General features: G+C 38.0%; 1 protein-coding gene across 1 annotated transcript; it reads left to right on the top strand.

Moving 5' to 3' along the window:
• The first annotated feature begins 76,831 nt into the window (after positions 1–76,831).
• On the top strand, positions 76,832–115,785 carry PGR (progesterone receptor). The gene is made up of 8 exons (XM_084491500.1): positions 76,832–78,198; positions 79,424–79,575; positions 93,752–93,868; positions 102,603–102,905; positions 104,092–104,236; positions 107,238–107,368; positions 112,312–112,469; positions 114,598–115,785. The coding sequence occupies exons 1-8, from the start codon at positions 76,958–76,960 to the stop codon at positions 114,751–114,753; spliced, it is 2,403 nt and encodes an 800-aa protein (XP_084347626.1). The 5' UTR covers positions 76,832–76,957; the 3' UTR covers positions 114,754–115,785.
• Positions 115,786–119,681: the final 3,896 nt, after the last annotated feature.

Here is a 119,681-nt window from a genome sequence, read left to right as displayed (position 1 = left end):
CTCAGGCATGTGGAGACTGATGGATCAATATCAGAAGCACAGACTTTGCTTCCAACAATCATTCTATAAAGTCCACACTGAACTGTTTATATATATTTGCAGCTGCAATGGGTGACTTAAAAAGCAAAGCACGAAACTGCTGAAGCTACTTCCTAGTGCTTATTTAAAAAGCAACCCCATTATCTAAGGTTCACGCCAACCTCCAGCACAAAGTGAGGCAAAACTCTGTGAATCTTTATCAATCGCAAAAGCTTCGAGGACAAAAAGAGGAGACGCAATCTGAAGGGAGCATGCAAGGAGAAAAACTACCACGTTGGGGCAGTACGTCCCCGTTGATGCTCTACAAGGAGCGTGCATGACCCTACCCAACGCCTGCAGCCTGGGTGCTGAGAAGGGCGTGGGAACACCCCATCTTTGGCACTCACACACGCACACAAGCACACATGCATAGGCGTTTATGCGTATATAAAGATACACACGTCACGTACATACTCATATATACATATCTATATATTTTATATATGTATATATTCTACATATGAACACACCAAACTTCCTTATTTGTTTTTTATGGTACCTTGAGCATTCATATAAAATTTTTCATATAAAACCAGATGACAAAACAAGGCTCTGACTTCAGTGAAACCACCTCCAGCAAATGCTTAAGGAAAAAGTTTCTTACTTGGAAAGTCTGCAGTTACACATCTCAATTGCATGAGAAGAATAAGGGGCAGGGTACACAAGCTGAGAGAAGTAAAGTTCAGGTTAGGTATTAAGAAATACATTTTCCCAGTGAGCATTCTCAAACACTGGTACAGGTGCCTCACAGATGTATTTAATGCTTAATTTTTGGAGATTTTCACAAATCTGAACAAAACTTAGAGCCACCTTCTCAGGATTGGATCTACTTTGACCAGGAGGATTATCTTGAGCTTCCTTCAAAACTGAACTATTCTATAATTCTCTGATTATAGTATGGATGCCTTTATACATATTTACAAAACTCAGTGATCGGAAGTATTATGTGTATTTATCCAAAAGAACTATTTGTGATCCTGGACCAGCTGTATCTGCAAATTTGAACTAATTCATAACTTAGCCTTTGGTTTGTATACCTTTGGTTGGATGGATGCAAGAAATCTGAGATTTCAACATTGCACTTTTTCCTTGGTGAGTTTGGGAAGTGTATTAATTATTATGCACTTGACTTCTAGACCTATGATTAATCACTTCCTTCTCATCTAAGCACAGCAATTTTTTCAGTATTTAGTTTATTTTCTCAGCCCAGGAAAATAAACAAGGAACAAACAGCCTAGAAAAGCCCAAGGCAGAAAAACCCAATACAGACAAACAAATATGGGTGCATCTGTACTTGGGAAAGCTGGAGAATGCAGAATGCATTTTTTTTTTTTTATCTAGCAGAAAAAAAAATATTATTCTAACCTGATACAACAGAGTTAAAAGTTGCTTAGAAAATTGTCTAACAAGTCTTTAGAAAGATATTGTATCGATTCTTTATAGTATCATCAAAATGAAGCTCTATAAAGGAAGTCATGCCTCAAATATCATTCAATATAAATGTTTTAAATCCCTGAACATGGAAACTTTAAAGCCATAAAATATACCTGCTGCCACTCATCAGGCTAACACTCCAAGCAAGAAATGGGTAGCGTTCAACCTACCTCAGCTATTTTCATCTTATCCTGCTTCTTTTCCAAAACCTTTTTCTTGTTCCCTACCTTGCACCATTTTAACTTAATTTATTACTTTTTAACCTATAAATACATGTTCATCAGTGCTTGATGTGGATTTTGGAGTAGCCGGGTGGAGGTGGGAGCCTGATGGAATTCACTTGGGTTGGCAAGAACCATGAGGTGGGGAATTAGAGAATCTGCTCTGGTTTTACAGCAGAAGGTCAAATGAATTGGACTTTTTATATTTTAATTGCCATGAACCAGCTTTAATGGGTTATAGGTAAATATAAAATACATCATGATTCCTCTCTTCTTTTGTTCTAGAAGCTTTACTCAATTTATTCAGATTCTGTAGAAGGAAGAGAGGCCTTTTTGTTCTCAATTTTCATTCAGTGTTTCTTCATCAATGCAAACATTCCTTAATTCAAACAGCTAACCAGTATTGTAGTTCTGCACAGGTCTTCTGCTCTATTTTTATCACACGCAAAGGATGGAACCAGATTTCTTATGAATGCCCCTGTGTAGAAGCCCTCTTTAGGAATGCATCAGAATATTGAAGAATATTGAATATGAGTGGGGAACTAGACGCAGCAGCCCTGGAGCCCATGGCCAGCCCAGGGACAGGACTCATTTCCTAGCTCTGTATCTGTCCATTGACTCTTCCTTGCCTCATTTATAAACACGAAATCTCATTTTAATGTTCATTGTCCTTGTGACTTATATTTATTGCTCTCCTGTCTAGTTTCTTCTTTTGGGGCTGGTATGACTGCTATCCTGGCAAGGTCACGAGGGCTGAATGACTTCAGTTACCAAGCTTTATTCTGCAGAGAAGTGATTAGGTTACACAGCCTTGTGCCTATTCATTTCCTTCCCTTGATCTTGAGCCTTGAGAGCCTGAGGAGTGATGCAAGTAAATTGACCACGAGTTTCCTATGCCTCCTAGAAGCTAAGTTGAAAATGCTGGTTACTTGGAAAAAACATAGTGATTTATTGCTGTATGGAGGTGATCGTCCCCCTGTACTCAGCTCTGGTGAGGCCGCACCTCGAGTACTGTGTTCAGTTTTGGGCCCCTCGCTACAAGAAGGACATCGAGGTGCTTGAGCGGGTGCAGAGAAGGGCGACAAAGCTGGTGAGGGGCCTGGAGAACAAGTCCTACGAGGAGCGGCTGAGGGAGCTGGGCTTGTTCAGCCTGGAGAAGAGGAGGCTCAGGGGCGACCTTATCGCTCTTTATAGGTACCTCAAGGGAGGCTGTAGCGAGGTGGGGGTTGGCCTGTTCTCCCACGTGCCTGGTGACAGGACGAGGGGGAATGGGCTTAAGTTGAGCCAGGGGAGTTTTAGGTTAGATGTTAGGAAGAACTTCTTCACTGAAAGGGTTGTGAGGCACTGGAACAGGCTGCCCAGGGAAGTGGTGGAGTCACCATCCCTGGAGGTCTTTAAAAGACGTTTAGATGTAGAGCTTAGGGAAATGGTTTAGTGGGGACTGTTAGCGTTAGGTCAGAGGTTGGACTCGATGACCTTGAGGTCTCTTCCAACCTAGAAAATTCTGTGATTCTGTGATTCTGTGATTCTGTGATCTTACTGTAACCCCCTTTTTCATAAATCATTTTCATCAAAGTCATTGCTGCAATCTCTGCACATTGCAGCTCAGAAAGAAACAGGGGCTTTTTGTGGTTTTATTGATAATTCTTCAGCCAAGCAGGTGGCCTTTGGCAAACAGTAGGTTTTCCATAATAGGTCATATTATCATGCCCCACAATGTTTGTATCTAGCTGCAGACAAGAAGGTCTGTGGAATTATATGAGATCTAAGAACTCAGAAGTAAATACATTCTCACTCTGTGGTTGGGAAAAGCTCTTGTTTCTACTGCTTTTTTTTTTTTTTTTTTTTTTTTAAGTGTGCGTATAGGGCAGGTAGGCAGTAATGAAAGCTGTACAGAAAGGTCTGTACAGCTATTTTCCAAGTCCTAAGGAAAGTGGGTTGTGGAGAACAGACACATGATGAAGGATGTGTGCTCCCATCCAAAAAAAAAAAAAGACCAAACCGACCTAGTCAGATTGAGTTATGGAAAAAAAACAAAAAAACAAAAAAACAAAAAAAAAAAAAACAAAAAAAAACAAAAAAAAAAAAAAAAACAAAGAAAAAAAACCACCTTTAATCTACATCAGATGGAACAAGGCATGAAGATCTCATTGCTGTATGCAGCACAAAACCAATGCGTGGAAACAGCAAATCCACACCCTCATCTATAAATAACAAGGCTATAGAGTCACCTCTAACCCTGAGATAGGGCTGTTTTGTGGGTATTTGGTGCTAGTACTTTGTGATAAGCAAAATAAGGGGCACTGGAAGTCTTTCATTGTGGGAGCAGAGAAGATATCTTTCTACTTAAAAAAATAATAATGACAATAAAAATGCTCTGCTTACTTGGAGGTTAGCCCAAGGTATAACATGGCCACCAACCTCTGCTGTTATTGTTGCTTGTATTGCTGCCTGATTTCTAGCATCAAAAAATGCATTTTTTGTATTAGCAATGCACTGGGGATGGATCTGTGTGCCCCCACCTCCAAGCAGGATCCCCGGTGGAGGGGTCTATGCCTGTGGGATGCTCCCCAGCACTCCTTGCTCCTGGACTCCAATGTCTCTCTTATGGACAGCCCCCAAACTCTGCCCTCAAGCACTTCCCAGACTAGGGACCCTATATATCATGCCCTGTGTGCAACCCCCTCCTTGTCCTTTGCACCATCCAGGCTGGAATGTCAAGCTGGTTTCACATCCCCTCCCTCAAGAATCCCCATCATATCCAGTGATCATTCCCATCACCACCATATTTAAAGCTCCAGGCGCTGCTCCCAGTTCCCCCACCCAAGCCCTCACTGTCAACAGGAGCCACTGAGCTCCGGCATCCCCACAACTCAGCTGATGCACCCCCTCCCTGCTTTACACCTTCAGCTCCCAGGTGAGCTATGAGCTGGCCCTCCTCTCCTGGCTGACCACTGCTGCCCTCTCAAACACCAGGAGCCAACAGGGACAAGCAGGTTACAGTGCCCTGTCCCCCCTTTCTCCCTGCACATCTGGATCCTAAATGCTGTGCTAGCTCTGGATTTCCAGAGTCTGAACAGACCAGACTTTCTTGTTTCGGGCAGCTTACAAGGACATAAAAATAGCATGATTTTAGGAAAAAAAAATACTACTTTTATTCACTTATTATTACTTGCTGCATGGTGATTTACTGCACTTTTACACAACCTTCCTGGAGTCTGACCTCAGAAAGCATCCAAATGACAAGGGAGGGGTTGGAATGACAGCCTGCCAGTGCTCCAGAAACATTCAGTGTGCTTTTACCATGAAAAGGGATAAAGTAGACTGAAACAGGATCCTGAAGGTTTCCTATTTCTTTTTTTCATTAGTAGAAAATGATTCATTTTTTTCCTCCTGACCAGCACCACCTCCTATTGCTTCTGTACAGGAAAGGACAGAAGCTTTACTTTCTTACAAGAGAGTTTATAATTGGATCAAATTCTGTATTGTGAAAAATCCACTTTTTTCCAAACCTCTTGTCTTACTCCTCATATCCTCGTATCCTCATATCATTTATATATTTAGAAACATGCATATGCAATAAATATGTGTATGAATATACATACCCTATGTATATTCTCTGTACATACGTGAATATAAAATGTATGTTTTTTTAATATATATATCCATCTGTATCCATATTAAAGCATTATATAAAATACATTAAAATTCATATAAATATACATCCACACATGCACATATAAACACCCACTTTTAATTCAATTGAATGCCAATAGCACATACAATATTAGGGCATAAAATTCTGATAAAAAGTCACTGGGCTTGCCTCAGTGCTTGTCAATGCCAAACCAGCAGAATTTTCACTTTGCGGTAAATCCAGACCAAGAAAATTCATTTTCCATTTTTAGTATGAACTAAAGCTCAGTCTCCTGTGAGTAAAGGGTTTGACAAAATGAATCTATCTTTTAGACCCAAAATGTCACCAACACATTTAGCTCACAGGATTCTGGCACTCCTAGGCCTGAGCTGCCATTGCTTCACCATTCACAGTCATGCACTGTTAATATAGATTAAAACTCAAAAACCTGAATTCCAACTTTTTTTTTTTTTATTATTATTTTATTTTATTTTTTTAAATCCATCACTATAAGTCACTAATCCAGGGCAAAACTGCAAGATACCACTTCAGTCAAAAGGAATCATATCTATTTGTTTGTTTGTTTGTTTACTTTTCTTGACATAGATGTTGTTAAAACAGACTGAGACCCACAGGATATAAAATGGTAGAAGTTGTCAGAAAAAAAAAAAAAAAAAAAAAAAAAAGCCATTAGTTTTCTAAACACAGTTACAGCTTCTACATTTTGGGCACTAAATAGATTACACTTTGATCTCACTCTAAAATAACTGTTAGATATATTAAAAAAAAAAAAAAAATCAAGCAGGAATGGGTTTCTTCTGATCTGAAGCTCAAACCCTGTCATTTCTTGAAATGTCTTAGCTTTCCCTACTCAGCTCCCAGTGAAATCAATGGCATCACTTTGCCATGCCTGAAGAAATTCTGTAATTGATGACCAAAGTTATAACTGCTAAGGGAAAAAACTAGCACACTTCCTAGTACAGGGCAAAAATGTATTTATTGATTAAACTGCCTATGGTGTGTTTTATGGAAATGGTTTCAAAACTTTGTTTTCAAAAGAATAAAAAAAAAAAAAAAAAAAAGAGAGAGAGATGGCTGATCAGCTAATGTTTTCAATGGAAGTAGTTTGAGCAGGAAAGGTAATTTTGATTCTTAAGCTGTTTGAGGGTCTTTCAAGTTGCCTGGCAAACAAATTTTACATTCATCGTGCTTTTCAAGTACACATAATTTAATAGGACAGCAAAGACAAAAGTAAAAAAGGCAGAGATGCTCCTGCAGTTACACAGCAAGACATGGAGGGGAGAAAGCTGAGTTTGTTTGTTTCCCGCTCTGGCACTGACTTCCCATCTCAATGCAAACTGTGCCTGCACTGCAAACTTGTTGGTGCAGTTCAGGTTCAGTGCTTAGCACTAACCCAGCGAACACAAACATACATTTCAAGGCCGATGATTTGCCACAGACACCTAATTAGATAGTTTAAAACTAAACTTTGTGCGCCTGCATGTGTATGAGCTGATGCCCCTCATGCCAGCTGCAGTGACCAGGTATTGTATCCAGCCCAAAGTGAAGCTGCTGCTGTGGCCCCCCTTCCTGCTGCAGGAGTTTGTCAGCTCGCTGGAAAGCATAGCAGGGCTTCACATGGAAAGCTGCAGATTTAATGTTTCTGTGACTGTTTCTTGTCGGTATGAAAGAAACAATAGCAGTTTATTTCTCACTCCCGTCTTGTCTTTTTAGCTTATAAATTCTTGAGTGAAGGTTTTATTTTGTGTTTTCCTATGTCCAGCACAAATGGAAATCTACAGGGCTGCACTAACAAAAGCAACAGCCACAAAAATAGGAATAACAATAAAGTGCAACACTGTTAAAAGTCAACAATCCAGCCAAAAAGCCTTCAACATTTTTATTTATTTATTTATTCCATTCTTGTCATTTTGATCCTCCAAGCTGTTTGCTAGGACTAGGATGAGGGAATCGCTGGCAGCTGCAGCAGCAGTTCCTGTCAAGACATGGTCAAAGAAGTCATAAGCCAGAAAGAGGGAGGTTTGTTTTTCTGTCTGTAATTTGTTTTCTGATCATATATTTCCTTTGAACTTTACAGGAGGAGATATGTGTTTGAAGTGAAATGTTTTTTCTAGTACTCCAAACCTCCACTAGGATCTTCATCAGATCTTCCTTCTCTCTTGATGAATTTTATTTTATTTTATTTTATTTTTGTAAAATCTATAAGGTCACCCACAAGTTCCTGCAGAGCTCAGTGGGAATATGCCTGATAAAAATCTCTGAAATCTACTCAAAAACTGCCTCCATGGGGTCAGGCTCTCACCCATTTGTTATGTGCTATGGTCAGTTTTGCCTTAAAATAGTGCTTTCTGACAGGAAAAGACTCACAACTATTTTAAAATGCTATCTCTGTTGACAGTCAACAAAACTAGCCAGGAGTCAGCCTGTTCTTTAACAAACCCATAGATAAAAAGGCCTAAAATGAAATATCAGAAGACCACTTGTCAACCTGAGATGGGTTGATCTTTATAGATGTCTGGTTTTTAATACTGAGGTGCTCGTGGTTCCACAGCAGCCTCAACCTATACTGACGCTTTACAGTCACTGAAGGTAGATTTTTCTTTCTCCTTCTTTTGTGATCTGAACTTTTCTTGCTACTTTTTAAGGCCTTACCATCCCAGTCCTGAGAGCTAGAGCAGATAGTTCTCTTCTGTTTGCTGCAGCCACCCTATGCATTTGAGGACTACTGTCATTTCAGACATTTTCTTCAGAACTAAACACCAATCACTTGAGTTGTTTTCCTTAAAAATCACATTTTCTAGTTTTTCCTCATTATTGTTCCCTTTTCAATTTATTTATTTATTTATTTTCAATGTCCTGTACTAAATGTGGCTCTCCAGCTGAGACCCTGCCAACATAAAACAGAGCTGCAGTGTCTTTCTCTTACAAGCTGACCTTCAGCTTGCACTGGTCTTTTTCTTGAGAGCATGTCACAGCCGACTTTCATTTAATTCCTGATCTAACATAACCCCTGGATCCATATTTATTTATTTATTTCTCATATTTCCTACTTAGTGTGTTACTTATCAGCACGAATCCAGAGCTAAATGCAGATTTCTCCTCATGCTTTCATTGAGGTATATTCTACCGGGGGTATTTCCTAGATCATTTCTCTAACTTTGCCTATGAATTTGCCTTATTCTGCCTCCCAAGATACTTGCAGTCCTTGCCAACCCTAAGAATGGTCAGCCTTAGCTGAACATTCTTCTTCTTGCAGTTTATGTCTTAGGACCTTCCCGGGTCTAGGAAAAGCTCTTCCTTGCTGTGACACTGTTGACTTCAGCTGAGGCCTGCTGTTTCTCATGTCGTTGGGCTCAGAGCTTGCTGTGTATAAATCAGGTTTTGTGACAGCTCTTATGGCGTAGCCCTCCAGACTGCCCAAGGAGCTCCTCTCTTCCCTTACAAGGCTGGAGAAAATTCAGCCAGCAGGTCAGCCAACTCCTACTCCAGTATGTGAGGTGGGCAAAGTATTTGGTGTGAAGTTAAAGGCACAGCATTAGTTCACATGCATGTATGTGATGATTTTGCGTGGCTTTGAATGCTGATGCAGCTGGTTGAGGTTTTCACAACTTCCTGGTTTTATTGAGGACTTTTCCCTGCCTTTTTTTTTTTTTTTTGCTGTGTTGGAGATGCACGCTGGTTCCTAGGGGTGCTGACAGAAGCCCCAGGCTGGTCTATGAACCCCTGATCTCATTGACATGTATTTATTTGCATGTGGAGCAGCTCCAGTAAAATTTAAGGGATTTTTGCTTGGCTAATGCCACTTTGGAACAAGAAGGTCTGACTTGTGCTGAATATCTAAATAAACAAAAATGAAATAGATTTGTCCATCCTCTCTATATGTTAATTCAAGTTACTTTAGAGATCACTTGTAATAACAACAAACAAAAACAAAACAAACAAAAAAATCCCAGATTTTATGTTTTATTTTCTCCAGGTTCTGTTGTAGCAGACATCACCTCTCATGCTGTCTGCTTTTGAGGAACTACTAAATTCAGAGTGTGTCACACGACAAGCCTCTTGTTCAATGCCTTGCTGCAGGAATGCATCACAGATTTTGAATTCTTTTAAGGCTGCTCTTTACAAAGCAGTCTGAATACACATTTCCAGCAACACAAATGGAGTGGCAAATTTATAACTTCTATCATCACTCACCAACTGAGCCTTTCTTATTTGTCAGGTTGATCTGGCTCCGTCCAACTTCCTGAAATAATTGGCTCATTCACAGCTCTCTTTCTGAACCTTCCAGGAAAACCCCAAGTGAATGAGACACCAAAGCAGGATGAAGATAAAATAGTAATGGCTAAATCCCAAACAGTCATCAGAAGTCCTTTCTTTGCTGTTGCCTGAACCCACCTCACTATGCCCTTTGTTTTCCTTTCAGCAGCCTGAGGAGTCCAGAGAAGGTCACCTGTGAAATTCATACTTGATAGTCGCAGCGTTGCAGCCCTTTAATTAAGTTTCTAGTGAAGTCTCCTGTCTTCATTGAAGTATTTGGTGCCTAAGCGTAGAAAGGAAAGGTTGTCTCCACTCTACTGCTTTACTCTTGAAGAAAACCTTCTGGTTTTGCCTTTTACTTTCGGTGATGAGGAAGACGGGGATGCTGCTCCTTCAGGCAGTATGGGTGAGAAGAATGACTGATGGAGAATTTTCCTAGTACTGATGTTGCAAATTAACATCATACATTGTTTCTGCTGCCTTCCTGCAGTTTCTGGGACAGATGATTTTCTTGTACAGCAAGCACATAAAAGAATCTGATACCATCTCTCTTCCACCATCAGGGGAGAGTGGAATACAAGACAGCTTGCTGTTTAAATGGCCTTAAAAATGAAAGAGTGGTCTCCATGTCAGTCTAACTATAGCATCCACAACAGACATTATGGACAATCAGACATTCAGTACCCTGGGCTGGTGGAAGGGGATAGGGAGCAGGATGTGGCCCTCACTATCCACGAAGAACTGGTTGGTGACCTGTTACAGCACTTGGATGTGCACAAGTCGATGGGGCCAGATGGGATCCACCCAAGGGTACTGAGAGAACTGGCAGAGGAGCTGGCCAAGCCGCTTACCATCATTTATCAGCAGTCCTGGCTATCGGGGGAGGTCCCAGTTGACTGGCGGCTAGCAAACGTGACGCCCATCTACAAGAAGAGCCGGAGGGCAGACCCGGGAAACTACAGGCCTGTCAGTCTGACCTCAGTACCAGGGAAGCTCATGGAGCAGATCCTCTTGAGAGTCATCACGCAGCACTTGCAGGGCAAGCAGGCAATCAGGCCCAGTCAGCATGGGTTTATGAAAGGCAGATCCTGCTTGACGAACCTGATCTCCTTCTATGACAAAGTGACGCGCTGGGTGGACGAGGGAAAGGCTGTGGATGTGGTCTACCTTGACTTCAGCAAGGCTTTTGACACCGTCTCACACAGCATTCTCCTCAAGAAACTGGCTGCTCTTGACTTGGACTGGTGCACACTTCGTTGGGTTAGAAACTGGCTGGATAGCCAGGCCCAAAGAGTCATGGTGAATGGAGCCAAGTCCAGTTGGAGGCCAGTCACTAGTGGCGTCCCCCAGGGCTCGGTGCTGGGGCCGGTCCTCTTTAATATCTTCATCAACGATCTGGACGAGGGCATCGAGTGCACCCTCGGTAAGTTTGCAGATGACACCAAGTTAGGTGCGTGTGTCGATCTGCTTGAGGGTAGGAAAGCTCTGCAGGAGGATCTGGATAGGCTGCACCGATGGGCTGAGGTCAACTGCATGAAGTTCAACAAGGCCAAGTGCTGGGTCCTGCACCTGGGATGCAATAACCCCAAGCAGAGCTACAGGCTGGGAGAGGAATGGTTGGAGAGCTGCCAGGCAGAGAAGGACCTGGGAGTGATGGTGGATAGTCAGCTGAATATGAGCCAGCAGTGTGCTCAGGTGGCCAAGAAGGCCAAAGGCATCCTGGCTTGTATCAGAAACAGTGTGATCAGCAGGGCTAGGGAGATGATCGTCCCCCTGTAGTCGGCTCTGGTGAGGCCGCACCTCGAGTACTGTGTTCAGTTTTGGGCCCCTCACTACAAGAAGGACATGGAGGTGCTTGAGCGGGTGCAGAGAAGGGCGACGAAGCTGGTGAGGGGCCTGGAGAACAAGTCCTACGAGGAGCGGCTGAGGGAGCTGGGCTTGTTCAGCCTGGAGAAGAGGAGGCTCAGGGGCGACCTTATTGCTCTTTACAGATACCTTAAAGGAGGCTGTAGCGAGGTGGGGGTTGGCCTGTTCTCCCACATGCCTGGTGACAGGACGAGGGGGAATGGGCTAAAGTTGCGCCAGGGGAGTTTTAGGTTAGATGTTAGGAAGAACTTCTTTACCGAAAGGGTTGTTAGACATTGGAACAGGCTGCCCAGGGAAGTGGTGGAGTCACCATCCCTGGAAGTCTTTAAAAGACGTTTAGATGTAGAGCTTAGGGATATGGTTTAGTGGGGACTGTTAGTGTTAGGTCAGAGGTTGGACTCGATGATCTTGAGGTCTCTTCCAACCTAGAAATTCTGTGATTCTGTGATTCTGTGAGACTGTTCACGAATTTGTCTTGTTGTGTGTAGTATTGCCCCATCTCATCTTCTGTGGTCTTTACTGCTCTTCTGCAGGGCAGTAGCTGTGTTTTTTAGGGTGCACATCACTAACTGATGCCTTCCTAGTGTAACTCCTTGCAGGGGTCTGCCAAGCCTGTTGTGCGCATTGCTCCATCTCTGTGGAGTTCTCTCTGAGACACTCTCCTTCACACACATTTTGCAATCTTCTTCAGATGTCTCATATCCCCTAAAGCCATATTTAGGACCATTAGTCCATCATGTTCTATACTGTTTCTCTGTGCCTTCCATTCAACGTGACTTGGAAGGAACCAGCACAAGATATTTGTGTCTCTCACACCAATACTTCCCAATTGTTTGCCCTTCTGTGCACCCTGAATTTAGGCCAAAAGCCCAATTAAGTTATTACAGCTCTAGTCTGGTTACCTCTTTCCAAATCCAGGTTATTTACTGACAGAATGGACTATGCACGTATTGCTACAGAAAATGAAAAGCTAATTTAAACCATTAGATCACTCAAGAAGAGTTAAATATAACATGATATTTTTGCTGAGGAAAAATCTTTGCAGCAAGTCTGGTGTTTATTCACCTGTGACCTATCCCTGAGGATTCCCAATTTGGCAGCAGAGAGTGATCTGTGTAAGAATCATCTTGTCTTTCTCTGGATGTCATGCATTGATTTTCTTCACTCTTCTGAATGAAATGTTTGTTATCATTCTGATAATGTGAGCAACTGTTTTCCTCACAAACCCTCATGTGTTGGGGAAAAAATAATTTTCTTAGATGGTTAACCCCTTCTGTAACCTAGCTTCACAGGTATTCTGTAATACATTTATGTCAATTGAACTTTTTTTTTTTTCTGGTTGTAATGTACAATAGTCTCTCAACATTCGAAATCTTTTAGGATTTTCCTCTCTTTGTACTAGTTATAACCAGTTATATTAACAGTGTGGAGGCCTGATCCTGGCTTCTAAGACCCTTTCCCTTGGTTGGTTGGTTTGGCAGGTTCGCTCCCAAGACTGTATGTCAATTCTGGTGTGGGCTTTGTGTGGTGATGTCTGTTAGCTAGATGTTAGCACTGTGTGTACTTGTCACCTTTTCTCCACTTATTGTAATGGATTATAAGCAATTCAGCTTCAGGTGAAGAGAGAAGTAGAGGGAGAAGCATGATACCTGGGGCTGTCTGGGAACTGTGAGTACTTGCAACATTGCCATATTTTGCTACTCAGAAATGCACCTGAGAACTGTCAGAGTGAAACATCATGAATACAGCTGTAAGTGTCTGTTCTCGAGTAAAGGTTTTATAACACCTGGAGTGCTGCATTCAGCTCTGGGGTCCCCAGCAGAAGAAGGATGTGGGGCCAGAGGAGGGCCGTGAAGATTATCAAAGGGCTGGAGCACCTCTCCTGTGAAGACAGGCTGAGGGAGTTGGGGTTGTTCAGCCTGGAGAACAGAAGGCTCCAGGGAGACCTTACAGCGGCCTGCCAATACCTAAAGGGGGCTACAGGAAAGTTGGGGAAGGACTTTTTGTCAGGGGGTGTGGTGATAGGACAAGGGGAAATGACTTTAAATTTAAAAAGGGTAGATTTAGATTAGACAGAAGTAGGAAATTATTTACTGTGAGGGTGTTGAGGCCTTGGCACAGATTGCCCAGAGAAGCTGTGGATGCCCCATCCCTGGAGGTGTTCAAGGCCAGGCTGGATGGGGCTTTGGGCAACCTGGTCTGGTGGGAGGTGTCCCTGCCCATGGCAGAGTTTGGAATTAGATGGTCTTTGAAGTCCCTTCCAAATTAAACAATTAAATATTTCTATGAATATTTACAGCAGAGGAAAACTGATGCAACTGTATTTCTATGCTCAATCACACCTTGGCAGAGTTCTTTTCTAAGAAAACAGAAAAATAGTTAAGAACAGCTCTACCTTTGCAAAGCAATTGTTTTTGTTTCTATTTCTTTCAGGGCACCTTGTGCTTTTGAGCTAGTACATCTTGCAAAATGGATGGAGGGGTTTCCCAGGTTCTGACCCAGTGTCATATGGAGATCAGGATCCTTCATTCTTAATTGTCCTATTTAGTCACTAAAATTGCTGTTCAAGGAAGATTCAAACTGTAGGATGAAGTATGCAGAAGATCATTGAAAGAACTGAAGTTTCTTGTACAACTTTGCATTTCTTGAGTTAAAAATAAAAAACAGGTTATATAATCTTAATGTTGGTACCACGTCAGTGTTTAACACTACTTATGACGTATGCACATAGCTGTGTACCATGGGAACTAATGAAGTCATGGACAGAAAATAACAAATTAGCTGAGCTGAAGAAGAAAGCAAACCACCCAGGGGTTTCTGCCAGGATATATCACAGTTACTGCTGACAGTGGTAAGACTTCAAACTCCTGTTTTTAATTATATATTCTAAATACTGTATTCTTTAGTGATGGCCATTCTTTTGATTTTCAGATGCTCTGCTCCATGAACTTTTTGCCTCTGTTGCTGGGGCTATGTTGCTTGTAGGAAACACTTTCTCCCCACCATGTTATGGTTCACCTCGGAAAATTCCAAGAGATCTCTTGAGAACTCTCAGGACTTGACTTCCTCATGACATGGAGTGAATCCTTTTTACTCCTGTGGGGTTAGAAATAATGTGTATGCTGTTAGATATGCTACTATTAATGTAAAAACACATCCTACTGAGGATGTGAGCACCCTATCACTGAAGGAGGACAATTTCCCATAGGCCCAATGTGGCCTTGCTATGCTTGCCACATGTTGGATATTTCTGATGTTGATCCTCGTTGAGATACCAACTTATTGGTCCTGTCTGTCTTCCTGGCAGTCACAATATTTAATTTATAGTCTTTGGAAGCAAAGGTAGCTTTTCCAAGACAAAGTCTTTCTCCTAGGATATATTTCATGTTAGAGAATATTTCAGTGCAGGACAACCATAAATAACTTCTATGGCTAAACTAGACTTGTTTTATTTTTATGGGAAATAAGGTGAAGGATTTGTACGTATTACTTTGTGTCAGGTTGATTATGTCATTTCTCATAAATGTAAGCATAAGAAGGATTAAACGCTCTCTTTTATTCAGGAATAACATCTCATCACTTCTCATTGCCCTTTACCATGTGCATGCATAGCCATGGCAAGAAAGTGAAGGAGAGAGTTGCTGAGATTTGCTCTTGACATGCTAATTTGTGATATCATGTACCTTCTAGACCTGAACAGCAGAAGTGCCTTTTCAGAAGATGCATGGAATGAAAATACAGTGTTTATTTCAGTTGCTGCTTCTGACCGATTTAAAAGGTCATTGCCACATAACAGAGACAACCCAGACATAATTCTGTGGTCTCTTTTTGAATAGCTTTTTCCTGGAGAAATTATGTGTATCAAATTCAGCTTCAAGGTGGAGTCTTTTAAGTAGGCAAATTTAAATAGCTGCCTGATTAATTAAAATTTCATACATTATTAAGTTTTAAATTTAATGTATTAAACATACGACCTGTGCCCTTTTCTGGATTAAAGGAAAAAAAGACAGCAACTTTAGAAGATATTTCTCTAGATCTTGCAAATATTTTAAAAACTCTTTCATAAAGAACTTGTTCTTACTCCATGTTTGTTTCCCAAATGAATTTTCATGCCTTTGTCATCAATAATGCAAAAGGACTGATGTAAAGCATGCAGTATTGTAAAGAGAACATTCCTTTCAGTAGGCATACTAATAGCCTGTGTGCTGTGAAACATTAGAAGAGACTGAACATCCAGCTGTTTTTTCCATACGCCTATTTTATAATTTTCTGTTTGCTGTTCTTCTTCATTCTTTGGACACTATTCCAGAATTAAACAGCCTTTTCTATGGTTGTTCTCCTAAGTATAAGTTCAAACATGCGGTGCAATTACTTCTTTTAGATTTGAGATTGTTTCCCCTATACATTCTTGGCATCAGCAAAAACTATTTGGCTGTCTAGAAAAAAGTTCATTAGCTGCCTCATTAGCTTATGCTCTGTTATGCAGTGATCAATAAAAATTGTTTTTTAAAGTTAATTTTTAGTCCCTAATACTATCTTTGATATCATCCTTTTTAATGATAAGAGAAGCTATTATTGGCTGAAGGCTGTGGAGCACCTTGAAATAGGTGACTCTTGCACAAACTCCAGTAGTAGCTTATTCTTTGATTTGTACCCTCAGTTTTGATGAAGAATCACCCAACTGGCAATTGTGCCTGCATTAGTTCACACCAATTAAGATTGGAAAAGACTACCAGAAGCTCAAAGAAACTGGATTCTCCCATGGTCTTTGATGACAGGTGATTAGGTAGATGTGATCAGAGGTAAGGCAGGGCACCTTACAAAGACTCTGTTCAGTTCCTGTAAACAAGGGGGAATCTGATACCTCTTTTTTTTTTTTTTTTTTTTTTTGACAATAAATGTTATATGCCATAATCCAGGTATTTTGTATAGCTACAGAGGTTTCTCAGGATCAGTTCTACAAGCATCTAATTCTTCCCAGGACTGACTGACCTGGAGATGGAAATACCCTGGGTTCAGTGCCCCTTGATGTTGTTCATCTCAGTATGGCAAACCTTAAGGACATTCATGATTTAGCCCTTAGTCCATCTTGTCCATTCATTCCTCACTGAAATAATGAAGCAACTACTTCAAAGCCACATGGTGTTCTGAGGAAAATGAATTCTTCAATGTTCGTGAAGAACTGAGTTACTCTAATAAAGGAGATAAAAGTGGACAAGCAGGTAGATATTGTAGTATAGCCTTCTACCCCAATAGCACAGGGGACTGAATATATGTTAAAAAGCACTTTAATTTATCTGAGGGCAAAAAGAGGTTGAAATCATACCTATTGAAAATTCTACCACACCTTTTTAACAGAGAGAGCTATTGCAAAGAATCCAGTTCCATATTTGATCAGGTCAGCTTGACATGGTTTCTGGAAGTCAGAGAAAAATATATACAGATCAGCTACAATAAAAGATACTTAGGAAGCTCTTAGAAGAAAGTTAGACTGACAAAAACAGCAGCAGAGCACTTGAAATGTCAGAAGTGGACTGTAAGACATCACATTTGTCATGACTCCAAGCTTCAGTTAGGAATTTGAAAAGCTTAAAAATAATGCTAAGATGTTCCCTTTTCCATTTTCTTCTTCTTCTTTTTTTCCCTTCCTTTTTTTCCTTCTTCTTCCTTCTTCTTCACTATTTCTAATGAATGAATAAAGTGTCAAATGTAGGTTTGTGCATTTACTAGGCTCAGAAACAATATAATTGCTCCTTATACAATGCTACTGAGTCAATTCCCTTTCCTTTGAGTACTAATATAGGACTCATAAAATAAAGCTGAAGGCTAAAAATACCTCTAGATAATGATAAAGGTAACATAACCTCATGTGCCTCACAGAGCTGCATCTAAAAGTTAAGATCCAACAGAGTGACTTGATTGTTGACATCAAAACAACAGGCAGCTAAGCAAGTATAATTAAATTTATATTACTTGTTATATGATATCAGATGTTCAATGTGAAGAAATGCCAGAAATATCTCTGGAAATTGGTATGGTGTTGATTTTATTCCTTGTGTCTTGCAGGACACCTTATGAGACATTGATGAAGGACAGACAAGTGATCTGACCTGCAGACTGACTGATTTGGGCCCAGGCATGGCACTACAATTCTGCCCACTTCAAATATTTAATCAGAGGCAGGTATGATGAGCCGAATTCTCTACTGGAAAAGATGTCTCCCATTTGTATATCTCCATGTCAGTGACACAGGTCTGATGGTCCACATTTGGAGTCTGAAATCTACAGTGGGAGCAAAACTCCATGGAGTGGACTCAGCCCTTCTTCCACCTGGCACTTGATGAGTTACTCCAGGCCATTGAGGAAGACCGGACAAAGTAGCAACAGGGTCTTATGAACCTCACACAATGTTTTGATCACTGAACCATATTTAAAAGCAAAACAAAACAAACAAACAAACAACAACAAAAAAACACATACTATACGTACCATATGGCTGATATGGCTGATGAGGTACACCAACCAGACAAAGCAAATCAAAAGCAAAAGGATAAGACATACATTTAGTTATCTAAGCTAGAAATACATCTTAACTTCAGATTTTATCAATTTGTTGAAGGACTTAAGCATTCTGAAGTCTTGTGAAACAATCAAATATAAGGAAGTAAAAGAAGAAAAAGTAGTTTTAGATTTTCCATGATGAAAAAAAATCAAGAAAAGACAAAACATATCACAACTGAATGTCACCCATATCTCAGTGACCATGACTTGGTAAATTTTATTGAACAAAGCCTGCCTCCTTAAAATGACTGCAAGAAGGATAAGGGTGAGTGCAAATAAGGATAACTAAGGCACAGCTTTCAGTGCAGCATTTTTAGGAGTCAACAACCCTCTTCATATGGTCCTGAAGTGGATGGAGGAGACAAACACTGTTAAGGTTAAATGTTTGCTTGCTAAATGCACAGCAGGCCACAGACATGCAAAGTAACAATGAAAAATTAGCTTGTACAACTATCATTCATTGCTCCAGGGCTTATTGTATTTGATAACTACAAATGATTGCTGTGCAATAATCTCTGAAAATATTGCCAAGTGAACAAACTGGGTGCTCTACTGGTGCTTCAGAAATCTCATCCTCTAGCTGACAGGATGATGCACAGAAGCTCAGTTAGGCAGCAAAGCCAGAGTGACAAGAGCATGTGTGTTTTAAGGTCAGTGGCATTTAATGAGCCACAAATCTAGTTTGTTTTCCACATTTTCCTTCTTATGTCTCATGTCATATAATGTGATGATTTCAAGCATTTATCTCAGCCTTCAAATAATCCATGTAGCTTGCAGCAAACAGTAACATTCCTATGGAGGGAAAAAAAAGGAGGACACCTCTGACAAACTGAAATTCACGAGAAATTTCATTAACAGAACACCCCAGCTTTGTATGTGTGTTAAGTTGGCCAGTTCCTTATCTGCCGGAATTACAAGAGCCTCACTTGTGTACACAGCTGTGAATGTGCATGGGCCAGTATTGGTTTAAGCAACACTTGATGGAGCATAGTCCACTGCCCTCAAGAAGCTGGTATAATTGCTTTGATAATATCTGTATTACACGAGATGTCTTCTGGGAATGCTACCTTGGTAGCATAATCTTTTCCTTATGGCAAGTTACTTGAATGTACAGCTTTACACTTCATACAGACCACTGACTATAAGTTATGGCTAACAGTGTGTGCCAGGGATGCAGATGAACAAATGGAAAATTGCACGGCTTATTCAATCAGGGGCTATATTTTTGTAGGGTCCCTCATATTTGACTTGCCACATCAACGTCACACAGCTCACCAGGCAGAGACAATGATGTGGTTTTGCTGGCAAGGCAGTCACGTAAACAGCAGGATGCTTGCTTCAGCGAGAGCAAGTCAGTTTACAGCACCTGGGCAAAGCATCTTGCTATATTTGATTTCTTGCACAGAAGTTCTTGAGGGCTTTTCTATGTCTTGTTCAGCATGAGGATAGCTGGGTTTTGGAGAAAAATTTTGCAGGATGACTCCAAACTTGTTGAAGGTCTAGGGCTGAGCCACTTTTGCATTTTTAAAGAGACAACCCCAGGAGATGCTGAAACTGGCAGAACATTTAAGCGCTTTATGGGGAGACTGAGCAAATTTGTTTCACAAAGACTCCTATGGGTATGAAGCATGGCAAACATGAGTGAGAAAAAGGCACAGCTGAATTAAATCCTAGGGACAATTTGCACTAAACAAGTAAGGGCAGTGCAATCCTTCTTGTTCTTCATAACAGGCATTTTTCAGAGCCCAGCATGAGGATGTGGAGGCTCAGTCTGTATGTCTGGGCATGGGGCAGTGCTCATGGGGCTATGGATGTGGTTCCTGTCAGAGCCTTATCCTCTTATTCATGATGGTGGTCTGTGGACATTTGTGCTAGCAGTAGCCCTGACTCAGCAGCATTTCCCTTCCCTGTGTCTCTCCCTCTCGTGTGTGACAACAGCTGTCCTGGGTGCTGTATGGTGGAAAGGGTCAGAGCACAGAGCTAAATAAAAACTACCTTGCCAAGTGTGGAAAAGAGAGGAGTGTTATTTGAGCCCGTACTGGTGCCAGTTCATGGCACAAACTGCCACACTGATGGAGCACTGCTGAATCTGAAGGACCAGGTGGGGATGAGGACAGAGATGCTGCTGAAATGTCCTTTAGCCACATTTCTGTGTGAAGCAGGCATATTGGGTTCAAAATTATCTTTGCTGCTTGGGTTGTTTGCATTCAAAGGCAAGGAGGCAGGCAGATGACTGTAAATGGCAAGCAAGTTCAGCAGGAACCTGCCAGAGAGCATCAGAGCACTGCCAGCTGTGATCTGGGGCAGAAGGCAAGGGGGATAACGTGCAAATTATTTTGGGGAACACTTACTCTGATGTGAGATGAATTACATTAGTTTTCTGTCATTATGACTGACAGGTGAAAGTGAGACTGTTTTGTTTATTCATTGTCTTTGCACAGAAGCAAAATACATGACACCTGCAATGTGATGATAGCCAAAGAAACTCCAGTCTCTGGATGCTTATTCCTCCTGCTGCCCCCTGGCTTGCTCCACTTTTATGGCTTCGTCAGTCTATTTTTGGAAGTAACCTGGATCAGGAAAACAGGTTTGGGGATTTTTTTCTCAGACAAAGAAAAAGTTAAGAGAGAACCAAGTCCATCATATATAATAACAGTAAATGTTATAAGATTGTTCTAAATTAGAAATTATGAAGGATAATAAGGTATCAGGTAGGAAAATGTATTAGCAGAGCTAAGTATAACATAAGCTTATTTTTAAACGTGCAAGAGATAGAAGAAATCTTAATGCTAATGTTTGTAAGGAAAAATACAGTAATGGATGACACCAAAAACAAAGTGAAAACAATAATTGATCTTCCTGTATGCCTGATTAAAAACAACAATAACAACAAAAACAAACACACAAAAAAAAAAACCAACAACAACAACAAAACAACAACTGAGTTTTATACCATTCTAGGTGATAAGGTACTTCATTTACTGATTGTGATAGTGGACAATATCTGTTAAATTAGCATTAAAGTGGTTAGGTGTTTATATTCTTTTGCCTCCATAACTCCCCATGGTAGGTTATGCCAGCTCCCCACTCATCATATAATCAGAGACATTCTTTGAATTTGAGGACTATAACTATTTTCAGTGAATTTATACCTATGTGGTCTTGTACCTATACTGCCTTTTAGCTTAGTTTTTCCTCAAACTACATTTATAAAAACAATGACTTATTCCCTCAGCTGTTGTTCAACTATGTTGAAGAAATTAATCCCTTCTAGTTCTGTCCTGCGAAAGGCTCTCCATTCCCTACATCAGCCTCACAATGCTTTTAATTCTTGTTGAAAATTCGGTTTCCATCACAGATAGCAGCAGTGTATCATACACCATCACATGCATTTTAACTGATATTGAAAACTTCTACACAATATGCTTCAGAATCCCATTTTCTTTCTATCCCATTATAACACACTAACGAATTAGGTAAAATGTGACCATGTAATATTCTGAAGTCTTTTCTCTTCCAGTCAATGTATTCCTAGTTTCCAGATTTTTTTTTTTTGTGTGTGTGCTTGAGCCTTTCATGACTGTATTTTTTCTGCCAGTACATTCCCTTTCTTTCCTCAGGATATATCATGTATGCATATCATGTATGCATCCTCCTGTATTTTGGCAAATCTTTCAGGAGTTCAAGAAAAATATACTCTAAAACAGCTCCTTAAAGAATTTCACCTTTAATCCTCCTTAATCTTACATTTTTTGTTTGATGCCCAATCCACAGGGTCTCAACTTCAGTTTATTCCTGACAATTTTATAGTCCATGATCTAAGCTCCACCTTCTCCATATTAAAAGCTGTCTTTTTTGCAGCGTGTCATCTTGTCTAGGTAACACTACCAGACTGGTGCATTTTGATGCGAAGGGGATTACAACATTCTTCCACTTCAAATATTTCCTGTTGACTGGGGTAATAAAAAAGTCAAAGTGAAATCTAGCTGAAATTTTCCTATTTCAAGAAATGTGATTTAAGTCATTGTGAAACTGCAACTTTTTGTGTTTATCCATGAGTGTATCAGTCAAAATTCCACCAGAATGGGACTGGATCAGGAAATTCTGGAAAGATACAGAGAAACTAAATGTTATTTGATAAGAAATTTGCTGTTTATGTATGATCTAGGGCATAAATCTATACCCTTCCCAAATAAAATGTATCTATATATTTTAATCAAATACAAAGTGGTACAGTGGTATAGCAGGAAAAAAAAAAAAAAAAAAAAAAAAAAAAAAAAGGAAAAAAGAAAGAAAAAAGAAAGACAAGAAAAACATTTTCTGAAAAGGAAGCAAAACAAACTCTCCTCAGTCCTGTAATCACAAACCTGTGTAGTACACTTTAATTTACAAAATTAAATATTCCAGACCAGATGATTATTTATGGAGGAATGCTTCATCAATCAATCAGATCCTTTGACACAGTCAGACTGAACTGGATTGCAGGACCTTTAAAACACCTACTTGGAAGCTAATAAGCTAAGCAAAAAAGCATGGGCTGGCTTTGATGCATTTTTTTTTTTTTTTAATGTTACATTACACAAGCTCCACAGTACACACACTTCCTGACTGTGATCCCCTCGTACACCCTTGCCCTGGGCAGCCTAAGGCCTAAATAAAACTGATGCCTGGGCAGGGAAGTGGCTGTGCTGCTCATGGGTGCCAAGTACAGGGCAGCAAGCCCCCAGCCTGGGAGAACTGGTGCTGCAGGAGATGGGTGGGCAAGCCAGGATGACCCCTGTGCTCAGGGGCTAGGGGGAAGCTAGCCCTGCACATGGAAAAACTTGGGAAAGGCTCCCTGTCCATGTTGGTTTTTTTTGTGTGATTCCTTTATCACTGATCCAGGGCTGGCTGGTGTCTGTCTGCAAAAAAATTCTCAGCAGCTTTGCTTCACATCTGCTGTGCAAAAATTATGATGTGGGTAGGCTCCATTCTCATAACAAATACTGTGTCCCTTGTGCTGCTATAAAATTGTTCTCTCTTTAAGCATAGAATCTTCAATTACAGATCCACATGGTCTTTGAATTCCCTTTTATTAGGCAATAAAATAAAAAATTTATTAGGAAACTGCATACACAGATATATTCAAGTGACCAAAGTGCACAGTACATTTCACAAGGAAAATATGGAACACAGTGACCTGGAAAGCTTTGTGTTTGTAGCCAGTAGATCCTCATGGCAAAACATCAGTCAGAGTGGGTGTTTTTTCTTTCTTTTTTTTTTTTTTTTCTCTCTTCTGTATTGTTAATAGTTTATTACATATTGCAGTCCTTTTTCCAAGCAATATCAGAAAGACAAAATGAAGAGTATTACTAGGGTCTCATCAGTTTTAAAGTGGTATCCAATTGTTATTTCTGTTAGAATGGTTTCTATTAGGCCTCTACTGTCATATTTTTTTTTTTCTCCTTACTTTTAAGGTGTATTCAAGTCATGCTCAAGTGCGCAATGTTTGTTTGGAGGTTAGGGAAAGCTCTGAGCAATGATCTGTGCAGTCCTTCAAAGGCACTGTCCCCCTTTCCACCCCATCCCCACCCCAAAACAAGCCACAGAGAGAGAAGTAGCAATTTTCTATTGAAGATGTAATGCTTCAAGGAAAGAACTGAAATCAGCTGTTATCTCCTTCCCCATCTGCTGCAGGCTGGCAGCAAGAGGGTTTGCTAGGTCTTGCTACTGATATTTTGGTGGTTGGTGGAGCATGTGGTAAGAGAGTTTCTTATCCTCTCAGTCTCTTGTACAGCTGTGTTGTCTACATCACACTTTAACCCTGAAGAATTAATCTACTGCTTTGTAGAGGATGTTCAGGAAGTGAAACTGGCAAAGAGTAAATGTCAAATGAATTTATCCTATCTACTTACTGAAACAAGGTCAGAGGAAGATGAGAAAGTGATTAATTTATATAGTCTGGGAAAACTGAGGTGCCATTATAATTCATTGTTCTAATGTGTTATTTTTAATTATATGCCTATAAACACCTATGCTATGAAATTAAAGAGGGTTGTAAATGCAAAGTCAAGACATCCAAGGAACTGAGTACCTTGATGTACTACACACAGAGTGCAATGCCTGCATTTTGACAGAAGCCCATCTGTGTGCACAGGGAGATAAGACCCATTCCTGGTCTCTTTTCCCATTGCCTTTCCTACATTATCTATAAAAAGCACATACTTCTGAAAAACTATCTTTGAATTTGAGCCCTGATATCTTTTGAATGTGCATTACTTACTGCTATTATGTTTGAATTATGTCTGGGTAAAGCTCATCTACACCTCCTTGTAAATTCCCTGCCAAGGGCTGAGTGATAGCACTCCAGGGTTTTGTTTCTGTCCATACACAAGGCATGGCACTGGCACATAGACCTTCTGCAAGACCTTTCAAGCTGTACTTCCTGCTCCTCACTTACCAGTTTGTTGCCATAATGCCAATAGCACCACAGCATTTTAAGCCTGCACCTATCTCACCATGGCTGTGCCTAGGAAAGCGCTGACTTTCAAGATGACATTACACAAGCTGTGTCCAGAGTGGTCCTGCTATGTGAGAAGTGGCACACAGCTTCCAGCCTCGTGCTTCCTCTTCTTCCAGCAAAACAGGGGTTCCAGAGGTGCATGCAGCACCCTGACCTCTCTCACAAGATATGACTAGAGAGTTCACTGTGTATCTGGTTTTCACCTCAAAAGTGGATGAACAGGTGACATCTGCCTTCAGCTGTGCTAAGGAAAGTCCTGAAAGAGTCGTCCACAAAGCTCCAGCTGAGCCAGAACCAGCAAGTAGCAGTGAACATGGAACAAATAGCTGCTTTTGCTTTTTAGTAAAACCTTAGTGTCTGTCTCGACCCATCATCTCCTGGCTATTGACATGTACTTTTGTCTTTTTCCTCCTTTTTTTTTTTTTCATGTCACTACTAAGATTTGCCAGACATTTTTGGGACCTAAATACAATTGCTGAATGGCTGCTCATTGCATGCCAGTGCAGAAGTAGTTATCTGTCTCTATAAAACACGGTCAGTAGATAATTCAGTTCTGGGAGGCCTACATAACATCTGGATTTTATGTTTGGTTTTGAAAGTGTTTGGATGTTTTAGAAGATTTTTAAAATTTGAAATAAAGTCATAAAGATTTGGAAGGAGAAACTTAGTGTTTTTTTTCTCTTTTTAGATCAGCTTTAGTTAGAGCAGACAAGTACTATAATTCTGTTTTCATAACAGAAAAGAAAAAGCAAGGGAGAAAATATAGCTATATTTTTCAGCATCTCTTAAAGATGCTTGTAAATTATTTGAGTTTATCAGCTAACACTGAGTTAAAACACAGTCATCCTGTTTCTGTTCACTCTGCACAGAAAAGCTCTTTGAAATCACTTTGTCCTTAGCTGATGCATGCATTCATTTTGATGTCTCATAAATTTGCAAAACAGTGAGTCACTTCCCAGATAAAAAATACTTCAGATATTGCCATGATAATCTGAGATAACGCAGGTCTATCACCTCTGACTGGGGAAACAGGAAAGCAAAGGAGTGATATAACAGCTACACAAAATTTAAGATTCTAGTGCTCTAATATAAATTGGATATTTAAACTGATTTAAACTGCTGGATCTAGAAATTTAATAAGTTCTTTCTCTCTCTCTCTCTCTCTTTTTTTTTTTTTTTTTTTTTTTTTTTGTCTGGCTCCCATCACTGCTAGTGTCCAGGCCTTTTCATAAAGGCTTGAAGCTACTCTTTCTTCTTGACATCTGCTGGCTTCTGCACTCAGTGACATCCAGGAATTCTGGTACACTTCAGGAGAGATCAGCTTTCTATATGCAAGAGGATAAAATTGACACAAAGGAGCAGTCAGTCAAGATATTTACCAAACCATGCAAATAGGAAAACAGCAATGGCACACACTGATATAATCAAATGATGAAGGCAGAAACCACAGTGGAAATAAATCACCATCTTAGAAATATCTGCTTGGCAGCCACCAAAAACATGATAGACTGTGAGGGGTTAGCTGGAAATAACTAGACTACAGAGCCAAAAACACTGTTATGCCACCATCTAAATAGTGACAATTCAAAAAAGTGTATTTCAGTGCACAGTATCCAACGAGATGTCTGAAGACTAAGTACACTGGTTATACTTCCGAATTTTAAAAGGCTTGATTTTGAAAAGCAGAAATTGGGGAAAGGTTGCATGTAGTGTTAGTGAAACTGTCACTAGATGAGAATACAATCAGAATGAAAGGTCACACAACTGTTTTTAAGTCTGACTCATCTCAAAACACACTTTTGATATTTGCTATGCATTAGATAAATTTATGTACGTTATGTATTGCTGTTATAATTTTCAGATTTACTCAGGAGTCTTTTCAAGAGCCAAAGGGGGGGAGCTTTTTTAAATACACTTTTCAGATTTTAAACTTGCTAAACAAACAAGAGAAATTAGATACATGTCCTTATTCTAATCTCAATAATCAATCCAATATATTCACATTGGAAAACATACAAAAACCGAGCAAACAAAAAACCTTCTAATTATCACAGAAGAAGCTCAGAGAACAAAGCGAATTAAAATTGTAAGCATATTTCCCAGTATTTGTTTAATTTAGAAGGTGAGTAATAAGTAACACAAGCAATAACAAACATGTATGTTTGGAAATGTTCCTTAAAATGTCAGAAAGAAAAAAAAAGAAAAAAAAAAAAAAAAGATAAGTAGAAATTCCAGGAATACTTCCATTGTCTTGGGGAATGGCTTGTGCTGCTGCACAGATAAGCTCTATATCTTATCTATAAGATGACTTGTTTTCAGTAAATTAGGTTTGGAAAATAAATTTGAAATTTACTACTTCTTCTCCTCTCCTCTCCTCTCCTCTCCTCTCCTCTCCTCTCCTCTCCTCTCCTCTCCTCTCCTCTCCTCTCCTCTCCTCTCCTCTCCTCTCCTCTCCTCTCCTCTCCTCTCCTCTCCTCTCCTCTCCTGGTATAAAACAGCTATTCAAACTGAAGATCATATAGACAATGTTAGAATGGATTCAAAGGATGACCGTGACCTGATGCAATATTAAGGCATATAATACTGTTTGACTCTTGAAAAGAAGGTTGAGAAATGCCTTGAATCCTACTCCATAAGTATTTTCCATTTTCCCAAGGATCATGTAGAATTTTTCAACATCATTAATAGATACATGACAAAATACTGTCTCTGGATGTCAAAGGTAAGAAATTTAGACTAGAAACACAGAGGAAGAACAAGATGGTGAATTTGTCACCACTGAGCCATTAAAGTAAGGTCAATTTTTTCTATCAGATCTTTTTTTTCTGAAAGAAGTTCTGTATCCAATGTGCATCCATGCAAATCCATGTGCAGTTACCTGAAGTTAAATAATGTTTGTTAAACTCTGTGTACTTACTTTTAACTCTGTTAAAACCTCATTTCTAATATTTGGTCAGCGATATGTATTATACCATCTGTTAGGTTCAGTGGTTGGGAAAATCTCTTCCTCAGATCTGAGATCTTGAGGTAATTTCGTTTTCCTCTGTGCTTAATCTGTTATCACAAGGCACACTTTATCAGTTATTTAAGTGCCCCAGATTAGCAGCATCTTTCTGTCAGCCAGTAGCACAATTCTGCATCCTAATGGCTGCATTTTTTTCTCTAAGTCTTTACAAAAGAATATTTGTACAAAACATATTGATTTACAATGACATAGATCAGAATAGAAGATGAAGTACTGCCTTATGGATGTAAATGATGTGTAGTGAAACATTGCTATGTAATGGGATGTACTGAAAAAGTATCAAGTGGGTTTGTGTAAGAAGGTTAAGAAATGTCTTATGTCATATCTTTAAGGGGCAGCATGACTCTTGTGGTTAATGGAAGCCAGAGCATATATTTTAAAATTGAATGTATATTAAGAGAAAATATAAAAATAAAAGAGGATGTACTGATCTCACCATGAGTTGCTATTTTCATTGAACATATTACTTTGAAAACAGAATGGGAAGACTCTGGAAACCAGCACTACTCATGCTATCTTAAAATAAGTAGATATAGCTAATTGATAACCACTACTCAATCTTAAAGTACAGAGTTGGTCACTGTGCCCTTGTTCCAGCAAACCAAGCTTAGGCATCACCTGCTCCAGACATATTATTACTCCCTCGAATGCTTTTGCTGGCCTGTACAATCATTAGCCAAGAGTAATTGCTTTCCAATTAAACATTTCATATATTAGAATAGAATGAGATAGAAATAATACGGTAGCTAAGAAAATTTTAAAAATATTTAATTGCTAAGAAGCATGTTATTCATTTAAAACACATAAAATAAGTAAAGCATTTATGCATGGCCAGACAAAATGTTGCACTTGTAAAGATCTGTATCAACATAGAAACACAAAACAGAACAAAACAAAACAAAACAAAACAGAACAAAAAAAAAAAAAAAAAAAAAAAAAAAAAAAAAAAAACTTTCTCTAGAGTTGTCTAAACATTGAATCAGCTGAGTCCTCCTGACAGGAATAGCCATTAGAGAATTATATTATGCAGCAAATGCTGATGGCAAGGTTTTGGTAGCAGGAGGCTGCAGGGGTGGCCTCTGTGGGCAAAACCCAGCAGCTGCCCCATGTCAGATCAGAGGCAGCTCTAACCTGCTTCAAAAGGAATCTGCTGCTGGCCAGAGCCGAGTCATGAGCGATGCTGTTTGGGCCTCTGAGAGAGCAGATTGAAGGAAGGGGAAATCTGCTGTGCTACAACAGCTGGGAGAGAGGGGTGAGAGCTGAGAGAGAAGCAGCCCTGCAGCCCCCAAGGAGAGTGCAGCAGGAGGGCAGGAGGTGCTCCAGGCACGCAGCACAAGTTCCCCTGCGGCCCCTGGAGAGGCCCCTGGTGGAGCAGGCTGTCCCCCTGCAGCCCATGGGTTCCACATGGAACAGATCTCCATGCTGCAGCCCCCCCATGGGTGGAGGAGCCCCCGGTGGAGCAGGTGGATGTGGCATGGAGGAGGCTGCGGCCCATGGAGAGGCCCTGCAGGAGCAGGCCCCGGGACGGAGCTGCAGCCCGTGGAGAGGAGCCCACGCAGGAGCAGGGGGTCTGGGGGGAGCTACCACCCGTGGAGGACCTGTGCTGGAGCAGTTTGCTCCTGGGGGATGGACCCCGTGGTACGGAGCCATGTGGGAGCAGTTCCTGAAGAGCTGCAGCCTGTGGGCAGCACCCACAGGCTCAGTTTGGGAAGGACGGCATCCTGTGGGAGGGACCCCACAGGGAGCAGGGGCAGAGAGAGACTGTGAGGGAGCAGCGGAGATGAAGCATCAGGGACTGACCATAGCCCCCGTTTCCCGTTCCCCTGTGCTGCTCATGGGGGACAATACAGAAGAGTGTGGATGTGGACAAGATGTGTTTAATTTGCTTTTAGTTCTCACTGCTCTAGTCTGGTAGCAGTTGGCAATAAATTACAGTAATGTTCTTATGCTGAGTCTGTTTTACCCATTATGATCAGTGTTGAGTGACCTCCCTGTCCATATCTCCGTCTGTGAGAGCTTTTTCATCATATTTTCTCCACCTGTTCATTTGAGGAGGGAGAATGAGAAAATGCTATGATGGAGCTTAGCTAGCCATCAGGGTGAAGCCATCACAACAGCATAGCATTGGCATGAACAGGGAATGGTGTTGTGACTGAATCCACCATTAGCACTGAAGTTGAAAAAAAACTCCTGCGGATCAGTCTGTGTTTGACACAATCCTTATTCAAAAACAAACAAACAAACAAAAACCACAACACCCATGTTTGTAACAGGAAAATTTACACCTCTGCCATGATCGTATTCAGAGACAGCAAAACCTTTGTCTAGTGGAAGGCACTAGACAAATGGATTAAATATCTATTAATTCTTTTCTATTGATTGAACAATTCATCTGATGAGCCATAACGAGCATCTAGTGGGCAAAATTTCGGGGTGGATTGAATCACCTCTGAGTTACACAGACTGTTTGGCTCGATCTGCATCACCTGTTGTGGGAGTGTAACTGCTTAATTTCTATGTAGTTATCTACCTGCATACACCCACATATGATATTTTAAAATATCAAACTGAACCCAACCCAAGCAGTTCAGTTACAGCAGAACCAGATTCATTTTATAGAATTATAAAACAGTTTGGGTTGGAAGAGATCTTACATATCATATTGTTCCAAGCTCCCTGCCATGGGCTGGGACACCTCCCACTAGACCAGGTTGCTCAAAGTTCCATCCAGCCTGGCCTTAAACACCTCCAAAGATGGAGCATCCACAGCTTCTCTGGGCAACTTGTTCCAGGGCCGCACCACCCTTATCATAAAAAAGTTTCTTCACTATATCCAATCTAAATTTACTTTCTTCCACTGTAAAACTGTTGTCTCTTGTCTTGTCACTACAGGCCCCAGTAAAAAGTCTTTCTCCAGCTTTCTTTTTAGCTCCCTTTTATATATTGGAAAGCTACAGTATGGTTTCTCTGGAGCCTTCTCTTCTTCAGGCTGAACAACCCCAACCCTCTCTGCCTGTCTTCATAGTAGTGGTTCTCAAGATCTTTCTTTGTGGCCCTCCACAGGTCCCATTCTAACAGGTCCATGTCTTTCGTGTACTGTGGATCCTCAGAGCTGAATGCAATGAGATATTATAGTCTCTGAAAGGCACCAAAGGAAGTTTGAATTAAATGGGTGGTACAGAATATTGGCAAAGTTTTCCTCAGCTGTTTGATTTCCCAAGAGGAGAAGAGACTTCACAAGATGTGGGTCAGGCAGGACAGGGAAGAATTAGAAGCTGATACACATATTAAGCTGGCAGCTTCCTCAAACTCAAAGTAAAAAAGCAGTTACAAGTATCCAGCATCTGTTTGGTATGGAGCCAACCTGGAATATGACTAGTCATCGTGAGGAAGAGAACCTGTACTCTATTGTAAAACAGATGTTTGGTCTGGGCTGTGTGTAGAGCTGATAGTATCAGACTGTTTGTGAGCTGCTCAGCTCTAAGAGTCATATAAATAGCCTCTTGCCTATTCCAATATTGTATCAACAATAGCATAGGGACATTTGAATTAATGAACCACTTGGCCTTCCACAGTCTTGGTGTTTGACAAGTCCCTAATTTTTATTTCTTTCTGTACTTTCTGACTTTCACCACCTTGACTCCAGAGCGAACATTACACCACCATGTATGTTATCCTGATTAAGGTAATTTATAAGTTATCTCAGTAGCACAGGGACAACAGCTGCTCCCTTTAATTTTTCTCCCTGTGCTATGCTAGCCTGGATTCTCAGGTACATCCAGCCAGATGTAGACCTACATTTAAAGGAATTCACCCACTGATGATTGATCCCACCCTGTGTTAGATTCCTGATATAAAATAATAAATTATCAGCTCTACATAGATATGTGGTGGCTTGCCAATCTCCACCTCTGTCATTTAGCTCCCATGCTGAGAAAAGCTGTTGGTGATAATTCATGGTATGTTTTCCTGGTGATTGTTCAGCATTCACTACAAACACTTGGCCCTCTGTGAAGCATTTAAAATATTTTGCCTCTGAGCTATGGTCCATCATGGGTTCTTTGCCCTGCTTTGTAGGCATATCAGATAGAAGGATGGGTAACTTGGACCAGCAAGACAACTTCTTTGGCTTGTGAGTAGCAGAAAGGCAGAACACAGTGGGATGGCCCTGCACACCAGGCAGTCATCTCACCTGTCACCGAGGTGACCCTCACTGCCAGAGGTTCTGCACTGGCTGCCTACCTCCATTAATTTCACACCCCTGGGGCAAGCTGATCTCCATCCTACCTACACCAGTTTCGCAGCTCAGGGTCCAGCTGATCTCTCCATACTGTTGCTTGCCAGGCCACAGCTTAGTCCCTGACGGTAGGTTGCTTCTTGCTTGTCCTGCATGAGGAGCACAGTGCTCTGAGCCAAGAGCAGTCTAGTCCTCTCTTACATAAATGATGTGATTAATAAGTTTAGTTTTATCAAGTTTATAATCATCCATACAAACATATATTTCTCATTCAAATGAGGGGGTTACTTTGCTGTGGCCATACTTATAACTCACTTATTTCCTGCATTTGGAATGCTATATAGCTATATTATGCTATACATTTTTTCCTCACCTTACTTAGTGTCTAAGTTAATGGATTTTAAAACCACTTATATATCTTATTCTGAACACATGCTACCATTTACTCATAACTACTCTTTTGGTAATACAACTGTGTTTAGTCATTGGCATTGAACTTATGAAAAAGTATGTGCTCAGGTGTTTCTGTTGCTCAAGTACCCTTTTAAGTTACAGTTTAGCAAGACAACTTATAACTATTATTAAAAGAAAGGCCTTCAAGCTAAACCAGCATAATGTTACATAAAGTATTTTTTGTGATTTAAAAGAAAAAGTTAACAAAAGATGCTGAAGGTCTTCCAATTCTGTGATTATGAAGTAGGTTGCTGTAGAGATATATTACTTATGATGGAGGTATACAAGTCTCTTTCAAGAGCAAAGATTGTCTCATATTTTTCAGACTGGTGAGAAAAAACTATTCAGCAAAGGCTCAGCCCACCTTTATATGTCAATTAATGTCAATGGATGTCCTCTCTAAAAATTCTGAAAGTAGAATATGACTTCCTGATAACATCTCTTGTTCAGCAACGCTCTTAGACACACTTGTTTCTCATGTAAGTCAACAGGACTTAAGTTTACGCCTAAAAGGTTGGCTGAGTGGGAACTTACACCACTGATTCTACAATTCTCACTCTTGCAGAGTAATACTCAGAGGGTCAGCCCAACTGAAGTTATGTCAGCTCACCCTTAGCTGAGTATTCAAGTACGGATGGATGGGCCTGGTGAGAACTGCATTGTTGCTTGTCACCTGTACAGCTCCTGGGAAACTCGCCAACGGGAAGTCTTCAGCTTCTCAGAGCACTCACAGAATTTCACAACGGCTGCAGCCTCACAGGTTTTTCCCAGGTGGTCATTTACACAGCCTGAGGGTCACAAGTAAGTTCAGCCCTATGCATCTCCTCCACCGGTGAGGAAAGGCAGTTAGTATAAAAACTTTCATTTTGCTTTTCACTGGAACCTAACACGCTTTTTCCCCACAAAAGCTACTTAAAGAGTTGGAGCAATGTAGATGGTAGACTGTACTGAAAGTAAACATTCAAGCCGTCAAGCCAAATTGCTGCTGCAGGCACTGCCAAAACCTAGGTTACTGAGAAAGGCTCTTTCCCTGGAACTGCTCTTGCTGCTTTTCTTCTGAGATAGTGTTGGCCACTGTCAGAGACAGGATACAGGACTGGGTGTATCTTTGACCCAGTACAATTGTTCTTGTGTCCTCGTGACATCCTTCCACTGCAGACAGAAACAGGCAGGTACATAAGAAATCTCTGAATAAATGAAAAGCCTGAGACCATCTGTTGCTGGAACTGTTTCTGCTGTTTCTACAGGACTGAAGCCAAGCTTTGCAGCTGCTTTATAACTTTCAATAAACTTGATTGTGCTCTTCCATCGCCCATGTCAGGTTCTCTTCAGTTTCACATCTTAAAATCTGAGTTTGGCAAAGTCCAGAAGCAATAATCCAAGTGCTTCTCCCAACCCATCAGCACAGACCACACGCTAAGTTAAAATTCAACTCATTCACTTACTGACATTTGTTTTTTTAACTTTTATTGATAGTTAATAAAACATAACAGAGATTAATTTGAACCTTCTCTGTGCTACAACTGTTCCCAGGCTTTCACTGCCCACAGTATCACGTTCCCAGGAAGTCACACATATTCCCTCTTTCCTGTCCTTTTTTCTCTATGGTGTGAAGTTATGCATGTGCTAATCCTGCAAGCTGCATGGTAGAGCAAAGATGTGTGAGACAGCTTCAGACAAACTCATACACAGGGAATATACTTGCAATGGCAGCACTGCGCTGCACATGGTTTAACTTTCAAGGTTTCAGTGCAAAACGTGCCAGAATAGCCCTCATCAACCAATATAAAACACTTAACTACTTCCTCAAACCACACACAAGTATTTTAGTCAAACCTTACACATAGTTTTATAGATTGGGTTGGGTTGGAAGGGACCTTAAAGCCCACCCAGTTGCAACCCTCTGCCATGGGCAGGGACACCCCCCACCAGACCAGGCTGCTCAAAGCCCCATCCAGCCTGGCCTCGAACACTTCCAGTGATGGGACACCCACAGCTTCTCTGGACAATCTGTTCCACGGCCTCACCACCCTCACAGTAAAGAATTTCTTCCTTATGTCTAATCTATATCTTCCCTCTTTTAGTTTAAACCCGTTCCTCTTGTTCTATCACTATTTGCCCATGTAAAAAGTTGTTCTCCAGTTTGTATGATATGGTTTGCAGACTTTGATCATCAGAGTGAGAGCTGTGGGTACGTCTCATCATAATTTTCAAGAGATAAATCATAGCTTCATCCTGGAGGTAATATTGGGCATTAAAATCCCTTACACAGCAAGCACAAACAATAGATGGTTGAAACATTAGTTCTGAAGAACTGCAAGGCAGGATATCTCTTATAACACTGCTACAGATATAACAAATCTAAGACAAGAGCTTCCAGATAAGAACTGTATTTTTGTGATATGCATAAAAGTAAAACTAAGGCCAGCTCTTAAGCAAATACATCAAAATACAGTGATGCTGATGTCCAGGTGAAGGGAAGGTTGTGTTTGACAGTATAATGATCAATTTATCTTTTTTCTGTGATTGCATTTTCTTACTTAAATAATGTTCTCCTGGCAATGTCTTCACCATTCCTATGGCTGTCTCTCTTACTTTTAAATCTTGACTTGGTCTTCTGTAGTTAGATTGTTCTGCCAACTTCCTACTTCCTTCACTTCCTACTCCTACCTGGTTACTGTCCATTTTATTCCACTTCTTTGTATTCTCACACTGTTCCTTTCTGCTGTTCATTCTCACTCTCTCTCTCTCTCTTTTTTTTTTTTCTTTTCCACAGAATGAACTCTTTTTTTTTTTTTTTTCTAAATAATTTAAACTCAGCACATTTACACATTGGCTGCGATTCTTCAAGATATTTCACTGGCACTTTTACAGAAATATATTGTGGAATCACGGCATTTCCCCCTGAAGTGTAAGTAGAAGCACACTGCTTCACTAACCAACCACCGGTCTTCAGGGCAAACCAAATGACTGAACCATGCAAGCATGCAGAAATATTTCATTGTACATTTGAAGCAATCACAAAACAAGCAAGCAAACAAACAAACAAAAACAATAACAACAATATAACTGAATGATTCAGAAATGCTCTCTCTTAATTAATTAAGAAGAAATTTAGATGAGAAGCAACTATATTTGTACTCAGTACTTTCCTGTTAAAGGAAACAAGAGGATACTATAATTGCCCGGGACTTCAGTGACGTAGTTTAGAGTCCATGACACTCACAGATCCTCTCTCCCCCGCAAACTCTCAAGCTCCTTTCATCCAGGAATTCTTCTCCTTTCCTTTCCAGTTGCTTCCTATCTTCCTGGACTTGGTCCAACTGCTGCAACCACTGTTTGCTTGATCTGCCACCACAAACCTATGGCCCCTTTGCGGACTTAACATTTAGAGCAGCAGCAGTAACTTGAAGAGACATATTGGCAAACAAGAGCCCCTGCTGGAGGGGTGTCTGTGTTACTCTCACATTCTGATCTAGTTCAGGCTCTGGCTATGTTCATTGTCTTCAAAGTGAGTGTACAAATTACAAAAGTGCTTGTCAGATTAATCATTAAAACATAGCTCACTACAGGAAAATTTATACAATATACATAAGTTGATTTATCTTTATGAAGCTCTCTGAAGTTGCCAACTGCAATAGAAATGCTCTGTATTTTATTATTTTTGCACTAGGCAAAAATTCAACAAAGTTGCATCCTAACACCACTGGAATGCAGAGGTCATAGACATGTTCAGAGATAATTCATCATTTATGATCATCAAAATAAATTAGTATGGTGAAATAGACACCGTTAGAAATACCATGAATACCCTGAATACAATCATCAGAAAACAGAAATAGTGCTGCATAGCATTGCAGAACAAGTCCTGGAGAACAAGTCCTACGAGGAGCGGCTGAGGGAGCTGGGCTTGTTCAGCCTGGAGAAGAGGAGGCTCAGGGGCGACCTTATTGCTACAGGTACCTTAAAGGAGGCTGTAACGAGGTGGAGGTTGGTCTATTCTCCCACGTGCCTGGTGACAGGACGAGGGGGAATGGGCTAAAGTTGCGCGAGGGGAGTTTTAAGTTGGATGTTAGGAAGAACTTCTTTACCGAAAGGGTTGTTAGACATTGGAATGGGCTGCCCAGGGAAGTGGTGGAGTCACCATCCCTGGAGGTCTTTAAAAGATGTTTAGATGATGAACTTAGGGATATGGTTTAGTGGAGAACTGTGAGTGTTAGGTCAGAGGTTGGACTTGATGATCTTGAGGTCTCTTCCAACCTAGAAATTCTGTGATTCTGTGATTCTGTGATTCTGCGATTCTGCAGCAGTCCTCTGAAACTTTGTTAAACAGCTTCACGGCCAGGCAAATTCTGCTAAGGCTTACCCAAGGAGAAGACCGATAGTAAAGGTTACGGTTAGGTGAGAAACAAAGCTTAAGGTTCCAGTGAGGGAGAAGCTACCAAAGGGAGGAAAGGGCTCCAAAAATATATAATTTCTAAGAACTTCTTAAGAGTGATACAGTGTGGTAAGGCACAGATAAAACCAAAGGCCTCTTGGTGTCAGCTGCACCTTTAGCACAAGACCCCCCAACACTGTACTGTTGAACAAAGTGTCAGTGGTGAGTTCTGTCTTTAGCCAATCCCTTTTGCAGGCAGCTCCACACCCACTGGAGCTCTGAGCTTTGCCTCTGTGCTAACCATAACCCTATGATACATCACTGACTAAGCATTATCCTAAGATCCTTGGTCATGGTCCTCCAGAACAAGTCCCTAAGAATTACTTTTTTCTGTAGCCTGCCCCCAATTTTGGCAGCCCCTTTGCAGCACCTCTCCATCTAGATGATGTCTAGCTAGCCCTAGACACCTCCCACACTGGAGCTCTGGGCTTTGGCTTTCTCCTAACTCCAACCCTGAAGGTAACCCTAAGTCTCTTCAAGGGGATTGAGTTCCAGACCCACTTGCATTAACAAAATTCCAAGAGGACCCTTTTTCTTTTCACCACCCACCTCTTTCCTGAGCAGATCCTTTGCAGCTTCAGTCCATCTGGAGACCCAGGCTTTGTCTCTCTCCTAACCCTAGCCCTTATCCCAACAGTAGCTCTTGGCCTGGCCTGAACCCTGCCCCAGCACCACAAACTACTGCCCTATTGTACAGGTTCACTGTATTTCAGGAGCTTGTTTTTGAAGCCTACTCCTTTCTTCAGCATCCCCTTTGCACTGACACTCCAACTGGAGCCCTAGCCCTTGGCCAAGCCTTACCTATGTCCCTTTTGACCAAGGTATCAGAAGACATTTCTCCTGAGACTTTGGTGTAGATCACTCCTTCCTTTTCAGCCCCATTTGCTGCTTCTACCTGTCACAGTAACCTCATATGTATAACATAACTTGACAAAACCTGAGTGTTAGCACCAGTCCTTCAGCCACAGCTCTTATAAACAAGTACTCAAGTGAGAATACTTTTGCATTCCACCCTTTTCTTGGGCAACATCTGTGCATTTATGTCAGGGTTAGAAGTGAATATGGGCCAGTGTTAAGGTTAGAATCAGGAAAAAAGACAAACCCTAGGGCTCCAGCTGGAGTTGATCTGCAGCCAGGAAGGGCTGGAGGCACACATCTGAGGACACTCCAAGCTGAGGGGAGATGGAGGACCCCTGAGGGACTGGGGCCCTTCACTTCCCTTGGCAGAGCAGTGATCCCCCTGAACCTGAATTTATTTTAAAATGTACAGCTGGCTAATGAGAAAATTCAGTCAGCAGTTCCTTGATGACAAAAACAAAATTACCCCGTCCTTGTTGTTGGCATCACCAGATCTTCATTTCTGGAGCAAAAATTGTTTCAGATCCCCTTCCTGGTGACACTTGCACTGGGGTTGTCACCATGGCAACCCAAAAAGCTCAGCTGGGCACTGCTGAGCTGGGGTGCTGCTTCCAGGCTTTGGCCAGGCTGCCTAGCCTCCAGGAAGTTCACCTGGGGCTCTCCTTGGGAGGCCAAGCCGCAGCTGCCATGACAGTGCCCCTTGGCAGAGATGTCAGGAACCAGAAACTCCGAATGTGGCTTTTGAACATAATTACAGCACACCTCCTGTGCGAGCACTGAAGCTGGTGTGATGTCAACAATTTTTAGCCTTCTAAATAAGTGCTAATATGAAACATTTCTGTTCTAAAATTTAATTTTTCCATTTGTATTTACAGACCGTTATTTATATAGGCATAAATGAAATTGACTGTATTAATATCCTTCAGAAAGTGGTGCAAGTGGATGGGAAATGAACAAATATTTGCATGTAATTACAGCTTGGGATGTATATAATATAAGCAGCTGCCTATAAAAGCAGGCAGCTGGAGGGCAGCAGAACCAGGCATTGCAATCCACTTTTTCCCCCTATGAAAGCTCCACAACATCATTAAGTTTCCTCCAAGCCTCCACAGCACTTTATAGGTTACACCTGTAGTAGCAGGACAGTGCCAGAGTCTTCCACCCAGGCAATTCTTCTTTTTCCCACCACCTGAGAGGCAAAGCACGACTCCTGCAGTTACTGCCTTGAGGGCGTCATACATTTTTTGACAGTCCAGGACAAAACCTGTCTAACCCCACAGCAAGGGACTTGCTGCATGGTTTTCTCCTAAATCCAGAACACTGCATCATACCAGCTGCTATGAAGAAAATTAACTCTATTAACTCTATCTCAGCCAAAGCCAGGACACCCCTAACTGAAGAAATATCTAAAAGAAGGGGAAAACCTTTCTTTCCTGCACAGACCCACTCCTGACCTACCAATGAGCTCATGTTTTTTGCACAGTGTCTTTAGAGATCACTCCCCAGTGTTCTTTCAGCTGGGGCAAACACAGAAAGCAGTGCAAAAAGAGAAGATAGCTTTCTATTTTCTTGTCTTCAATGATGAATGATCTTTCTGTCCCAGCTGAAGAGATGTATGCACAGGAAGCTGTACTGTATAGCATTGGAGAACCTTAAGGGAATCCGTCCCCTACCTTTCTTCTCTTTTCTCCATACCATTCTTCCAAACCTTGCCTCTTATTCTCCCTCTCCCAAAGAATTGAGGATGACTGTAAGGCTTAAAGCATTAAGTTACCTTTGGATACTGACGAAAAGCAACAGCAAAAAGCAGAATACAGTTTTTAGCAATTCCTTGTTAAGGCTGAAGATCAAAAACAACATAGCCATCAGTACTGTTAAAACCATTACTGGTTTTCTAAGCAAACCAACATAGCAGTTTTAAGACAGGTAATTTAAGGTACAAAGTGTTTTTCAAAACAATTCATTATTTTAAACAAAATAAATTACAGTAAATAAATTTCAACATAAACTATACCACCGACCTAATTCAGATCTCATTGGGGCTTAAACTGCAAAGTAATAAATTATAGAGCACATGTTTTCTGGTTTTTCCTTCTGCCCAACTGTACATTTTCAGCATTCCACTCAAAGACAAATATCTTAGTTTTCTTTAGTTTGTGGAATTAGGAGATGGCTACAGATCAAACTAGGATTTTTATTTTTTTATTTTTTTGGAAGAATATCAAGGTTACAAGTATGTAATGGAAACCAAGCTCAAAAGTTAATTCAATTAAATAAAATGTTCAGGTACAAGAAATTAAATATAGCCAATTACAACTAGATATAATCATTATTTCAAACACTAAACCTTCAGGTATAGTCACTTAATTTCATATCTAAAGGCAAGCAATTTAAAATAAAGTATCAAATTACCTGAAGAGAAAGTATGTAAAGGTTCATCTCAAAGACAATATTAAGATTTACATTATCTTCACCAGGTGGCAATTCAAGCCATAAAGGGGAGGCTTTTAATGGTGGAAGTGTACTGGACAGTAGCATATCCTGAAGCAAGAATGGGAGATTAACTAAAGCAAAACAAACAAACAAACAAAAACACCAAATGGAACAGTATAGAAAATGATAACCAAATGCAATTGATATAAGTTTCTACCTTGTACAGAGCTTTTTAAAATCTCTTCTCGAATCCAATGCAAAAATGAAAAATAATGGGAAGAATATATCTTCAGATCTACAGGTCAAGACTTTTGCAACATAGAGAATAAGGAATGAACTTTGATCACATTCTGGTTTGATGGTTTTAGTCATTATCTATCACCAGGCTCCTCTCAAAACGTGATGTCACATTGTTTTCAACAAAGGAGAAACAAACAACTTGTGTGAAGTCTAGTGGGTGGGCTAGTTAATGGTTAAGCAGAGGGTTGGCAAAGCTTGGTTTTCTTTCAGGCTTTCACTCTGATGTCCAATATAATTTGGGCAAATAACCTCACCGCTTTGTGACTTTATGTCCCTTCCCATTGTTTTTCTGCAAGGACCAGCTCTCAGTTTGGTTTGGGATTCATCTCATTTAGCTTCAAGTGTCTGCAGTGGAAAAGCTGACACTTGAGCAGTTGCTCAAGGCTCTCTTCATAATCGATACAGAAATGCTGGCACCTGGAGCAGGTGATTCAGTCATCCTGTTTCAGATGTCTGCAATAGGAATTATGCCCTAAAAGTGCTTATTACTCTCCTTTAACCATAGCAAGATCATAGTGCTAGTAGCTCAGATATAGCTGCCTGTGATTCACATTTAAAGAGGTCAATTTTTTCTTTACATACATTTGCAGCAAAAATCCAGTCTCACCTCAGGTTTCTAAGGCATCACAGTTGTACAGTCAATATATAAATTTAAAATGAGGACGTTTCCAGGATTTTCTGAGATTCTTCATTCTGACTTGTAAACTGAGCTCTTTCACGCAGCATCTGTCTTTATTCTTTGCCTTTACAGCCTTTAACAATGCTAGTGACGTCTATGAAATTCTCTCCCAGATGCGTTTTAAAGTTCTGATGAATCGTTGTAACCCTGTATTTTCTGAACTTGGAAAATGCCACAAAGGAAAGGAGAGACTGTAGGTTTAAAATAAATATTTCAAAACATTTGGTGCAGCAGCAATCATACTGAGTGAATCTTAGAGGAGGGTGTTCTAATGGATGGGAGAGTAAGAAAAAATTAATGAGCTTCTGAGATGTTTAACTTTTTGCACTCGGATGCTAGTTGCAGGTAACAAAACAGAAGTGAAGATACTTTAAAGATTTAAAGCTCATAAAGGATGAAATTTTGTTAAAAGAAAATAACCTTGGTAATACTCAGGTATGAACGAGGGCCTATGGTGGGGAAGGAGGAAAATGAAGAGGGGACCTGTGCTTGCCATATAACTCCAGAATGTGTGTAATTAAATGAATTAAATATCTGAGAAATAGCTAAGGATAGAGATTGTCAGACTGATTGCTCTTTCAGCCACAAAATCTGCAATTCTACATGGAAACAGACAGGAAACATAAATTTATCTTACCTTTGGCCTATGGCTTTCTCTGCAGATTAGATTATTTTCTTTCAGTAACTGTGAACAAAAAATGGCCTGTCTGGTATTATAGCTGAACATTGTAAGATTACTGGTGATGATATTCAGCTAAAGATGTAGTTAAAATATGCCTCAAGAAAGAGAGAGTATCTCATATAAATATATATATATTTAAATGTCATCATCTGAGTATTCTTATTTTGTAATATTATCTGGGAATTCAGAATGTATTTCATATAGAAAATGTGCACAATCAGTTTGTTTTCAATTTCCTCTTGACTAATTAGAAGCAAAACACCAATAAGACCTTATTTTTGGTTTTCAATCATGACTCAAATTTGGCTGATAGCCTTAGAATCTTGGTAATTGGAATATGCAGTGGGAATGCCTTTGAAAAATTAGACAATAAACTTTAATCTTGTGTAGACTGATAGAAAATAATCAAGCAGCAGATTTTCATGGTCCTTTTATCTTGATTCATTCCAGGAAAGAAAAGCTAACTATTTTGTTATTAGGGCTTTTGTTTGTTTGTTTGTTTGTTTTAATTCTAGATGCTCTTGTAAAATATTTGAAATCCAACCTTCTGTGTTGTTCTAGTGCTGGCAAAAAGCAGGCAGCAGAGCATGGAGAGAAGTCTCAGGCTGCAGTGAAGAAGGCATCTCTGGAAAGGCCATGCCTTCAGAAGCACTGATTCCTCTCTCTTCTACCAAGCATAAGCACTGCAGTCTATGTCCATACCTGTCAAACATCTCCTATAACCCTGAAGCAGAAGGTATGCATTATTTAAACTTTCAGTGAAAAAGAAAATATTTTTTTCAGAAGTTTCTAGCTTTCTTATATATACACTCTGTATATATCCTTATTCTTTTACCAGAAATATGAATGTCTTTATATTTGCACCACTTCTCCATTCTCCATTTTTAGCTAGGAATCACCTGAAGCAAAAAGCCATATCCCAATCCTTGAATCTGCATTATGAAATCACAGGAGAATTCTAGATTCAATTTTTATGCAAAAATAATCTGCAGTTAAAGTCATAGGAAAAATTAAGTTCTACTGACTTGTTAAGAAAACAGCAACCATCATACATCTCAGTGTTTTTACTACAGGCTGTCATACAAAACAAAAATAATAGTGTATATTAGTTTCATATCTATAAGATCAGTTGCATTGTTAACCTAAGTTTTTGAAGACTGTTCAGATTTTGTAGAATTATACTTCAACGGATGATGTACTACTAAATGCTGCCATTTCAGACTTCTGGAGCATCAGTGATTTTTTATTTTATTCTGTTAAATGATTCAAAACAGTATCATATCTACTTCATAGTTTTTTGTCACAGAGTGAGAATTGTAAAAACCCATATTTCTGACCAGGATAAGGACAGCTGGGCAGTAAGTAATTTAGTTTGGCTAAGACCTCAGCATCCTGCAGTACACACATAAAATGTTGGAAGTCATATAAGCCGCAATCAATACTTTATATAGCTGGCCTGCCCAATTAAGAATTCAGTGAAGGATCACTATCATCCATCCAACTGCATAAAGCTGTAACTATACTGCAGTCCTGATAAAAAGTCTTACTAGACTGGCATTGACTGGTAAAAGCAAAGCAAGATGGTAAAATTTGTATTATTGGAATTTAGTACTTGTTCTAATTGAACTATTAAAAAACTGGCTGATGTTTAGAATGGTGACCCAAAGTCCACAGCCTCTAAGTATGAAAGAACGTATGGGTTTCACTTTTCTACTAATGACCAGTTGATGGGGTATTACAATGAAAAAAATGGTATAGAGAATAAGCTTTCCTGTAATATTTTTAGTATAACCTGCTTTACAAATATATGCTTATATTGCAACAAAAGAAAAACTGAATTATGTCATTGATTCTGACTACTACCAAGCTAGGGAGTATACATTTAAAATTATGCAGCATGCCCCAAAACAAATAATGTGGGTGCATGCTACCTTTATACTTTCCCACTCCCATGTGACTATGTTAAAATAATGCAGCATTGACTTAGTTTCATCATTTTATTACAGTAAGGCCTAGGCATCTCAGATAGAATAAGATTTTCCTTGTTGGACACCTTACAAACTCAGAAGAAACTGCCCAAAGAACTATTGATTGTTCAGATATTATTACAATTATTTAACATACTGCATGTAGTCAGTTTTTACAGGAGCTGCCAGTTGCTCTTTCAAGTGTTAATCCTTGTAAGTTTTAAAAGCAAAGCCATTCTAGAAAGGAATTGATGATTTGATCAACTGTAAATGCATTTAATGTCTAATTTAGAGGAAAGTAGTCATATAATAATTCTTTCTGGGACATCATTATTATTTTGAGTAGGTGCTCTTTTGGGCAAAATGGTTCTTTCAAAACTACCATGGTGAGAGGATGAAATTAGCAGAGCACAATTTAATTGTGACCAAAAAAAATATATAATAATTTTTAGAAAAAAACATACTGATAGGAAAAATAATGAACAAATTGAAAACAGTCATAAGGAAATTGCAATGTCATTCTATTATTACAGTTATTTATTTAATCTCATATATTCTGACCCAAGTGCCACTCTGTCCCAAGTGCATTCAAATGCCTACTTTTTTGGTTTATTCTAATTTTAAGAAGTAGCCATTTTTTTCCTCCATATTTATGTAATTTGTATCAGATAGACTTACACCCAGGAGAGTTGACTGTAGAGGACAGTTCAGTATGTGAGTTTTTTGGATAGCTTTCTGAGGCACCCTTCCCTTCTCCAAACCCTGTATACATTTGGTTGTCCCTTGGAGATAGGATTCTTCTACAGAGACAGTTACTAACTAGTTTGGTGTTCAGAAACTCCTCTGGATACAAGCATTAGTAATAAAATCCATCCTGTTCTGGACCATTTAATGGTTTCAGAAGGGAAAATCTGTTCACAATTACCAGTAATATTATTATTACTGCTAACCATGACCTATTAGCAATAATAATATTACAGGCCCATAACATTTTTGTTACTGAAATTTATAGTGGTTCATCAGTGAGACATGCACCGTTTCCTTAAATTTATGGGAGTAAGCTGTGCATGACAGGACTAAAGAAATTTTTGGAAAGAGTACAAGTAAAAACCAAAATTTCATAATAATTTTGTGTTACTGTTTTTCTTTGCCACACCATTTCGTCTCTCATTTTCTATCATTGCCTCTGACGATGCAACTTGCTTCAGGATATGCTACTTTTTCCTGTAACACATAGTTCACAGATGAAGTACTTAAATTCTCCTTTCTTCGAAAGGAGAGGGAACAGAATCATTATCTAAAAGGACTGATCGACTGAGATTAAAAAGCACACTTCAGTGTGCAGTAAATCGCAGAGGTCAGGAACGTTTTCAGGGATACAGTGCTGTAACAGTCTTGTGGCAGTACAGATGTCAAAGGAAAGCTCTGGGCCCATATGTGACTTTTGCAACCATGTATTAAACCTGCTCTTCAGACAGTGCATCTGAACTATGAATGAGCTTGTAGAAATTGATGTTGAATCAGCTAATATTATAACTTGCAAAGAACTTGTTCGAGTTCTTTATTGAGCCTCCACGGAGTAGGCTAAAGTTCAAGCGATGCAATGTTGCACATCTAATGCAGAACCAGAACACAGCATCTGCTAAAACTATAGGAAATGATCCCAGAATATGGGGCTTGCAACTAAGCTCCAGGCACATAAATTTCTCTGTGTTTCAAGCGTGTCATTTGCCCAGGATTTTAGATTCACTTCTGTAAAAACAAACAAACAAACATACACACACAAAAAAAGTGCAAATAAGAAATGGGTCTTTCCCTCATATACACTAATGTTTTAAACACTCTGTAATGATTCTTAATGCTTATTTCTGTTTCACAAAGGAAGCACCTACACACTGAAATTGAAATCATTCTGGATTCACACCCCTCAAAATGGATTTTTTCTTTATAATTGTTTAGCTAAACAGCAGTTTTGGAAATGCAGGAAGTCAAGGCAATAGCCATGGAGTTGGTTTTCTCTTGAGTTTGAAACTTATGAAATTGTTGGTCTTAGTAGCTGTTATTCCTTGTATTTGCTGATGCTCATAGGGAAAATAGAAATGAATGGACTGATATTATGAAGTGGAGGTGGACATATGAGGATGTTTACTTGGATTATGAGTTGTATAGTTTGATTTCATTTTGATTTATTGTTTATTCCATATTTAATTAGTAGTTAAAAATAACCACAAGAAGTAGAAAACAAAAAACAAGCAAATATATCAAAGTGCATAAAGAAAAATACTTAAATATTCAGGTGGTAAGAAACACAAAGAAACTTGGAGTGCAGGAATTCAGCATTGAGAGTGGTTTTTTTTGTTTATTTGTTTGTTTTCCAAGACTAATGACAGAAAAAAATGAGCATATAGGATATAAGACTGGATAACCATTAACACAGCTGTTTTTGTGATGATATCTACAGTTTCATCAAAGGAATTACTATGACTGAGAAAAATATGACCTGCGAAAAGAGGTGTATGATAGATGTCTATTAAAGTGTGATGGAGAGGGGGCAGAGATGCACTCGTCATTTTCTTGTAGTACAAGAGTAAGGGGGGGCATCAAACAAAGCTAGAAACATCTCCATTCAAAATGATCAGTGGTTCTTCACAGAAGAGTAATAGGTCTGTAGAACTTATGTTGGAGGAGACAGCAGCTCATTAAAGTTAATATAGGTTCAAGTGGTCATTACATAAGTTCCTGAAAGAGAAATAGACACTACAGACTTATGCCTCTATGTAGAGTTGATATAGGTAGTATATAAACAATAAAATTATAATTGGATTGATGTATATCTGATGTCATTGCTGGATATTGCTAGGTAAACATGGAGAAGTTCTAAGTGGGATGCTAGAACACTTTTTAATACAATTTTAACTAATGCAAGGAAGTAATTAGATATATGTATCAGTAACACTAAGTTGAATGACATATTAGCTTGTGACCATTAGCTGGTGAACAATGGATGACCTGAAAAAGTCCTCTGCTCTGTACTCTTCTGGTCCTAGTGAAATAAAGTCCAGAAACTGTAGCTTATGCATTGTTGCTCAACTCTGTTCAGTCCTGAATCTTTAACATTTTACTTATCTGGCACAGCAGGTTAATTAGCAGATTTTCTTATGTAAAAAAGGGAGGTTGAAGGTGAAAGAAAATGACTTGGTGCTTTTGTAGAAAGTAATGTGAGGGTTCCAGACTGTCCATAAATTTATAATGATGCTTTTAGCAATTTCTGAAGTTTCATATATGAGCTCATCTCAAAAAGAAACAGTTTCCTATGAATTCAATGTTCCATGTACAGGCACAATTGTCCAATTACTAGGTACAACTCAATGTAAAAATGCCATTATGAATCACTTCTGTTTTAGTGATACAGGTAGTCAGTGATGATTACTATGAACCTAAAAGAACTTCACAACAAAATTACAGTAAAGACAGTTACATTTACAGAGGTGGAGCTGAGTAACAATAAACTTCTTTTAAATGACATTTCAGATGAAAACAGTGGAGAATTCCAGTGGCTTATTTGGGGGACATACCATAAGAATACAAATTTGTGCTCATGATTTTATTTCTTGAGCACTGATGTCTGCCTGTTTTTAGTTTAAAGAATTATAGTCCCTAACAGAAAAAAAACATAATGAAAAAAATTTGGAGAAGTCTGAAGTAGCTCTTAAAAATGCCAGCATGACCTCTACAACGCAATAAAATCCTCAAAATAGAACAGTTCTCCATCACTGCTGGAGAAAAATTCTACTCATTTCCACTCCTCTAAAGTGATAAGATGGAATAGAGAGGGGCTTGGGGTATTACACTTACAAAGAACTCTTTGTAACAGCTAATATTCTGTAATAATAGGGGGGAAGAAAAGCTTTCTTGTTTCTTGCCTCTTAGCTGTACATTTTCAGTTCAGTGGGTTTTAATTTGGTCAGAACTATGCATTCTCGTGGTGTGGCACAAAAATGTTATTCTGAGACAGCACCTTCTCTCAGATGGGCTGTTCACCACAGAGTGTATCCATGGTCTGCAAGGGTTCAAAAATAAAAATACATGACATCTCACTCTGACCAAAAATCCAGCAAAAATAATCAGAGAGCTATTTTATTACCATTTTTGGTTCAAATATTTTAGCATAGCTACTTCAGCAGATAAAATCAGGCAGGACATAAGGGTTCTGAAAAGAATCACATGACAAGGAAGAAAAGATTTGAAGTTGCTACAGCATGTCTTGGGAGAATAACACTGTACTATCACTGTTCGCAATGTGACACTCGGGAAGCCATGGGTTTCTCAAAGCTGAGTCCTTTGCTTAGGATATTGGGTGTAAGACTGTGCTAATAGATATGTTCTTGCAAGAGGAAAGAAAAATCTTCACTTACTGGCTCAAAGGCTCTAAATCTACTTCCCTCCCCATGATGTCAGCCTGAAAGTTCTCTTAGCTTCCACTGGGTTGCCCAAATACAAACAGTAAACAGAATTTGAAGTGATCAGATACTGTTGAATCAACAGGAACACACTCTATTTTGTGTTCAGCCTTGCATTTGACTCTAGTAAATGAAGCAAAATGCTCCCCAGCATAATGCAGGGTGCAGATACGGTATCCATATATCCATGTCTTTGGGTGCAGATACAGTATAAGTAGTTAACGTAACATATTGAGTGTAACATAAGTTAACTACTGAGCTGGTTTCTGAGGCAGGATCTCTTGACTGTACACAGTAGGATCCCTTTTAGGGTGAACCCCAAACTGCCTATAGTGCAAAATCCAAGTGTGGTTTTAGGGGCACTTCACCCCAACATCTATTTCCTATTAATAGCATAGACCAGGCTATTCCAGATTTGGCACTGTCTGCCCCTACACAGTCTTCCAACCTTATCCAAACACTTCATACACCTCAGTGTGCTCTCATGCTACACACCAAAGAACGTGCATGCTCTTAGAGTCGGATAATACAAATCAACCTCTCTCACATTAAGTATTTTGAGCTGTAAAAAAAAAGCAAGCAAACAAAAGTTACACCTCAGAGCCCCATGGGAAAGCAAGTGATGAAGGTCAAGTGGCATGCAGTGTAGACACTGCTACATTGCTCCAGTATGGCTATCCCCAAATGATGTGGACAGGCACCACTTCCAAATCTTGGCCAGAGGCCAAATCTCCACCTGGAGTGGATGCTTTCACAGTTGTGTGTAGAGCCTACAATGCCTGGCCTAGCACCATGCAGTTATTTATATTTACACTAGCATATAGCCACAAATGGTTCGTAAATAGGATATCAGACTTGTGGTCCTTTAGACCATCTTTGACATGCAGTAGGTCTTTTCTAACCTATCAGACCCATAAGATCCTACTTTAGCAGCAGTAAGATCTAGGACTTGCTCATTGATGTTTTCCTCCTAACTCGCCCACCAAATGTCATCACGTTCCCTTCCACAGCAAGGCTTCTGATTCCCATCATATTAGAGAAACCTGGGGAAACATTCATATATATTCTAAACTTCAGTAAACCTCCTAGTATAAACCTCCTAGTATGGAAAACTATTATTTTCACTTGGGAATTTTCAGCATAACTGTTTGTTGTGTTATATTGTGTTTTCCTGATTTTGAGAAATTTAAATTTTCTGATAATTTTTTTCACTTGATTTTAGGTATATAGTTACTGCTAGAATTCCTCATATTACTATACCATCTGAGTTAGGAATGATTGATGCTCCAGAATACTATTATTATCCAACAAATTCTGGAAGAGAAAGAAACATCAGAGCACACTCTATTCCCTTTCTACTACCCCTGGATTTGGGATTAACAATTTGAATAAAAGCCACCAAAATTAGATGAAAGTGTTTGTATTTTTTCTGAATGAATGAAATATCTTTAATCTTATCTGTATTTCTCAAACCCATTGCATTTATCCATGCATTTTCAGATCAGGTTTCCCAAATCTGAAAGACAGGAAGAAATGTTCTGATTTGACAACTAATTTTAGATTTTTTCTAAGTAGTGAAATAACAGTTGAAGTTTCAGGACCCTCTGAATCAGATCGAGCTTAAAGTTGATAGGAGAAATTGCAATGGAAAAGCATTCCTTTAGAAAGTTTAGTTCCATTCAATTGTGCTAATTATTCATTTATAGTATTATATTTTTAATTTATATTAAAAGTTTGGCTGAAATAAAAAACAACATTTTTGAAAAAGAAAGATGTTGTTCAGGTTTAAAATTATTTTAAAATATTTTAAATTTTACTTTAACAAGTTTAATATTTAAAATTTTATTTAAAAGTTTTATTTTAGTTATAATGTAATTCCAAAGAAATATGATACAATTTCATTTTTTTGTCAAATTTCTCCTTTTTCATGAAGCTAAAATTATTACCTAGTTTTTCTTCGACATTTCAGTTATTTCATTTATTTGCACTTTATATATTCAATAGTTTTTGCTCCAGACTAGAATTAAGTTAATTTAAAAAATCCATGAATTCCCCAACAAAAATAATTTATTTCCACTACATAAAACTCTATTAGCAGTTAAATACTGCATCATCCTTTAAAACTCTCATATTTTAGAATTCTTAAGTAGATAAATATACTGTCTTCTTTCAATTACTATTTAGTACTTTTATTCAAATTTTCAGTTCAGTTCCAGCTTCTTTGTCTTTGTTATAATGTAAGCCTGGCAGTGTTCAATATCTAAAATTTAAGATTATCAATATATCATCATCAATTGATATCATATAAGGTATTAATCATCATCACTTATCAATAATGAACAAATGAAAGGTAAGAGAGAGAATTTTTACCTGAATGTGTTTATTAAGAAACTATTAATGTGTAAGTTAGGTATGTTATATGTTACAGTATAGCTGTATTTCTGAAGAGACAAACAGAAGCAGCAGACAAACAGAAGTAGCAGTATTCCCAGCTGTGTCTTTGTCAGCTGCCTGGGTTTTATAGTCCCATTAAATATTTATATAATCCTTCTCCAGTAAAACTGCTGAACAGACTGAAAATTATAACTACAATTTTAAATATGCTATATGACTGTTATCTTCTGGTTTTAATACAACCCTCACCAAATAAAGTTTTGTAACCCAAACTGTAAAACTCCAAGAAAAATTGCTAAAATTATAAATCATAACTTTTAATTTATGAAATCAATATATTTATTTTTTTTTAACTGCCTGTCAGTTGAAGGAAAGGGAGAGAGAAGAAACTAGAATGTCACTTGTATATATATTTTTATTTTCCACAGATGAAAACCACCTCTCAGAAAAATACACATATTAAATAAAGGAACATAACACAGCACTCTTTAAGGCTTTGCCATTAATGGCAAGGTCAGACATGGTACTTTTTGCTCCATTGATTCAGCGATTCATGACCCAAGTGAGGTCATTGCTTATGCACAGAGCACAATTAAATCAAGGTTAGACAAGCCAGATTCTTTGGTACAAGATAGTGTGCCAGCAGATTACATAGTATGAGGAAATTTGCATTTGAATCATGCTTGATGAAGATAATTTACTCATCTTTATGACTGAAAAAAAAAAATAATAAAAACAACAACTAATTTTGTCACTAACAGTAATTCTGTTTATAGAAAACATGTTAAAAACAAAAAGATTTGCCTGAGATCTAAGGCTTGCTTGACATCAGCTCCTTTAACACTATAAATGAGAAAGCAAACAGAAATTACTTTGTTCAGTGTTTTATGTTTTGTTTACACTCTTTCAAGATAGTTTTTATGTAACAAGTGAGTTGGAGTAACTTCACAAGTAATGTAAATATTCATTCTAATCTGAATTCAGCATAAAATTTAAAGGTGCCTACACACTGAAGAGTTCCTATCTTAATCATTCAGTAAGCACATAATGTGCAGTCCTTCACATATATGCTTAAATAAACACAAGGCCATAGCTGAAGTATGACATTTAAAGACTGCAGTAAAATAATATCATCTGATGTCAGAAAATTACTAATCTGTGGTGTATTTTTTCTTAACAAATACCAAATTGATTGCAATGTAAGGTTGATATTTCATTGAGTAAAATAATTAATAAGGAGCTTTCCACCTGAATTATTTACTAAATACTGCAGATGTGTTAGTGGGTTTAAGTTCCCAGAAGACTACTAATGCACAAGGTCTACAGATCAAAGGCACAATATTCAAACAATGAATGTAGTTTCTTCCAAATATATTACTGTTTCATGGTTTGTGTAAAGGTAAAGGTATCATGGAAAAAGCCTGTATTTTATTTATTTATTTATTTTTCATTGAGAAGTGACCTGGAAAAAAAAGGAACATTCACCAAGTACACAGGTGAGAGAGCTCATATGGAGGATGCAAGGAAGTTAGAAGTGTGGCCAGATTTAGAGAGAGTTGGACAAGGCACAGGACCTGTTATTGGAAACCCAAGGCTTAGTCATCAATGCAAACTTTCCTCACTTCAAGAAGCCAGTAGATTATACTAGCTCACACTGAAAGCAAATCCAGCTAGCACAGTTTATGTGATCATGAAGCACGTTCATACATTTTAACGACATTCTTTGTTGTTTACTATTCACTACAGTTGTAGTCATTGATCTAAGTATGCTGAGATGATAAGAGGATGGCACAATCTAGCAACATCACTTATATTTACTCAAGCATATTGCACTGGGTCCCTGAGACCTTGCCCAGTGTCTCAAGAACATAGTAATGGCTTCAGATCAGATTACTTGCTCATCTAGTCCAGAATCCTGTGTGCAACAATAGCTCCAGATGTTTGAGAAGAAAATAGAAATTCTTTCCAAACTATTCAGGGTTGTGTTTGCAATGTTTGCAAACATACTGCTTCAGTTTGGAGAACAGACTATGGTCTGAGCAAGTTAAACTGTGGTCTGTCTCTTCAATATACTTTAATTCTTTAATATAGATTTCTGTTCTATCTATTATGCTGCTTGAGCACTTGTGCATCTGAAATTGTCATGCTCTAAACTGAAAATAAATCTGTCAACTTCATCCTTGTGAACCAAACTGCCACTTTCATCTTAAAAAAAAAAAAAAAAAAAAAAAAAAAAAAAAAAAAAGACACATTCTGTGTTTTATTTCCTAATCCTAGGTCTGGAAGACACTAGGACACTAGGTGTGGTACTGTCTCATTTGAAATATGAGTATGCCCTTGCACACATGAAAAATGTTAACAGCATTAGTGAGATTTTGCAAGAGATGCATTTTTAGGACCACAGGCTAATTCAAGCTGGAAAGTGCTTTGAAGGTCTGTAGTTCAACTTCCTGCTCAAAGCTGGTTGCTATAACAGGTTGCAAAACAGGTTGTTCAGGGCTTTTTCTAGTTAGGCCTTGAAAACCTCCAAGGATGAGGACTGCAAAACATCTTTGAGCAACCTCTTCCAGTGCATAACTCTACTCTCACTGTAAAAGGTTTTCTTTATATCCAGGCAGTACCCCTCCTGTCTCGAATAAGAACATCGTCTCTTGTTCTCCTACCACACAAGAGACTATCTCTGTCTTGGAAAACTCTGTTATTTTCAGTCTACTGTTAAGTCACCCCCAAAAACTGTCTCTGCTCCAGGCTGACCGAGCCCTGACCAAGCCCTCAGTGACTCCTCACAAGGCAAGGCCTACAATCCCTCATCATCTCAGTAGCCTCTCTGAACACCCTGAAGTTCCTCAAAAAGGTCCAAAAAGTTCTTCAAGTTGTTCACAGAAGACCAAGAGAATGTAGACGCAGTGCAACAACTCTGCTGCACAAACTGCAAGCACAAATAACAAACATGCCCTGCCACATGAACAGCCACACTATCTGTCAGTACCCTGTCAGCAGCCTCCTAGATCTCTGCAATCCCTAAGCCTCACTTAAACACCAAAAGAAAGCCACACATAGCATCTCCCCCTCTGCACTAGGCTTGTCCCCACCAGCAGATACCTTCTTACAAGACTAGGACCCCACCAAATGCTTTTCAGTTCACATAATTTACAGGTACCATCACCATGTCTGTCCACACCACTTCAGAGATGTTTTGTGGACTGCTTCTGGTAACATTCTGGAGCAGGAGCAGTGTGTCAGACTAATACTTGCTTTATACTCTTGTGTGAAGATTTTGTACACTCTCATTCCCAACACTATACAGAAGTCCAGGCTGCCACTTCTTTTTGATTTATTAAAATACCAATTGGCAATAGTGCTCAAAGACTTGATACTGAATATTGGAGGGTTACAAACCTCATTAGTGGAAAAGAACAAATTCTGATTTCACTTCTGTAGTGTAACAAAAAGTTCACAACCTAACACCTCATTTTCTAAGTATGAGAAAATTAACAGAGAGAAACGACTGTTCAGTTAAGGTGCATACATCCATAAACTTACTGTCCAGGAACATTTTTTTTTTTAGAGCTGCCATAGTTTTGTTGGGTGAATACATGAGAGTCAAATTATCATGATATTTCATGATGATCTTCTGTTAGTTCATCCTATCTTTGCTTGCAAAAATGCATATTAGCCATTAAGAATCTATGCAGAGCATACTTGCTGATCTAAAAATTCTTACAGACACTACTAATGAAGCTCTATGTCAAAAAGTCCAGTCTAAATAGTATGGCAACATTTAAACAGAAGACTATTTTAAATTGATCAAGTGTTCTGTTCACTCCCCTCCCTCCCCCTCCCTCTGACATATAAAGGAATATCCTCTTTTTGTTTTGGTATTACACTTACTGTAAGGCAAAACAAATAAAATAAGAGCATAAAAACAACAGGAAAAAAAATTCTTCCCTGATTTAGTTCAATAATGGAAAAAAAAAATAAATAGATCACATATTTCAGCATCACTCTGTTTGCTTAAATTTAAAGAATGTTTCCCTACCTTTCTGGCTGAAGACTGTCCTATTGCACTGTTGTTATATAGGTAATAAACAGTAAAGGTTAAGGTAATGAAAGTAAGTATGTAAATGTTATTGTCCTGTGAAAATGTGAACAAGAAGACAATAAGTTGAGGAGTAAGGTTATATCTTGACACCTTCAAAGATAGTAATTAAATATTAATAATATCTTTCAACTGAATAGCAAATTTAACTCCAAACTCTTACAAATAATATATATATATATTTTGTAACAATAGTCTTCCTTGGGCTGGTATTTTTTGCATTCTTGGAAGAGTGGACAAAAGATATGCAACTATCCTGGAGCTATATAAATTTATATAAATAATGTATTATTTATTATTTATATAAAAATAAAAATTTATACAAATTTTATAGAACTAATAAAAATTTTTGAGAATTTTTGAGAATTCATCAGATTTTCCTCAACACTGTAGTTTAGTGAGGAGTGTCCTGTTTTTAAAATGTTAGCACTATACCCACTCTATTGCTGAATGAGGAAATACAAGTTTATGAAACACTAGTGTTTTATGAGCTGTTGTTTCAAAGCCAGAACAAGTTAGCAAACACTATTCTTAAAGCCATGCTGACATGATCAGTGTTGTTAGTGCATAAACAAGCACTCAAATGAAACAAACCCAGCTTGGCCAGTGCTTCACATCATTCTTCTGCCAAATGGAAAAGTACATAAACGACAGACACCAAATGGCATTTTCAGGCTTCTAAGAAGACAGCAGAGAGCCATGGGGACAGTTTCAGAGTAGAGTTCAGATTTTATCTTTACTCTGGGTGTTGTTTTGGAATTTCCCCATTCTTTGAAGAATGACAGTATCAGCTAGGCAGAAGATATGATCTGGATAGTACCAAATGTAAACAAATGTTTTACACTAATTGTGTTGCAAGACACTCAACCTGTGGACAAGGAGAATGTAAAAAGGCAGGAAAGACCACTTGGAATAACACTTGATTTTGTAAAAAGCAATGATTTTTGTATGTATTGTGTATGAGATGACATTGTCAACTTTTTCTCCGTGAGCCTTCACAGAATCATAGCATCAGAATCACAGAATAGCAGAGGTGGGAAGAGACCTCTGGGTCCATCTGGTCCAACCCCTGCTCAAGCAGGGACAACCAGAGCAGGCTGCCCAGGACCATGCAGCTATTGAAGATCTTCAAGGAGGAGACCCCACAGCCTCTCTGGGCAACCTGTGCCCATGCTCCATCATGCACACAGCACAGAAGAACCATATGTTCATTTTACAATGCTATTTGGGATAATATCTGATCACAGTTACATAGCAGAGAAAATAGTGAAGTACAAGCCATGTGTCTAATCCTCATGTTCATATGCAGGCACAACCCTGAAAAGGCACATGCCAAGGGCTGACCTAAGAAGGAAAAGATACTTAAAAGAGGCAAACAGCAACATGCCTTATGTTGTTAGGCAGCATAATCCTCACAGTTTTTAATCTCACTCCCTAACTTTTGTCATACCCTTCTCTATCAGAATAGGAGAAAAGAATCTTTCTTGTCTTAAGAGAATCTGGAGCCCAGTCAGGTTTATGACTCAGCTCCTCAAACTCTTTTCTCTACCTACATGCTTTCCTTATCATTTCATACTGAGAATACGTGTTGGAAATCACTTTTGGTGTCTGCAAAATTGCATGAAATCCAAAGGCAACTAGGACTAGCTGCTAATTGTTGCTACAAAGGTGAGAGAAGCACCAGCCTAAAGACCAGGTAAAAGAGAAAGGAGGAAAGAAAAAAGTCTTCTTCCCCTCTCAGAAGAAGGTACTACCATAGGCAGCAGCACTTGGTGGTGATTTGTGTGCTATTAATATTATCTGTGCCAGAGTAAATGATAACCTTCACTCCAAATCATCTTCAGTGGAGTTTCTCTGTGGTGGTAGAGAAGAATAAAACTTGCAAATCACTCTTTTCCCTATTTTCCTTCCTACAAAATTCAGTCCCCTTTTCAGATTTTCCAAAGTACTTCTAATCTCTTTTTATGAAAGCTAGGCCATAACACTGCTAATTGCTACTGTTTTTATGGGAACAATATTCTACTGGAGCAGTTAATGACAAGGGAAAACCTTTTTCTGAGGTTACAGGAAGACCGAACAGTGAAACAAAGAATGAGTGGTAATAATAATAATAATAAACAATAAAGATTTTTGTCCATGAGAGTGGCATAGGACATTATCATCAGAATACAAGATCCAAATATTCAGCAAATGAGCTGTGTGAGGTAAGAAAGTAAGTAGTATGAGGAAGCCCTTCTAGATTTTGAAGAGCAAACTGAAGGCAAACCTGTCTAAAACTTGGCCTAGTCTCTTGCAAGCAGAGACTGTTTGGTCACTCTTAGGATCTGATCCCCTGCTCAGGCCAGCACTAGAAAAGATAGCAAGTGCAAATCAATCCAACAGCTTAAATCAAAATAGGAGGACAACCTGTAAATAAATAAATAAATAAATAAAAAGGTAGGGTGAGAATTATGGAGGTGCTCTGATATGAGAATGTTCATAAAATGGGGATGTTGCATGGCAGGATGTGATGAAGGAGTCTATATGTGGACTTAATACGTTTGTAGGTGTTTGGGCTTTTACTATGCTTTTTGGGACTCTTTCAGTTAATAATAACAACCTCCCCTCCTCCTCCTCCCCACCCTCCCTCATTTAAATGAGAAATATATTGTGATGCAACTAAATATTTTGTTCAAATTGGCTTGAGCTGAGTATCAGAGTGATACTGATGTGCCAGCATGCACAAAGATGTAGGCATGACCTGGTTAACAGCAATCATATTGTTTTGTTTCATTCTGTTTCTCAAAATGGAGTGAAAATATGAGTGACCTGGACTGATGGGTGCAAAGATAGTAAAGTGGGGATGGGTGATTTGATTTCTATCTGTGAAACGCTCCATTAAGAAAACAGAATACTTCATTGTATGTGTATTGCCTACCTCGCTTCCAAAACAGTCAGCATTGCTCTTACTTGCAAATATGTACCTTGCAAATATTTATAACTTCATTTCCTACCTAGCTGTCTTATTCAATCTCTCAGTTAATGTTATCAGATCCGAAGAGTTTGGCACACTAAGTTGCCATCCAGAAAAAAAAAAAAAAGAAAACGCTCTTCAATACAACAGATGAAAACATACCATATTTTTTAACCTGAAAAATAAGAGCTACTCGTCACACATTTTGATGAATAATGGTCCCCCTGAAAATTCCAGTCTCCAAAATCACAAAATATAGCCTGCCAAACTCTTCAAACAGTAAACTTAACCATACCTAGACATTTATTTCCCTTTATATGTCACACAGAATCACAGAATCACAGAATCACAGAATCACAGAATTTCTAGGTTGGAAGAGACCTCAAGATCATCGAGTCCAACCTCTGACCTAACGCTAGCAGTCCCCAATAACCATATCCCTAAGCTCTACATCTAAACGTCTTTTGAAGACTTCCAGGGATGGTGACTCCACCACTTCCCTGGGCAGCCTGTTCCAATGCCTAACAACCCTTTCAGTAAAGAAGTTCTTCCTAACATCTAACCTAAAACTCCCCTGGCTCAACTTAAGCCCATTCCCCCTCGTCCTGTCACCAGGCACGTGGGAGAACAGGCCAACCCCCACCTCACTACAGCCTCCCTTGAGGTACCTATAGAGAGCGATAAGGTCACCCCTGAGCCTCCTCTTCTCCAGGCTGAACAAGCCCAGCTCCCTCAGCTGCTCCTCATAGGACTTGTTCTCCAGGCCCCTCACCAGCTTTGTCGCCCTAAATGTGAATAAGACAAGGATATATTGCTTTTCTGGTTGGTGGAAATCAACGAGGGCATCTAGCCCTACTTTGTGTATGTGTTCATTCTGTGTGTAGTATGACTACAACTTGTGTAGGTGTACTCAAACTAGCACAATCTACCAACTTGTTGGCAGTTATACGGAAGATAAGAGAGGAAAGGCTGACAAGACAGCCAGGGTTGGTGACTAGCTACTGCTGAGTATGCTAGATCTTAACACCATGATGGTGTGCTGTTTACACTCAGATAACTAATGAAGCCTGGTTTCTTACAGTACTAAGAGATGTATGGGCTTACACCTTGCTTGGCAAGGGTCTGGGGCACTGAAATACAGGAGCAGACAGGTGAGAACTTTTCCAGTTATTGTTACGATACCCACACAGGAGAGAGGGATTTCTACCTGCTGAAACCCCAAGTTCCCCTCCATCAGCAATAATATCTTTTATACTCAATTACCAAAACTGTAATTCCTGTGAGGGGCTGTGTAAGTCCTGGGAGGGTTCATGATCTTGGGCTTCATGCTGACGTACCTAGTAGTACTCCTGCAGAACCAAACTGCACTCACTCGGTATTCTTCCTCTGCTTGTTATCTTACCTGTGGATAACAAGCTAACCCAGTGTCCTACCCATAGAAGATCTGACAGGTGGCTACACAGCATTTTAGCTGAAGCTCATAGCACACTGCCCAGCCTGCAAATGACAGTTATATATTTTACAATGCAGAAAGTAAAACTGTAAGATCAACCTTAAATACCAAACCTAAATCAATGTAAAAAAAATAAATCACTATGCTATAAAGAAAAAGAAATAACTAGGCAGGGACATAATATTTAGATTGTAAAGAGCGTATCTTTGATACACTCAAATTTTACTTTTATGACTAACAAGAGATGAGGGCAGGAACAGATATAATTGATCAGTTTCGCCACATACCAGTCTTTTGAAGATTTGAGCTCCTATAATAAAAGACCTACTTACCAGGATTGTCTCATTTATCAGATGAGAGGATGAGTCAGATGGGATTTATGGAAAAGTTGCTGAAACCAGTAGATCATCATTTTGGTCAGATGTACATATGGAAAAAAAAAAAAAAAAAAAAAAAAACAATAACTTTTAATGACTCCCAACCTACTTCTCTCAGATTCAAAACTGGAAAACCAGACAGGCTCATTTTTATCTTCTGTGTTCAAAACACCTACATATTCTCATAATTACACAAACAGACAAACCACAGAAATGGCTATGATTAGTCAACAAATTACTTCCACAGCTTCTACTGTAAGCATAATTTGGTTAGTTTGTTTTATTTATTTTTTGCCTGCAGTTCTAATCAGGTTATTTTTCAAGCAGAATGAAAGAAATAGCAGACTGAAAAAGCATTTAATCTCTAAGCTTTGGAAGGTCCTACAGTCCATGAGATGAAGCAAGGAATTCAGGAAGATGGTGTGTACCAGCTGACATTGCACATTATGGAATCTTCCTCACAGGGAAAGTGTAGACAAATAAATCATCTCTTTACTTTGAGGTCTATTTTGTGCAAATATCTAGACCTCAGAGATCTTACACAGGAGCTGAGGCACAGGCAGTAATCCTGAGAACTGAAATGTCCTATGGCCATGACTGAAAGGGAGCAGTTTGCATGAAACTTAATACTGTTTTTATCTTTACTTTAAGCATTTTAAGACCTTACAGATAACACAAGATCTTATAAAGGGGAAAACATAACCTGTTCAGTGATATGATTGCTGATCTTTATGTATGTGCAGCCTAACCTTAGTTGGTAAAAAACTTTTTTGTTTATTTGTTTGTTTGTTTTTTGATGTTTTCTGTCATGCAGTCTTGCAAGCAGAAAGAAACGCTGTTCTCTAGCATACATTTTGACTTAGAGAAGTTTGCAACAGCAAAAACAGGTCATCTGTATGAAGAAGAGGCAAAAGAAGAAAAAAATCCCAGCTATTTCCTTTGGCAAAAGAAAAGAAAGCAGAACTAAACTGCCTCTTAAGCCACAATAAACTCTAATATACACATTAAAAAGGAAAAGATATAGACAGTATTTTTCACTTTGGGAACTAATTAATATTAAATGAAAAAGGTAAGAATCATTAAAAATGACAAGAACCTGTTTCTGAAAAAGTCTTATTATCTGGTAATACTATTCAATACTTTGCCAAGTCATTTATTTCTCTATGTAACATTTCAAACTAATATTTAGGGGAGCTTTATAGTGGATCATTCTTAGAATCACCTGTGTAACTTTTCAAAAATGTAAACAATAACTAAGTAGCAATGTAAGGAAAAACAATGGGGACGATTTATATACATAAATAATTTCAAGTTCTTAATTTCCCAGCACTCTTCTATTCTGGGAAAGGGAAGAGCTGTGAACTTTCCTCCCAGTCATATCAGAAGTTGGTGACCCTTTTATCATTCAACAAAGCAGGAAAAAACAGCTCCATAATTTTATCATTAGGTCTAATTCTCTCTGTATAAGAATCTTCAGCATGTGGATGGCTCATAGATTTTGAACAATGCAGAGTGAAACCAGGCCATTTGGTTTCACCAAAATAGCCAGACTCAGCCAGCAGAATTTGATTGAGCACCATTCATTCTGCAGTCAGAAAAAAAGGATCTTTCTGGTTATGCATTGATAGATCTATTTCTTTTTGACATCTTGAGGTCTGTTTTTCCTCTCCCTGGTGTTTCTCTCTTAGATATACCTATACTTTTTTTTTTTTTTTTAATAGAAAATTGAATATTTCTTTTTGCCTACCAAATCATACGCAACATGTATTATTGAAAATGTATTTCTATTTCTATTTATTTATTTATTTTTAACCCAGAGATGTTTTTAAAATAAAAAGAAGCACTCAGTATTTTATTTTTATTTTTTTTCAGAGATAAGAGAATCAAAGGAACAGATGAAAACTCCTCTGGTGACAGCTAACTTCAAACACACAAAAGCAAATAATAATTCAACATCTACAAATGTACATAAATGCTGTGGCACATTTTGGAAAGATAGCCAGGTCAGAATCAGTGAGTATAGATTCAATGAAGGTGCCACTACAGTACTCCAGGACAGACAGAATGAGGAAAAATAAGGCCAGACCAGCAGATGTTAATGTGAAAAAAACTTTGGGAGGAGTTGTTGACTCTGTGGAAGGTGGAAAGGCTTTGCAGGGAGATCTGGACAGATCGGAGAGCTGGGCAATCGCCAACAATATGAAGTTTAACAAGAGCAATGTCCAGGCCCTGCACCTGGGATGGGGCATCCCTGGCTATACGTACAAACTGAGTTATGAGACGCTGGAGAGTAGTCCCCCAGAGAGGGATCTGGGGGTTGTGGTTGATAGCAAGCTGAACATGAGCCAGCATTGTGCCCTGGCAGCCAGGAGGGCCTACTGTACCCTGTTGTGCCTCAAGCACAGCATTGCTAGTCGGTCAAGGGAAGAGATTGTTCTGCTCTACTCTGCACTGGTGCGGCCTCACCTCGAGTACTGTGTGCAGTTCTGGGCACCACAGTACAAAAAGGACATGAAACTATTGGAAAATGTCCAGAGAAGATGGTGAAGATGATGAAGGGCCTAGAGGCAAAGACGTATAAGGAGCGGCTGAGGTCAATTGGCCTGTTCAGCCTGGAAAAGAGGAGGCTGAGGAGAGACCTCATTGCAGATCCTCACGAGGGGGAGTGGAGGGGCAGGCACCAATCTATTCTCTTTAGTGACCAGTGATCGGACCTGTGGGAACGGTGTCAAGCTGTGACAGCGGAAGTTCAGGTTGGACATCAGGAAGAGGTTCTTCACCGAGAGAGTTGTTGCACACTGGAACAGGCTCCCCAGGGACGTAGTTACTGCACCAAGCCTGTCGGAGTTTAAGAAGCATTTGGACTGTGCTTTTAGCCATATGGTCTGAATTTTTGGGTAGACCTGTGTGGTGCCAGGAGTTGGACTCAATGATCATTATGGATCCCTTCCAACTTGGAATATTCTACGATTCTATGAAAATATCAGGAATAGATTTCTACCTTAGAAATCAGCCCTATTATTAAACCTACCATAAGCACCCTAATAAAACTTTGAAGTGAAATGAAGTTTCTGGGCTTATTTTACATCTTCCCACAAATTCTCTTAGTGCCAATACCACCAGGAAGTCCAGGCCTGGCTTCAGTCACATATGTCTATTATGGTGACTTAGACCTGGCAATTTTGGCAGTTGTATTCATGTATTAAAACTGTGGGGTGGATGCATGTCATGGTATGTCTCTCACTCCCAGTTTCTGAATCATACTGTGGCTCTCTCTCTGCCCACATTCCCATTTTTTTTCAAATAGAAAAAAGGGTACATGATCTCCTCCTAACATGAACTCAAGATGTCTCTAGAGCAGACAAAAGAACGTGCAAGATTATTCTGAACCCCACAGCTCAGATGGATCATGACTGATCAGCTGATTAACCTTTCACCACAGCCCAATCTATTTTCCTCTATTTGGTAACTAGAATGTTTTGCTCTCAATGCTTCGACTCAGCACAGAAGCCCTTTATCTGAAATAACAGTCTATCTGTTATAGACTTGCTTTACACAGTGAAGACCAAAACATTCTATATTAATCTGATACTGGGACAATTGCCTTTGTAAGATATTTCAGTTCTACCTATCCTAGAATGTATATCCACATGTGTAACCTAAATATATGTACTGTATGTTCATACATATAAATTGTCTATATATGCTACATATGCATACATTGTATGGATTTATTTAAAGAAATTCTAGCTTTCATTTATCTCTGTCCATGTCTAGCCATCCCCACCTATTATAAGCTAAGTTGCCACAGAAGCCCAGGATCAATGAGTAATTTAGGTTGAAAGGCACCTCTGGAAGTCATTTTGGTCCAGTCTCTTCAACTTGTCCAGCTGAGTTTTGAACACCTCCAAGGATGGTGTTCCTAGAGCTTCTGTGAGCAAACTGTTCTGATATTCAACCATCCTCATATCTAAAAATAAGACTAACTTAAATTTCTCATGTTCTAATTCTTGTCCATAGCCTCTCTTCCTACTACGCTGTACCTCCAAGTAGTTTGTCTCTATCTTCTTGGTGTCCTCTGATCAGGTAATTGTAGGCAGCTATAAGGTTTTCACTTTGGTTTCTGTCTTCCAGGTTGAAAAAAAAAAAAAAAAAAAAGAAAGAAAAAAAAAAAAAAAAGCTTTCTCAGTCTCTTCTTGTATGCCCTGTGCTTCAGCCCCCTGTCCAGTTTGGTGACCTCCACTGGACTTACTCTGGCATGTCCATGTCTCACTTGGGTTACAACAACCATAACTAGAGACAACACTCCAGACATGTCTCACCAGGGCAAGGGGAAGGATCACTTCCTTTGATATGCTGGCTGCACTCTAATACAGCCCAAGATGATGTTGACCTTCAAGGTCACCCTTCAAGGGTATATTTCTGGCTCCTGTTTAATTTGTCATTCCACAGAACCCTGGGTCTTTCTTCACAGAACTGCTTCCCAGATAGACAGACAGATAGACAGCCTCAGGCTTGTTGTACGGGCTTCTTCCATCCATGCAAGGCTGCATCTTACAAGGTCAGAATTCTTGCAGAATCTGTCCGATATTTTCCTGCCAGCTTGAGGACCACTTCATACACACACTTTAATCAGATTTGGGCTGGATTGTTTGTGTGTCTGTGTGAGAACCTGCTCCTTTGTTTTTCATCCATCTTCAAATGAAAGATTCAGCAAAACACAAGCCCTTAAGGCAGGGCATCCCATGAAGACAAAATCATTCAGATTTTTAAAATGTTATATGCTATGCTATGCTATGCTATGCTATGCTATGTTATGTTATGTTATGTTTGTTGTGTTATTTATAAGGTAGTCTTGGGTTTGGTTTTAATTAACCACTGCATCTTCCTGGTTTTTTCATCACATCTTTATTCCAGCCCAGATGAAAAGAAATTGTACACAAGCTCTGATGGGACATTCACCCTTCCATATGGAGATAGCAAAAGCATTTGGAAAATTTTCCAGTTTGTGGGAGTTTCTTGGAGCTCAGTCTACATATTCAACTCCCAGTATCCTCTGGTAGAATATTTTGGATTTGCTACCAGTTTGGGCAGACCACTTCTTGTTTCTTTTTCCTTTTCCTTTTCCTTTTCCTTTTCCTTTTCCTTTTCCTTTTCCTTTTCCTTTTCCTTTTCCTTTTCCTTTTTTCTTTTCCTTTTCCTTTTCCTATTCCTATTTTTTAAATTTTTCTCTCCATTTTCCTTTTTTCCCTTGATGAATAAACTTAAAATAACCTTTAAGAGTAACCCACCCAGAAAATCCCTCAAAAAGTAAGAATGATTTATATTACAGTACATGTATTTCTTCAAAGTGTATTGTGAACCCTGCCACATCACCGTCGATCTTTGCGTTACATTTCAATAATTGGGAAGTAGCTTTCCCACATCTCCAAGTGGGTGAGGTGCAACAAAGGCTTTCCACAATGAAACTTGAAAAGAAAACTAAGGCCTCATTTATTTTTGAGACAAACATCTTCTATATGAACTACATGTGACCAGTTTCTAGTCAGATTAATTTATTCTCTTTTTAAAATATGTTTGTCCTAAAAAAAAAAAAAAAAATTAAAACTCAGACCTTGGTCTCCGCTGACCTATCACTAGGCTGAAAGGAAAACAAGGAAAAACTTCATCTGCTCTTTCTTTACTACTTTACTACACTTCTGTATTATTACAATAGATTAAACTATGTCTCTATTGCTTACTCCCTGTCCTCGTATTTCTTGCATTCTTGATTGTGCAAGGCCCAAGAGCAATAAATATGTATAAAATAACTTCAAATTTAATTTACATTTTTAATTTTCTCCTTAAACATTACTTTTGTTTTTTCTGTCAGGCTCCCTCCTGTACAGTGCACATATCTAATGAGTCATATGTCACATCTTTATTATCAATCACCCTTTAAACTCCCCCTTGCTGCTTTTGCATGGGTCAGAACAACAGTTCTAGTGCTATGACCTGTTTCTTATTTGGGTAATTGCATTCAGTACTGTTTGAAAGCTTTTTAATGTTCTGGTGAAATAGAACATTCTCCGTATCCCTTCTGAACTACTGCTGATGCTTTGGAACATTTACTGAGTTTTATACCAGAGATAGAAGCATTTTCTGATGAGCGAAGTCCTGCATTAGTAACAGAGAACATGTTAAATGTATCAGTCTAAGAGAGGCAGCTAAATATCCCAGTATTCTTTTCTATTTTGATTTTGTATTTATTATTTGCCTACTCAAGACCTGCTTTTGCTTTGATTTCATAGTGAGTCCCAAAGCAATAAGCTGCAGTTCCAATTCATATTTCCTTTTAGATCAGACATGGTTGTTTTTCCATATTGTACATATATGTACATATGTACATTTTCCCCATATTCTTGTAAAAGTTTTCATGTATCTAGACACATGGTAATTAATGTGCTTTGTAAACAGCATCATGCATGTTATCCCAGAAATCTCAGTACTTCATTTTCCAGGGTATTCCAGTGACTTAGGTAACTGGTCACAGGGTATTCCAGTGACTTAGGTAACTGTCACATTAAAAGCGTCAGCGTCTCATCATGCTTCTTATTTTCCATCTGTTGTGATGGGGAACCTCTGTACAAATACATCAGTGATAATTTTTCATTAATTAAAAACCAGAACTGAATACTGGAGTTTGAAAGATGAGAGAAAGAGTAGTGAGCTCTGAAAGCAAACATGCTGAAAAAAATCGTAAAGCATAATCAATGATACAATCATTGTGCAAGAAAATCTAAGGTTAAAGACTAGGGGAAAAGAAACTGTTTACTGATTAAAAAAAAAAAAAAAAGTATGAATATAAAACCATGAATATGAATATAAAAACATAGATACGAAGTCAGATAAGATAGACTTTTTCGGACCTTAAAGGTTTCCTGTTATGCTAGTAAATTTTAAGGTTTTTAATTGGTGTGTGCTACTCACATACTCTGAACTATTAGGAGGGAAATTTTCTCACATCTCAGATAGAAATGATACAGCTTGTACATGACTAGGTAGAACCACGGTATTAGTAATATCCCCCAAATCCAGGTAATATTTTTTTTCTTATGTTTTTTCTCATGTTTTTATAAAAGTTATAAATGTGTTTATGTAAATTATATAAATACAAATATATTTTTATCTGTATAGATATACAGATAGCTATCTATATATTTATATAGATAAAATGATATATAAAGTTATAGAGAGAGATAGCTTTGTAAAATATATATAATTTATAAAAATATTTTATATTAAAATTATTCATCCTCATCCACTTTTTTCTGTTGACTTCCAATAGTTTTGATGAAATATCCTATTAATTTATCAATTAGCATTCTGTTAGGAATCTTGAGTTTACATCCTCTCTCTGGCAGATTTTTTGTCTAATCTATTCAGATTTGCATGCTGATGTTAGCAGCTTTTTGGCGGGCAATTTATTGAAAATTTTGCAGAAATCTAGCAAATCTGGATTTACATGAGATTTATTGTGAGTCAGCAATGAAGAAAAAATACAAGTAACAGGTTAATACAAAGCAAAGCTGACCAAGCTTGCCTCTGCTGTGGAGGTTACTGCCATCACCCAAAATGCAATCAGGGAATTGGTGCTATTGCCAGGCCTTCACCTTTTATTTCTTTGATTCCTTCAGCCCTTCTGCCACCTGCCTCCCCCACCCTGAGGATACCTCTTTTGCCCTTTTTATTTCAAAAAGTGCTTTATTACTGTGCAGGTGGGAGTGCCTTGGCACAAATTGCCCAGAGAGGCTGTGGGGTCTCCTCCCTGGAGATTTTCAAGAGCTCCCTGGACATGGTCTTGGGCAGCCTGCTCTGGGTGTCCCTGCTTGCACAGAGGTTAGATGGGATAGATCCAGAGGTCCCTTCCTACCTCACTATGATTCTGTGATTTTTCCATGACCAGTTATAATTTTTGTTTACTTTTACGGCAAATTTAACAATATAAATAGCACCACACTATGCAATTTTTCTTTTAAGTTTTCATGTTTCTCTGTGAGTACAGTAGCCTCTCCAAGTGAAATTATTTTTTGGCTTAGGGTAATAACAATACGGCAGAAGAATTCATGAGAAAAACAAACTACAGTATCTTTGTAAAGATGCTTTATGGCTGAATTTTCAAAGCTAGCATATCTGGAGATAAATTTCAAGGAAGAGTGATTACCAGCTGTAGCAGGCTCTGGGAGTTGTGATTAAAACAGAATGTCTTCCTTGCATGTATCTGTATTTACTTCTACATCAAACTATAACCTTAACATTTATCTTCTGTGATGTGGGAGATAAACTGAATCCTTTTGTCTGACAGAGTTTTTGGGAACCCTTTCTATTCTGTCAAATTCTTACAACAGAACTGGGGACTCTTATCAATGACAGACACCTCTAGAGGTGAACACAGAACCAGCAACAAAAGAAGTTGACAAAAGAATATTTTAGCCAGGGTTTATCAAAATGAAGGGCTACAGTGTCTGTGATCTTTACTGACAATAATAAATTTGCTTCTTTAGGGTTAGTATAAAACACAAGGAAATTTTTTTGTGTGTGTGTGTGCATGTGCGTGTGCATGTGTTTCGATGTCTAGCTAAGGGACTGATCCTCAAATTGTCTTTTTAGGTGAACATAAAAATAATTTATGTAATTTGAAGGTTTTACTCTGTAGTAAATAATACTTTCTCAGCCTCTTAAATCCAGAATATATACCAGTATAGCTTAGATAGCCTTCTGACCATTTCATTTAAATGGCCACTTCTTGTTTTTCTTATTCTGCACAAGTTCTACTATCGATTTCATTTACAAAGGTTATGTAGTGGTGTTAAATTTCTGTGATGCGATTTAATTCACTTTGATTCACTTAGGAAGCCAAGCATCCATCACATCTCATGGCTATATCCTCCCCAACAACTTTCTGTTGTTTAATATCACAAGTCCCAACATGTACCCAGCAGGCTTGTGACTTAAGTCTGGCTCTTCCTTTTATTGAACAATGATCAATAAATGAAAAGCTGCTGAATTTAGTGTTCACGCCATTGAGCAACCAGGTGTTACCTTCACATCCATGTGGGTTGCCCTGCTGACCCAATTTAAGCTCTACAACTGTACAAGAGTTGAGCACTGTTACAGTGCAAAGTGAGGTTTATTACAGCCTTCAGCAAATTTCCACCTGTGGGCTCCTTGACCATCTTTTTGCTGTTCTCAGTATGGGGTCATGCTCTCTTTCATGAGGATTTGGAATTACTCAGCCCTTCTCAATCAGCCAGATGTGAAACACCGGCTTTGTCTGACTCTGTGAAAGCAAGACAAGTATCCAGACCCAAAGGTATATGCTTGAGATTCTTCCAGGCTTCTCCATAACCAACCACTTGGCATTTATTATCCTTAAAGCACATGCATTAGAAGAACTTTAGAACTGGAAAAATTAAAGAATATCAGTGTCCTGACAGCTTCTAAATTGAATATCTTCATTGAATTTAATGCAGCCAGGCTAGTTTATGGCATTCAAATATCTCATGAAAAATGCAGAATTATGTATTTTGGTTCTTTAATGCCTGGCCAATTCAGAAGCAAATGGCAAGACTTTGACTCAACATTATTGCCACACATCAGCTGGATAGAACTGCATCTTTCAAAAGGTGGAGTATTTCTGCCTTGCACTTTGCTTACTTCTAACATTGCAGGGCACCTTCCATCACATCCTAGCATTTCTATTGCAGAATTGTCAAACTCACAGGCACCCTCACAGCTAATCCACACACACTGCACTCTAGTTTTCACCATGCAGTTAAATTGGTGACACACATTTGCTTAGAAAAATCTGTCATGTCCTCTATAACTTATGGAAAAATGTTACCTTGCCACATCATGAGATAATAATTTGTTTTTAATTTAATCAGGTAACTCAGCCATTCTTGAATGCTTTCACTTCTTGCTCTGTAGCAATAAAGCACGCCTCCTGTCTTTCTGCATAGATTATATTTATATCATATGCCCAGAAATGAAGATTGAGGAGGGTTTAAACACTAATAAACTAATATAATTTCTGGAGATATTAATTAAAGACATAAAAACTGTTTAGCTTAGGCCTCTTAAAATTAGAAAAAGGCAAAGTAAATTTTCCTCTTGATAAAGGTTTTCCTCAAATGACACTGTATATATCAAAAGTTATTACTTAAAATTATTTAATCTAGTGAGAAAATTGGCTCCATTAAATGTCAGGACTGAGAACACTGCAAGACATGATCTGCAAAGCCCAGCCAAGAATGTCAGCACGCAGCAGAGGGAAATATAAGAGTTGTTTCAACACTGACCAAAAATTGAAGGACTATTTTCCTACAGTAATTTATTTCATGATGACACTAAAAGATTGAAAGGATGTTTAGATGAAAACTTGTTACCGATGTAAAATTGTGTATCTGGTTGAAAGTACAAAATTACTATCCATACACAAGAAGCACCATATTTGTATATGTACAGGTTTCTATACATTTTTAGGAAAACTGATATTTTGCAGATGTACCTGCTTTCAATGAACAAGTAATTCACAAATAAAAAAGTAATTAACTATTGCACAATATGAACTCCTTAAATTCTATTTTCATAGAATCACAGAATAGTTTGGGTTGGAAAGGACCCTAAAGATAATCCAGTTCCAAACCCCCTGCCATGGGCAGGGACACTTCCCACCAGACCAGGTTGCCCAATTTGCTGGATGCAGGTTGCATGCAGCCCGGCCTTGAACAACACCTCCAGGGATGGGGCATCCACAGCTTGTATGGGCAACCTGTGCCAGGGCCTCACCACCCTCTGAGTAAAGAATTCTCTCTAATGTCTAATCTAAATCTACTTTTTTTTTTTTTTTTTTTTTTTTTAGTTTAAAGCCTATCACTGCACCCCCTGACAAAGAGTCCCTCCCTAGCTTTTCTGTAGTCCACCATAGGTACTGGAAGGCCGTTGTGAAGGTCTCCCTGGAGCGTTCTCTTCTCCAGGCTGAACAACCCCAACTCCCTCAGCCTCTCTTCACAGGAGAGGTGCTCCAACCCCTTGATCAACCTTGTGTCCCTCCTCTGGACTCACTCTAATATGTCGTTTTTGTGCTGGAGTCCCAGAGCTGAATGCAATGTTCTATGTGTGTCTGAAGGAGGTGTCTCAAGAATGGAGCAGATTTGGGCTTCTCTGCTTGAGAGTATGTCCACGGAAAGATGTGTGGCTTGGCTGCCAGGAATAGATGGAACTGGTCCTAGAACACATAACACAAGAGGTAAAGAGTAAAGACAACCACCTGGAACCCAGTAAGAATCAAAGCTCTCTGGAAATATGTTTTAAAGCACGTAGAAATTTAATCAATGCTTCAGCATTTATCTAGTGGGGATGAGATCAAGTTAAGAAACTTAGAAGATATTTTTTGACGTGCTTGATTTGATGTCATTTAGCCATTTCTATTTAACCATTGAATGGCTAACTATGAAGCTACTGATGAATACTATATTTCACATGAAATGATATATATTCCTTTTACCTAAGGTTTTGGGAATTTATTGATAATTGAAAGGAGTTTGGGAATATTCAGCCATATATAATATATGGCTGAAGAGTTAATTTTGAGATGTCCTGGGACAACCAAGTCCCCAGTGAATAATTAGACTGTGTGTAGGAACAGTAAAAAAAAAAGTTGGCATATAATAAGCAGATGTGAAATTAACCCAAATTGAGGTAATTTTAATTTGCATAGGAATGGTATCTTTTTTTATCAAATTACAGTTGGTAACAATGGCTACACAAAACTAAAAATCATGCCTACTTCCACTTACAGTGCAGCTCAGCTCCAAGGCCAGCTCCATTTCAGCCAGTTTATAAATACTTCAGGAGGTGTCACAGTTCAGGTTCAGTCCTCACCTTATCTCTGCATTGAGAATCTTTTCACACCAGTTTGGATCTCCAAATTCACTTGCAAACTTGTAAATTTCATGAGGTTCTATGCAGTTTTAATCTTATTTTCTATGATTATTTAACATTCACAATTTAAGCAGAATGTTAGTTTTATCACTTCTTAAAAAGAATTGTAAGTATCTTTTTCTAACTCACAGAAATGTTAACATCTGTTTCATATCATTGTTTGCAACTTCCTACTGTCCAGCCAGGAAACAAGACCTGTTAAAATACAGTAGTAGCTATCATGAATAAATGCAAGGGATTTACCTCATCCCACCTAACAGATCTGGGTTCAGTTGTCCATGTACAGCTGCTTTATATGCTGAAATATGTATTTTACATATACAAATAATTAAATACTATATTTTATATAAAACAGCCTTTACTTCTTTTTCATAAGGCCAGATAATGTAGCAACAAATCCACTTTGAAGAATGTTTTGGGTTTGGGTAAAAATCTCCCAGCTAGGCCTTGAGGAATACATACATGCCTTTCAGCAACCTGAAAGGATGCGCTCATTGAAAACCAGAAGACAAAATAATTTGAGAAAGGTCTTGAGGATGATGTCCAGCAAGAAATGGCACCATCTGTACAGCATAAAATCAGAAAGCATCTCTTGGCTTTCCTTTTTTCTCACTTCTCATGCTCCTGTTTATTTTCTTAGCTGCAAGTATATAACGTTCTGCCATTTACTGAGCATTTGCCCAAGTATAAACAGACAATTAACAAGAAATATAACAAAATATATGACTTCTGTCCCAGGAACAGCTATTACTTTCATGAATACAACTTAATGAACATTTATTTCCCGCCTTTGGACAATTTATAAAGATAAAAGTGTCTCAGAGCCCACTTCACCTCTCATATCAATATTATCCCTGCAGCAACTTTAGTGCCTGTGTGCAAGTAATAATGTAATGTGAACTGTGGTTACCTTCCTTTTCCTGATCTCCTTTTATAACTCTATTGTTTACTTTCTTTCCCTCATACCTCACTGTTTGCAGATCCCATTTGTATTTGTTTCAGGCCATCCTTGCATTTAGTAAGCCAACACATTTTGATAGCGCTTTTTTTTTTTTTTTTTTTTTTTAATCTGATGGCTTAATTTAAGCTAACAAAACACCTGATAACAGATCACAGAGATTAATTACTTTGTACTTTGTGGTAGACCCTTACTTAGAGAAACAAAACAAAACAAAACAAAAACAGGATGCTTACAGTGCATGGTTTCCAAAACAACAGTTCCTATAATGTTTTTAGTCATTATAGTAGAGCACATTGATAGTGCATTTTAAGGATTTAGGATTGTATTCAGACCTCTTATTTTAAGTATCAATCCTAGACATTGCACTGCCAAGCCAAAAAATTAGGTTCTTGGCTCTTCAGATCACAGAAGTCCTTTATATCTTTAATAATGATACATAAGTGTCTCTGAAGAGCTCCAGAAGATGAATCGAATGGTCTCCACGGATATCTATGGCTCTTATCTGACTACTGAAGTCTAATCACCTGGCTCAGATGTGAACATTTATGATCGGAGCACATCCCTAGTGTTAGGTGCTCTCATTATTTAGCCAGTACTTCAAAACTGATGATCTCTGAGAAAAGCATATTTAATGTCTGTTGGTATCCTAATTTAAGTGGAATTTAGTAGGCTAATTAGGGCTCTAAATATTTACAGAAGTATATATTGCTAAGAACTGTAACATACCCGGAATGTATTGTTGTTTGCATGACACTACTATCTTTCATCTTCTAGATTAAATGTTGAAAAGATAGTTTATTTTGGCAGAGTAGGAATAGCAAAATGCTACTACATATATATATATATATATAGTTTACAAAAATGTCATTTGTCTGATATAAGGAGAAGCCTCTAAGCCTTTCCTATAAGATGGAAGGGTTTTTTGTTTGTTTGTTTTTTTCCCCTTTCTGGACCATGAGCACATGAGCTTTTTTTGTAGCAGATATTCTCTCTTCCTCTGTTGTTATTATTATTATTATTAATGGTTTTGGTTGTATTATATCCTAAAAAATGACAGTATAAAACTGTATGGAATTGATTAACAGTGAAAAAAATTAAATATTATTTTTAACTTCTAAGCTCTGTTCTGTGCAGAACAATGTTGTGACCACTATAAGAAAGGTCAGAATGGATTACAACAGTAATTCAGAGTTTTTAGTGTAATTAACTTCTCCACTCCCAGATTTAAACACTAAGTCACTAACTTTATGGTGCTGTTTATATGGAGCACTCCAGAGACAAATGAAACTCTTCAGTTTGAGAAATAGAGCTGATAAAAACTGGCTTTGTTGACCTTCAGGCCATGCTTCAAGATCATTTTAAGAAAAGGTGGTCATAGAAAAGGTTTGTGATTTTGACATATGTAGTAGCTGAGGAGGCTGTACTTATCATGTTTCCCATACAGCATTTCTCATTCCTTCTTCTTCTTCAAAAAAGCAGAATAAATATATATATATTAAATATTTGGAAGGGTCTGGCAAACATATTCAGGTTGAATTTCAAAAAAAAAAAAAAAAAGCAACAGTGTTGATCAAACCCTCCAATGTTTCATAGTTTCATTCAAAATAGGTGCTTCCTGAAGTATAAATCTATTCACTCTGGGGAAATGACATAAGAAAATCAGTCTGCTTTTCTATAATGGTGATTGCCACAGCAACAAAATGAATAAAAGAAAATATATATCAAAATAAATCAAAACATCAGAATGAATAAATGACAACAACACTATAATATCAATACATTTGACAAGGCATATTGTCAAATGTTCTTACTGAAAAACTTGTGATACCATAGTAATATCAGGAAAAGCATCCTGAAATGATGTGATAATGTCTGACAGCAAAAGGGAATGAATGAAGGTTATAGACAGAATAATACAAAGAAAATAGCAAAAGTTGCCAGAGAAAGTTAATGGAAGTTATATGCAAATGATATAAACCAAAGTCCTATAAATGTTCTGAAGGTAAAAAACACAAAAGGTTTTCATTAAACAGTGAGAATTAAGCATAATCGTTACAATTAAAGACTTGAGTATATTTGTTGGGTCACATAAAGGAAATTAGGAAGGGCAATAGTGTGGACGTGTGGACGATATTCTGCTGCCAACATTCAGACAAATCATGCAACTGATAAAGACTTTATTTCTGATAAATTTTCAGGTATTCACACAGACCTGATAGTGGAGACTTTTAGTAGTGAAGTCAGCCACAGCAGCAAGTTGGCCTTGCAGAAAGCACACAGTCCTGCCTTCCCTTCAGGAACCCTTAATCCTGCCATCTGTGCCTCTCTCTTGGGCCCAAAGCAGCAGCACGAGGGAAGTCGCTGTAAAGAAACAAGTCCTGAGAGCACGTTTCATTGGAGTAAGGAGGTAGGCCATAAATTTGGGGAAGTGGAAATGAGAAAGGAAGACAGTGGGAATAAATAGGCATGACAACCAGCTGACTAAACATGAAAACATCAGGGGAAAACCAAAATCAGTGTGGAGATGAACGGTGCTGGAGGTGAACTTCTGCCTCTTCTGAGAAAATTAAGGCTTGGAAGAAGTGAGAAATATTGTGGGCATAAAAACAGTAATGTAGTAGCCAGAGAAGCACTTCAAATTAATTGATTGTTGTAGGGTCATGCCATAAGAGAACCAGATTGCCTTCGGGGAGCATTCCGCTGATTGGCTTTTCAGAGTCATCATTTTGGTTCTTGCTACTTGCTGGCCACACAGTTCTTTACAGTATCAACAGGATAAGATACTTGTTTGAGAAATATTCCTACACAGAGCAAGTATGATACGTATCACACTATTAAACCTCCTGAGCATACATAGAGGTGTCTACATGACATCCAAGTTTTAAGAAGTTAGCTATTATCACAGTACAATAATTCTTTTTTAAAATATATATATATTTTAATTAAATATATATATATTTTATATTTTAAAATATATATATATTTTAAAAATGGAAAAGAAAAATGACAAATTTATTACTATTCCTTAAAGGAACAAAAGGCAGATTTCCAAAGTAGTCTATCACCCAGTAATGTTTTGCCAAGAATAAACCAAAGCATACACACCACACTGAATAAAGTTTATTTGAAGCCACTGCTTCTATAAACTTGCCCTGTATGATTTCTGATGTTAGCTTTCTGACCACTGCAGTAATTTCAAAAAGTTGTGCTTTCCTCCCCCATAAACCGTCCTGTTTAGTCTGGGAATATTTTGAAAGCAAAACAACAAAAGGAACTATTACACAGTGATAAGAGTTTATGAAAAAGATGTCTTTTCAGAGAGTTTATGAAAAAGATCTTTTCAGAGAAGTGTGTTCCAGTATCAGAGCACAAGTAAGCATGCAACAGTGTACATTTCTCTACAAATCAAAAATATACTGATTCTCCTCAAAGTCCCACGGACTACTCCTAGGCTAATTTAGTCTCTGTATCTTTTAACACAATTTTCTTTTCTGAGATTGTTATATAACGCAAAATTTACCAATGTGGGTGGGTGTGTACGTATTTGAATCAGTAATAGCTTTATGAAGCTGTGCAGGTTCCTTCACCGACCCAGCATTTTACACAAAAAGCCAGTCAGCTAGTAGCTGCTGACAGATCCTCGGTTTAAGTAATTTGGGCTGGATTGTATTAGAAGCAAAGGATGCCCCATTTTTTCAAATACTTTGTTCTAAAAGCCTTTCGCTTTCTCTTGTGTATAGTAGAGGGTACTCTGGAGGTCCTATAACATAAGGTGCTTTACAATGCCATGGTTTCTTTGCTACTGAACCATGGAAGATGTACCGGTGTGAGCAGCGGGGCTTTGAGGAATTGGGGCAGAGCTTACCTCTGAAATTGACAATGAGAGGGAGGGTGAAAGACTACAGAAAGCCTATCCTAGGGACACGGCAAGTAAGGAAAACTTCTCCTGCTCACTGTCCCCAGACAGTGACCACCCAACCTGCCTGCCCTGTGCCCGGGTGCCGGAGGGGCGTGAGGAGGGAGCACCTGCGGGTGTGGAGACGGGGAGGAAAGGTCGGGGGGCAGCCCGGGAGCGGGCCCGAGGACAGGGGAGAGGGGCGAGGGGCCGGAGGGCGATGGGAGGGACAGGACGGGCGGAGCAGAGGAGGGGCCAGGGCGCCGGCAAAGCGGCAGGGAAAAGCCGCGGGGGGACCGGCGGCGGGCGAGCCCCCGGGGGGAGGCAGCGCGGAGCAGCCCCGCAGAGGAGGAGAACGGGGGAGAAGAGGGGGGGGGACAGCCACGGGGAGGGGCGGGCCCGGGCACCGCAGCCCCCCGGCGTTAAGGGCAGGGGGAGCAACAAGGCGGGGGTCCAGTGAGGGGAGTGTCACATAGACTGGCGCTGAGTGGCTTCTCCCCTCCGCAGGGCAAAGGCGTCCCCGTCCCCGACGGCGGGGAAGGCTTTGCGGTGGTGCTGGTGATGGAGGGGGGCCGGGGCTGAGCTGCCCCCCCTCGGAAGGCAGCGCCATGTGAGCGGCAGCCGCCGTCCGGGATGTGAGGAGCCGCCCGGCCCCGCTGCATCGCCCCGGGAGCCTCCCTCGTTCCCTCCCCCCCGAGGGCCTCCGCGCCGGAGGCTGAGCGGCGGGCAGCATGACCGAGGTGAAGGCCAAGGAGTCCGGAGCGCCTTCGTCCGCCCGAGACGGGGCGGTCCTGCTGCAGGGCCACCCCAGCCGCGGAGAAGCGGAGGCCATCGACATCGCCCTGGACGGGCTGCTCTACCCCAGGAGCAGCGACGAGGAGGAGGAGGACGACGAGGAGGAGGAGGAAGAGGAGGAGGAAGAGCGGCGGCGGCAGCAACGGCAGTCGGGGGAGGAGGACCGCGACTCCCTCTCGTACCGGCCGGGGAGCGGCTCCCTCCCTGATAAGGACGCCCTGGACAGCGTCCTGGACACCTTCCTGACCCCCGCGGCTCATGCCTGGTCCTTCTTGGGGCCGGAGGTCCCGGAGGCTCCCGGCGCCCCCATGAGCCGCGGCCCGGAGCCGAAATCGGCCGAAAGCGCTGCGGGGGCTCCGGCTGCCAGCCCCCCGCAGCCTCCTCCGCGGCTCTGGCCGGGGGGGGACGCCCTGGCGGCCGCCCTTAAACCGCCCCCGGGCACCGAGGGTCCCGCCGCGACCCCCCGGGGCAAAGCGTCCGGGCTGGGGGCGCTGCCCCCCCAGGAGCGCCCCTTCCCCGCCGGCAGCCGCCGGCCGGAGCAGGGCTCGGGCTCCGGGGGGAGCCTGGCCTCGGCCCCGGCGGCCTCCCCGACGGCTGCGGAGCACGAACCGGGAGCGGCACCGGGAGCGTGCCCGGGGCAGGACTACCTGCATGTGCCCATCCTGCCGCTCAACTCTGCCTACCTGGCCTCCCGCACCAGGCAGCTGCTGGACGTGGAGGCTGCGTACGAGGCCAGCGCCTTCGGGCCCCGCACCTCGCCCTCCGCCCCCGCCCCGGATTTCGCGGATTACGGCTACCCGCCGGCCGACGGCAAGGAGGGACCCTTCGCCTACGGCGACCTCCAGCCCGCCCTGAAGATCAAGGAGGAGGCCGTCGGGCTGCCCGCTCCGTACCTGGGAGGCAAGGCAGCCTCCGCCGACTACCTGCAGCCCCCCCGAGCCGCCCAGGAGCCCTCGCTGGAGTGCGTCCTCTACAAGACCGAAGCCTCCTCCCTGCTGCCCGCAGCCTACGGGCCGCCGGTGCCGCCCGACAGCCTCCCCTCCACCTCAGCCTCCGCCGCGCCGCCGGGCCTCTACCCGCCGCTGGGCCTCAACGGGCACCAACCCCTGGGCTTCCCGGCGGCCGTGCTGAAGGAGGGCTTGCCCCAGCTCTGCCCGCCCTACCTCGGCTACGTGAGGTAAGGGCGGCCGGCGGCGGGAGGCCGGCGGCACCGCAGGGGGTGGGGGGCGCTGCCCCCCGACGGCGCTCTCGGAAAGGGGTCGAAGGGACGGCCCGGGGAGGAACGGGGACAAAACGGCACTCGGCGGAGCTCCGCTGGAGATTTTAGACGGCCGCCGTGGCCGCACGTCTAGTTTGGGGCTGTCTGGGCGCGCTGGGGTGTCCCGGTCCTGGTGGGAACGCACCCAAGGTTTTAAGTTTGCAGCTGATGCTCATCTGGGCACGGTTACTCTCCGAGAGAAGCGGCATTTTTGTTATGATTGCTTCATACTGTGCAATATAGTAACCAGCTCCACAGAAGGGAGGAGCAGTAGGTTCACCTCTCTTAATTGACAGGTGGTCAGTTAAATACCTAAATAATCTTCAGAACATTATTGCTGATTTGGGAAAAAGCAGTTAAATACACCTAAAAAAACCTGAAACATTTTAAATATCTATATTAATTTACTACGATGAACACGGCTTACTATGATGCCAAGGTGTTACTTAGAAATATTTGCAAAAATAACTCTATCGTTTTAATAGAAACATATGGATTTTTATAAACATAATGATTAGCTAGATTAGCCTGTTTTGTTTTTTATTTATTTATTTATTTATTTATTTATTTTTGGTAAGAAATACAGAAGTACTCATCACCTCAGTGTGCTCATCAGAATTAGGTACTGAGCAGAACGCTGTGACTGAACAGGAGGCAACAAACCAATTATTAACGATTTTTCTAGCTGAGATAAAGCTTGGTTATTTCCCATGTGAAGGGGGGCTTTTGAAATTCAATTGACTTCTATTTGATTCTGTCTCTGTACCATTCGGTGTTCAGGAAAAGATATAAATCAGTATGACTTTACTCACATGACTTGTTGATCAGAGGAAGATGAACATTTTGATAAAGAGTTTCCTGGAATGTCCCCTTTTTATCTAAAATGGGTTAAGATGCTACTATGCGTTTTGCTCACTACTTGCCTTTTTAATGACTAGGCATACGTTGCTAATGTGCCTTTTATCCTAGTGTAGAGAAACCTCAAGCTGAAAGGCAATCCTGCCTTTTTTTTTTTTTTTTTTTTTTTTTTTTCCCCTTGTCCTAAGATGTATAAAGGAGGCTGTAATATAAAGCTCACTAATACAGGTAAGTAGCTAAGCGTTGCAAATCTGGATATTTCATTTCTCTTCTTTTTCTTTTGAAGGCCAGATACAGAATCCAGCCAAAGTTCTCAATACAGTTTTGAATCTCTACCCCAGAAGATTTGTCTCATCTGCGGTGATGAGGCTTCTGGTTGCCACTATGGAGTACTTACCTGTGGAAGTTGTAAAGTCTTCTTTAAAAGGGCAATGGAAGGTACTATATCATGCCATTGTTCCTCATTATTTGAAATATATCTTCCTAGGCACTGCAAAGAACATACCCTTTACTTATTGCTGATCTGTGAGCATGATCACTGTAGTCATACTTTTTTTTTTTTTTGGCAACTTTAAGTATGATAGCGAATACTAACTAAAATATTTCATTATTAACTTTACTAGTATTATTTGTTGTACTTTCACTGGTTGCTATTTATTATTGTTCATCTTTTAATCTTTCTCAGTAAGCAGAGTTTCATCAAGATCTTGGGAAATACAGAACTTGTTTTAGAAAGTGTAAATACTATTTAAATGAAAATTTTGTGGGTATGACCTAATCATATGCAGATAGGAATTTATTTTGGCTTCAATCTTTTTTTTTTTTTTTTTGAAGTTATATGTAATTTTTCTTGCTTGCAAAATGCAGAATTTGGCTTCCTGAGCTTTATGGAACTAATTCAGGTTGCACTGAACTATTTCAAGTCAAATGGGTTTAACTTTTTTTCCAGATAGATATTGAGTTACAAAGCCAAACTTCAGGTTTTACAAATCAGTAAAAATACTTTTTTTTTTTTTCTTTTGGAATTATATTATACCTTGTCCATATATGCCCACTGAGATTTTAAATACAGGAGCAGATTGCTTTATATACTTCAGCTGATGAAGCAGTAAGACAAATCCGAGTAAAAGAAAAAACATTTTATTCTTTGTCTACTTTTCTCACAATTCTTATCTGTCAGAACTTGGACATTAAAGTTTCTGTTCCATACTCTTAACAAAACTATTGTTGCACTGTGTAGGATTACTTAAAAGAAGAAATTGCATCATGTTTTCTTGTTGTGATATATAGTTTATTCAATGCTATAGAGTTTATTGCTCTTCAGATGAAAAGGGGAATAACGGGAAATTAAAAGCTCAGCAAAATACTTTAGTTAGAATTGTTTCAGTATGCTGTTTCTTTCAATTTTAAGCATATGCTCACTTATGCTTGCTTTATCAGACTATATATCTTCAAATCGAGACCACTAGACTAGATGTGCCAGATGAACTAATTAGCTTTGTTAGTGCCACATTTTCTCTAATACATTTAATAGTATTCATGAAAAAAACAATTAAAACATATTTGTTAGGTTGCAATACAGAAAAACACTTAGCTTTTAAGTTACAAGGCATATGTTTGTTTCACTGACTTTGTTGTCTCTTGGTTTGGCTTCACATTCTTTGCTTTTGGTTGTTGTACTACATCAGACATACTCTTAAAAAGTCAGGAAGCTGAAGTTTTAAGAAAGAGTGTAGTGTAATTTATGAATGCCATATTTTAAGAGAAGGTTTATTTATTCACTTTTCAACAGTAGTATTTATTTTTTAATTTTGTATTTTAATTTGATTCTGTAACTTTTGAAGTTCATCTTTTTCCTAAACTTGTATTTGTACAGTAGGTGAACCTACTCAAAAACATATCCAATTACTGTTCAGCATATATACTTTATTTAATGCTAAATTATCATTTATCAGCAGGCATATAAACTGCTACTAAGGATTTCTTCAGGCTGTTTTCACTGGGTGTTTATGCAAAAGCTGTATTAGCAGAATATTACTGATTCATTTAGAAATACACAGAGAAATAAGAGGTCAATAGGTCAATACAGTTACACAAACAAAAAACTTGTGTTTCTCATAGCATCTTCATACTTACCATTTTTTAAATTATTCCAAAGACTGTGAGTGTGGTGAAGAAGTGTTTAGTTTTTTTTTAGGAAGAGTATTCAAAGAATTGACAACTACCCCAGAGAGCTGGACTATGACAAGAAAAACTACAGATTAGTAGTTTTTAAGTTTTATGGAGAAGAATGACAGAAATGAGCAATATGGGCATGAGCAACATGAACAAATGTAGTTACCTAATTTTACATAGAAGACGCAAGTGTAAAGAGAGTTCTTTAAAAAGATGGACTTCCTTATTTTAAATGAAGCAGAGGATAAAATTATTAGCTTTGAAATGGATAGATATCCAATTTCATTTAAACTTAAAGTATTTTTTCATTTATTACTTGTCAGAAATAAAGGTGACAAACTACTCTCTTGTAAAAATAAAAATAATATTTTTTGTAGATACCAGAGAAAGCAGCGTTTAAAGATTCACACATTTTACTGAGAATTTTTCTTATGTAGTGTCCCCTTGCCCATCATTTCTTCGAGTGGGAATGCATTACTTGCCTTCTTAAATTTTGAATACTACTCCATTTTTTTTCCCAATATTATTCATGCAAATGAGATGCTAAACTTTTTGAGTGCAAATTCATAATCATAAATCTACCTTTCATATACTTTCCATAAAGTCCTGATCACCATGAGAAATTAAAACATGGCTGAAAATAGAAGGTATTCCTACTACTTGGATTTTCTATATTTAGATTTCTCTCTCATATGTTATAAAGTTTTCAAGTGCATACATAACAAGGGACATAATACAGCAGTACTGACTTTGTTGGAATATGCCTATTTTCTATTTTAATTACTTCAGTAATTTTAGGTATGTCGGCAGTTTCAAATCTAGCAGCCAACATATATATATATTTTTTTTTCACAGAAACCAGCATTCATCATACACTTTATTTTTATTTATTTATTTTTTTACTCACCCCTAGTGTGTGGAAAATACAGTATTAATTAAATGCTTTCTCTGAGGTAGAATGGACCATTTTGCTATCCAGAAAACTCCATTTTCTATCACTACTCTTTCTGAAATATAATCAGAGCACAATTCAAATCCTCAGTCTGAATTTGAAACTGTACAGGTGAATCTAAAAGTTTCTGTACTAAGTATGATTTAACCATACATTTGAATAGAACTAGGCGGTATCCATACAGTGTAACAGTGGACCAGAACTGTGTGAGGATCACTAAGATGAAAGCTTAAATTTAGAATTAAATTATTTTACAACACTGGCAAAGAAATTCTTAGCTATGTATGGTTTGGTAGATATTTTGTCGTTTGGGTTCCTGGCTTCCAATATGTGCCTATACATATGAAGAAAAAGATGTTTTTTATTCCATAAGTATATTTTACTCTAAGGAGAATCCTAAGACATTAACTAAAACTGCAAATCTTTTTTTTTTTTTTTTGGGGGGGTGGGAGGTGGGGAGAGGGAACTGTAGTAAAACGAATATTAAAAAAAAAAAAACACAAACCTTTGTGCTAGAGGTGAGAAGGAGAAAATGCAGGTAAGGGATAAAAATACTGACTTTTTAGGAAATATTTATTTGCATAAAGAGGTTATATGCTCTTAGTTGGTTAGCTACAAAGAGCTGATTTACCAATCCACTGATTCAACTGTTGTAAAAATTGCAAGGCTTTTTAAAAAATACTCAAAGATCTTCTTTATTTACCATGGAAATAATAGAAGTTTCTGTTATTTATATTCAGTTAAGAAATTTTAAAATACAAAATTGGATTCAGTATGTAGATGGGTTAGTACTGTTCATGTCTGTGAGCTGAAAATTAATGGCAGTTTGGAGTTACCAACCAAAGAATATTCAGAAATAAAGTTTAAAATGTTTTAAAAATTACAGAATTTCCACATTTGCAAAGTAATATGCTGTTGATGGTCAGGCATTTTGTAAGTGCTACCAATATATCTAATACAAGGTCACAAAAAACAGATAAAATATTGCCAGTAGAGTTTAGGAGAATGAAATTTAGGAAGTCAATTCATACTTACTTAGCTTTAAATTACCATACAGTCATAAATAAATATGTATCTTATAATAGTATTTTATAAGATACAGTATCTTGTAAGCTAAAGTATCTTATAACATAAATAATATCTTATAAGGGTATCTTCACATAAAATCATGCAAGGCAACTGTGATCATCTCTTACCTTGCGGTTGGCTGTGTAATACACGACAGTGAAATTTCTGTCCTGGAGAGGAACTCCCCTACCTATAGAGTTGTGGGTTCCTGGTGTTACATTATCACTAATGCATCATTTCTTGGTGGCTTGCATTCTTGAAAGTCTATCCAGCGTAGTTCTACTGATGAAAAATAAAAATCACCTAGAACCAGAAAACAACTTGAAGTGCTGTTTCCCACTTCTATTTTTTGTTCTATATTTATAAAAGTATTTGCCTTCCTTTGCGCCTTGTTTGTGTTACTTCGACATGTAATGACAAGTGGTTGTGTGAACCTGAAGAGTTTGGGGCTGACATAAATACATGATATTGCAGCATATGTGTTAAGAAATAACTCTTGGTTTGTTCAAATATCTGGGACCCTATTATTAAGTTGATCTAATGAATATATAGGAAATTTCTAGTTTTAGTATGTGCTTTAATTTCAAGGTAACAGCGCTGGACAAATAATAATATCAGGGAACAAGCTCAACAACAACAGCAGCAACACTTAGCTGATGACATGTGGACATTTATTTTCTCTGAGACCTAAGTCTGGCAAACCCTGTGGGTTAGAAAATAGTTTCCATGAGAGTTTTCACTGTCTGTGTATGTAAGTGGAGGAAGGTATTGAACTAAGCATGAGCTACGCCTGTGCAGTGAAAAGGCTGAGCATTGTTTCAGCCAGCCTTTCTGATAAAGTTTATCTGACTTGTGTTATGTATAAGCAGTTTATGATGACAGTGTGATTCGCTACTTACGTAGTGAAATACTCTGCGTGAAGATTGCCACAAGTGTACTCTTACATAGCTTAAAGATGTTAAGTGGCACAGCACACCAAACACTGATTGAAAAAATATCTACTGATAGGAAGTTCTATTTGGAAAGACAGTGAAATGCCATAATATAGAGACCTTTTAATCTATGAAATTGATAAAGCAGCTGTAAAATGTTTCCCGTTCTCCTAACTCCACAGCAATTTTCTGTTTTTAATCCCACTTTCTGTGTTCTTGGAATCAGAATTTGGTACGGTGTGTACCATAAACCTGATAGTCATGAAAGTTTCATGAAGCAGGCAAAGCATCATACTGCAAGTTGAGAGATGAAAATGTTTTTCACTTAGTATATTTAATGTTATTAAAGCTGTTTTATTTTGTACATGACCAAAAAGTGTTAATGTACAGTAAACTTAAGTATATTTCCAAATTCAAATATATGAAGTTACCTCTGTGAAGGTCCTAAAATTCAACTGGCAAGTCTCACTTCTGTGAGAGCAAAGAATTTACGTTACAAAAAGGGAAAGAAGATCTATGCAGATACATAATTGTGTATCATATTTCTAACTTACAAAAAGTATTGTTGCTCAGCCATTTGACAAACATTAATTTGTCAATTTGATTGTGGCACAACAATGGACTGAGCAAGGATAACATTCATTCTTGTGCTTTGGGTGTAGTGCTAATGCTGGGCTTCTTACTGCTCTCTTAGTGACTGTACTGATTTCCTGGTAGAGATGTCTTAGAACATAGTTGCAGAAATGTGAATTACCAAAATTTTTGTCTTAATGTTATATACTGTGTTTAGAAACTGTATTGAATATTGCATTAAACATCTTTTCAGTTGGATTTGAAGTTATTTCAGGTGGTGTAGGTCTGCTTGCTTTACAGAGCACCAGCAGCTGAGTGCTTAGCGTTGCTGATTGGTCCAACTTCAGATATTCAAAATGGGAGTAACCTGAGCTGTGCATCTCAAGTTCCTTCTATAGCAGGTGGAGAGAAACAGGAACTTCTGGGAAGTAATTCATTGACTTGTTTTGCGTATCTACATAGGATGAAAATGGCGGTACTCTAACAGGAAGTATTTCTCTATACTGAACATAAAAGGAGTGTCAGGTGATGATGTACACTCTCTGTGTTTGGTGGTATAAATCCCACCCATATACCACCAAGGTAGCTCATATCTTTTTAGAGTATAAATAAATATAATAAGTATACAAAATAAGTGTTTAAGTATTTATAGTCAAACTATTACTTCCTAAAAATGCACTTAGGTTTGACAGTATCCATCTCCTTAAGCTATATATCCATTCCACAGAATTGATGATTAAGAGATGGTTCTTTAGAAGAAAGAAAGAAAGACCCGTGGAAAGACTTAACAAATGTCAATTGTATGTTACAGTATGTTGTTGTCTGTGTTGATACATGGCTGTACTTCAGAGGTTTCCTGGTCATACCTAGTCAACAGCTCCTGCAGTTTCACAAGTGGCTGTTGGTTAATATCTGTTAGCATCCGAGTGCATTTCAACAACCTGGAATCTTTTGCAGTTAAAGCATGAAAAGAGTTGCATGTGACATTGACATCCTGGAAAATGCTGTCCTATTCTTGGCAAATAATTATATGAGTTTCCACAATCCCCAACTACAGTGGAGATTTGTGTGAGATTGGTTTCACCAAACTGAAGGCCAATCTGGACATCCATATTTGGGCTTCCTTTGGAGATCGATAGGCTATTAAAGAACTCCAATTTGAACGTTACTCAAGGTTAAGATAAATCACATCCTAAAGTACCCATTTTTTTCTCCAGTGCCCAAGACCAGAGTGTACACTACTTGCTCTCCTGGATCTCTACACTTTAGAATCTAATTAGTCAAATGAATCCTTTCTTCACAGTTTTTCAGCAGTGTTGGGTGTTTTGATCACAGGCAGCAACATATGTGTTTTTTTTTTACATGTTGCATTTTTCTGCTACTAATGTTTTTATTTTTTTCTACCTTCATTACTTTTCTACCTTCGTTACTTCATTAATTTTTCTACCTTCATTACTTTCCTACCAGTTCAGATCTAGGACCAGGCAAAGAATAAGAGAAAACACACAGTGCAAATTTCATCAAGGCAATGTGCTGTAATACTTTCACTGAAATCAGAATGATGGGATGATTGAAATACAAATGTAATGCTTCTTATGTTGGTAGAATACAGCATTCAGGGATCAAAATAACAAATAGTACTTTAATGATGTATATTTCTGAAATAGTTGGTGTGCTTTTAAAGTACACTGGATGTTCGAATCCTATGATCTATAGTTATTTTATAAGAAATATAACCTTCACTGACAAAAAAAAAAAAAAAAAAAAAAAGATAAAAAGATGTCAATTTTATCATTTAAATATTTATATTAATTATGTAATTAATCACTTAAAAATGGTGACCATGGAACAATTGTGACAGACTGCCATAAAAATAACTGGAAATACTGATTTGTAGAAGCCAGAATCATTTTCTGAAATATATTAGCTATGCAGCATTTTTACTATTGTCAGTTCCTGTACTTAGACACAAAGACTTTATGCCTTTCAGAATGTTACTGTGGTAAATATTCTAGGAAGACCAAATAAAGTCCATGTAAAATACTAACCCTTATTTTGCAGTTCATGATGGTTTCTGTAAAACAGGACTTAATTATGGTTTTTGTTTGGTGGTTGGTTGGTTGCTTGAAGGTGATAGAATAAATAGGGAAATTACTAAGGTTAAAACAAAACAAACCACACCCCGTATTACAACTTTTAACTAACCAGAAGTGAATGAAAACAGTGTAGCTACATTTAACTGATCAGTTTTGTAGATAGCATAAATATAATGTGCATAGGTTGCTGTCTGGAGAAGTAATTTTTGGAAGGAAAAAGACAGTGGTGCAGTGTTCACAACAAAAGGCAAGATGATTTTCTAATCAAGATAAAGGAGAAAGAAAGAGTCAGTTAAGGATATTGCAAACACTGGAAGTGTTTTTTTGAAGAGAAGAAAAGCAATGCAAGATATATGGTAGTTTGAAAATGCTGTTTCCCTTCCAAAGAAACCATTTTTGGTTTGTCCACTTAGCAAACAAAATTAGGCAGAGGACTGTAAGATATGCTTACAAGTTAACTACAAATTAACGGATAATGGACTGGAAGTGTAACAGAAGTTTGTTGTAAGTAGAGTTATATGAAAAATTAGTTATCAATCTGCTTAGCAAAGTAAAGTAGAATATGGGAAATACTAGATTTGACTTAGGAATGAATGTTTTATAGTTGTGCTTCCTTTTTGAACAAAACATTTTTAATCAATTTGCTTTTTTCATCGTGTGTAGTTAAGGCAAAGAAATGAAAGACTAGCTTCACAAAGATGAAGGAATTGGTAGTACCTGTTAATGCTCACAATCCCCATCACTGAGTACATAGAAGAAGTAAGGCAGTCACCCAGGATGTAAGAGCTGTGTTCATCATGTCTGGAGTGAGTCAGACACACCCTTTTCTCCTTGCAGCTCGTTAGGCCAAAGGATGCCTTGGGCTGTAATCATTCTTCACTGTTTTCACTTTAAACTATATTGTTATGAGGGGAGGAATTCCATATTATTTCAGCAAGAAAAAGAGTCCAGGATGGAACATATTCCCAAGTTACTCTTCTGCCCACTGAACTCTTGGCTGTGAAGCAGATCTGCATTAGTAGCACGTTTATTATACCACTATGGACTTTATATAGAGTAGCTGGTTATTTGTGTAAGTGCATCTGTGCTGAACTGCTGCCAGTCTGTGCAGAAGCAATGCACTTGTTTGCAAACTCTCCTTTCTTCCTGTCTGAAAATAAAAGTACTTTATAGGGCTGTAGTCAGGACACCTGCTTAATATTTGGGAAAAAAATTAACTTTGATTTTGATGGTCAAGGAGGGAAATGTAATGTGAGTCCCTCAGTAAATACTGTTTTCTTTACAAACAGGGTAAGGTCAGTGGGGAATGTGGTTTGTTGTTAAGTCGTTAGAGTTTCAGCCTCATTTCAGTGACATCTTTATTTCTGGAGAAAATGTTAGCACTGAAGTGAAGTTGGTGTTAAATAATTTTAAAATGATGTTTGAGGTGTGTGGAATCTTGGAGATTGTAATCGTCTGTAATGGCATACAGGGACACGAAGAGAATACTTTGAGTATTACAAACTCTGTAATATAGGTTCCTAGTTCTCCAAGACCCATGCACATAAGCCCACATTGTGACATGCAAGCTTGACACAAATTTGCTTTTTTGCACATGGGAACAGTATAAATAGAGCAGTGGTTAATTTAGATCAGAGCAAAGGTCAGTCTAGCTGTTTTTCTCATTTCTGATGAGGAACTAGGCTAGACTATTTGCCTAGTTATGGAAAACAGTGATAGAATCGGCCCAAATCCAGAGTAATGTGTACCTTAGTATAGTATATTAGCTTCCAGAAGTCAGTCATTCTCAGAAGCTACATCTGGACCATTGTGTTTAGTACACATAGGTGAAACTATTTTCCATTTTATTTATTTTAAAATCATTTTTATTATCAGCTTTCACATGAATGCCTGACAGGGATTTAGTGAAAAAGTAACTCCTTTGGTTTTAATATTTGCTTATATAATTAGCACTTTCTATTTCTTATGGTATGAAAAACACTGCAAGAGGAAAAGAACATGTTGGGAGTAAATTATTGAACAGAAGCTGGAGGCTGGCTTTCATGAAGGAAAATGTTGACATTGAGTGGTACTTGGCCATAAAATAATTTACAAAGAGATGCATTAGATATCTTCTGGTTTTAGACAGAAAAATAAAAATAAAAATAGACTAAATAGAACAGTGTGGTGTGTATTGTGAACAGAAGTCCTCCAGAGGTTGGAACAGGATGGTTTCATAAGAAAGCATTGATAAGTAAAAATGGTATGGGGAAACAAAATCAACTATGGGAGAGAGAGAAGACTTGAGAAAGTGCTTTTATTTGCAGACAGGAGGAAATGAGAGTTTGCAAACAAGCATGTTGCTTCTGTGTAGGCTGGCAGCAGTTCAGCACAGATGCACTTATACAAATAACTGGCTGCTGGCATGTGATACTCCTTGTGCAGATACACTTTCCATCTTTGCATATCTGCAAAATTTCAGGAACTTGTTAATTCATTTGAATCATTTTAAATAACTTACAGTATGGCAGTGAGCTCAGTTAATAACCAGATTTTAAAGACACTGTATGTGCAGCATTTCTCAGAGCTGTAGTACTATTACTGCAGCTTTACAGTCACAGCAAAAACTGTGACTGATTGTGTTGGTGTGTGCAGACCATACACATCTTAATCACTTTCTCATATACATGTGCCAATGTAGCATTAGTTATTGAAGTACTTAAAACTGCAGTTGAACGACTACATTAGTACTTCTGCCTTTGCTAAAATAAAACTTTGATGGAGGTTAAGAAAACTGGTACCCTACAAGAATCTGGAATGATTCAGATGAAATCTCTGTATTTTCTCCATATTTAATCAAATCTACATTACAAATTGATGCTTTGAGGTCTTGAGAGAGCTTTTTTTCACTTTTAAAGATAGGTGAAAAGGAAACGTATTCAGGAAACTTAACATTGGGGGAAAACTTCCTAGAAAGTAGCAGTTGTCAGAAAGTTGTTAGATCCATATTTTTGTAAGAAATACAAATACCAGCTTTTGCTTTCTCATCTGGGCCCTAGTGACTGGACAACTATCTTGGTTTTTGTGTTTTATCTCCTAGTTATAATAACATATAAAAGATGCTGGGTGACATGCTACAATTGAACAGGAATTTTGTCTTGGCAGGGGTCTTTAGATACTTCATTAGTACATGTATTTAACATTACTGCAATATTCACATATTTAAGCAAATCAGTGAAAATACAGGTCATCCTAAGGACTGAGATGCAACAAGCGATTCTAAATGATATATTTTCAAATAAATGTTTAGGTATACCATCAAAACTTTCCAAATAGCTTAATTGAAATTTGAAATTAATTTGAAATTAATTAATTTGAAATTGATTCCCATGATCTGGAAATTAACTAAATATCTGGCATGTTTTCCATTTCTTACACAAACTGTCCTTCATGTAGTGACTGACACTTAAATATTAATGTCAAGCAAGTAATGGGTTCTCAGAATCCAGCTCTTGACAATGGTAGAAACACAGATACAGTTTCATGTGAGATTTGTATATCTATATGAGATCCAGTCAGATGACTTTGATGACTAAAAAAGCCCTGACAGGTGAGACTAAGTGAAATACTAAATAATTAAACCTTATATATCCTTATATATATATATATATATATAAAATATATATATAATGTAATAGATATATATATATATATATATTTTTTTTAAAAAAAAGCTTCAGCTCTTTTTTTTGAAATATACTTTAGATTGGGAAGTGTCAGGGGATAGCTTTTTCCTTTTTTTTTTTTTTATTTCATACTAGTTTCTTCTTTATGGAAGAAACAAACTAGGTAAAAACATAATAAAGGTTAGGTTACTGGTACAGTTTATGAAATAAATAGGAGTGAAATAATACTTTTTGAAGATCAAAGGAAATTCTTACTGCACCTAAATTCCAACAACGGTGCTTCATTTCTCTCATGGTATGCACTGAATTTACTTAATCTGTTCTATAACTCAGAGGTGGTATGCTGTATTCACTAGAACATAGGAACATTCAAGAACAGTTTTGATAATTGTGACTCATTTATGATTTGGTCAGCAGATGGGAAAAAATTGTTCTGTCTTGGATTTATAATAACTGGTGAGTTGTTACATAATGATGAAGTATTTCCTACATTTTCAGTTAATGTGGAGGTTGGATCTACTGATAAAGCCTAAGTTATGAAGAGGTTTCTAAGAGCTGTAGTGAACTTTAAAAGTGTAACTGCAAATTCTAAATTTTACAATGTATTGCACTGTTGATTTGTAACAATCTTAGATGTGTAATATTTAAAAGCTGTTACATAATATATCTGCTATTTAATAATGCAGGCTGTTAAAATGTGTATAGATCAAGCTATTAATTCCCATTTTGCCAATTAATTTATTGTTCCAGCATGAACACTGTTGCCATTACTGCTTCTACCGAAGTTTCTTAGCCTCCTTTAGCAGTGAGCACACATACTTGGGGTATTAAGTATGCAAAACACATATTAGTATCAAAAGCAAAGTTTAAATACTAACATCATTCTAGAACATATGAACATGTTCTTTGAGAGTTTGAAGAGGAGTATTTCATGATATGGCACTAACTTTAGTAGATAAGTATTTTTCTGTGTCAGCATAGGATGAAAATTAAATCGTGAATGCCTGTAGGTTTGCAAGCTGCTTCTGAGCAGCTGAGCTGGAAATGCATAGTCCATTTTTTGATCTTCCAGTGGACATGGGCTAAAAGGATCCAGATATAAATTCAAAAGGTTCCAAAAAAATGAGGTCCAAAGAGATATTTTTTCAGGGGACAAAAAACAAACAAATAAAAATACTATAAAACCCACAAATATAACCTAAACCATGTACTTAAGCATTTCTCTGTAGATAAACTATGCATCAGAATGCCACAATACAGAAATAATTTGATGATTTGATGGTTTGATGCTTTTAAGTAACAATCTTAAAACTGTTGTTGCCTTTCAAAAGAGCTTTTGTAGCTAATAAAGGCAAAGCAAGATGAGGAAAAAATGCAAATAAATGACAAATGTTCAAAATAAGTGTTTTGCCTCCTGCTCTGCTGCCAAAGCAAGACAGATTTTTAGTCATTGGGTTAATTTTGATAACATTTCCGGTATGAAGATATCCAGGATTAGAAGTAATAGGAGAAAATAAATGAGCTTTTTTTTGTAATTTAGTACATTATTAAATATTTTTAAAGTTCCAGGCAGTGTATAAGACAATTACTTGTTGTTTTCTAAAACAATAGAAACTGTTAAGAATTTTAGGAAGTCAGGTTTCTTTCATTAAATCTAGACAAGTTGCTCTTAAAAGTAAAGGTAAGAAGTAAATTAATTTTTGAAAAGATGTTACCACAGAAGCAAACGGAATGTTTCATGTGTTTTAGCACGTCTTTTGTTGTTAGAATAGAGTGGTCTTGTCCTGCATTTGCACCTGAGGAGTCATTTTCAGTTTGTCTTTCTCCTGTTTAGAAAAGTTATTGGTGAACAGTTGCTCACTTGACCAAGTGCAGATAAAGGATGGAATAAGATTATAAAGAAAAAAATAAAACCAGCTGAATAAAATAATTGTCTCAGACTTGTGTGCTCCTGGTGACATCAGATGGTTAAGTCAGAGTAGTACCAATCTAAAAATAAGTAAAAATCTAAAAGTGGTGCTGTGGTTTCCTGTTATATTTACAGGTCTACATCCACAATATTCTACAGGGGAATTATCCCTGATATTGGTACTTCCTACAGTTATACATTTTTATCCTTTTTTTTTTTTTTGGTCTTAAAAGAAACATCTTTTATGCTTTGATGTAAGAAAATGAAAATACAGGAACGGATAGAGGATGGTGTGCAAAAACAGGAAGGATTTTAGAGTTAAACCTTAGAGGATAAACTGAGGCTTAATGTGAAGATTTGTTCTGTTTTCTTCTTACAGCTTTGTTTACTCATTCAACATTAAAATGAATCACAGAAATGATCACTATTATACAAAAGCATAAAAATATACTTTTTTGTTCTCTTCAAGAAAAATTATAATTGAAGCTTGTTTTGAGAAATAATGTTATTATATCAGCTGGATTTCATGTTTTGCTAATAAAATGACTGTTGTGCTGGAAGCTAATTTCATGTGAAAGATTCCATTTTAATACACTAATGACAGCTTCTTCCTAACTGAGTGCTTCAGAATTAAACAATAAACTGGAGTTGCCATTCCTAAGAGCTAACATAAACCAAAAAGTTACAGCCTTCCTCTGTTTGTCCTCTGTTGGCTTCATATGTTCAGTTGGTGTCTCAGCAGGTGTTGTGCAGAACTGATTCTCCAGCAGAGGTAATTTACTCTGCTTAAAGGGCTATTTTTTGCACTGCATAATGCCCCAACTTCTTTGTTCAGTTTTGTTGGAAACTCTTTATCAATCCATGCAAAAAATACTTAATTAACTTTGCAATTAGGAACAGTAAAGGAAAAACAAACAAACAAACAAACAAAAAACAGAAGGAAATCTGTCCTCATGCTTGATTTAGATTAGAAATACTGATTAATATTTTAAGTGTTTTGTACTGCCTGTTAATTATTTTGGAATTATGTAGATAGGGAATGTCACTCTTAAATAGGACAAAGAAACTTTATATTTAAGTAGTAAAAGATGATTATTTAATAGCTAACAAAATGAAGGGGTTCTGTAATGGGTCAGTTATACTTTTTTGTTTTTGACTCCTCTGTTATTTTTGCAACATTAATACACAGAAATAATTTTGTCATGTTAGAAAACATATTAATTTTGTTTTTCTCTTGCCTGCAGGGCAGCACAATTATTTATGTGCTGGAAGAAATGACTGCATAGTTGATAAAATTCGTAGGAAGAATTGTCCAGCATGTCGCTTGAGGAAGTGCTGTCAAGCCGGTATGGTCCTGGGAGGTGAGCTGCTTTTCAAATCTCATTGAGAAAAATAGGCAGTCAAGAGCACTAGCTTCAATCCCTTGAGTTTAATATTCCTTTGATACTTTAAGAGAAAGAACCACATTAAAATGTTATTTTGGAAGAATTACCTGGTGTTTAAAATAAGTTAAAATGCTTACATATTTTAACGAAAGCCTGGGAATCCTGAAACAAAAATATCTTTGTGTCATATAATGTATCCTTACACTCATTTTGTTGCAACAACAGGAATTGTGTCTTTGGTATGTATTTATTAATAGTTTTGGATCAGAGAATTCAATCTGGGAAAAAAATGAAGAAGCAAATTGAGATCAACACTAAAATCAGAAGTCAGGACTATCCCCACACTTTTCTGCTGTACTCTTTGTCATTGCTTTGCGTAGAATTCAACAAGTTTATATCCTTCTGTTCCACCAAAGAGGACCAGGCATATATGTATATATATATATTTTTTTTTTCTTTTTCCCATATTTTTCATGACACTTTAGCTATATGAAGTTTTGGACCAGCACACGGCTTGAAAATACATGGCTGAAACTATAAGAAAATAATATAAAGGTAGTAGAAAGCAAGAAAGAATGTATTTTCAAATTGAATTAAAAATAATAATAAAAAAGGAACAGACAAAATATGATTTACTTCTAATATGTTTTAGTTCATCAAACATTTCTCTCTCTGCATTTATATATTGCTTTTTTTCCCTGAAGGAAGAACTGGCATTATATGCTGTTGGTAATTTCATTATTTTTCTGTGTCTGTGTCCATTCATAAATTAACATTTGTATGTAGTTTGCAGGCTGACATTTTGATTGCACAGCTGTATGTTTTCAGATCCTGCGGTACTGTGTTGCTGCTGGAGTATTTTGCATACGCGGTCGTCATGTCATTCTTACATTTTATACGTTTATCAGTGATGTAAATCAGTAGTTCCCTACCAGTGAGCAGCTGTTGCTGGCTCTCTGCATTTCATCCTCTGTAACAGACAGTGCTGCACCTCCAGGGAGCAGTCTGTGTAACGACAGGAGGGAGAGGCAGTGCTGTGATATGGATTCTGTTTTATGTATTGCTCCTGAACCTCCCTGAAACCTTCAACACTACCTCTCCTTTGAGTCCTCTTCTTCAAACTAGATCCCTCTCACCCCACAGCACTGGAAATAGAACAGTGACAGACATCAGTGTAATTGGTGTTACTGTCTGTTGCTCCTTCCTGCACCTTGGGAGAGCAGTGCTTCCTCTTGGTAAAAAGAATGGAGCTGCCAAGGATGTTGATGGCACTGGGCTGGGGAAGGAGGAACAAAGTTAAGAGAACATGTTGTGGTGGTTTAATACCAGTAGGTAGCTCAGCACCACCATAGCACTCTCCCCCTTCTCAGAAAAACAAGGGGAGAAAATATGATGAAAAAAAACATCTTATGGGTTGGGATAAGGACAGGGAGATCACTCACCAATGACAGTCACAGGTAAAGCAGACCCAGCATAGAGAGATTATTACCTACCGCTACCAGACTAGAGAAGTAAGAACTAAAAGCAAACTAAAAACAAATTCCCCCCATCCACCCTATTCTACCTCCTCCCCCCAGCAGCACAGGGGAACAGGGAATGGGGGCTGCGGTCAGACCCTCATGCATCGTCTCTGCTGCTCCCTCATGGTCCCTCTCTGCCCCTGCTCCCTGTGGGGTCCCTCCCACGGGATGCTGTCCTTCCCAAACTGAGCCTGTGGGGGCTGCCCACAGGCTGCAGCTCTTCAGGAACTGATCCCATATGGGACTGTATCTCCAGATGCAGCCTTTCAGGAATGGATGAAATCAAACAGGTACAAGACTATGGGACCCGATCCCATGCATCCTAGGGTCCTAAGGGAGCCGTTTGAAGTAGTTGCCATTGCAATTAGTTGCCACTCTGTCCACCATATTGGAAAAGTCTTGGCAGTCAGGTGAAATCCCTGGTGACTGGAAAAAGGGGAACGTCACTCCATATTAAAAAAGGATAGAAAGGAAGACCTGGGGAACTACAGACTAGTGAGCCTCACCTCTGTGCCTGGCAAGATCATGGAACACATCCTCCTGGAAGCAGTGTCAAGGCACATGCAGGACAAGGAGGTGATGTGAGGCAGCCAGCATGGCTTCACCAAGGGCAAATCCTGCCTGATCAATCTACTGGCCTTCTGTGGTGGAGTGACTGCATCAGTCGACACGGCAAGACCGACTGATATCATCTAACTTCTATAAGGTGTTTGATGTGTTCCAACAATACATGCTGATCTCTAAACTGAAGAGAGAGATATTTGAAAGGTGGACCATTTGGTGGATAAGAAGTTGTCTGAATGGTCACAGACAAATAATTGACAATGGCTCTATGTCCAGGTGGAGGCTGGTGACGAGTAGTATCCCTCAGGGGTCTGTCTTGGGACCAATGGTGTTTAGTATCTTTGTCAATGACATAGACAGTGGGATCAAGTGCACCCTCAGCAAGTTCACGGATGACACCAAGCTGAGTGGTGCAGTCAGTACAACAGAAGGAAGGGATGCCATAAAAAGGGACCTTCACAGCTAGATAAGAGGGCCCACATAAACCTAACAAGGTTCAGCCAGTCCAAGTGCAAAGTGCTGCATCTGGGTTTGAACAATCCTGGACGTGAGTACAGACTGAGAGAAGAACTCACTGAGAGCCCTGTGGAGAAGGACTTGGGCTTCTGGTGGATGAAAAGCTCCACATGAGCCAGCAGTGGGCACTTGCAGACCAGAAGGCCAACTGCATCCTGGGCTGCATCAATAAAGGAGTGGGCAACTGGTGGAGGAAGGTGATTGTCCCCCCCCCGCTCTGCCCTTGTGAGGCCTCATTTGAAGTCCAGCATCCAGGTCTGGGGCTCTCAGCACCAGAAAGTTGTGGATCTGTCAGAGTGGGTCCAGAAGAGGGCCATGAAGATGATCAGAGGTCTGGAGCACCTCTCTTAGGAAGAAAGGCTGAGAGAACTGGAGATGTTCAGCCTGCAAAAGAGAAGACTCTGGAATGACGTCGTTACAGCTTTTCAGTACTTAAAGGGGGCTGATAAAAAAGATGGAGAGCAACTTTTTACATGGGTGGACAGTAGTAGGACAAGGAATAACCATTCTAAACTAAAAGAGGGTAGGTTCCTATTATATGTTAGGAGGAAATTCTTCACTCACAGGGTGGTGAGGCACTGGAACTGGTTGCCCAGAGAAGCTGTGGATGCCCCATCCCTGCAAGATGTTCAAGACCAGGCTGGGTGGCATCCTTTCAAGGGATATCTGGCAGCTGGGTTGGAAGTAAACAATCTTTAACATCTCTTCTAACACAAGCCATTCTATATGGTTCTAGAACTGCTCTCCAGTGTGAGTCCCCCACAGGTGGCAGCTCCCCCCAGACCCCCTGCTCCTGCGTGGGCTCCTCTCCACGGGCTGCAGCTCCGGCCCGGGGCCTGCTCCTGCGGGGACTCTCCATGGACCGCAGCCTCCTCCAGGCCACATCCACCTGCTCCACCGGGGGCTCCTCCACAGGCTGCAGCATGGAGATCTGCTGCATGTGGGACCCATGGGCTGCAGGGGGACAGCCTGCTCCACCAGGGGCCTCTCCATCGGCCACAGGGGAACTTGTGCTGCCTTGTGCCTGGAGCACCTCCTGCCCTCCTGCTGCACTCCCCTCGGGGGCTGCAGGGCTGCTTCTCTCTCAGCTCTCACCCCTCTCTCCCAGCTGCTGTAGCACAGCAGATTTCCCCTTCCTTCAATCTGCTCTCCCAGAGGCTTACCCAGTGTCGCTCATGGCTCAGCTCTGGCCAGCAGTGGGTCCCTTTTGGATATGTCTGGAGCTGGCTCTGATCTGACGTGGGGTATCTGCTGGGCTTTGCTCACAGAGGCCACCCTGAAGCATCCCCCTCCACTCCCCCACCCCCCACCCAAAATGTGCATTTTGTGATTTCTATCCTTCAGATGGAACTTTCATAGATGAACTTCTCTTTTACTCCTAATTAGTTTCCTAATGCTAGCCTTCAGACAAAAAACAAAGACCTTCAGCATAGCTTAATCATGGTAAGAAAGACTGAGATTTTACAGAATGTTAACGATGAGATTCTCTGTGGGAATATTGTCTTTAAGTTCTATGTTTCATAACCAAACAAGTTAATCAATCCACTTTCTAATCTTCTACCTAATAGGATAGTAGAAAGTTGTGTCAAGTCCTTGAATAAACACACACAGCTTTTTATTTCCTATCAGTGGATCTGTGATTTTCCCAGGCTGACTGTCACTGATTCCTTGTTCTGTTGTACTGCTAAATTATCACATTATTCATTGTTTCAGTCAGCTTTCAGTCCACATTGCAGTGATTAGATGTAGACAAATCTTAATTAATTTTCCAGGTAATATTTTATGAGGTAGTGTCAAAAGGCTTATTAAAATCAAGATGTATTACTTCTGCTTTTCTGCTTTGTTCCTCTATTTTGTATACACCCTCCTAAGGTGTACACAGCTTGTTCTTCTACACAAAACGTAAGAGCACAGTGACCTTAAAGTCGGAGCCATAGTGTTCTGTCAAGAATAATAAATTGTTGACGTTTTCCACCTGATTAGAGGGTATGGGAAAAGATAGCGAGATGTTAGCCTTTTACTAGAAATCGAGCCATTTTAAAATAAAATTTCCACTATCAATCATGTCTGATTTGCTGCTTGATTCTGTATACCTAGTTAAAATAATACTAAAATACAGAATTATGTATTATGGAGAAAATCATAATGTATTTGTTAATGAGATAAAATAGATATTAATTTTGTTATGTCTTGTTATGTCCATTTATACATGCAGTATACAAATACAGTATCACTTTCTATTAGTAATAAATCAAGGGTAAGGGAACTGTGAGTAGCAGGAAGCTGCTTCAGTGACTGGCCACCAGTAAATATTATCCTACTTAATACAAACTAATAAAAATATTACAAAGAAAAGGTATTCTGTTTAAATGTGCAGATTGGTTTTATACTAAGATGAATAGTTGCCAGGGTGGATTAGTATTCTTTTTATATTACAAGAGTTAGCAGAGGCATTTGTTTATCTTAAAGCAGGAAATTATATGAATGTTTTTGTAAACTGCAGTTGAAAAACTAGGCTGTAGTCAAATATTTGTTGCTTTCCTTATGTCCTTAAGAGTTTGCATTAATTTGACATGGTCTCCTTGTGGTAGATGGAAAGTTTATTGTGAGTTATCAGTAGTCACCTTTCCAGTAGATAGGTAACAAGTGAGGTTGCTTTACTGGTGGCTGTTGAGCAACATAATTAGAAATAAACACATAACTAATTCTTCAAGTCAGTGCAACATTAATTCAGATACATTCAATCACTTGGAAACATGGGTACTTATTAACTACTAACATTTCCACGTGATAAGTACTCTGTTTGGTTTCTTTCTTTCTTTGTTCTCTGAACTGTAAAAGTATCTGAAACCATTATTTCAGAAAATACCTGAAATCATTATTTATGAACTATCAAATTAATTGTTCCTTCTCTGCTTTCCTTCATACCTAAACAATACTTAGTAGGAAATTCCCAGCATTTTTAGGTCTATATATAGCTTTGTTATGGTAGAAATTGGTCCTAGATCTCTTGAGATATTATCATACTGCCTTGTTGTTTTTTTTTTTGTTTTTTTTTTTGTCTGGTTTGTTGGTTGGCTTGGTTTGGTTTGGTTTGGTTTGGTTTGGTTCAGATATATAAGGTGTAAGGTATAAGCTGGCGTTTGGTTCATTAGGAAGGAGTCACTGATAGGAATATTTATATCCTTACCTCAGGTGATAAAATGAACATAAGATTGTTGGGACACTTCATACAAAACTAATTAAACCCACAGTCAAGTCAGTGGGACTATGACCTTTGACTTCATTGGATAATGACTGTTCCTGAAGAGCTTATCCTTCTTATTTATGCTATTAATAACATGTTTCTTGAAATTTTGTTTAGCATTTTAGTATTTATTCTATCTCTGGATTCTAACTACTATTTTAATTTAAAATGAAGTTTTGTCATTTTGTATACAATTTTTATTTATTGTTTAATGATTAAGTATGCATATTTGTGATAGGAAAACACTAAACACTTTTGTTTTCTTTTTTTTTTTTTTTTTTTTTTTTTAAAGCAGATTTTAACTTTTTGGGTTGCACTCATCTGCTTAATGCTGTCTGGTTCAAAAACAAGAGGATTCATTCTGCCTTCAGCTATGCCAGCAGGCATCAAGAGTAGTTAATCAAAGTCATAGACTGTATAAAATATGTAGAAAAAACACAAGGAATCTTCCTATGGTTGATGTATTAATCTAGCTTGATGTTATACTATTATATACTATATAATATATACTATATAATATATACTATATAATATATAATATATATTATATTAATATATAATATAATATAATATAATATAATATAATATAATAATATTATAATTATATTATATTATATTATGATATATTATTATAATAATTAATATAATATTATTTTATATTAATAATTATATTAATATTATTAATAATACTATTTATATTAATAATTAATATAATTATTAATATATTATATTATATTATATTATATTATATTATATTATAATAATATTATAATAATATATTAATATTATATTATATTAATATAATATAATTATATTATATATAATATAATATATATTATATAATATATAATATAGTATATAATATACTATATTATATACTATATACTACATTATATACTATTATGGTTGATGTATTAATCTAGCTTGATGTTATACTATACTATCAGAACACTAATAGATGTTCTGATGAGGTCAGTGTAACTCTCTAATTGTTCATCTTTGATACTCCAAAATGGAGATGCTGGATTTTCATAAAATTTATTATCTTGTATAATATGGGAGCATCTGAAGAAAATGGAATAGACATGCTCTTAAGTAAAGCTACTTTTATTGAAGCCTTCTGTTTTAGTATGTAGTTTAAGAGACAGAAACTTTCCAAGGAGGGAAGTAATTGATAAGTCTGACTATGCTAATGTTTCTACATTCCTTCCGTGACCATTTGAGAAAGGATTCAGATCACATGCTGAAGTTGAAGTGTGCTTCCTTACTCCACTGTCCTAGAGCCTCTTTTGTGCGTAGGTTGCATGGGTTCATATAACTCTGTTTCATTTCTTTAGGATGCTCTATTTCCCTTGTATAATCTTTCACTTTAAAACAAAAGTACTATTTTTTAGAAGATAATTTGATATGAATATTATAAATGGAATCTCAATTCAACTAAGCACACTGTTACAATTCTACTACCTTTCACCTCCAAAAGTAAATTTTAGGGTGTTTTTTGCATTTTGCCATTTTAAAAGGCAGTTTCTCAATGATCCAGCAATTTGATAGTCAAGGATTTTATTTTCAGCCAGTGAATTTGGTGCATCTCTTTTTCTACTGTTGTAAAGTATGCAACCTTAAGTAAAAATATAAAGGTGATTTCTCATTTTTTTTTGGAGCAGAAAATTCTTCTTCCTTGCTGTGTTTTTTAAAGTTGAAACATGTAAGCTTCTTATTTTTCTTGGAAGAATAACTTACCATTTGCTTGCAGTCACCCTGAATCTCTTTAATTGTTTCACTGTCATCTAAATCAGATCATAAGTATCGGCAACCTTATTGCATTTTGTACTTGTTATGACATGCTTTTTTCACTGAGGAAAACACGTTTGGCAGAACTGAGGAATTTAATGATCTAACAACAGATTTCACCTTTGAGGGTATATTTAGAGGGAATGTGTTCCATGCAGGGATTTCTACATGGGTGCGACTTTTCCTTGAAACATGTTCTTTCTGAGCATTGTTGCCTTTGAGCCTGTGCAGGTTTGATCTGTGTCCATATGGTGCACTGCGAGCATGTTGCCATGAAAGAAATTTGAAGAGTTGCTACCTAGAGCTATGTATGTTTACACAGACATACCAGATGTAGTCTTTGCGTTTATTTTGGGAAAGCAGTTCGAGGTGGTGTTTTTTGTTTTGTTTTGCCTTTTTTGTTGTTGTTGTTATTGTTAGTGTTATTCAACTGCAGTATTGAAATAAGAATTGCACTGCAGAAAACGAAGGGTTTTCTAAGTGTTAGCATGTTTTTACAGTATCTGTTGACTTTCATTCATCCTTCGAACTCTATTTTCATTCTTGTTAAGAATATAAAATTATTACATTAAAGATTATCAAGATAAAATTTAGCCATGACACTGAAATGCTTTTATGGAACTGAAGGAAAGGAATTTCGATATCTGATAATTACTTACTTGCATTTTTCTTCTTGAATGTTAGAGAGAAAAAATAAACAGTATCCTTAATTAACACTGAATAGCAACTGAAATGTAGAGCCAGCTGGCTCAGCTGTCAGCCTGTGATGGAACAGTGGGAACTGAACCAGAAAAAACTTTCTGAGGTTACTGTAACCTAGAATTCATGCAATAATTTTAATGGGTGGGTGACATTCATCTCATAGAGCAGGGAGGAGGATATGGAGGAAGAAACTCTTAAGAATTTTCCATGATTATTTCTTAATTATATAAATACTCAACAAATAGGAAACTTATTCAGAAAACAATTTTAGTTTCCTAGTGTAGATGGAAAGTGTAATGTAGCACTACTGGAAAATAGTGATGTTTCTGTTTAATTCTTTTTAACAAATTAACGATTTTCTTTTTTTCAGGTCGAAAATTTAAAAAGTTTAACAAAGTTAAGGTTGTGAGAACATTAGATGTCGCTCTCCAGCAGCCAGCAACTCTTCAAGATGAAAGCCAATCTCTAACCCAAAGGCTGTCCTTTTCTCCAAATCAAGAAATACAGTTTGTTCCCCCAATGATAAGTGTTTTACGAGGCATTGAGCCAGAAGTTGTCTATGCTGGTTATGACAATACAAAACCTGAAACACCAAGTTCCTTGCTGACCAGTCTCAATCATCTTTGTGAGAGGCAACTTCTTTGTGTAGTCAAGTGGTCAAAATTGCTACCAGGTAATAACACTTACATGTAGTGAATTCTAGTTAAGCAAATGTGTCATGGGACGAGCAGTCAAAAGAGAACATTGCTTGTTTATTGTCTGCATGGTATGTAATTCTTCAGAAATTGTTAAAGGATTAAGTTTCCACTTCATCAGATAATACATGCACTAATCCAATACATTTTAATAGGAGGGCCTTCGTAAAGGAAAGCATATTTAGAGTTATTAAAAAAAAAAAAAAAAAGCCCAGAGTGTTCCTATTTTTCCACCATTATAGCAGCTTTTCCATCCTAACCCCTCCTCCTCTACTATTAATTCTTATGGTGTTTTTTTTTTTTTATTTTCTTAATTGAGTTCTGCATATTCTTCATTCTTATTTTTTAAAAAAGAAACAGGGACGAACAGTATTAAGAAGCAACTGAATTTATGAAGAAACAAAGATTACAAAAAAAAAAAAAAAAAAAAAGCAACTCATATTTATATGTCCATGTTCTCTGTCTGGTGATAGGAGCCTGATTCTGCAATCTATAAAAAACAACATATTAAGCTGAAAGCCTGGAAATATGTGAGCTGAACTGACACCTCACTGCTGCAGGAAAGTGTGATACCACTTGCTGCTCCTCCCCATTACAGCTTGGGCTTGTCAGACCTCTTAGCTGAACTGATTCATCTCATTAAGTGAGAAGAAAACAACCTTTATTTATTTATTTATTTATTTACCGTCTGATTTTCTGATGCTTTATGAGCTGAACCAGTTAACTGAGGCATAGCATTAATGGCTGGCTTGAAGGAGGTTAACAGGACCAGGTAATGAAGAACAGGACTTTTGGTGGCAGGAAGCTGTTAGATTGTCTCTGATACCTTATAGCAATCTTTAAAGATATCAAAGAGCAAAAGTTATTGTCAAATCCACAGATGAAGATTCTTCTCTGGACTTAAACAGAAGAAATATATTAATAGGTGGATGTTTGTTGTATTACAACTGTATCTCTTGTTAAGAACACTTAAGTCAGTGATTATACAAACCTCACAAATTTCTGACAGCTACACCCTCAAAAGCATTCATCTTTCTAACTGTTCCTGGTTTTATAGTTTATGCCCAAAGCTGTAATCTTCAGAACATCTACTTAGCTGTTGTCTAAATTTAAAGTCTAAATGTCTAAATTATAAAGTATTTTATCTTTTAATTCTATTTCCAGGATTTCGGAATTTACATATTGATGATCAGATAACTCTCATCCAGTATTCCTGGATGAGTCTAATGGTTTTTGCAATGGGATGGAGATCATACAAACATGTCAGTGGTCAGATGTTATATTTTGCACCAGATCTGATTCTAAATGAGTAAGTAGACTCTGCTGTTGCACAATATGAATGACGTTTTGATTTGTTTGTGTTAATGAGAATGTGAGTTCACTGAGGCCAAGATTTCATTCATTATTTGTTCTGTTTCAAAATTAACAGCAGAGGGAAGTCCTCTGATCACATCATCACAAAAAAAAAAAAAAAAAAAAAAAAAAGGAGTAATATTGTAATTATATTAAATAAATATTCTAATCATATAAAATAATATTGTAATTATCTAAGAGTTGTTTTTTTTGTTTGTTTGTTTTGTTTTTTTTTTTTAAGAGTGATACTGACAGAAAATTTATGTGAACTCAATAAGACAAGAGTTCATGTTCAATAAATGGAAATAAGTGGGATTTCCTTTGGTCATCGTTGTTTGGGTGGTTTTTGCCAAAAGTTTGTATATAGCCTAAAGTAGTGTTGACACTTTCTGATAAAACTGTGAATTTCAGAAGTACATTTCATGTTATAAAATTGTAATAATCTATCAAGAAAAAGTGAAGATCAAAGATAAAATATTAGAGACTGTTCTTTTGTTTTGATTTTAGAGTGGGATTTTGGTTTGGATTTTCCTTAACTATGCTGATGAATTCACATAACTTTAATTTCAATCTTTTTCAGCTCTGCATCTTAGTATTATCAAAGCTTTAATTTTAGTTACTATACATGGGAATCTTCCAGGAAAAGTTAAACAATGTTGTCTTCCTATGTATTTTTTTTCCTAATATATTTTTCTTATTTTTAAGATCCTAAAAATCTCGTATGAGGTGAAGTAAAAGTTAAACATATTTTCTCATAAGTCATATCTGTTTAAAGGTTAAGAGGTGGACTTTGAGAAGATCTAGGCACTCAAATTTGAAATTGATAGACATTCAGAATTTTGTGAGTGGTGTTATTTATACAAAATATTCAGGGGAGCAGGCTGTATAGTTTCTGATCTTTTCTCTTCCAGATAGTTGTATATCACTGTGAGATTACAGAGTAATGAATTCTTTCATCTCCCATGTATATTAATTTTATTGTACGATTGAAACAGTTTGAAGGGATGAGACTGAGTGAACTTTGGACTGTATCCTAGTCTACTCTGATATATATTCAGAAATCCAATATGAGATGGCTTTAGGAACTAATAGCATGTTATGGGGCATTACCCTGTGTGTATACCACTGCTGCCACCTTATGAAGAAAAAATTTAAGTTCTTTCTTCTAGAAGAGGGTTGAGATTTATTAAACCTGATTATAATTCCTCATAGACAGCTTCTCGTTTGCAGCTGAATACCATTTACCTAGAGAAAGAGGTGAACTGCCGACATACACTTCTCTTGGTTGTAGAATATCTCATCAGCATCATGTTAAAAAAGTTATAATCAAAGAGCTGGACAGGAAGAATAACTGGTACACTAAATCAGAGCTACCACTGTTTATTGGGAGAAAAAAAAAAAAAAAAAAAAAGTTATCTTTTAAGGCAGTATAATGTAAGCCACTTCCTTGTCTACAGTGATACCTAAGGCTGTACTTCCATGATCACTTTAAGAAAAAGTAACTGCTGAACACCACCAGAAATGTCAATGCTGTCTGCCTCCTTGCCCTGGTCACGCATGCCCATAATTTCACTTAAACTGTTTCACTTGCTATCTGTCTGCACTGTAAAACAGATAAAGAAATTATATGTTCTAGAAATGCCATAGGAAAAAAAAAAAAGCCAATTGAGCTCATCCTCAGTCTGAGTCACGACATGGCAGGCAGTAATGCCAGGAGAGTAGGAGTGCACACCTAGAAGAGGGAAGAGAGAACAAAAATTCCCTCTACAGTGGCAACACACACTTAAGTTATTTGAAAATGACCATGAAACCACATTACAAAGATTGTTTTGCAGCCACTCTGTCATTTAGTGAATTTATCCAGAGTTCTCTGTGAGAACGACTTGTTCAGTAGCATCAATTTCAGACCAAGAAGGCTAGGAGTGCTAGGTTGACAATGATTTCATGACTTAACATTAAAACACCAAAAGGCTTTACTGTTACTTTTATTTTGCAGTGCCTAAAAATATGGGTATGAACAGCATTTAGTGTACCTTGAAATCTGCTATCACTCATCTAAGATACTGCTTATGAGTAGAGAAGAATATCAGATATAGAAAGAGAGATTTAAACTGGATATGGAAATAAACAATCCTATGAGATCTAACAGATCAAAATTTCATTTTTAAGTCATTGGAGACCCAGTGCAAAATTTCAGATGTAGAAAACTGAAAAAAAAAATCATTTAAGATAGCAATTACACTTTAAATAACATAAGAAAACAAACAAACAAACAAAGAAACCCTCAGTGCTTTGAGAAAAGTCTTTTATTCATTGAAAATATCTTCTATTTCTATTGTTGAGAGTACTATATCCAGTCAGGTTGGAATGCTTGTCTGAATTTCTTAGGTTTACAATTCCCATTGTAACAAGTGATAAGACTACCTTTGGTCTCTTAGAGTGGGGCAAAATTTAATCATGTTGTTGGACCTAATTTATTTGGATCATTATGCAGCTTTCTAAAATTATCATATTTTATTGGATCTTCAGGGGAACGTACAATGAATTCTGTTTAGTTTACAAATTTCAAAATGCTATTGTTGCAGTCATTTCAGTTATAAACTGTCTTCACAATAAATATATTCAATAAAATATAACCAGTGCACCAAAATCTCAAAAAGAAAAGTAAGATCAGAGTGCTGCAAAAGACTGAACAATTTTACATATTTTCTTGTGAAATGGACTATTTACAACTGCATGAATTTTAACATTCAAAACAGCAGCATATTCCTTATGATTAAAAAACTAGTATAGGTACCAAAAAAATAGAAAATTGTTTATATTTCTCTTAATTTTAATAATGTGATAATTAAGCTGCTAACAAAACACTTACTTCAAACAACTATTAGCTGAGCTGCTTCTTTTCTTTGTTTTCACATTTTTGTTTTTCCTTTTGTTTTCCCTTTTCTGGGTGTAAGACAGAGGATGAAAGAATCATCGTTCTATTCACTGTGTCTATCCATGTGGCAACTCCCACAGGAATTTGTCAGACTTCAAGTTAGCCAAGAAGAGTTCCTATGTATGAAAGCTCTGTTACTTCTTAATACAAGTAAGTTCCTTTATTTCTTTGTAACATATCACTAGTAAAATTTTAGTTTTGAATAACATTGTTTAACTAGACAATTGCTGAGCTATCTGGCTAAACAAATGGAAAACTTCTTTAGGAGGAAAACGTTAGTATTGCAAGACCTAAATGTATGCTTGTAATGTTTATAAGGAACAAATAATCTGTGTTTCATCATTGGTTTTATACTGTATAAAGGCACTGGGGAAATATTAGATCCCTTTTCAAATACTGGTGTACTGTATTAAATATTTTCAAAGCAATTATATGGATTTGCTGTCAGAAAGCTGTTCACTTTAAATGACTCTACACAGATAAAGGAACCCCTATAAGCCCTACACCCCCTCTATATTAGAAATACATAACTATATGTATTTAATTATTTTTCAGGTTTTTGACTGAGGGCTTTATTCTGGCCAAGAAGTTAAAGTGTGCTTACTCAAAAGAATTAAGAGAGTGGACATGGCAAACAATGCTACCATTTATTTTTTATTTTATTTTATTTTTTATTATTATTTTTACTTATAGAGGTTTAGCACAGCTATAAACAAGTAGATTTTTTTTTAGTTGTTTGCTTGAGAACAGTCTGCTCACTTCAATCATACACATCTTTGTAAGAATACCATATACAGCATTACATTAAACTTTAATTGGAAGATGTGGTAGTTGATAAAATTATCTTCTGAAGCTTTTTCTAAAACACAAACATCAGTACATCTGCTGATGCCCTAAACAGTCCCCAACAAGAAAGTTTTTAAATTGTACAGCTGCTATTAGTAACTAAGCACTAAGCACCTCCTAGAACTAGAAGGGGAACCAAACATTTAAGTTTGGTTCTCTACATACTTACTGAGTGGTAGAAGAGATGTGTGAGTCCTTCATAACCTGCTATTTGGCTATATAAAGGCTCAGCAAAAGATAAAGAACTAAAATTTGTTCACTCTTAAACTTTACTTGGCTGTTATTTGCATAAGTTCATGCTTAAAAAAGCCTCTGATCAGCAGAACACCAGAACACAAGGAGTAAAGATTAGAATTAGCTCATATGAATATGAAAATTACTAAAATAATAACAAAATAGCATACACTCTGCTAAAGCAATAAAAATAATGTGGACAAAAATCTCTGTGATTAGTCAATCTCTGATAACTGCAGTTGCTTTCTTGGAATTGCATCAAGGTTTTGAATGTATTTTTTGAATGTATTAAGCATTTTCCACCTTTCCATCACTTATTGAACTCTCTTGTCTATGTGAATTTTAGAGGGAAGTCTTAAGTTTCAGTGAAATGTTGGTACATTTGTGACATTCCAGCTCTCCACTTCCATACAATAAAGTTCAAATGAAATTTTTAAAAATACTGCACTGGTCAACTCCCTCTCAGTTAAGAGCGGATCAGTATTCAGTATTCATCAGTAACAGTATTCATCAACCTACTATTCTTTATCCATTTCCCTCAGAACCTCATTTTTAAGGTCATGTGTTTATATATATGCAAGAAATTAATTTTAAAAACATGAAAGTATTTTTACCTGTGCTGATAAGTTTTGCTTTTTGTTCTCTCCTACACTTATTGTCTTATAGGAAAAAACAATTTGTCAGATCTTTGGGAAAAGGAACACACCTAACCGTTGTTGCTGAGACATTTAGTAAACGTTTGGTACTGTATAAATACAATACTCTCCACAAAACTGTGTTCAAAAAACCATATAACCTGATTGTTGCTTTAAAGTGTTTTTTTAAGACTGTTTTTATTTCAGTCATGCTATTCACCTTAATCCTCTTCAAATGTGAAAGTATGGCCATTTCAAACTTTCATATACTAACAGTAAATCAAGTCTGAACTTCTAGTCTCTCATTCTGTCTTCTATTTAATTTATTATTTAGATGAACTAGTTTTACTTTTTGTATCATTTTAAAGAAACGTAATTTGTATTAAACATAAATGTCAACATCAATACATTTTTAATTCTGAATGGAAACCCCAACTTAAGTTTTAACATTATTTTAAATTTTACCTTTTTCCTCTGAGTTTGCTGTGGTTTAGTTTTTTCACTGCACTTGTGACAGTTTTAAAGCTGTCTTGAAAGTAGAAGTAGTGATTGCAAAACGTGGACCGACTTTTTCATTTTCTATAATTGTTTCCATTTTACAGTTCCTTATATGCTTTACATATTTACACATTTTATATGCTGTGCTGTTACAATGCCCTGAAGTTCTCAACAGTACTCCATCTAGCAGATGCCGCATGCATCAAGGAAGTAGTACTCTGAATAGTTCAGAATGAACAGGGTTTATGAAAGTAGAGCTATGCCAGAAAAGAGAAATAATCTCATAGCAAGGTCAGTTTTAACTCCAATGTTCAGATTTTTTGATTTAGAGGAATTACAAAAACTTTGCTGCATAAGATTTTGACTGGGTTATTGCCAGTGAATAAAAGTGCTGGCGTTCTTGACTTATATTCAGGGAAAAGAAGCATTTGAGCTATCTGTACTTAAACTGAATTTGTTCATGTAAAACCCTGTAATTTTTCATTCAAATAAATATCTTAGAGTGGCTTTTTTTTTTTTTTTTTAATGATTAGATGGGTATGTGACTGTGCTATCACAGAATTCTGGGGTAACAGGCCATGCATTGTTGGAAGAATTCTTTAACTCAATTAACAAGGCAACTGTAAGGTTTAATTGGTGTTTTAGAGACCTAAATCAAAGATAGCATTCATCTAGCTTAGAAGGTTCCTAAATTCCTTCAGAATGCCTTTCTGTAATTCTGCTGTTAGACATCCCCAGAACCATCCAGGCTTTAAAAATTATGATCTTTTTCAATAACATAACTACTGCTCCCCACTTAGTATTAGTTCTAAACAAGTTGTATTCTCCACAAAACAGAACTTTTCTATTCAGACCCTCAACAAGTAGCTCAGCATTTCATCTTCATCAGCTGCCAAAAGAAATCTAACATGACACATGACATCCCTAAAAGCCGGACTATTATTAGATAATGTTGCTATGAGCTTCGTTTTTGTCGAAGCAATCACAATTTCTGTTGTCTGAAAGTAAGCTTGCTATTCTGTGTATATGTGTCTGTCTCCCTCCTTCTCTCAGACATTCAGTTGTCTGAGGAGATACTGACAAAAGCCATCTGTGGCAAAGTGGACTATTTCCTTTCTTGGGCACTCTCTTACAAAATACGAGGCCTCTGCTTAAATCAGAGTAGAGTAGGGATTTGAGCTTTGCTTTGTCAGCTGTCCCTGAACTCGAGGTGAGGGCAACTCTTAATTTTAATGTGTGTGTGAAATGTCTCTCTTTCCCCCTTACTTCTCCTGAGGAACCAGACATGACTTAGGCAGTTGATTTCAGAACAGAGTTTATGGCTTCTGAAGGAAGAGCTGTGCTTCTCTCAGTGCAGGCCTTACTACCTAATTCCCTTTCAGTTAATGGGCATAGGTCCAACTCCTGTGCAGCCATCTCCTTTTTGGGTAGCTTCTGTTTTTAGAATTTCACTCTTAGATATCTAACAACACTGTGCATTGTAACAGAGAGTCAGCATGCACAGTTATTTTCTTTAATTTCAGAATTCAATAAATCACCTGAACATTAGATGTTACAGTGTTGAATAGTTCTATGTCATTATGAAGCACATTTCCATTTATTTCTTTTTTAAGAGATTCAAATGAAATCAAGTCATGACCTGATAATTACCATGACTAGATTGAAGGTATACTAGATGCCTACCATGTGATTTATTTAATTATGTGAGCCCATGAGATTCTTTTAGAGTCCGTGGAGAGAAATAAGCATCTCTACAGCAAAATTCATGTCTTTCTAAAACTAATTCTAAAACAGTAAGTGTATCTTATGCCCTATACTGAACTGACTTTCCCCACTAAAAATACAGGGAGGTGTGGTAACCAGCTCAGATGGAGATGCCTATGTTCTGAAATGCCCTTCCCTATAAACTTGCTGTCAGAATATGAAATGTTAAATGTGACATTACAGTGTGAAAAGTTATTTGAAAAATAAAAAGGGGAAGGAATTTAACAGTTCTTTCAAAAAAACAAATATTTGAATCCAGAGCATATTTTAACATGTGATTACTTTAGTGAAGCAAGCATTTAGATTTGATTGCCAGATGGGAATATTTTTTTCAAGTTTCATTTTTCAAGTTTTCATTTCTTAGTTGCCTTCAAAAATTATGACTTAAAAACTACATTCTACCATGTCAAGAATATAGTGTCTAGAACTTATGCCTGTTTCTTTACAGTGGTGCCAAAGTTTATAATCTATGATTATCAGTAGTCTTACCACTAGAAGACACTAAAAGGTTAATTTCTTGGTGTTCTTTCCATGTCTTCATTTTGATCCTAACAACAGACCATTAAGAGAAGAGTTGCTCCTCCCTGCTAATTTCTCTTTAAAAATATTCACATTTAAGACTCTGAGTGTTCATCTATTTTGTTAAGTGAAAAGAGGCCCAAACAGGAAATCTGAGCCTTGGATGCTTTACTGTCTACATTACTTTAGAGTTGTTAGTTCATTCCTTGACTCCATTTCGAGGCACTCCAGATAGATCTAAGATAAATATGCTGTAAGGAGGGCTGACTAGTATGAGATGAGCCAGCCCATGATATATTTCCTCAAGAGCAGGAGTGGTTCTTTTAGCCATCTTCTTTTCAGCACATAGGTATAGCTGAAGTTTAAAACTACTTCTAGACATCAGAAGTTGGCACAATTGAGTAATTGTTGCTGATACATCATTTTAACTAATTGTATTACTGTTTCTGGAGTAGCTAAATGACAGGAAGAAGTATCTGGCATATAATAACAAATTACACTGCATATTGTGAAATGCACCATAAACTGTTCCTATACTTTAAATCTCTCTTGTTGCCTTCAGAACAAATTGCAACACAAGTGTTGTTTTCTTTCTAGTTCCTTTGGAAGGTCTAAGAAGTCAAAGCCAATTTGACGAGATGAGAACAAGTTACATTAGAGAACTGGTGAAGGCAATTGGTTTGCGCCAGAAAGGCGTTGTGGCCAACTCCCAACGTTTCTATCAACTTACAAAACTGATGGATTCCATGCATGATGTAAGTTTACTTATTATTTTATTTTGCTTTTTAGGTCAGAAGGAAGTAGAATTTTTTAAAAGTAATTTTGTAGAAACTAGCTAGTTAACAATTCTAAACTGAAAATGTTGTAAGTATAGTTTTCCTTTAATGTGTGAATAATTATATATTTAATAATCAATATGTATTGTATATATATTGTATAGTATACAATATATATGGGTCTGAGAAAAAGGCCTTTGAATGCTACCACTTTGCTGCATTATTTCTGTAACTAGTACACTTGAGATCGTTGGTAGGGGTCTGTTTGTGTGTAAGTTTTCATGAAAATATTTACAAAATGCAAAGAATAGGCAATTCAAATTTCAAAGTCGGGCTACTAAGAATTAGTGAAAGATAGCTAAGATTGATTTTACAACCTCAATTCAACTACTTTTACATGTGTATTTTATGTTGTATTTTATCTATCTATATGCTGGAATTGACTTATCTTGTAGAGCTCTAATAGTGGTATCATAGAGATTCATAAGTGTTTTAAAAGATGCATCTAAATCCTTTCCACATCCTTGAGAATCCAGCACATATCTTATGGGCTCAACATCCACTAAAACTGGGGAATGACACTCTCTATAAACCTTTACCCATTTGAATATTGTTTTTTAATGGTTTATGTATCTCTGAAAGAGAGGCAAGAAACAGAGGTATGTGGCAATACTCCTAAAGTCTTAGCAAAGACTGTGTGAGTGGTGCTAAAATACTTTAGGAAAAGTGCTTTTTTAGTTCAGTGCTGGCTGTGAGGAACTCACAAGGAGTTTAGGGAAGGATGAGGTCTTTGCTTGTTTGTATTCTTCTTCACTTAGCAAATCTGTGTTTTATTTCACTTTTTTTTTTAATACATTCATTTTTTCATCCAAAAGCTTCCATTGTCACTAATTCCTCCTTCTGATGGGAGAAAAAAAAAAGCGAAGATCCCATTTATAGAAGTCAAGAGAGGTAACAATGTGGTTAACCAGTTAGTCCACAATCCTTTGACCCACTGCTCAAACTTGTCCATGAACTTTTATTATCCATAGGAATCACATTCACTGTTAAACTATTATATTTTCTCAGATACCAGATCACGGTGAATGAGACAACTGGTAAAAGCATCCTTACAAGTGAAGTTAGACAATAGAATATTCTGAAGGGAGGACATGAAGCCTAACTTTAAGATTTACCGGTATTCAGACTCCTGTTGTCATTTGGAACTGTCTTTGCTAAACCCTTCCCTGGAGCTTAGTCAGCCAGCTTTTACGTGCAAAAACAATTCCTGGACAGTATACTACTTGTGCTAGCCAGGTGCTCAGGAATCTGTGATCTGACAAATGGATCTGTTTTTTGGGGGGATAAAAGTTCTATCTTACTCTCTAGTAAGAATTCTCAATCCTGAATTTCAACATCTAGAGAAAAACTCTTTGAGCTGTCTGTAGAGTCAATCTCTTAATTTCAAATACTTAAGAAAAGTAAAGTAGCCTAGATGGAAGCAAGTAAGTGAGACTTACTGCAAAATATCCACCAGTTAGTTGGTTGGAATAGTGTTCGCTCCTTAGAGTATCTGATAAAGAGATGGGAGATACCAGATAGACCATCTCACTGGAGAGGCTGTATGTACATATACTTAGCAGTTGCTTTCAAGGGACAGGGGCCTATTAATTTTAATGTTAGCAGCACACATAGGTATGGTCATAGTCAGAGCCATGGAAAACCTCACAAGGGAGTGGTAAATGCTGACTTCAGATCAATGTTTGAATAGCATATAGTAAGCAAGGCATTGAGACATGTTGTACGTGAGGATAAAATGAAAGATCGAATGCTTTTTAGTACCTGCCATTGATCATGGTGCATGTCATGAGTGAGGATGATTCCACCTTTTAATGCCAGTGAGTTCCTCTTTTTATAGGACATGCAATTTAGCTATATTTATGATTTTTACCTTGGGATGATATTTTAATAGGGAATGACAAATTATCTTCATTACTGATTCAAGGATTGACAGAGGATGGAATATAATGTCATCTGATAGATGTATGAGCTAAGTGATTGACAGCATGTTTATCTGGCTGCATTACTGTTAGCCTTATTTATCATGTTTGTGTTTTATTACTTCCAGCTAGTGAAACAGCTCCATCTCTTCTGTCTGAACACATTTCTCCAGTCCCGTGCACTGAGTGTTGAATTCCCCGAGATGATGTCAGAGGTGATTGCTGCCCAGCTACCCAAGATTTTAGCAGGGATGGTGAAACCTCTTCTCTTTCACAAAAAGTGAAATGTCTTTTCTCTTATCATAGAGATGATTTCTGGGTCATTTTTTGTTTGTTTATTTTGATCAAGATTTTGCAATGTTAGGACTTCAGTGCATTTGTCATACCCTGCCTACTGCTTTATACTTGTACCATACACAAGCCATTTAAGCTCGATGTACATATTGTGAGTTCCTGATTCCATAACTGCACAAATCACAACCGCCATAAGAAATGTTTTGTAAACTTGAGTAGATTGCTCTTTAGATGTGCATAAGAATGACAATGAATAGAGTTTTCAGATTTCTAACAACAGTTATCTTATACATTTTTCTTACATATTGCACACTTTCAAATTTCTGATATGACATGGTGTAAACTTTTTACTTTAATACGTTGTGTGCATGGGTACATGTGGGCATGTGTGTAATCCTAAAGATTTTAAAGGAATTAAAATGTTTATTACCTACATTTTCTCACAGATATTTCACTTTTTTATTTACTAATCCACCTCACAGAAACATCCTTTTAAAGTTGGTTGTCCAAGATTAAGTAGACATCACTGCAGTACATTCATGAGTAACTGAAGTGCAAGCCACTGAGTATGGATTCATATTCTTGTCTGTGCTCTTGCTGTATTGAAATTCTAAGCTCAGCATGATGTTTTCTGCATCATTCAGTGCAGTTCTTCAAAAACAGAAAGCATAGGAAAATTTCAGTATATATTACACCAGAAATAATGTATGCAAACCCACTCAGCTTTGGTTTGATTTTTCCTTAGAAGTTTGGCACTTATTAAAGCTAAATCACTTAGTTGTAATCTTAAATTTATCAACTTTAAAATTGTGTATTTCAGAAGCTTGAAATAGAAATGTTTTCACTCACTACAACTCTTAATAAACTTAATGTTTTGAATTCCAGTGTTGAATACTCAAACAAACATTACCAGCAAATTATAGAGAGATTAAATGCAAAAAGAAATATGACTACAAACATTTTGATACACACCAGGCTCATTTTAATATCATTTAATAAAGCTACATATTTTATACTTTAAAGGCATGCTGCTATAATTGGGGTAATAGTAAGAGCTGTTGGGCTAAATTAGCTTTATACATTTTATACATTCAAGAAGAACGTCATGTTTTATCATGGAAAAGAAATACTTGACTAAAAAATGATAATGTGGTGCATTTTTTTCTTTGATAGGGATGAAACAACTCATGCATTTGAGGTAGTAAATTCTTGATATATTCACACTGAATCACAGAATAGTTTGGGTTGGAAAGGATCTTAAAGATCATGTAATTCCAACCCCTGCCATGGGCAGGGACACCTCCCACCAGACCAGGTTGCTCAAAGCCCCATCCAAACTGGCCTTGAACACCCCCAGGGATGGGGCATCCACAGCTTCTCTGGGCAACCTGTTCCAGGGCCTCACCACCCTCTGAGTAAAGAATTCTCTCTAATGTCTAATCTAAATCTATCCTCTTTCAGTTTAAAACCATTATCACTGCACTTTTTTTATGAAGAGTCCCTTCCCAGCTTTCCTGTAGGCCCCCTTTAGGTACTGGAAAGCGGCTATAAGGTCTCCCCGGAGTCTTCTCTTCTCCAGGCTGAACAGCCCCAACTCCCTCAGCCTGTCTTCACAGGGGAGGTGCTCCAGCCAAATACATGGCAAATTTTTGTCAGTCACTAAAAACAATGCCCAAGTTCTCTAGCAATGTAGGAAAATTAAGCCTTATTTCAGCACTTGCTGGCCATATTCTACTGTTCTTCCCCTGCTAGATGCTGGATGCATCCATTGTGTGGGTAGTATACAGCTGATAGTAACTTGTTATGTACGGACAAATTTTTGTCAGGCAAGCAAAGGTCCACCAGGAAAAAGCTACATTATGAATAGGAATAAAAATATCCCACATAGTAGTAAAATAAATAAATAAAAGTGGAGCTAGGGCAAAGAAGTGGCCCAAGGCAAAATGGTCTAAGCAGACTTTTGTGTTAGTTTACTAGGTTCATAATTTCTAACTGCCCAGAGACAAGCTATTTCTTTTTTATTCAATACAGTCTGACTTTTAACTGTGATCCTTAAAGCAATTATGTTTTAATAAATAACACAAAATTTTGTTTCTACATACCGAAGTTTTGTTTTCTTTACTTTTCTTTGTACTTACATTCAGTTAAAAAGTTGTCCATTTCCATTCAGCTTTTGTGTAGCAGCTGTATTTTCATGCATTCTTTGGGAATTTAAGTATTGTCATTTAATTTACCATCAAATTAATAGACTTCCTATTTTGCTGTTTAGATTAAACTTGTAACAGAAACTTCCTACACTAAAGATGATTCCTCAACACTCTAATTCTGTAATTACAAAATGGAGCAGGTAGTATTCTTGTTTTAGAAATGGTTTAGATGAACCAATATCTGCCTTTTACTCAATCCCTAAAATGTGTTCCACGTGTCTGCCATGTCACTGTGTCCCACAGATATGGCAGATCAGACTGAAATGCTCTATATTTGTCTCAAAGATATAATAAAAAAGGATGAATAGATTCCTTTTGGGAACAGATAGCAAAGGTTACAACATTTTCAAACTGTATTTCTTGAACATCTGTAACTCACAGAAAAAACTCCCAGAACTTCATGGTTCTGTTAAATAATGTGCTACGTAAGACAGAACAAGTTTGACTAAATCTGACTGCTGTATCATTTGAAAATCCTGTATTCACTACTAGATTGTTTGAAGTTGGACAAAAGTATTTCAATTTAAGATCTTTCATCTTTGGGTGGTGTTTATAAAAGAACCTATGGTCTCCATTTTGATGCAATCATTTGCTTCAGATTACACCGATGCCATTATCAGTATTCAAGACACGAGATTATTTCCTTTCCTATATAAATCTCATCTAGTGCAACTTTTCAGCACTGGACTGATGCCCAGAGAGCTATCAACAAACTAATTTTCCTTTTATATATATATTTTTTTGAAGAGTAAGAGTCTTCTTATTTGTTCGTATTTCACTTCATTAATATTAATTTAAATATTAAGGGTTCTTTTTTTGACCTGAGATTGACAAGCAGGTGTAAATAAAGCGACTTGCACTGCTTCTCTATACATTGAATAAGGCATAACAAGGCTGGATCTTATGTTGCATTTTGCATACCAGAAATAAGAAGTTTTGACAGATGAACTTTTTTGTTCTCTGGCATTTAAGAAGTGCCCAATTACATTTAAAAAATATTATATCTGTTACACTAATTAGAGAGCTTGGCATCTTCTGCAAATTGCAGCCTTTTTTTTTTTTTTTTTTTTTTTTTTTCCTGTCTAATTGGCACTAAAAGTTAGTCCTCTTACATTAAATAATGTCAACTATGGCTGAAGGTAAGCCTCTCATATTCTGTACAATTTATATGTTTTTGATGTAAGGCCTTTAGCATATCCTTCTGCTGATACTTACATGAAGCACAATAGCAAGAGCACGAAGTGCTCTGCTTTGGTTTCTACTGTTGTAGAAACTGTAGGTTTCTACAGTTTGGTAGCGGCATCATGTTCTCACATTATCTGCAGATTTTTATGACAGTTTCAAGCATCAAACTGCCTGGCTGTGGCAGCGCCCTGTGCAGGACAGGGAACAGGAGACTTCCAGTACTGGCAAGCTCTCACACCGAGGTGTTTGGCTGTTGCACTTGCTGATGTCAAAGAAATACAAAAGGGTCAAAGACTTATTTACAAGATCCTAGCAGGATCAAAATTTCTGACCAGCATTTAGGGAAGGGGGAATGTTGGTTTGTTAGCACCTCATCCATGACAGAGGGAAATGGAGTCTGAGACAAGTCCAATTGATTTCATGGGATTGCAGAGTCCCCTCATTGTATGTGTGCAGAGTGAAGTGAAGATTTGGTACCCCACCTGTTCCTGCAGCTGCACTGCAGTCCTGTTGGCCTATGTAGTATCCAAACAAGAGAAGCTGAGAATTCAGTTGGTATTTTCTGTCCAGTTTCATTAGTACCTTAGCACTCTTTTGACTTTTTCTGACGTACAGAAATATGTCTAGGGGGATTACAAGATGACAAGAAAGAGATTTTACTTCCCCTGAATATACTTAAAGAGCAAGGGTCAATCCTTCAGGCACTAGGACAAATCACAGTAATTAAACTTCCTGGCTTTTTAAAGTTAGAACTCATCCAAAAACTTTCCGTGGTTTTATGACAGAGCATCTGCTAATAATTCGGATTTATGGGGAAGCTCAGCTGCTTTACTGTGTTCCTGTCTATACACAAATCTTTGTTCTGGTTATTGGTAGCACAAACAGCAGTACCTGTAGGGATCCTCCCCATGCTTTCCCACCTGCATAGCCCTCCAGTTGCACTCCCCCTGGAGCAGGAGGGCACGGGGCCATGCTCCACCCACGCACCATGTGGCTCCAAGTGCGCATTTCTTGTCTCGCATGCCATCCATGGCATGCCGACCTTTCTTTCCTTTGGATAAGTCAGCTTGCAGCCACAGAGCCAATATCCAAAGCCCTCCCAACTTTCCATGGCTCAAAAGCCTGTGTATATACTGCCAGAGTGGATTGTCAGCATTGCTAGATTTATTGGTTTGTACTGCTTTGTGTCATGATGACCTGACTTTGGAACAGAGGAATTGTTTTTAATTTAGTTCTCTTTTCCCCTTTGGAAGATGAAAAGAAAAAAAAAGTCATGTTTTAGATGTTTTTATGTTAAAATTTATGTTGTTTTTGTTTGTTTGGTTTTGTTTGTTTGTTTGTTTTAGATGAATGCTATTAATTTGTTAGATTGACATTATTTGCTTGCAGAATGATACTGTAGTTTTTCAGATGCTTCGACAGAAACATGCAGTAAAAGTGACTGCATGGGTAATAATAACAGATAAAATTTAGGTGTATGTATACCTCATAGAGAAAATAACCCTCATAAGGCACCACTGCTATTG

This window comes from Aythya ferina, assembly GCF_964211825.1.
Source record: "Aythya ferina genome assembly, chromosome: 1".
Classification (NCBI taxonomy): Eukaryota; Metazoa; Chordata; class Aves; order Anseriformes; family Anatidae; genus Aythya; species Aythya ferina.
This window is presented reverse-complemented; position numbering and strand designations above follow the sequence as displayed.

Coding starts and splice junctions, on each gene's coding strand:
- PGR (XM_084491500.1), top strand. CDS start 76,958: ATGACCGAGGTGAAGGCCAAGGAGTCCGGAGCGCCTTCGTCCGCCCGA. Junction 102,906..104,091: donor GTGGTCAAAATTGCTACCAG/GTAATAACACTT, acceptor TTCTATTTCCAG/GATTTCGGAATTTACATATT. Junction 107,369..112,311: donor TCTGTTACTTCTTAATACAA/GTAAGTTCCTTT, acceptor TTTTCTTTCTAG/TTCCTTTGGAAGGTCTAAGA.